The following is a 106,541-nucleotide window of genomic DNA, read 5'->3' on the forward strand; positions in this document are numbered from 1 at the left end:
CAAATATCAACCAGTTTGATTTATACAACTGGCCTGAAATAGTTAAAATAGTTTAAATATCAGTCCTCACCCTTGACTGGCTTCACAAGTATGACACCGTCCAAACTGTCAGGATCTGTCTCCGGGGATGGAGTTGGTTCATACGGACATGGATCCACAGATGATAGGATGTCATCTATGAGGCCTGGTGGATGCCAGTCATCCGGGTGAAGGACAGGTGTGTCCTCTTTAACCTCTGGTTGGACAGGGATCCTTCCCAGGGCTTTTTTACTAATCCAGGACCTGACCTTCTGCATCACCGGCTTTTTTGCCTTTTGAAGAAGCAGTTTAGTCTCTGTAAGTTCTCCTTTCAAATTATGGATCTCCAACGTCTGCTTATTGATTTCTTTAACGAAATGACTGGTAACGTTGCTGAGCTCGAACATTTTGTGTTCGTGCTGCAGTTGCTGACGTTGCCGGTCCCTGACGTCATTCTGGTGGATCCTTTGAGAACTACTGAGATTTGTCTTTAAAGAGGCTATCTTACTTTGAAGCTCCTCCTCAGTTTCTTTGTCTATCTTAACTGAGTCATCATTGTCAATGTAACGTCTAATAAGCTGAGTGAAGCTAGCTTTTAATTTTTTAAAGTCTGACAGATGAGGTTTGCATGCATATAGATCCTCTTTGAAACGATGTAGTTCAAGTTCCTGTTTTCTAAAGACATTCCTTTCCCTAGTGAGTGCTGACACCGCGGCCTTCTTTTGAAACTCAAACAGGTTATTTTTCTGAGCCATGTCCTGTTTCTCGCGGGTGGTCTTATTAAGTAACTCTTTTGTCTTTTTGAGTTCGTTAAGTTTCATTTTCAGTTCCTCTTCTAGATTTTTGTTATTTGTACTTATATCCTCTAATTTGACTTCTAAAACAGCTTTAATGTCCTTAAAATCTATAGCCTCTTCTACTGCTTCTTTTTTTTCTTTTGTTAATTTAGCTATCTCCCTTTTATTTCCTTTAAGTAATTTCTCTTGATTTTGGACAGTCTCTGTTAAATCGTAATTGTCCACTTTGAGATCTTTAAATTTACGGCTAATTTGTCTGACTTCCTCTTCCAACTGATATACTTTGGACCTATGTTCACGATTATCATCTATGTTCTTTTGTCTTGCCATCTTTAATTTGACTTCTAAGTCAGTGATGTACAAGCGCTGATTTTCAATATCTGATCTGAGGCAAGCCTCTTGCTTTCTATACTGACTTATCTTAGACATACATTCAGTTTCAATATTTTTGACCTTGGCAGCGTGTATTTCTTCCTGCTCTTTTAACATCTCATTTCCTGTTTGTTCCCATTTCACCTCCTCCTCTGCCACCCTCCTATCAGACTCCGCTGCCAGTCTCAAGAGATCTGACTCTTGTTTCTTTTTTAATTTGTCAAGTGTTTTGTTGCACTTGTCCTCACAGGCGTTAACCTTTTGTTTGAGCTCTTCCTCAACCTTTATAATAGTTTTACGGGAGCATGCAAGTTTTCCCTCTACATTTGCCACAGAAAGTTCAAGTCCCTTCTCATTTTTCTGGTGGACCTTCAGTTTTTTTGTCAACTCCTCAATTTCCTTTTTGGCAGATTGTAATTCTGCCTTGAGGTCAACATTTTCTCTCTGCAGAGTGTCTCTTTGGACATTGAATTCCTTAAAAGACGCTCTCCAGTGCTCGACTGTTGCCTCGAGTATTTCTTTCTCCCTCTGCCAGTTTTTTGTGCTATTAGACTCCATTTCTATCGAATTGTAGACGCAGTAACCGCTAATACTCTCCAACTCTAAAGATGTGGCAGGGTCAAGGATAAATGTGTGTAAGATATGACCAGTAATCTACCTACTACCTTAACACAAGGGCCCTCCGCACAGCAGCTGACCTATTCCTGCCAACTTTCTCTGCTGTTTGTGATGTCATCAGTCTTTATGACATCATTGCATTCCATAGAAATCACTTTATTTTGTGTGACATATTCCGTTCTTAATTACATCATCAATGCTATGACATCATAGCATTCCTAGAAATCACTTTAGTCTTTGTGACATCATCACGTTCCATTCTGAATCACATTTCATCTGACAACCGGTCCTGGCGCAATGCATGCCGGTTAGATTTTTAAAAATTCTTTCTATTTTTTTTTTAATTTCCTTAAAATAAAAAAAATCATATCCCTTAAAATAATGGCAATAAAAATAACAGAAATTAAAGTAAATATTATCAAATAGAAGATTTCAAGTCTTTCTTCTAAGTCATGCAATAATCTGCGATAATCTCGCGAGACCTAGGTGGCCACAGATTTAAGATTTATATATATATATATATATACACACATACATATATATGAAGAAGGATATATAAGAAATAAGGAATATCTAGCGGCCACACGAGGGCGACACGAGCTGATCACACAACTGAAAACAAACTTGGACACACAGGTGAGATTTGTTCCCTTGTGGCGGGTTTTCGAACCACATGCTTGAATTTTACCAGAGCAAAGACTGAAAGGATGAAGCAGGTTTGTCTCATAAATGTCAGTCTGTTCAAAGAGCTCAGCGGCTTCCTCCTGCTCTTCACAGGGAGCTTAACGGGGCCAAATCAGAGTAATTAATAACGTCTGACCAGAGACTCGTTTATGGTTTTCAGAAGGTGAGTTACGAGACTTTCAAATTATTATAATAAAAACACAAATGTCGAAGCTGAAGATGAATATGTTTTCGTTGGAACATGCTAAACATCTGTTTCTAGAGAGATTGCCGTTTATAACCCCGTTAATGTTTACCTATAGTATAATTTCGGTCGGATCAATTGAATTAACCTCAGTTTAATTTACAGGTTTTGTGTTTGTTTAACTGTCAGGTCCTCGATGTCTAAATAGCGGAATACACCGCTGGATAAGCTAGCTGTTAGCATTTAGCTATCTGAGCTCATCTAGCTACATTAGTTACGGTCTTGCCGCTGTAACGTAACTCTTACGGTTACACGGTTATTGTTCGTAACCTGTAAACTGTTTTATCGAAGTTGGATCATTTATAGAAAGCTTCATGTGATTCACGCATAATCTTGCAGCTAATAAGCTAACGGTAGTAGTGGGTTAGCTGGTGGTAGGACTGATGCGCTAACTTGGCTCTCTTCATCTTACATAAATATTGTCTTTTAAGAGTCTTATATGTCACGACGCTTCTTCATTGAAGAGAGCTAAAATGTGGCTAACGTATAACCTTACGACTAATGAGTAAACTATATATGTAAGTGGCCTAGCAGTCTGCTAGGTTTGTTATGCTAGCGTGGCTCGTGTAACTAAATCAGCTGGTGTGCACAGTAATGTTACCGTAAAGTAACATTTGTATAGTCCCTGTGTAAAACCATTACATTTATTTAAGTTATTCTTTTTATAGGGAGCTAAGTGCCAAAGTGTAATGTAAACTTTACAAGTGGGTTAGCAGTCTGCTAGAGTTGTTATGCTAGTGTAGCTAAATTAGCTACTCTGCAGTGATGCTACTGTAACATAACTTTTATCGTAATAACGTCCCCATTCGGAACCATTCGCATTTTATTGAAGGTAGACGAGTTATAGTCAGCGAAATGTGATTGTGGTATAATGTTATAGCTCAGAAGCTAACAGCAGAAGTAGGTTAGCTGGCTGCTAGGTTTGTTATGGTAGTTATCCTTATGTAGCTAAATTTGCTAACATTGATGTGTATCTATAAACACCCCGTCGTTTGCAATCCTGCTTTATTAAAGTTAGACCAGGGATACTAAACCTGCTTTGTTTAGGGGCCACTTTTACAAACTGACAAGGGCCAGAGGCCAGTCACAGCAGACCCATACACGTTTCAAGGATTTTAGGACGCTTCTAGTATTTTAGGGTGTTTCTGGGATTTTAGGATGTGTCTTGGATATCAGGACATTTCTAGGATTTTAGGACTTATATAGGATTGTAGGACATATAAAGGATTGTAGCACGCTTCAAGGGTTTAAGGACGTTTCTAGGATTTCAGGACATTTCCAGGGTTTTAGGAGATCTCTAAGATATAAGGATGTTGACAGGATTGTAGGATATTTCTACAATTTTAGGACATTTCTGGGATTGTTGGAAATTTGTAGGATTTTAGGATGTTTGATGGGACCTCTGTCGGTGGGTGTGGGGAATCCCCCACTGCCACTTTTTTTGGATCATGTTTTGATGTTGTTCTATGCACTATGGCGAGTTGTGTATACTAAAAGTACAGGAACAATTCCCAGTATCACTTTCTTTATTGTGAATAAAAAAATGTTTGGAGGCCACCTGGCACCATGTTAGGGGCCAGATTTGGCGCATGGGTTTCAAGTTGAGTATCACTGTTTTGCTGCATCTTACATATTTTTTTTTTTTCAAAGTTAAAGTGAATTTTGCTGATGCACGCTTTTACTTAAGTAAGGCTCTGGATGTAGGACTTTTACTTGCAGTAGAGTATTTTCACAGTGTGACATTAGTACTTTTACTGCAAAAAAGTGCCCAAATACGTCTTCCACCACTGCTTGAACTTTTGCCTCTGTTGTCCACAGCGATGTGAGCCAGAGGCCAAACAGCGTGTGACTCCATGGGGCAGCTGGAAGAAAGGAGATAATGCTTTAAAGTAAAGGCAATTTCAAGTAAGTCAGTGTGCATCATCCCAACTCTGACTTCATTATGCTGGACTTCTCTAGAGCCCAGTATACACTGTGTGATTTTGGGCTGTCTCAGAGGAAAGAAACGTGGCTGATCGTGGCAGAAACGTGATGATATCTTTGGTTTTGGCTCTAGAAGGGTGGTCCCACGATGCACAGTGAGAGAGGTTCAAGGATGGCTGTTGTCAGTGTCGATCGATCAAAGACAGCCTGGGATAAAATCATAACAGTGTCAGAATTTGGGATGAGAATCTCACTGTGTGATTGCTGTTACGACCTACGTCCACTAACCAGCCAACAGAAATGCAGCATGAAATAACGCACTGATCAGAATTATTTATCCCGTTTCACGTTCTGTGACAATATATGACGTCAGATAAGATCAGCCCGGATACAGAAATAAGCAAGGATAAATTTGAAGCATGCGTCATAACTAAATTGTACAGAATTCCAGACGTTTAGTCTCTTAAGTGTAAAAAAATCCCTTTATCTATAAAAAACCCCTACAGCGACATAAATCCATGATGCCAGAGATAGTTTCATGTGCTGGTGTGGTTATATTTCAGCAGCTACCCTATTATGACAAGAATAACATTTTACATGTAATTTTTATGGATTTGTTACAGATATATCTGTAGAGTCATCATTTGGACTACATGAGAAACACGAGAGAACGCAGTTAAAATAACCTAAAGCCTAAAGTGACTTCATCACATGCCGTGTTTTGTCCCTCCAACATTTCCAAACAGCAAAGTATTAAATGTTACTGTAATGTGAGACCAATGAAAGCTGCAAATTCTCACATCTGAGAACTTGGAAATAATACATTTTTTGGTATTTTTCCCTGGAAAGGTATTTTAAAGATTAATCGTTCGTAATAGTTGCCAATAAATGTAATGTCAATCAAGTAATTTTTTGCTCGTGTTTTATCAGGTACTTGATTGCTACAGCTCTGAAATAATTGAATCCCCTCAATAACAGCTGGTTGCAAACTTCAGTTGTTTTGTTTGTTATTATTGTGAGGCATTTATTCTTAAAAATTGTTTTTCTTATGTATTTGTTTTATTTTAAGGGTGTTATTTGTATGTCTTTTCAGTATTATTTTTGTTCATATGGAAAAGAATCACGGTATTATCGTGTGCTATGTTTCAATATGATTCTTCTCAATGGAGACATTTAAAAATACTTTTTAAGCAGATAACTAATATCAGTATTAACTGACTTTAACCTTTTGTCCTCGAATTTCTCGTCAGGGCACAATGTCCTCAGGCCACAGACTGAGGGACGTGGAGCAGCAGCGCCCCCTGCTGGACGGGGAGGAGGTGGTAGAGAGGAGCTCCCACAGCGAGGCGAGGCGGCTCTGGTTCATCCAGGACTGCTGCGGGATGGTGTGTGCCTTCATCACCTGGTTCCTGGTCTTCTTCGCTGACTTTGTGGTCACCTTTGTCATGCTGCTGCCCTCCAGGAGCTTCTGGTACGCCGTGGTCAACGGGGTGCTCTTCAACAGCCTGGCTGTGCTGGCGCTGGCCTCCCACCTCCGCACCATGCTGACCGACCCGGTGAGAAAGCCGAAACGGTGTGTTGGAGTCATACTAAAAGCGTACCTGCTGAAAAAAGCCGAAAATGGCGTGAACCAAAAAAATATTTTGATTTATAAAACCATGCGTGCAGCTGCAAGTCTGCAGTATTTACAGATACAAAGACAATTAATTTATTTATGTCCAACATGTAAAAGAAAAGAGAGAAAATATACAAACAAGCAAACAGACAAAAAAGTAATACTTACAGACGTCGAAAAACATAATGTAAAAGAAAACGGTCTGACTTGGTTCATACACTCATACGAGTCAGAAGAATGACAGACTTATTTAATCCCACACCTTCTCCGTAAGTCATTGAATTTAATTAACAGCTTCCTTTTAATGAATTAAATATGTGCCTACACCCACATTTTAAAATAAATGTATTTAATCAGTCACTGGATTTAAAAACAAAGCAAAACTGATCATCAGAAAAATGCTAAATATCAAATCAGATAATCAGCTGATGATAAGTCACTTTACAGAATACAGTGTATTGGCACATAAATATATGTATTCATGACTTACATTTACTTTTGATACTGCAGTACATTTATCTACCACTCAGTGGGCGTATCCTTAGTGACTTCTGCGTGCTCTGACGTCATGTGCCTCAAAACTTCCTGATGATCTGCTCAACTTTTGAAGAGTAATGCGATGCAACATTATTTTAAAGCCACATCGCCCAGCCCTAGTATCAGTGTTTACAAATGAGATCCCAGCTGATGAGTTTTAGTTTAATGGCAAAAATAGAAGCTTTAAGTTGTAATTAACCCTTAAGATGTTTCCTGTTCGGTCTCCTCATTGTGCTTTCTTCCTTCTCTCCTCAGGGAGCCGTTCCTAAAGGAAACGCCACCAAGAAGTACATGGAGAGTCTGCAGCTGAAGCCGGGCGAGGTCATCTACAAATGTCCAAAATGCTGCAGCATCAAACCTGAGAGGGCTCATCACTGCAGGTGAGGAGGCTCAAACCACAGACATGCATACGTAGACGCCGCACTGACCGTGTTGGCCGGCTGCTGCGATACGTCCGTGCGTCCACCGTATTGGATGTGGCAGGTCTGCACTGTAAACAAAAACAAGTAGACGTAAAAACTGTGGTCTTCTGAATAAAAAGCACTAATGTTTACTGACTCGTTTTATATTGATTTTATTCACTTAAGTACCAATAATGATCATTTAGAAAAAAATGAACAAAATCTGCAAGTCAAAATAAAACACCGTAACTGGCAGCGAGCCTGCTTTCGTGTCTGTTTTGTGTCAACTTCTTAATTCTTTTCTTCCTTCTTTCTTATTTTCTCCTTCCTCATCAACAACTTTTCTTTTTCTTCTTTCTTCTTCTTCTAACGTCTTCAGTATTTGTAAGCGCTGCATCCGTAAGATGGACCACCACTGTCCCTGGGTCAACAACTGTGTCGGGGAGAAAAACCAGCGCTTCTTCGTCCTTTTCACTGTGAGTTCATTTCCTGTCGTGTCCACTCACTAATGCAACATGCACAGATGTTTTTGTTTATTTTTATCTTGTAAAAAATGAAAGTAAAGGAAGAGCATGTTAATTTGATGGAGAGAAGGGTTTGTTTTCATGAGTATAATGGTCATTTTGTTGTGTTGCTGAGTGACTCCCATATCTTTTTTATTTTTTATGTTTTTTTTTATGTCTAATCCGGACAGTCGGTCCTCGTCTGCTGATCGAGGAGGCGTCGATGGTGACAATCTGTGTGTGAATAGATTAGTCTGTGTTGAAGCTGTTGTAGCACTTAAATCAGTAGTTAGAAAACACTGCAGTGGATGGAATAAAAAATCTAGAGGAAAATAATGAAAATACAAAGAGCATATTTGTATGGCACAATTTCTCACCTGCTGCATTCAAACGTCTTTCGTTGCACGTAAACTTTCAGTCACTCGTGTGACGCGTTTTGCCGCAGAGCAGACTGAACCCGATGATGAACAGACTGTATTTGAAAATCTTGTATTTGAGGTCTGTTAACTCGTCTCTTGTCCACAGATGTACATCGCTATGATCTCCAGTCATGCTCTGGCTCTCTGTGGATACCAGTTCATCACCTGCATCAGAGTCCAGTGGAGAGGTGAGACCTGAACGCCACTCAGACTCCTAATTTCAACTACACTTTCTTTATTTTTCAATTATTTATCTCCTGTCAAGGGAGGAGGATTAACACTTTTGCACAGAAATATTAGAATAGCATTTTAAACCTTAAATGTACAGGCCAGTATTAATTTTTAGAAGTTAAGTTTATTATTTTTGAATGTATCCATGCTAAAATAACTCAATTTGAAACAAACTACACCGAGAGATGCACTGATGCACTGCACACATATATAAAAGGTATAAAGGTATATATTTAACTATTTCCCCCGTATTTATTAGTTGATGTGACAACTTTTAAAACACTTTAAAAACAAATAATTTGCTACTTTGTTTCATGTTTTGCATACAAATTTTGAAAAAAAGGGGGGAAAAATGAACTTTTATTTAGATTCAGTATGTTTTGAACGCTCTAAACAAGTCGAGTCATTGAGTAAAAACTCAACCTATAAAAATGTCTAAACAAAACTTTTAATTCTGTTCTTATTAGAGGTTGACTGATATTGTTTTTTCAGGACCGATACTGTTACTGATTATTAGTACTTAATGAGACCGAAAACCGATTTATGGAACCGATTTGCATTAAAATAAAAAATAAAAATCTTTCTGTTAATATTTAGAATTTGGATAATAACAAACTCCAACACAAAACTGTGTGTAAAGGTCAGAAACAGATACATTCAACATCTCATACAGCAAGTTTTTATGAAGTCAAGTGAAAATTTAAATAAAAAATGAATAAATAAAAAGATCTCCCTGAGGTTTTACAAAGTAGAAGTTCCCCCTGTGCACTTAAATTAAAGTGCGCATACAGACAATTGGCAAAATGCCACATATCGGCCCCAAAAATCGGCCAGGCTGATGATCTGTCGACGGCTGGTTTTTATACCGTCATTTTCACGTTGGTGCTGCTTCACTTTCACGCAGCGACTCTGTCGCGGCAGAAGTCAGCTGTAGTTCACAGTGTTGTTTTTCCGTGAGCAGAGTGCAGCGATTTCTCTCCTCCGGTGACGATGATGCTGATGATCTTCCTCTGCATGGAGGCCCTCCTCTTCTTCACCTTCACAGCCGTCATGTTCAGCACTCAGCTCCACTCCATCTGCAACGACGAGACGGTGAGGACGTAAACTCGCGCTGTGTGCTTTCTGTTGCGTCACCAGTGTGTTAACAGGTTTTCACTGCTCGCTGCAGACCGCTGTTAGTTTCTTCTGTGTGTGACGAGGACGCCTGTTTGTTCAATAAAGTTTTCTCTCTACAGAGGTTACTGTGTAGCTTAGAACGATGAGGATGTGTGTCTGTGTTGGTAAGGAGGTTGTGTGTGTGTGTGTGTGTGTGTGTGTGTGTGCGCGTGCGCGTGCGCGCGCGGCTCAAGGTTATGTGTGTCTGTGTGTAACATGGTTGTGTATCTCTGAATGTAATGTAGTTGTGAGTCTCTGTCTACTAAGGTTGTGTATCTGTGAGTGTATTTCTGTGTGTACTGATGTTGTTTATCTCTGTGTGTACTGAGGTTGTGTATCTCTGAGTGTAACGTGGTTGTGTATTTCTGTGTGTATTGAGGTTGTGTATGAGTGTAACGTGGTTGTGTATTTCTGTGTGTACTGAGGTTGTGTATCTCTGAGTGTAACGTGGTTGTGTATTTCTGTGTGTATTGAGGTTGTGTATGAGTGTAACGTGGTTGTGTATTGAGGTTGTGTATGAGTGTAACGTGGTTGTGTATTTCTGTGTGTATTGAGGTTGTGTATGAGTATAACGTGGTTGTGTATTTCTGTGTGTATTGAGGTTGTGTATGAGTATAACGTGGTTGTGTATTTCTGTGTGTATTGAGGTTGTGTATGAGTGTAACGTGGTTGTGTATTTCTGTGTGTATTGAGGTTGTGTATGAGTGTAACGTGGTTGTGTATTTCTGTGTGTATTGAGGTTGTGTATGAGTGTAACGTGGTTGTGTATTTCTGTGTGTATTGAGGTTGTGTATGAGTGTAACGTGGTTGTGTATTTCTGTGTGTATTGAGGTTGTGTATGAGTGTAACGTGGTTGTGTATTTCTGTGTGTATTGAGGTTGTGTATGAGTGTAACGTGGTTGTGTTATTTCTCCATCAGGAGATTGAGCGTCTGAAGAACGAGAAGCCGACGTGGGAGCGTCAGACTCGCTGGGCGGGACTGAGGTCGGTGTTTGGAGGTCAGCCGTCGCTGTTGTGGATCAGCCCCTTTGCTGGACTCAAACTGCCAACGTTGCTCCACAGACGCACCTGGAGGGGCGGGGCCGAGTTCTCCGTCTGACAGGCCGTCACTCAAACAGACACGGTGGAGACGTTTGATGGAGGCGATGAACCGGCAGAGTCCAGCTGGATGTGCAGGTGTCTGTTTCTGAGCTGCAAGGAGCAGCATGCATGGTGTCCATCTCTAACGCTTGACCTCTGACCTCCTGTCAGCTGGAGGAGCATCATCCCTGCTGGAGGAATACATCTAACCCAGTCAGACCGACTGGAGGCGGATGCTGTGAGTCCACATTAATCACTGGAGGAGTCTGAATGTTTTGTCTTTTTCATGTACTCATGAAGACGCTGGCTCTTTAAACGGTTACTGACTACAGAATTATTATTTGACCAGAAATCATGAAATGTGTTTCCCCAAATTTATTGGAACCTCGAACTGATGTTTATGTCATTTTAGAGCTTGATTTGCACTGTGTGCATCAACAAGTCAAACAAAGATTATACAATTACGGTTATAATTTTTCATTTCTGTCGATTTAAATCAGTGATACTCAACATTAAGCCAGTGGACCAAATCTGGCCCCTGATAGACTGCCGAGTGGCCCCCCAACTATTTTCTAATTTATAATAGAAATAAAGTGATTGACACTAAGAATTGTTTTCATCCTTTTAGTCTCCATAAGGTGTCAGAGACATAAAACAGCATCAACATAGAGCTTGTTGATCAAAAAAAGAGCCAGAGGAGGATCCCCCACACCCCCGACAGAGGACACAGCTGAGACACTGATGTCCTAAAGTCCCAGAAACTCCCTGTAATCCCAGAAACATCCCAAAATCCTAGCAACATCTGAAAATCCTGAAAGTGTCCTAAAATTTTAAAAATTTCCTAAAATCTGAGAAATGTCTAAAATTCAATGAAATGTCCTAAACTCCTAGAAATGCTGCGACTGGCCCCCGGCCTCCTGTCATTTTGCAAAAGTGGCCCCCAAACAAAGAAAGTTGAGTATCCCTGATTTAAATAACTTGTATAAATATATATATACACATATATATATCTTTTTAAAGGGTGTCTGTGGAGGTTTATTTTGTAAACAAACTAAAGTTCTGTTTACATTGAGAGTTTCTCACGAAAACTCGTTTGGATCTTTCGGGTCCAAAGAATGTTTTCAACTAATTTCCTGCCTCATAGAACATTTGCAGAGCCGATCATTGACGTGTTTCGAATCGGGTATTGTTTGCATCCGTGTTGACCAGCGTTGTTTGTTGCTGTATTTCTTGGCGCAGTGAAAACTGAACATCAGTGGAACAGAGTCACACAACACTTGCAGGAACGTGGACGGCGTCACCCGTGTGCTTTTTGCGTCCTCGTGACGAAACAGGATCTGATCCTTGGTGCTACTGGAGCTCTAAAAATCCACCTTTAAGAAATCATGTTATATGATTAAAAGCAAAAAATCAAATTGGAACATAAATATTTCTTCTTCCCAGTATTTTGAAAACCCTCCTAAATAAATCCAGCTCTCTGATTTTTTTAATCCCAAATTCCTCTTAAAATCGTATTTCTTTTCTTCCTTAAGTCACTGACTGTTGTGTTTGCACATGTGGCCTATTGTTGTCTCATCATTTTTGTTCGTTTGTTTGTTTGTTTGTTGGTGTGAGTATTCATACTCAGATTCACCAGATCGATTACTGCTTGTGGACAAACGCGCTCACATAATCGTATCTTTCCTGACGCCTCACGTGCTCAAAGCGCCGTTTCTTTGTGACTTTTATTGTTTGGAAAATGTAAACATATCTGTTTGTGTGTGTGTGTGTGTGTGTGTGTGTGTGTGTGTGTGTGTGTGTGTGTGTGTGTGTGTGTGTGTGTGTGTCGAGCCTCGCTGAGTGCCGGTTTAACATTCCTGCTTTGTATTTTTTGTTTTTTATCCGAGTACAATCTGTTACAAACCGTGCCGACCAATCAGGACTGGTCGTTTTTCTCCACCATGATGAACCTCACAGTGTTTCTCTGCTTATCTCATGCTGCTGCTTCTTCCTGCTCTCTCAGGGGAGTTTTCTTTACTCATTATTCTCTAAATCATCTTCCAAAAAGTCTCAGAGGGCGATAACACCGAGATGCGTTATGCCAGGCACAGCTGCTCCAAAAACGCCATAAAACAGCTGGGAGCGCCTGGAGCGGGGCTGTGTGTGCGTGACCAAACTCTGCAACTCTGCACCTTGAGCTGAAAATTTGATGTTTTAACTTTTATGTGCGCCTCAAAAACATCCAAATAAAGCATCGCACAGCAGCGAGCAAGGAGCGCCTGACAGACGCGCCATACCACAGGGAAACAGCGGTTTAGCCGGCGATGCTTCTCTAGCGACGTGTCTCGCTGTGATCGGCCCCTTAAAAAGGTATTTTACCACTTCAAATAAAATCAGCGGTTCTGCAGGTCCTGGAAAAGTCATGAATTGTCTTAAATATCAAAATACAAACCCTAAAATGTAGTCTAATTTGCCAGCCTATAGAGCCCTTTTGTGAAGCTGGAAATGTTGAGTACCCCAAAGTTTGATGTTATAAATGTATAGTGCCGGATTGTAACATGCATAAATTGGGCAATTTGCATAATTTTGCATAATTCTCTTCCGAGGAAAAAACATTTATCAATTGTGCGTCGACGTGATGGTCTGTGATTTTAAACGTAAACTTCCTGCATTGTTGTACTCATGTTTTTCTAAGTATTGCAATTACAATTTATAACTAAGTTATTGCAATTATCAAGAAAAAGAAGTAAGTTACTTGTCTAATTCAGTCAATTTAGTGTTCTCTAAACATTTGAATTGAAAAAAAAAATTCATAAAAATCTGCCCAACTGCAGTTAAAATGTGCAGACTTCTAATATAAAAAAAACCATTTTCAGAGTTGAAAATATCAGAACATATGCAAAGTAGCATCCAGCAGTTTCTTAATATATTTGGGGCCTGTGCTACACATTTTTAACAATAAAACTTTGGGGTACTCAACATTTCTATGTTGACTTTGCTGGAAAGCAAAAAAGTGTCCTTTAAAGAAAATTTAAAAGGATTTGGAAGCTTTTTAAAAATTCTCTTAAATTTCTCTTCTCTGAGGAGAGTTGAATCAGCGCCGTGCTGGACGCATCTACTCGGATACTCTCTGTTTTAATATCTTAAACTGGTGTAAACATTTTATTTAATGCACCTAAAATATCCACTGTGAGAGCGGTGACGTCAGGGCCGCACCTCACGCGTGCTCGTGGTCTTCTTCTGTGGTGTGTCATTACAAAGTTACATCGCCAGCTGCCGGCCTGGCGTGCATACTGCAGAGTTGCCGGCTGTTTTTGTCAATCCGTGTACACGAGAATCGTTTTCACAGTGTTATCATATAAACGTGGATTTTTTCTAAAAAATGAAAAGGAAAGTCTTTTCTGTTTTTAGTCGGGTCCTTCTCGTGGCTTAAATTTAAACCCGTAAGACTTACGGATGAATTCGAAGTTTAGCAGATAATTTAGAGAATCTGACTTTTCAAAGAATGTATCTGAGCCGGAGCGACTGTACATTTGTTTTCTGAGATTTTCTGTTTCCATTTTTCAAGACATTTAGAATAAACCGAGTTTCTCTCTACCTCTTTAAAGAATCGGCTTCTAACTGGTTGTTATTTTTGTGAAATACTTTATTTTATTTTTTCTAGCCGTACACATCAACACCGAGACATCCTGATCAACTACAGGCCTGTTTGTAGTTACATTTACTTTGAATATTCTGTGTTCACTGCTCATAATGACAGGTCAGTATGCTAACACACCAAACTATGATGGTGGCTGTGATGAACATTGAACCTGTTACACATCAGCATGTGAACATTACTGCAGACACTTTAGATTTAACCTGTGTCCTTTTTTCACTACCACTGAGATTATCCTTATTATCCTGATTTCTTTCAACGCTGGATAAAAAGCAGTGAGCAACTTGGTGTTAAATGTTCCACAATCTGCAAGGAATTAGGAGATTGAGAAGATTTTTTTAAATAGCTATGTTGAACTGTCTTGGGGATGAGAAAAAAAGCTAGGGAAACCGTATTTGTAATTACATAAAATAAACATGGTCAGTGTTCCCTCAGATATCACGGTGCACAGATATCATCTTTAAAAAAAATTAAAGGAAATCAAAACATTTAATTCATGATTTTTTATCATTTCTGGATTTGTGTGTATATATATTTACTCTGTTCTATGTACTTTTTTATTTTTATTAGATTGGATTAATGTTTACTGGCCGGTTACTTTTTCTGCACCTTGTTGTCATTTATCTTTCGTTGTGTTTTTCTGTAAAATGTTAATTAAGCAGGTTTTTTTTTTGTTTGTTTGCTTCTTTGTTTTTTCTTCATTTTTGTTTTTGTTTGTTTTCAAGTTAAAGGGGGGTCCGTTTGTATAAGCCTCTGCTCTCTTGACCTCTCCCGACACTTTTTTTAATCTGGATTTTATGCAGTTTTTAATTGTGTGCAAATAAACTAAACTAATATTTAAAATTATTTTACAAAATAATTATTTTTTTCCAGGTTTTTCTTTTGTTTTTGTTATAATTATTTAATTGTTTTCTTTTTATTTTTAATTTTCAGGTAATTTTCCTGTACTTTCTACTAATTCCTTGCTGATATTTAAAATTATGTTATGAAATTATTAGAATTTTTATGCACTTTTTCATGTCATTCTTTTTTTTCATTTATATATTTATTATTGTTGTTATTATTATAACTAATTTTCAGGTTTTTTTTTTTTTTTACTAATTTCTGGCAAATATTTGGGTCATTTCTTCTTCTGTCGCTGATTGTTATTGAGGGTTAACTATTTCCTTTTATCCTCTCTCTCAGTCCTGCAGGGTGACGGTTATTCCTCTCTAGCACAGTGACGCCATCTGTGCGGGCAGCCCAGTTTTCCCACTGATGGAGGCGACATGTTGGTGCCAGTTAATCATTTCTGATCTCCACGCAGACTCCACCTGCAGCTTTCCACAGAGAGAAGAGCTCTGTGTGTCCTCAGACATGTTCCTCGGGATTCCCGTCTTATTTCTCGTCCTGGTGTTTTGGGGTCCGGTTCACGGCGGGCCCAAGACAAACCCCCACCCCGACATGACGGACCAGGAGCTGTTCTGGGGCAGCGACCAGTACGACTTCTCGGTGGTGGTTCCCGCCGGGGGGTTGGAGTGTTTCTGGCACTTCGCCCACCGAGGAGAGAGATTCTACCTGAGCTTCATGGTGAGAACAAACGCTCGGGCCTCAACAGGAGACTTCACTGTGGTTACTTCATTTCATTTTATTTTGTTTTATTATTTTATTTTATTTTGTACTTAATATATTTTTAAGCCATTGTAAATGTGGTTTCCAACCTTAAGTATTTCTCTATACGATTAAATTTCATTACAAAATGTTTTCTAACACTTAATCAGTCAGAAAAGCACAAACATATCAGAAAATACAAAAAAAGTCTTTTACAACTCAAACTTGAACTTGAGCAGAAAATTCTTGTGTTTGTATCGAAATCCAGTCAGGCAAAGTAAGAAGCTCACAGAGAAAATAACATTTTCAGACCTTTTATGTTCACTTCAAATTTATTTTTTTTAATGTATTTCAGTGGTGTTTTCATATGTTATGTACTGTACTAGTATTTTTTATATTTCTAATTTATACATTTTTTGTGTTTTTTTTTTAATGTAGTGTAGAATTTTTATGTGTTGTATTTATTTTATACATTTTGTACTTTTTTTATATATATATATAGTAAAAAAAAATATTGAATTAATTTATTAAATTTTATTTGTTATTTTTCCATGTATTTAATATACACAGTTTGTACATTATTTTTATATGAAGTGTATAATTTTTATATATTTCTAACTGCACAACTATTTTATATACTCATATTGCACTAGTTTTTGCACAAGTGATTTCTATATAAAGTAAAGCAGTTTTTTTTATACGCATCTCATACATAATTATTTTTCAGTACAGTATTTTATAGAATTGCAAATTGACTTTATTGAACTCTGTCTCTCGCGTGTTGCCGTCTGTCTGTAGGTCCAGTGGGTGACGGGAGTCGGCCACGACAGACACCTGTCCGTCACCGTCAACGCTCCCAGCGGTCTCATCGTGTCGACCGTCGATGATGCAAAGGGTCAGATCAACTTTGAGGCCAAGGAAACGGGTATCTGTCCGACACAAACTGCTGGTTTTATTTTTATGTTTATTAAGCTGCATTATCTCATTACAAATATAGTTTTTTCCTACACATTATTCCTTAGCTTTAAAAAAAAACAGATCAGTAATAATAATAAATATAAACCAAGGTTAAAAACCATAATAAAACAGACAAACAAAAAGCAGAAGCAAAAGAAAAAAGTGAACGGGGAACACTGTTCCTTAATCACTTTTAAATTCCTTCTAAATAATGTAATGAGTAATTAACTTAAATGTGTGTTTATTAATATGATAATGAAGTATATAACGTACTGTTACTATACTTCTGAACACACATTTCTAAGTTGGTTACCTTTAAAAAATAAACTGGTCCAACACATGTTTCTACATTATTTAAAAACAATTTTAAAGTGATAATCAATAATAAATACATGTTTTACCCAGTCTTTCTGCTGGTTTATACTGGGGTCTGCGGCTTCAGCCAGGATGCTTTCACCGTCTTTTTTGCTGTTAATCCTCAGTAGATATTTAATATTTCTGTGTGACATATCAACTGGATCTTAAAATAATGTCAATACCTAATAAACTTTTGATTTCCTTTTTAATATCTTTCCAGTAGTCGTGATTTTTGGGCAGAAGATGTGAGTGGCGTCTCCGACCCCCATATTTAAAAAATAAAATAAAATCAGTGTGTTCAGTGTTCAGGTTTTAATGATTTAGATTAATAACATTCTTTTTTAAAAAAAGGTCAACACATACATTTTGATGTTGTGGTATTTATCAGAATCAGGTTTTATTGCCAAGTATATCTGTATATATATATATATATATATATACGAGGAATTCGACTAATATAAATTATGAAAAATAGAAAATAAAAGACACAAAATACAATCAGCTGCAACATTAAAGTGATGAACACGTTAATAATTATAATGTCAGCGTTATTAACCGTCTTCTCTCCACCTTCAGTGCAGACGCTGGATCGGCCGCTGTGATGTCACATCCTGTGTGTGTACACTGTGTCTCACTTGTTGTGCGTCTCCGCAGGTTTCTATCAGATGTGTTTGAGCAACTTCCACAATCGCTTCGGCACCATGCAGGTCTTCCTCAGCTTCGGCGTTTACTACGACGGCGTCCAGGACCCCGCCAAGAGCGAAGAGGAGGAGAAGAAGAAGAAGAAAGAGGAGGTCAGCAAAGAGCTGAATGACACGCTGAGCGTCATAGAGGTGCGCGCACACACACACACACACACACACACACACACACACACACACACGCATCAGAGGGAAAGTGTTGTGAAAGTAGTAATACCACACTGTGGAAGTACTGTGTTACTGTGAGACGAGGATACTGCACTGGTTTTGCAAAACGACAGTAGGCCAGTCACATGTTTCACGTAGTTTAGGACATTTCCAGGATTTTAGGAAAATTCTAGAAATGTAGGACGTCTCTAGGATTTTACGACATTTCCAGGATTTTTGGACATTTCTCAGATTTTAGGACATTTCTGGAATTTTAGGACGCCTCTAAGATTTTAGGACATTTCTAGGACTTAAGAACATTTCTCGGATTTTAGGACGTCTCTGAGATTTGAGGACATCAGGCTTTTCGCTAGGAGCTCTGTCAGTCAACAAGCTCTATTTTGATGCAGTTTTATGCACTCAGACGCCTTTTGGAGACTAAAGGAACAAAAACTATTCCCAGTTTCAGTCGCTTTATTTTTTACTCTGAAGTCGAGTATCCCTGCTGTTAAAGTCCTGCGTGTTAATTAAAATGTTAGTTATTGTGATTGATGCATGAATGTAAAAGCAGGATTTCACTGTCGGAGTTTTTAAGGTGGCGCTCACTTTGATGTATAAACTGATATTTTTATTATGGATGAATCAGCTGATGATTTTCTCCATTAATTGATGAACTGGTTTTTATTAATGGTGAACATGGTGAGAAACGTTGGTCACATTGAGCCTAAACTGGCACCGTCTCAGCGTCACTTCGCTAACACTTGCAGCGTCTGTTGCAGGACGCGACTCACAAAGTGGAAAATTACGTCTTCCACATGTTTCGCTACTACAACTTTGGCCGCATGAGGAAGAGCACCGACTACTTCCTGCTGCTGTCCAACTCGCAGTACGTCACCTGGTGGTCGATGGCGCTCAGCCTCCTCATCGTCACCTCCGGGTACCTGCAGCTCCTCTTCCTCAAGAGACTCTTCATCACCAAGACGAGCGGCGAGGAGGAGAAGCCTCGCTGCTGACAGGAAACACCTGCGTCTGTCTGCCGGCAGGACTCCTGCACGCCTCCTGCTCGCATTTTAATTCTGTTCTTAAATTTCTTTTTGAGGCAAAATAAACTTCACTGTGGGATGATGACAGGAGCAGTTTGTGATGTTTCCCTCAGACCGCTAAAAACAGCCTGCGGGCGGATTTATTTTATTTCGTCTTGGTTTATTTGCACACGTGTATAAAAAAAGACAGTAAGAAAAAAAGCCTGAACATAGTACAAAGAGAAAATAGTAAAAAGTTAGAAGAAAATTACCTAAAAAAAAACAAACACACAAAAGAAAACAAAAGGAGGAAAAGGAAAAAAAACGCTCAAAAATGACGACTGTAAAAATATTTTGCAATACATAATTCTGATCATCACAAATACAGGTTTTTGGGCATATCTCCTGAGCTTTTTTAAAAATGATTAAATCTACTAATTTCTTGCACTGCAGTTACTCCAAGTTGTTCATTGCCTTTTTCCCTCATTTTTTGGAAGAAATTTCACCTTTATGCTCAGGGATCAAAGGGTTAAATGCTAGCTGAAGGCGTTTACGCAGCAAAAGAAAGGTTTAAAACTTAAATAAAAATAAAATAAGATTAAAAACAAAGACTGCATAATTCATCAACGTTTATAGACTACGCAACCATACAAGTTTGGATTTGGACGTTTTGGGATTTTAGGACGTTTCTAGAGTTTTAGGACATTTTTAGGATGGACAGGGGGTTTAAAAAAATCCACTAAATAGATAAAATGTTCAGAAATATAATTTTATATTTATTTTCCAGAAAATAAATATGCTAAAATATATAAATAAGTGTGTTTTAGCACTTTTGCTGTCATTTTCTTGTTTGATTTTTCTTATTTTGAGGTTATTTGATTTTTTTTTTTTTTTTACAGTTATTTTGCTAAATTTTGGGTCACGTCTTGTTCAGTGGACATTGCCTCCCCCCGTGTCTTTGGGACAAATGAAGCCAGCGAGCTGCGTCCTCAGAGGGCGAGTTAAAGAAGCAGTGAGTGGGTTTTGTGAAACCTTGAGGTGTGATCGTGCTTTGGTTGATATGTTATCGCGCTGCTGTGACTGAGACTTTGTGGTTAATTATTCTTTTCTGGCTGATATCTGAGACTCAGAAGGAAGCGGCGGCCTCCCTCACGTCCTTCAGTCATGCTGCTGAACGTCCTCCTCGTCCTGCTGTCCTCTCGGAGCGTCTGGACCAGAAAGTCTGAACCTGTCCTCGACGGGGCGGACGCGGGTGTCTTCAGAGGCTCGGACAGGTACGACTTTGCCGTGGAGGTTCCTGCTGCGGGGATGGAGTGTTTCTGGCACTTTGCTCACCAGAGTGGAAACTTCTTCCTGTCGTACATGGTGAGTAATCGCTGTTTGTTTGTTTGTTTGTTTGTTTGTTTGTTTGTTTAGATCCCCTTTAGCTGTTAACAGTCGCTGTGTCTGCACGGATGTGTGTGGTTTGATTTTGTGAACGCAGTGTTTCTGTCTGTGTTTGCTTATCACGGCCACTTTCAAGGTGATCCAGTTTGACTTCTTCTGTTTTTCCTTTTTTTTTAACTTTATTTATTGTGTTGTTGAACACATAAAGTTAAACATTACATTCACAATCAGCTCAGACGAACGTCCGCATCCATACATACACACTAATGTACAGTGTCTAAAACAGTATAAAACAATAAAAGATAAACATAAAAAAAACGTTTAAAAAAAGAGGTTTTTAAAAAAAAGAACTAAAATAAATTTTAAAAATTGTCGGGGTGATGCTACTGAACTCCAGTCTTCAAATCTTCTCCTTATATCTTTGTTCGGACTAAAGGGCCACTCTGATTCCTCCTAGAAGATGAGATGTTGAAATGATCAATTAACCCTTTAAAGCATGATTATATTGTTTGATTATTCTCATAAACATAGTGGAAAGGCCGTGAGCAACTTAACAAGACATGGCCCTAAAATTTGCAAAATAGTTATAAGAAAAGTACCTGAAAATAAGAAAAACACTTTTTTTTAAAAAGCCCACAAATAAAACAAAAGGAAATGACCTAAAAAAAATCTGAAATTTAAAAAAGCAAGCATAATTAGTATAATTTCTGTAATATAATTTTAAATATAATATATAAAATTAGACACATTATGAATATAGTTTAATGATCATTTTCCCTTGTTTTTCTAATAATTCTACCTCCTTTTTTAAAACTAATTTTTCTGCACATTTACATGTTGTTCTGCTTCTTGTTGGAAGGAATCAAACATCAGATATCAGTTTATTCTTTCAGCAGAACCGAGCTGGAAACTCACGACACCTGAACTCAAACCGCGTTTCCTCTCATCATGTCCTCTCATCGTGTCCTCTCATCGTGTCCCCGTCACGCACACACAGAGCAGAAGGACGGAGGGGAGAGACGGCGGCCGCTTACACCGGTGTTCGGAGGTTACTGTGAGCAGCGAGCACGCTGATAAATGACAGAATCAGAGACCGGATCGAGATGTTTTAGTGGCCTAGAAGATACTGAGATCACCTGAAGGACAATGAGAGCGGAGCGGACATTCAGAGACACTGGCGGAGACACTGTTTGACAATGAGAGCAGAGCGGATCAGTCCGCATCAGTAGCTCGTCCCCGTCTTTGTCTTCAGTCCGCAGAGCCGTCAGGTCTCAGGGTGCAGGCTGGTCAGCAGGTCAATGATGAGAAACATCAGGGGCACCGAGTTTATGATTATTTCTCTCTTTATTTGTTCATTTGATATTTTCAAGGCAGAACATGAAGAAAGGGCGCTAACGCTTAGCGGTTATCTTTTTTTTTTTTTGTTCTAGCGTGTGGCGCTCTCGTCGACCTCCTTTATCTCCTCTGCCGAGGAGAGGCGATAAAGTCGGCACGTTAGATGTCCTCTCGTCCCGTCTCCCTGGGACTTTAGTTCGTCTGTTCGTTTGTTTTTGGACGTGGAAATGTTTTACTGCATAACATCCGAAACAGTTTGACACGCAGCATAATGCAGAGTGTGTAGGATTGGAGGAGCGAAACCATGGCAACGCGGTCAATCAAAGCGATTTATGCTTAATAGTATCGGTTATATTTCTCAACCAAAAATTGTATTATCAGAATTATCGGTATGACGTCATAAGTCCAATTATCGGCCGATAATTATCGTCCCGATGATTATCGTGCATCCCTAGTTTCTGTAGTTTTTGGATAAAAAGATCGCCACGGCATCGAGGATGAAGATTCACACAGAAGTTGCAGGTGGATGCGGAGCTTTTTAGGTGCTGACGTGTTCGATGTGTGAACAGGTGCAGTGGGTAACAGGCGTGGCCAGCGATCACCGGCTGTTTGTGACCATCAGCTCACCGAACGGCGTCCTCATGGCGTCAAAGAACGAGGCGGTCGCTCAGATGAGCTTCCAGACTGAAGTGACAGGTGAGACGGACGCAGGTGAAATATCATCATATTTTGCCTCTGAGGTAACTGCGGTGTCCCAACAGGGTTTTACCGGATGTGTTTTGGGAACCACAACAACCAGTTCGGAGGCATCAGGGTGTTTGTGAACTTTGGCGTCATCTACGAAGGTTTCGCAGAGTCGAAGACGGAGACGGAGGAGGGAGAGAAAGTCCTCAACAACACTTTGGCTGGAATCGAGGTGTTTGTCCCACTTTGAGTCTTAAAGTTGTAATTTTAGTCTGAGTCATGTTTAGCGCAGTCAGCACTTGTTTTTTTCTGGAGCTGGAGATAAATTCTGCTTTAAAAGTTTCACATAAAAAGAAATATTTAAATTCAGCCGCCTCCTAAAAACAAAATGTCATCCGCATTAAGATACGAAAAGAGTTTTGTTACTGAAAGTAATAGAGGTGAAGGACTGGTGTGTGAAATTGTGTAAGTAGCAGTGATTAATTATGTTTTTTTAATTATTGTTTGGTGCATATTTTATTCAGAGAAAAGGGATTTACAAGAAACCATACATATTATTTATTCTTTTTTATTTTTTTAATGTGTACCAGTATTGTAAAAGTATCAAATGCAAAGTACAAATATATGTTTCAAAATGTTTGTTTGTTTGTTTGTTTGTTTGTTTGTTTGTTTGTTTGTTCTCTCTTCCCGCCCTCTGTGTGTTGTTGGAGAGCAGAAAAACAGAACACACACCGTTATTAAAACAAACAAACAAACAAACAAATAAAAACACCACAACAAAGACAGTCGACGTTTTTACTCCAAGAAATTCCAGTTCATAAAAAAATCTGATGTTTTCAGAGGAAATGATGCGCTGCCGTCTTTTGTAGAAACTGGCAGTTAACCCTTTTTAGGGAATATTTCACCTTTTCTTATTTTAAAAAAGACATTAAATCTGAACGTGACGGAGGGAAGGAAACCGTTAATTCATACAAACCACCGCCAGAGAGCAGTGTTCGTTTTTTTTTAAGAAAGAAAAAAAGGAAAGCCCCAAAATAAATAAGAAACCAGCGACAGAAACATTTACTGTGTCCTGCCAACGCTTTGTCCCGGCCTTTAGTGTCTCACCGCTGAAACACGCCGTACCACGAGGGTAATGTTGGGAAACGGTCGCTGGTAGATTTAATCAGCAGAACTATTTAACCCTCAGGGACTGTTTGGTGCTTTTTTACGCTCTTTTCATTCTTCATTTGTTGATCATTTTGTCTGTGTTCATGCATGTGGCGCACATTTTGGCAAGATTGTGTATTTGAGTGTAATCAGTGAATTTGCAGCTCAGCTCCTACAATAAGTCTAAAATACACTTTGGAAACTAAATAGTTACATTCAGACTGTTCAGGTCAAAAAATGCTCCATTGAAACCCATTCAAACTGACATTTTTGATCCCACAGCCATCAGAGCAGAAAAACAGGACTTGTATTATTTCTGGGTGTCATTCTGGGCTCACTGACATAGCCAAAAAATAATTCAATTCTTTTGAAAAATTTAAAAAAAATCTACTTTGTGTCACATAAAATGAATTTGTTTTTTAAATTTCATCTAAACACATAATGTCATCATAACAATTTTAGCTATTTTCATGATGACACTATGTTTTCAGATGGAAAAAAAGAGATTTTTTTGAAAATGAATGAGTATTTGACATTTATGATTGGGCCGAGGATTGAGCCAGCTTAGGTAAGGTGAAATCTTTGTTTGGTAAGGTAAGGTTTGTTTTTGTGCTGGGGGGTCGTTAAGTGCTTAGCACTGAGTTTCAGTTTCTCTCTGCAACAATAGGTGAGGTCAGCTGACGCGGGTCACACCCTCTATTGATTGCCCAAGTGAAACCAGACAGGGGCAGTTCAGCTGGGTGCAATCAGTCAAGTTGGAAACAGCTGTGACTGTGTTCAGGTACCTAAAAAGGCACAGACTGCACTTGAGCGTCAGCCCACACAGTGTGAAGACCACACAGGGTAAAGACCTGCGAGTCTACCTGCGCGAGTCCACCGAGCAAGGACACCGACTACCGCTGCCTGTCTGTTTTCAGTCTGTTTTCAGTCTAACGCACAATGTGTCTCGCACGCATCCCAGTCATTATTGGCAACCGGAAAAGACGCACAGTCTGCCGTACACGTAATCCGCAAAACCTGTCCGCTCTCCCAGAAAGTGGTCCCAGCCCACACTCACTTACCTTTGGTCTTTGGGACTGTCAGTCCGCAGTTAACAAGACTGAATTCATCAGTTCACTGGTGAAACTCTCAGACATTCAGGTCCTAGCCCTGACTGAGACATGGATCCGCCCAGAAAACTCAGCTACACCAGCTGCACTCTCCGAGTCCGCTACGCTAAGCCACACCCCTCGCTCCACTGGACGAGGAGGCGGTGCTGGCGTGCTCATTCCTGACAACTGGTCTTTTTCCACACTGCGCCCGTTGAGCAGCAACACAACATTTGAATATCATGCTCTAAATGTCACTGCTCCCATCAAAGCATATATTCTGGTTGTGTACTGCCCACCAGGGGGTAATCTGGATAGCTTTGTCTCTGAAATGGACATGTTACTCTCTGACATCCCTGATGATGGCACACCACTGATTGTCATGGGAGACATGAACATTCACATTGACAGTACTCTGGAAAACAACTTTCTGGCACTCCTCTCCTCCTTTGCACTTGTACTAGCTCCTTCTCCTCCCACCCACAAAGCTGGTAAAGTCCTTGACTTGGTGCTGACTCGTAACTGCTCCATAGCAGATGTGACAGTTACCCCTCTACACCTGTCAGACCATTTCTTGGTAAAATTTGCAGCTACCTTTCCGCAATTGCGGACACCCACTCAGAAAATTTCCCTCCACAGAAACCATAAGTCCCTCACAGCAGCACAGCTGTCTGATGAGGTGAGCTCTGCCATGCCTGACCACTCACACTTCTCCTCACTTTCTGTTAATGAGGCTACAGAAACACTCTGTTCCTCTCTGGCATCCTCTCTGGACAAACTCTGCCCCCTGGTGTCCAAACCAGCCAAGAAAAAACAACCAAGTCCATGGCTCTCTGAAGTCCTGAGAGAACAAAGAACTGGACTCAGGGCAGCAGAAAGAAAGTGGCGTAAATCCCAAGAACCCACTGATTTGTCCTCATACAAACAGAAACTTGCTTCCTTTACCTCTTCCTTGCAGTCCTCTAAGAAAGCCTTCTATCAGAACAAGACCTGTGCTGCTACTGACTCCAGAAAACTGTTTATGGTGTTTAACTCCTTGCGTTCTCCTCCAGCTGCTCAGCCCTCCCCTACACTGACTCCAGACATGTTCTCCTCCTTTTTCACTGAAAAGGTGGCTGCAATCAGCAACCAGTTCTCTGAGCCTGACCGGCCCAGTCAGCTCAAACCCACTACTGCCGCTTCACTCTGCTCTTTCGCTCCTCTGACCAAGGATGAGGTCTCCAGACAAACCTACAACATGTCCTCTCGATCCAATACCCACCCGCATCCTGCAGACCATCCTGCCCACTATCAAACCTGCAGTCACACACATTGTCAATTCCTCCCTAAAAACTGGCACTTTTTCTGCTACTTTTAAGCAAGCCCGTGTCACCCCACTGCTCAAAAAGCCTAATCTCAACCCCGCCCAGGTTGAAAACTACAGGCCAGTCTCACTTCTACCATTTCTGTCTAAAATACTGGAGCGCGCAGTATTTAACCAGGTCTCTGAACACTTGCGGAACAACAGCCTACTCGACTCCTTTCAGTCTGGCTTCAGGTGTGACCACTCCACTGAGACTGCACTCCTGTCAGTCACTGAGTCACTGAGACTGGCTCGAGCGGCTGGTCAATCCTCTGTCCTACTCCTGCTGGACCTGTCTGCTGCCTTTGACACGGTGAACCATCAAATCCTCCTCTCCGCACTCTCTGAGCTCGGCATCTCAGGTTCTGTCCTATGGTGGTTCAAGTCCTACCTCACAGGCAGATCCTTCAGAGTGTCATGGCGAGGAGAGGTGTCTAGGTCACATGGCCTATCAACAGGGGTTCCTCAGGGGTCGGTGCTTGGTCCCCTACTCTTCTCTCTGTACACCACCTCGCTCGGTGCAGTGATCCGCTCCCGCGGTTTCTCCTACCACTGCTATGCTGATGACACTCAGCTCTTCCTCTCCTTTCCACCTGATGACAGAACGGTCTCAGCTCGGATATCAGCGTGTCTGGCTGATATCTCCACATGGATGAAGGAACGCCACCTTCAGCTAAATCTGTCTAAGACCGAACTCATGGTCTTTCCAGCTTGTCCACCTGTTCAGCCTCGGATCAGTGTCCAACTTGACTTGAGCCTACTTGTGCCCACAAACTCAGCCAGAAACCTGGGTGTCATGATCGATGACCAGCTGACCTTTAAGGTTCATGTGGCCTCAGTTTCTCGGTCTTGCCGTGAAACTGAGCCGGGACAAAGCGCCGGGACAAAGCGTCAGGAAGATCAGACCCTTCCTGACCCAACAGGCCACACAGCTTCTGGTTCAGGCTCTTGTGATCTCTCGCATTGACTACTGCAACTCTCTTCTGGCAGGCCTCCCTGGATGCTCATTCAAACCTCTTCAGATGATCCAGAACGCAGCAGCACGTCTGGTCTTCAACCAGCCCAAAAGAGCACATGTCACCCCGCTGCTAATTTCTCTTCACTGGCTTCCAGTAGCAGCCAGAATCAAATTCTGGCGGCACTTCTTCTGCCACTAGACGGCAATACCTGTGACCAATCACACCTGAAGCACTTTTTGCACTTACTAAGGGTTTTTTCCTTCAGTCTAAATTCTTGCTTGTGTTGTACGTCGCTTTGGATAAAAGCGTCTGCTAAATGAAACTGTAGAATTGTAGAATGATCAGGACTGTAAAAATAAACAAAAGTAGAAAATTATATTAATGTTTTTTTTTTATAGCCTGATTTTTAAAGCACATTTTGTGTGTAGAGCAAATGTTGCTGCTAATCATCGACATATCCCAGGCTGCGATAATCCAAAAAAAATCGACATAGCGTGCAGTGATTGTACAGTCACATACTAATGACATGAAACCCTAAAACGTGCCATGTCTGCTTCAGGAGAGTGTGCAGAGGCTGCAGAATCGCATCTTCCACATGTGGCGTCATTACAACTTCGCCCGCATGAGGAAAGGGAAGGATCACTACCTCCTGCTGTCCAACTTCAACTACGTCACCTGGTGGTCGGCGGCCCAAAGCCTCGTCATCGTCCTGTCGGGACACCTGCAGCTCCTCGTCCTCAAGAGACTCTTCCACACGGACGCCGGCGGGCCGCGATGCTGAGGGCGGAGCGTCCGCGCGTCGGCTTCATCGCTGCTCTGACCGGCTTCTGCTTTCCGGTTTTTATTAATGCGAGTTTGGAAAGAAAAGGTTGAAGTTAGAGACTAAAATAATTCTGAGAGACATTTGATTCCTAAACGTTTATTTTTGGTCCTTTAATTTGTTCGTGCTGATGCTTAACGACTTACTGTCTCCACGTCTACTTAATATCTCTCAGAAGTGTCACAGTCTGTTTGTTTTTGGGGGCCAACTCTCTAAATGACGTCTAATAAAATAAACTTCTCACTCCACAATAATCTGTTCAGAGCCTGAATTGGATTAAAAAAGCAGCTGCAGATGATGGACAGCAGAAGGCAGGTTTCAATTACAGATTTGCACAAAACGTAAGATGTCGATAAAACACAATGTGATATGATAAAATATTTATATATATAATTGTGAGTATAGTTCACTGGACATTTTTCCTGGGCTTTTTTTTTTTTTTAAATTGTCTTACATTTCTGCTCTCTTTTTTGCATCTTTCTGGTTTTCTGTGCCGGTAAAAACGAATTCTCTGGTGTTCACGGTGTCAGTAGAATTAACTGAATGATTGAATTGTGTTCAGAACGTCCATATCGACAAAAGCTGAAACATATATACATTTGTTTATGTGATCTAAGCAGCTAACTAACATAATCTCCAGCAGGTCGCCAAAAAAACGGTTTTATACATCCAAAGAACTTGTATAAAAATGAAGTGCATGGTAACAGACCGAGCCTCTAATGGGAGGAAGGCAGTGAGCAGTGAAAAGTGAAATGACACAAAACTATCAAGAAATTAGTAAAAGAAGAAAAAAAAACCAAGAATATTATCTGAAAATTATTTTTAAAAAGAAGAAAAACGACAATAAAAAAAGGAGCCAGAAATGACCTGGAAAAAATGATAAAATTGTAAGAAGTCTTTAAAATATATAATTACTATAAAATTAAATTGATATTAAATATTTGAAAGATAAAGTTAAAAAACAAAAAGGAAATGGCCTGGAAAAGGTGCTTAAATACTTGTTTTTTTCCCGAGCTTTTCTCTTTTTTCCTGTGAAATTTTCCCCATCTTTTGAAAAATTATTTTCAGAATTTTTATTATTCTTATTATTATTATTAGTTTTTGCAATTTGTGAAACATTTTTACCAAGTTGCTCGTTGTTCTTGTTTGAAAATAAATTGCAGTAGTTTACTTGAAGCTCAAAGGTCAAAGGTCATCGCATCATGAGAAAAACAGTTTATGTCACACAGACTTTTGAGTGATGTCTTTTCCATGTCTTTTTTTATTACGTTTTATTTATTTAATTTACTTTCATTATTTACTTTCATTCGCAGTTTTATTGCCGCTGTTGTATTATTTTGCCCTGTAATCTTTGTATTATTTTATGTTGACATTTTACGTCCTGCGTCTTGCATTATTTGTCCTCTAGTTTCGTCTCGCTTGTGTTTAGTCGGACTTTCTGTTGTTGTGTCTCCGTCTGTGTGTCCCATTGCTGCTTTGCTTTGTTGGTCAAATCACTTTGTAAATTCTGTCTGTAAAGATGTTTTATTCAACAACAACAAATAATAATCTCGTTGTTTTTTAAATGGTTTATTTTGCTTAAGAATACGTCCGTTGCAGTTTTGCAAAATCACCTAAGATACCACCTCACGAGAGCATAGCAACTTTTTTTTGTGATAAACGAGGGTTTTTTTTAGTTTCGTATTTTATATTCACAATTTTCATTTGTGCAATTTTAGGGTTAATGGAAACCCGTCTTTTTCGACGTGTGCTTGCTGCAGCTGTAAACAGGATGAGCAGGTTTGTTGTTTTCGTGCGTTGCCGCCAATGTTTCAGGTTTATGTGCTTTCATTTTCTCTAACATGCATGGCTGGAGTCAGGCAGGCGTCTCGTCAACAGGTAAATAATCTTTTAGCTTTTGGTCATTTGATCTTTTTTTGAGTTACATTAAAGTGACTGTCAGGTGAAAATCTTTTCTTTTTGTCAGGTTCTCCACTTTTTCACTAGTTACAGGTTTGTTTGACATTTTATCTTTTATATCCTTTTTACTCATTTTATTGGTATTCATAACTTTTGACAGTTATTGCTGCTAGTTATTTGTTTTCATTGAATTTATTGTTATCAGATGTTATTTGTCCTTTAAATCCACTGAGAGTGAATCCAGAACAGTGCTGTAAAACAGCCGAATGCTCAGTCACTTTCCCTGAATAAATAATAGTTTGATGATGATCCAGTTGATTTTTAAATGGTTTATTTTGCTAAAAAAAATCCACCTCAAAAAGGAAAATGTCAAAAAATTTGGGAAGTGGTTCCCTCTGCTATTACAATATATATATATATATATATCTATTTATGTAAATCCTGGGAGACAAAATCACAAACCTCATTCTATAATGATTTCGGCTGTTAAGACGTTTATTGACACGCTACTCGATCCCTGTTTATCTAAATAATAATAATGATATTAACAGTAATAAAATGCTCACATTTGGAGGTGTGATGCTTAGTGGAGACATCTGATTGATTTAAATATGCTTTTATTTTGGTTGTTTTTTATCTGTTTTTTATGCTCAAGCTTTTATTTTGTAGCACTTTGAGATTTGTCTCAAATGTAAAGTACATCAGAAATAAAATCTATTATTATTATTATTATTATTATTACTATTTCTTTTTTATTATAAAAACCTGTGCACGTGTTCTATATACGTAGACTGTTATTGCACCCAAAAGTGTATTAAATACCTTTACATTTATTTCTGTATTTAGTGATGTAAGATAATACAGGTGAGAGCAGAAAAGAGCAGGAGGCTTAATATGCTGTGTGACATGACATGTTTGTAAACAAATAAACAAACAAACAAGCAACATGGAAGAGGAATAAATAAAATAAAATAACTGGAAAACTAAGACAGTCACAGCTTTGTGTTATGGGTCGCGTGTAATTGTGAGGTCAGTCAGCAGCGTAGGGTTTTTTGTTTGTGTGTGAATTATTTTACTTATTATTTATGAATTACTGTATTTAATTAAACATCAGTTTTAGACTTTTTAATGTTGCACCCAGATGTTAGATGTCATTGTACCAATGTATACACGGTGGATTTGTGAATATTTTTATGCATTAACACAAGTTTTTTAATGCTCTAAGTCGTGCATTAAAACTTTAGGAAAAAAATGGATCTGAATATGAAAACTTTTCATTATTTTCTTTATGTTTTGCTTTTTTTCTTGAGCATTTTGTTAAGTGTTGTCAGAGTCAGTGAACAAATGTGCAGCTGAGGTAGTTAACAGGTGCCTTTGCTCACCTGAAACTCCACCCAATCTCCCACAAAAAGTCGTTTCCCAAAACTGACTGTGACTCACGACGGGAAATTACAGACCGGTTTAGACAGACTATAATCGAGTCTACTTCAAACGTCTACTTGGATATTAATAAAATGCTGATGTACTTTCGTTTTCTCTTGCACACCTGGAGGCAGACGCGTCATCTGCAAGAGGTAAATACTCTTTCAGGTTTTTTGATGTAACTAAACTTCTGTTTACTTCTGACTAAATGTGACATTTAGTACACTTAGTCAGATAATCCAATCGTTTTTTAACCCTTTGAAACCTGAGCAAATTGGGTTGATTTATTGAAACAAAAAAACATGGGGAGAAGGCAATGTGCAGCATGACAAAAATTAGCAAGAAATAAGCAAAAAGTCACAAAAAAAAGTACATGAAAAACCCATGTAGCCCCGCCCCCTGATGACGTAGCCAAAATTAAAAATATTACGAATGTTAGAGCATAAATATTTAAAAGCACTGTGCACATGAACACATGGGGGTGCAAAAAAAGAGAATTAATCCCATTTGAACAGATAATGAATGTACAAAGACAAAGAAAATTAAGAAAAGTTTGTATTTTTTAAAGTTACTGATAAGTTGTGAGTACTGGTTGAATGTAATGTAAGTACATTACTTATGTAATGTACTTAAGTAAATATGTGAGGACCATACTTCACGTCACATCACCTTTTTACTCCACTACATTTCTTTCACAGCTTTGGTCACTGATTTATTTCAGATTAAGATTTTACAAGTTTAGAAATATGCAGAAATTAGTAAAAGTTGCCCAAAAAAAAAAGGTGTATTAGAAAGCTATCCAATTTGATTTAAAAAAAACAAATAGGGGAAATGTTCTGAAGATTATATTTAAAATTTCATTTTTTAAATATTTCACAGGAAAAAAGTATAATAAAATATATAAAATCTAAACATTTTTCAGCACTTTTTAGGTTTTTTTTTTTTTAGCTTATTTTCAGGTCGTTTTCTTGTAACGTTCCTACTGATTTTTTGCTTTTTTTTGGGCCATGTTTTGTTCAGTTGCTTGTTCTCTCCTCATGTTTTTGAAGTTTTCCTTAAATTTCATTTATCTGTGACGTCAGTCCACACTAACCGCCTCCGCGTGTCCACAGATCATGGCGGCGGTGGGCGAAGCAGCAAACTTCTTGGCCCTGGTGGATTTTACCTTGAAACTATGTTGTAAAATCTACACGATGGCTCAGAACGTGAAGGCCAACGAGAAGCGCTGCCAGCAGGTCGCCCAGAGAGTCAAAGCTCTGGAGGAGCTGGTCCTCGCCGTCAAAAAAAGAGGGCCGAGACGGATCTCCGCCACCGTGGAGAACGCCCTGAGGGAGCTCTGCGACACCTTGTACGCCGCCAAGGCGCTGATGAAGAAATACTCGCAGACGAACGCTTTCATGAACTTCATGAAGTCCGGCAGCCACGAGGAGAAGTTCTACGCGGTGGACAAAAGTCTCACCGACACCTTCCAGGTGCTGTCGGGCGCTCTGCTCATCGAGCAGGGCGACGTGCTGCACAAAGTCTATGAAACTGTTAAAGGAGGTAAAAAAAGTCACGCTAGACGCAGAATCCCTGCACCTGAACCCAGCACCACCCGCACCGTGACCACGTACAGCCCCGTTACTGCTGCACCTGAACCCAGCACCACCCGCACCGTGACCACGTACAGCCCCGTTACTGCTGCACCTGAACCCAGCACCACCCGCACCGTGACCACGTACAGCCCCGTTACTGCTGCACCTGAACCCAGCACCACCCGCACCGTGACCACGTACAGCCCCGTTACTGCTGCACCTGAACCCAGCACCACCCCCACCGTGACCATTTACAGCCCCGCCACTCCCGCGTCTTTCTGCAGAATCGTATCAACCTCCACGTCCTCCATCTCTCTACGTGGAACCATGACCTCCGTCCCTTTCTCCGCTCCCAACTCTACCATAAACATCCTGTCCCCGATGACCTTTTCGCCACCAAATACGACCGTTGTAACAACATACGGCTCTTTTTTCCCCTAAAACGACTGTAAAAAGGGGCGGAGCGCCTGCTCCTCCCATCATGCCTTTCTGTGGTGCTGAAGCCTCCTTTTGTTTCTCTGACCTCCAAACAGCAAAGAACTCTTATTTGGTTGCATATCGAACTCTTTAGTTAAAACCGTCAGTCACAAACTTTCACTCGGACTCGAGGTTGAAATGATTAGAATTTGGTGGTCAAAGGTCAAAGGTCACTGTGACCTTGCATCCATCTCAGTCTTGTTAACGTCATATTTGGCAAACACTTTGTTGCTTTCGAGGCATTTTTGATTACTTCTTTAAAAAGTTTGTCGAGACTTTTTCCTGGTAGAAAAAAGAGAATTAATAATATTAGTGTTCAGATACCTTTTACAAGCTGTTTAACCCTTTCAAATCTGAGCAACATGGTTTGAAATCTGTTTTTTTTTAACCCTCTGGTTCCCTAATAACATCAGCTCAAGGCTGCCTCCTAGGGACAAAAAAATATGTAAAAAAAAAAATATATATGTGTGTGTGGGTGTGTGTGTCTGTATATAATTTATATACATAATTTGATTATGTAATTTGATTTAACTTCTGTCCTAAAAATAATTACTAAATATAAATTAATTCAGATTTTTAACCTTTAAATGCAAATATCTTTACAAAATGCCTTTTTCATGACAAAGACACAGAAAATGAATGAATGAATTATTGTGTTAATTATTATTAAAGAATAAGCTATACACTGTTTTGGGGTTTTTTGTGGGTTGGATTGTTAGGCTCTGGGACATCAGTCATTAACAATTATGTTGATTTTGGTGCATTTTTATGTATTTTTGTGCTGTATGAGATTTTTAAAAAATAGTTCCTCCAGGATCCCTAGAGGACAAAAATGTTATGCTTATTTAGGTAATATTCATTTTTTTAATCAGTGTTTTAATTAATATTTGGGCCATGCCTTGTTAAGTTGCTCATTGCCTTTGCTTCATGTTTGTGACGGAAATTAAACCAATGTGTCCAGATTTAAAAGGGTTAATGTAAAACAAAATGAGCTGACATTAATCAGACATTAATGGGAAATATAATTTTGTTGAGGAAAGTTTCACTGCCTGCAGTGAACGAGCAGTCCTGAAAACATAAGACGGCATGAGCTGAGATAAGATATCAGACTTTAGACTGAACTCAAACTGAGCCTCAAACTCAGTTTTTCAGTGAAACACCCCGAGCCGACTTATCATAAAACAACTCAATATTCTGCTTCTTGGGTTTGAATTATGCTTTATGGAAATAATTATTTGTAAAACAAAGTTTAAAAGTGAAGAAACTCTCAAAGGAAGGAATTAAAATAAAATGAGAAGACACGTCTGCAACAGAAAGGGAACAAATCTTTTTGTTTTTTAACTGTAATAAAATGATAAATCATAAAAGGAGATGATTACTCACTGTGACGTGGATCAGATCAGATCAGATCAGATCAGATCAGATCAGACCAGATCAGATCAGATCGGATCGGATCGGATCGGATCGGATCGGATTGGACCGGACCAGATCAGATGAGATCAGATCAGATGAAATGAGATCAGATCAGACCAGACCAGACCAAATCAGATCAGATCAGATCAGATCCGATCTGATCAGATCGGATCGGATCGGATCGGATCAGACCAGATCAGACCAGACCAGATCAGATCAGATCAGATCAGATGAAATGAGATCAGATCAGATCAGATCAGATGAAATGAGATCAGATCAGATCAGATCAGATCAGATGAAATGAGATCAGATCAGATCAGATCAGATGCGAGCTGTCTGTCTAAATGCAGGTGTGAAACAAAGATGTTTATTATCTTGAAATGCAGGTCAGCTGCTACTGACTGTAAAGTTTATTAGTTTATTTGCAGCCTTTGTTGAACATGATAAAGATTACTGTTTTTATGAAGCGGGTCCATCCAGCCCAGAAAAAAAACAAACTTTGTTTACAGTCTTGTTTACCTGAAACAGCTGGATGCGTCCAGCTGGGGTAGGCAGTTTTTTTTTTTTTTTTTTTAAAAAAAGGAATGTCATGTGATAACTGACGATCCAAACATTCAGGAAGGTTTTTTTTGTGGGAGCTGAATTATTCACAGAGGTCTCTTCCTCTCCAAAACAACCAGACCAGCTGATTTAAACAAGGAAAAACACCAAATTAAGACGTTTCATGCTTGAAAAATAAATAATAATAATAATAATAAATGGTATTTTTCTGACTCTGGCTCATCACAGAGCGGCCGTAATTTAAAAATTTGGTTTGTCCTTTCTGGGCTACTGTAGAAACGTGGTGGTGCAGCATGGTGATCTCTGCAGGAAATGAACGGCTCAGTAACAAAAACACAACGGCTTTTATTTTTAGGTAATTACACACTTATGAAAACACACTGATTAGACATCCCATCTCAGCCAGTATGTCCGCCTAAATCTTATTTTACTTTTCAGAGACTCGTGGTCCTCACAGAACAGCCACAGTACATCTGGTGATGATCTCGTGGATATTGATGCATTGCTGTACATTAACCTTTTGAAACCTTTGAAACAGACATCAGTTTTCGGCCTTTCGCATGAAATTAATCCCTCGAAACCTGAGCAAACTGGTTTGATTTCATTTAAAAGCATGGCTGATGAGCAACTTGGCAGGAGAAACACGTTCTCAGCCTTTAGGGCTTTTTCAGCATTTTAGGATGTTTCTATGATTTAGGACGTTTCAAGGGTTTTAGGTTGTTTCTATGATTTTCGGATTTTTATGGTGTTTTAGGACATTTCTAGGACTACAGAACATTTCTCAGATTTTGGGACATTTCTACAATGTTGGGACATGTCTGGGATTTTTAGACATTACAATTATTTTAGGATTTTTCTAGGATTTCAGGACTTTAGTGTCTTGGTGCATAAAAAGACACAAAACAGAGTTTGTATATCAAAAAGCTTTGGATAAAAACATGAAGCTGTTCAGCATGCATGCCTAAAGAATAACTCATATAGACCGCCAACAACATAAGCAATAAAACCATAAAGAAAAGGAAATAAAATGTCATTTTAAAAGGGAAGAGAAATAAAAATTCTCAGCGTTTCATGGTCTCAGTGGTTCGACGGTGAGTCCTGAAGGTCATGTCGTTGTTTCTTAAGTATCAATGATGTGTAGACCTCTGACCTCAAGATAAGACCCATAAAAAAAACAGAGCATAATACACCTCAGTCATCAGTACAGCAGCCGGTCAGGACGCCTCCATGTTTTATGGGCTGTGCGGTGAGTTATGCTTCTGCTTCGAGGATAATGTAAGTTACTGCTGGGTGTGTCACAGGAGCGTGATCAACACTCAGAGTGGGGGAGGACCTGATCTACTTCCTCAGAGAGGGCAGGAAGTCAGACGCAGCAGGAGGAGGAGCTGATCTTCACAAAGCCAGTTTCATTTGCAGCCTGCACTCATTCACAGCAGAGACGGAGAACTAACACGGCCGACCGCTCGCAGGTAAATAATCTTTATGTTTCTGGTGTTTGGACAGTTAAACCTGAGCACGCGGCTCTCAGTGTGACCTCCTGTTGAACAGATCAGGAGCACTTTTCTCTGCAGGTGTGTTTAAGGTGTTGGTTTGCAGTTTTGTTGGAGTTTCCCACGTTAACCCAGCCCTGATCTGATGGGTGAAACTGATTTAAAGCCACACAGTGACAAAAGTGGGTTTTAACCCTGAGGCATCATGAATACCTGCTCATGTTCTCACCTGTCTGAGGAATTCAGCCGCTCATACCAAAGATTCAACACGCAGAGGGAGAGAGCAAGTTATTTACCTGCCAGAAAACCGAAGTAAAACTAATCTGAAGTATTTGCGACAAACGAGAAATCAAAACATGCTCACAATCTATGACTTTAACCCAGGGCCGGCTCTCGGCATAGGCGATAGGGCACCACCTGCTGGAGGGGCGCCGCCACGCCGCCAGTCCCCCTTGGCCTCAAGGGAAAATAATAATAAAATAATAATTTTCTATGCCTAAATAAACCGTGACATGTTCCTAAATTATGTGTGAGCACGTGATGTGTCGGTATTGGGTGTGGAGGTGCTGGTTAGGGTTAGGGCGCCTAGGGCACCAAATAGGGTAGAGCCGGCCCTGGTTTAACCCTTTGAAACCTGAGCAAATCGGCTCGATCTATTTCAAAAACACAGGAAAAAGGCAATTAGCAGCTAAAGAAAAAATAGACAGAATTTGTAAAAACTACACGGAAATTTCCTAAAATAATAGCAACTTCTTTAACTGTAGTGTTGTCTTAAACTCCTTGATGTGTCTATAAAATCTTAGAACCACAATCCTAAAAATGTCCTAAAATTCTAAAAATGTCCTAAAATCCCAGTCTGCTGTAAGCGGCTGGCTCCCGCCCTCCTGTCATGTAATTTTGTTTTTTAAACGTTTAAAAACTGAGAAATCTACCTTCTTCTTTTAAGGCCCTCAAACACAGCGGGCTGATTTTCGGTGTTGTAGAGGATTCTCCTGAATGTCGTCAGGTACAAATTGATTTCAGTCTGAATCTGAATAATTGACAAACTGTCTCATCGCTCAACTGAAAGCTTCATCAGCGTCACAGGAAGCTCCTCTGGGAAATCTGCTCTGCACATAAAAAACAATCAGCTGAGCTCACCTGAGAGCCCCAAAAGTCTCCTTAATCACGTTCCTGTCAGCGCAGATCAATAACGAACCTGCAGCTGAGATTCAAAGAGACAGTTTTTTTTACATCTAAAAGAAATTAAATCAAGGAAACTGCTCACAAAAAATTCAATCCTAATAGTATTTTGTTAAAAATAAAAAAATAAAAAATCCTGACAATGTCACAATATAGTGAACCATAACATAACTCATGAAAATATCACACTATAGTACACCGTCAAAAAAATCATTAAAATGCTTTAGAATAATATGACGTCAAAAGAAAGAAAAAGTAAAAATGTCAAGGTAGAGATTTTTTTTAAATTCATGAAAATGTGACTTAAGTGTGCCCTAAAATAACAATATTGTGGCTTAAAAAAATCCTGAAAATGTCACAGTATAGTACACCATCAAATTTTTTAAATGTCAGTATCATATGCTGTAAAAAAATCATTAAAACACCAGTATTTTGTCCAAAATAATTCATAGAAACATCAATATAATGTGCAATAAATTAGATCATGAAAAAGTCACAGTATAGTATAGTCCAAGTTTCCCGGCGGTGTCCCCGCCAGTGTCTCGGCCAGTGTCTCCGCTGGTGTCCACTCCACTCTCATTCTCCGCTGGTGTCTCTGCCTGTGTCTCCGCCGGTGTCCACTTCGCCAGTATTTGCTCCGCTCTCATTTTCTGCCGGTGTCTCCGTTGGTGTCACCGCCAGCGTATCTGCTGGTGTCTCCGCCTGTGTCTCCGCTGGTGTCCGTTCCACTCTCATTATCAGCCAGTTTCTCCATTGGTGTCTCCGCCGGTGTCCGCTCAGTATCCACTCCACTCTAATTTTCCGGCGGTGTCTTCGACGGTCTCCCCTCCACTCTCTCTGCAGTACTTGAGTAAATGTACTTAGTTACATTCCAGCAGCGCTCTGACTGAAACTTGAATTAATTTCTGATTTTTGTCTTTGTCTTTCTGTCCAGCTGATCATGGACGCCATAGATCCCATCATATCCATCGCCTCACAGATCTACGCGCTGGCCGAGCGAGTGAAGGCCAATAAGAAGCGCTGCCGCCACGTGTGTGACCGGGTCAGAGCCCTGGAGCAGATGGTGAGGTCCATCAAACAGGGGGGACGGGGACAGATCCCCGAGGACGTGGAGAGACCTCTGAGGGAGCTGTCCATCACCCTGGACGCGGCGCAGAAGCTCATCGAGACCTACACCACGGCCAACTGGGTGAAGCAGGTCCTGAAGTCCGGCAGCCACGAGGACGAGTTCAAAAGCGTGAACCAGCGGCTGACGGACGCCTTCCAGGTGCTGTCGGTCGGTCTGCAGGTGGAGCAGCGGAACCTGAGGGTGTTTGATCCGGACTCCAGACAGGACGAGGTGGACGGGAGGGAGGACGACGCCGAGCTGCAGAGATGTGAGTGTAAAGGTGATAATAGGAGTCGGCTCAGTCGATCTGCACGAGCTTAAAATTCAACATTTTTACTTTTAATATTTAAAAGTGTTAAAGTGTGTTTGAGGAATAAACATCAGGAGCATCCGGATAAATGATCTGCACATTTTTTTAGACGATTAATGTGCAAAAATAAAACTGTGTAGTAGCGCAAGTTAAAGGTTAAAAAATACTGTGTACTAATAAACGTGTACTAATAAATTGGTAACATTTCTTTCAGAAACATGGGAAGATGGTCATGAGCAATTTAACAAGACATGACTCAAAAATGTGAAAAAAAGTTAGAAGTTAGTTAAAAGATAAAAAAAGTCACAAAAGAATTACTTAAAAACTAGAAAAAACAAACAAAGCCTTTAAAAAACATAAAAATACATAGAAATAAATATGTATTCGTTTAAGTTATTATATTAAAGTATACCATATGTTATTATTGTTTGATGGTGTTTCTTTTTTTTTTTTTTTTTAAATTTAGGACCTTTCTAGGATTTTTTTTAGCGTTTTAGGGCATTTCTCAGATTTTAGGACATATGCCAATTTTGGGATTTTTGAGAGTTTTAAAATACTGTGCACTAATACATTTGTTTAACTTCTTTGGCTCAAAAATTTGCAAAAAACAAAATAAATTTTTCAAAAGTTATAAGAAAGTTACCTAAAAATAAGCAAAAACAAACAAAAGTTCAAAAGTTAAAAAAAGGCTTCAAAAAGCACTTAACATTTAAAAAATAAATCAGTTTGTTTTATATTATATTATATTATTTGGTGTTGTTACTTTTTGTGGATTTTAGGATGTTTCTCAGATTTCCAGATTTTCTGTTACTATTAAATCTTTATTATCTTATATGAGTTTAATTCTCATATCTACATTTTACTTATTTGTTTATGGATTTGTATTTTAAAACTTACAGCCTCATCTGTTCATGTACTCAGTGCTGTTTAATATTTGCGTTCTAACGTTCTCGATGTTGTTAATTTTGGTAATGTCATAAGGTGCGCAGGGGAAGACTGATATTTTTATTTTGTAAATCTTTTTATCTGGGAAATACTTTGTGCTTATTATTATTAATATTCATTTATTGTTTTTCCTGTAACATAATGCTAAGATTATTAATATTAATATCATTTTCTAGATTTTTTTTTTCAATTATTTGAGGATTATTATCCAATCATCCTCACATCTTCTTTGAAAATAGCTTTAAGATAATTTTCTTGTTTACTAATTTCTTGCAATCTGAGGGACATTAATTGCCAAGTTGGTCATTGCTATTTTCTCCCATTTAAAAACACCCAAACAATTTGTGCATGTTTCAAAGGGTTAAATAGTTGTGAGAGGCGTCTGAATGCAGCATGAGAAAAAGGGATCTTGATCCAGGTTTCAAAGGGTTAATCGCCGTTTGTCTGTCCCTCAGTGCTCGAGGAGTTCCAGAAGGAGCAGCAGGAGAAGATGGAGGCCATGATTAAAGAATTTGAATTTGTCAAAAACAACGTGGAAAAGATCGTGGCGATCAGTGAGTAAACCGAAACACTTCAACATTTGTCAGGAGGATTCTGGGAGAAAGTGCTTCTGTCCATGTTTCGTCTCTCAGTCTTTGTCTCACAAACCATGTTTGACGCTCGAATTATCTGAAATAAATAAATAGAATTTAAAAAGAGATTTATCACGTCTGTAAACACTCGACCGCCAGTAACACCGACCTTAAAAAGCCAAACTCAGCTAGCTTTGCTCGGGGGCCACTTAAGGATTTTAGGACATTTTAAGGATTTTGGGGTATTTTTAGGATTTTAGGACATTTTTAGGATTTTGTGGCATTTTAAGTATTCTAGGACATTTTTACAATTTTAGGACATTTTTACAATTTTAGGACATTTTAATGATTTTAGGACATTTTTAGGATTTTGGGGCATTTTTAGGATTTTAGGACATTTCTAGGACTTCAAGACGTTTCTTAGATTTAAGGGGTTTTTTAAGATTTTGGGGTATTTTTTTTTAGATGTTAGGACCTTTCTAGGATTTATGGACATTTCTCATATTTTAGGAAGTTTTTCGTATTTTAGGGCATTTCTCAGATTTTAAGACACTTTAACAATTTGAGAACTTTTCTAGTATCTAAGGACCTTTTTAGGATTTAAGGACATTTCTCAGATTGTAGGCCATTTTTAGGATTTTAGGGCGTTACTAGGAATTAAAATCTGAGAAACATCCTAAAATCCTAGAAATGACCTTAAGACATTTTTAGGATTTCAGGACATTTCTAAGATTTTAGGACCTTTCTGGGATTTTAGGATGTTTCTCAGATTTTGGGATGTTTTAGGATTTTAGAATATTTCTAGGATTTTAGGACATTTTTGAATTTTAGGATGAGTCTAGGATTTAAGGACACTTCTTGGGTAAAAAGGAGAGAGATTATTATAATACTCCTGTTGCTCCTCTGCTGCTGTGTAACTTGTGGATCTGGAAACAAACTGTTTGATAACAACATAACCACCTTTAAGGTGACGATATATGCACCTCCTCTCTCTGCTGCCCCCGAGTGGCCAAAAAAACAATCAGTTTTAAGGACATTTTGATCAGTCACATGACTGTTACTCATCATAATCAAAGCAAAGCTAACTAGCGATCTCATGTTTTTACAGTAAACAAGCCCAGAGCCAGTGATGAAGACATCCGAATGATCAAACCAGAAGAGCTGGACTACGGAGGCTCCAAGGAGCCCTTCATGGTAACAGGCACCTCAGAGGTCTACAAGGGACTGTACCGAAAATTTCCAGTGGCCATCAAGAGATACATTGACCCTTTGAACACCAACCCAAGGTCTGTGCTGCATTCAGTTCTGACTTAAAATACAGAAACATCGTCATTTTTGATTGGAGAATAACATTAATGTGACTGTATTTCTATTATCATCATCGCCTCTGGCTGCAATACGATTAAACCTCCAGTGTGAAGGTTTTAAGGGGATATATTACAACAATTTTGTATCATAAATATGTTTTTTAGTGTATAATCACCTGAAAATAAGAATGATTGTGTTTTCATTACTGAAATCCAAATCTGGCCCCTGATAGGGCCCCTGGTGGCCCCCAACCATTTTCTAATTCATAATAAAAATAGTGATTGACACTGAATTGTTTTTGTCCTTTTAGTCTCCATAAGGTGTCAGAGACATAAATCAGCATCAAAATAGAGCTAGTTGATCAAAAAAGGAGCCAGTGGAAGATCCCCCACACCCCCACAGAGATCCTAGATAAGACACCAATGTCCTAAAATCCTGGAAATGTCCTAAAAAATAAGAAAAATCCTAAAAAAAAAATTCCAAAAAAGACCTGAAATCCTCGAAATGTACTAAAATCTGAGAAACTCCCCAAAATCCTAGAAATTGTCCTTTAATCCCAGAAATGTCCTCAAATCCAAGAAACGTCCTAAAATCCTACAAAATGTCTTGAAATCGCCGAAACATTCTCGAAACATACTAAAATCTGAGAGATGTCCTTAAATTCCTAGAAATGTCCAAAAATCATAACAAAGACACTTCCTAAAATCCTAAAAGAAACGTGTATGGGGGCAGGCTGAGTGTCCCCGCTGTGAAGGACGTGCCGTTTTCCTTGTGTATCCGTCTGTGTGAAACTCTGATATTCACTGTCTCCGTATGCAGGGAGGTCCGAGGAATTTTCGAAAAGGAGGTTGAAACCATGAAGCGGTTTGAGTCGCCCAACATCCTGCGCATGTTTGGCATCTCTGTCCAGCACGAGGACGGTGAGTGGACTGCAGGACACAGAGGACAGGTCGTTGCGCCTTTGACATGACAGTAACGGGATTTGTCCCTGTGACTGCCTGCAGGACCCAACCCGGAGTTCCTCGTCATCATGGAGTACTGTGAGAAGGGAAGTCTCCGTCAGGTTCTGGACAAATCTGGTAGTAGGCTGTCCTGGATCACGAAAGCTCGTATGTGTCGGGACGCAGCTCGAGGACTCTACCGGTCAGTCCGCTGCACTCATTCATTATCGTACGATGCTGGAAAAAACACAACACGGAAATAAGATTTTGCAGGATTTTGTTATGTGCAGGCAGTGGTGGAAGATATGGAGTACTGAAACCGACAAAAAATAAATACATAAATAAAAGAAATAAAATAAATGTGTCAATAAATACATGAAAAGGCTGAAAATGCCATTAGTTTTTTTTTTAATTTTCAATTTAATTGTGCATTTTATTCATCAATTTATTCATTTTTATATTTAATTGCTTATTCATTTATTTGCTTATTTATTTCAGTATTAGCTTATACATTTCCCCATTTTATTTTAAATTTTTCATATTTATTTATTCATTTTTTAATTAATTAATGTATTTATTTGTGGAATTATTTATGTATTTATTTCTGTATTGTTTTCCCTTTTTGTCAAATCTTGTCTTTTGACTGTATTCAGTTGAATATAAGTTAAAAAATGCAAATCATTGCATTCTGTTTTTATTTACATTTTATACAACATCCAAACTTTTGTGGAATCAGGGATGTTGATTTATATTTTGCCTTAATAATCAGAATCTGCAAAGTATCTAATCAAGTGATCAAGTGTAAGTGTAGTGCAGTAAAAGTACAACTTTTCCCTCTGAGATGTGGTAAATATTCAGGTGCAACAACAAAATCAAAATCATACTTGAGTACTTGACTAAATGTACTTAGTTACATCCCAACACTTTTTGGTTGAAGATAAATATAAAATGAATAATTGAATTGTGTCTGGGCTTTTTTCCCCGTGATGTCGTCTGTTAGGCTGCACCAGACGGAGGAAAAGTCTAAAGTTCACGGATGCATCAACAGCAGCAAATTCCTGGTGACTGAAGGCGACACAGTGAAGGTACGGAGAGCAGCATGTAGGCGCCACTTAGCAAATGTGTTTATTTTGTACTGTTATATAGTTTAGTTTGACACGTAAAGACTACGTTATTTGACCAGTAGATGGTAGTGTAGGTCATGTAGTGTATGACGTCCCATTGGCTTTTCGACATACATATTTTAAAATCAAAGTGGAGCTGCAAAATCACAAAGGAGCATATGTATGGAGGACTGAAACTGACAAAATGTGTCAATAAATAAATGAAAATGCTAAATGCTACAATATTGATTTAATTTCCCCATTTAATTTAATAAAAGTTTCCATTTTATTGATCAGTTTATTCAATTCATTCCCATTTAATTTTCTTTTTAAATATACAATTTATTAATTTTCATATGTATTTGCTTATCTATTTATTTTCCACTTTGCATATAAACCCCACTATTTATTGAATTTCCCATTTGATTTTCCATTTTATTTATCAATTTATTCATTCTGATATTTATTTGCTTATTCATTTATTTATTATTTTCCACTTTGTAAATAAATTCCCCTGTTGATTTAATTCCTATTTATTTTTCCATTTTACACATTTTTATTATTATTTATTATTTATTTTAATTTAATTTATTTATTTGTGCAATTGTTTATGCATTTATTTATGTATTATTTTCTCTATTTGCCACCACCTCCATTAATTTCCTCAAATTTATTTACCTCCTCTTTTCCACGTGAATTTCCACCTCGTTATGCAAATAGGGGCTGGCCTATGTTCATTGGGGGTGCCAACTTTTCGCCTAAACAAAGTGGAAAAAAAACACATAAATAAATAAGCAAACAAATATGAAAGTGAATAAATTGATCAATTAAATGGGAAATTAAATGGATATTGTCATTTATGTATTGACACATTTATTTAATTTTTTTTATTTTGTCAGTTTCAGGCCTCCATACTTTTCACTTATTCAAGTGTTTGTATTGAATTATTTAGATTTTTTTTGACAGTCACAACACAGTGCATGCTGGGACTGCTGATAAATAGGGAGATTTAATATGTTAGTGTGTGTGTGTGTTTGTGTGTGTAATGAATAACTTTGTTTTTAGCTGGGAGGTTTCGAGCTGGCAAAGACGGAGACGTCTCTGAGAAAGCCGAAGAAGGACAAAGAGAAGGACATCAGGCCGCTGTGTTACACGTCTCCCGAGATGCTCAAAGACATCAACCGCAGCTACAGCAAAGAGAGCGAGATTTACAGGTCAGACACCAACCAAAACCTGGCTTTTTAACCCTTTCCAACCTGGACCAGCATCTGCATTAAGATCTCTTGAGAAAATTGGTTTGATTTCTTTGAAACAGCGCGGGGGGAAAAAAGGCAGTGACAAGCTAGGCAAGAAATGTCACGAGACGTTTTTTTTTTTTTTAACTAATTTTTGTGCCATGTCTTGTTAAGTTCCTCATCGCCTCTCTTCATGATTTTGAAAGATATCAAACCATTCGGCCTAGGTTTCAAAGGGTTAAATATTATTTCATTATGTGGGATTACTTTGTAGGAGCTCACCATTTATTAAGGTTAATTAAATTAAGGTTTATTTAGAAGGAAAAAAAAACAAACACAGATAAAAACTCAAAATAATAAATAAAAAAATTGAACCCCTAAATTATGAAATAATAGGAAAAAATGTGGGGAAAGAAACATCCCAAAACAAATTTTTTAAGACAAAAAACACAGTGAAACAACATCAACGGAAACATTGTTTTGAGTGGAGGTGAACTACTATAATAATAATAATAATAATAATTATTATTATTATTATTCTCACAAACTTTGAAATGTCGTCTTTCAGCTTTGGAATCGTGCTGTGGGAAGTTGCAACTGGCAAAAGACCTTTTGAAGGTGTGTACCTGCCCAAATGCAACATAAATGTTTTCAGAAACATACAACATTTTTCCTCTAATGTTTGCTGTTTGTTCTTAATGTGTTCTCATTTTTCCTCCAGGTTTGTCAAATCAGGAAGTTTATCAGAAAGTGTGCAAAGAGAAATACAAGGAGCCGATGCTCGCCGACAGCGACTGTCCTGAACGACTGGCGCGTGTGATCGACGAATGTCGGGCCTACGACAGTTTCCAGAGACCGTCTGCAGGAGGTAACGTACAGTCACAACCTAAAACACCGAAGCCTTCAGGCGCATTTAGACGCTCCGAGCGAGCAAACAAGTTTCAGCTTTGAGTCTTCATGTTGACTGCTGGCGTTTATGGGGGTGAAAAACGTGATTTTGTAGTCGAAGAATAGAGTTCAAGCTAAAAAGAGTTTCTACGCTCTATTGTGAGCTCAAATACTCGGTTCTTCACACGTCTCCTACACTCTTAGAAACAAAGGTTTCAGTAGGGCTCATCGTGAAGAACCATTTTTTATAGATATAGACATTTTTTATAGATATTTTGGGGAACCAAAAAGTGTCTACCTGCAGGAACAAGCTGAAGAACAATGTGTGTTCCTATTAGCACCTTTATTTCTGTGAGAGTAGACGCGAAAGTAAACACTTTTTCCCTTTTCCTGTCACAGGGGATCATCGTCAATTTAAAGTTACAGAAAAATAAATGATTTTTTAAAAAATAATTTGTTAAATTGTGAAGAATATACTCAAAAGCATCTCTGATAATAATATTAATACTACTGCTACTACTACTAATAATAGTAATACTGTGACTGTCTGTCTTCTGCAGAGCTGGTGGATAAACTGCAGAGCGTGGTGACGCAGTTAGAGATGTGCTGAATCTCCTCAATCGTCTACGTCACAAGAAGAAATATTACTGTATGAATCATAAAAGTGATCTGTGACTTGAAGAAAACTTCTATATAATGCACATAGTAAGTTCACAAGGCATTAAACACATTTTTATCTTAGGTCAGTTCTCATTAGGCGGGTTTCCATTACAGATTTAAACTTAAGTGATATTTATGGTATGAGGGATTTCTGGGAGCTGATGATCCACGATTTCACGGAGGAATTGTGGATTCAAAACTTCCGGATGATCCGTTCAACTTTCTCAGAGTTATGTGATGCAATAACAGCTCTTGTAGCTCCTGCTGCATCATGGGAGCCAGTTCCTACTGACAAGCACAGAGACACAGCATCATGTGACCTAGAAAAGACTAAAAAAATGTTGTGATAAATGGGAGTTTTCTCAAATTTTCCCTTTTTTATATTCGCAGTTTCAATTTGCGCAGTTTGAGGGTTAATGGAAACCTGCCTATTCACCTGTTTACAGTCACGGGGCGTTGTTTGAACTTACAGTGTTTTTGTTAAACGTACAATATGTCATTTTTTTTTTTATCAGTCGAAACAATAACAAAAATGACGGAGCACTGCTGCCATAGCAGTCAGTTTCTCCCGGTTAGAAATCCTTCAGTTTTCATGACTGATGAGTTTTTTTACTGGGAGCTGAATTATCAGCAGAGGTCTCTTCTCCAAAACAAACAGACCAGCTTATTCAAACTGTTAAAAACACAGAAAAAAAGTAGTTTTATGTTAGAAAATATGTGTTTTTCTGATGCTGCTTATCACGAAAGGGGCTGCTAATTACTGTGGTCAAAGTGAAAACTCAAATGTCTCAGTCTGTCAGCAGTGTTTGGTTTGTCCGTTCTGGGCTACCGTAGAAACATGGCGGTGCAACATGCTGATCTCTGTAGGCGAGGAGCTGCTCCCTACGTAGATATAAACGGCTCAGTCTGAAGTACAGATGCCACAGACGGCATCCAGGTGACACAGACCGTGTCCTTGACTTTGAAATCTGGGAAAAAAAAGGAAGAAGGTAATGCGGAAGAGATTGGCAAAATATTGTTAAAAAGTATAATAAAACAACATGGAATTAAGCACAAAAAAAGACTCAAAATACATACAAAAAATGTGACACTTAAAAGTTAAAACCTAAAAAAAACAACCTAAAAAAAAAAGCTTAAACATCATAATAATTCTCTAAAAAATTATGTTGAATATGTAATTCTGATCAATTTAAATGTAGTTCTTTAGAAATGTTCCCAAACTGAAAAACAAACAAACGAAAGAGCAAAAACAAACAAACAAATGTATAATCTAAAAAAGCTTAAACATCATAATAATTCTATAAAAATGATTTTCAAAATTATTCCTTGCTGGAAAAACAAACACAAAATGTGAAAGTAAAAAAAACCACAAAAACCTGAGAAAAAACTTAAAAAAACAAAAAAACTTAAACATCTTAAATATTACAATAATTTGATAAAAAAAATCAAATATAAAATTACTATAATTTTAAATGTAATTCTCTGGAAATTTAATTAAAAACAAACAAACGAAAAAATTGTACATGTTAGAAAAAAGAAAACAAAACTAAAAAGCTAAAAAAAAAGAAAAAGAAAGGCATCTGAGCACAGGAAAAGAGATGTTGATCTGGGTTTTAAAGGGTTAAATTAGTCGTTTCTCTGGGACTGAACATTGTTGCAAACGTTTAGGATAATGTATACATAATAACATAACATTTCTAGACATTTCCATGGTGAAGGGTTTATTTCTTTAAATTTTTGCATGTTAAGGAGCCAAAGCTTTTGATGGGGAATTGGTTATATCGGTCACACACCTGTTGATCTTTTAGCTTTTATATTTACCAAATAAAATGGTGTTTGATAGATCATAAGTGATGATGTTGAAATATGGTCAATAAAATCATCAACAAACCAATGAAATCCCTTTTAGTTGTCCTCTTTGTACTATGTTGAATGCACTCTTGAAACCAGGAGCTTTTGCTTCAATAACACTCATCCAACTGAAATTGATTACTTTTTATATCATATTATAGGCTTTAGTCTTTTGTTTTAATCTTGGCTTTATTTCTCATGAAATTAGAGTTTAGTTTTAAAGTTTAATCTCCTAATATTGCGACTTTTTTTCCTTTAACATGGCCCTACATCTGCTGTATTATTATTGTGGTTATTATTATTCTTACTCTTATTATTATTATTGTTGTTATCATTATTTTTAGAAGTAGTTGTAGTTTTATCATTATTATTATTAACATTTCTATCATTGTTACTATTCAGTTTTCTATTATTTTGTATTATTGTTTTTTTGTATTATCATTTATCCACACAGTATTGCTTAAAAAAAAATCATATAACTGTAGTCTCTGGTCCTCATCTATGATTTTTTTTCTTACGAATTTAGGAGTTTAATCTCATAATATTATTGCTTTAATCTCGTAAAAGTACGATTTTTATCTTGAAATTGTGACACTGTACTCGTAATAATTTGACTTTATTCTCATAATCTCTTTAAAATCGCACTAATACGTAGTCATTTCATTAATAATACTTTTAAAAATGTATCAATTATTATTATTTTTTTTTATTTGTTTTTTTTTCTACTTTTCATTTCATTTTATTTTATTTTATTATTTTTGGGGGGTGTGGGAATCATCTTGTGAGCACCGGATCTTGGGCGCTGACGTCGCGGCAGGATGGGGCGGGCAGAGCGGGCTGCCGCCGGGAGATTCGATCACTGACCGCGGTCCGGGCTGCACGCTAAGCTCCTGGAAGTCACCCGTAAACCCGACTCGGCCGGACCCGTTTGACTCGTGTCTTCGCCGTGGAGATGGTGTTACCGTGTGTGGTCTTCCACAGCGGGATCAGCAGCCGTTAAACCTTCACTTCCACACCGGTAAGAGTCCGCTTCTCACCGCGCTGCTGCTGCTCCAACAGCCCGTCAGCTAACGGAGCTAGCCGCGCGAACGAGCCGAGCGAGCTGGCTCGTTATCTGAAGCGTTTTGCACAATAACAACACTTCAGCTAACACCAGCAGTGTTTATTTGTGTATTTATTTTAATAAAAACGCAACTGAAGGGATTAAACGCGTGTCGGCAGCCTCGCAGCCGTGCAAATGCTAGCTAAGTTTAGCTGAAGCGTCCGTAGTTACCAAACGATATGAACGGATAAATAAATTATTCATGATTTTCTGTGTTACACTATAACTTCGCTTAAATACACAAAAAATGCCAAATGATAAACCACGTTCACTACAATATGAACTGAATTTAAGGAGCTGCTGTTAGCTCTGTTTTTGCTCAGAGGCCTTCACGACCCCGGTCTCTAGTGAGGTGCGTAGCCGCAGAACGCACCGCCTGGCCCGGGTACTGCAACCGAAGGTGTTTGCCATCAAAGGTAACAGATAGTTTAACCCTTTAAAACCCGAGCAAATCGGCTTGATTTCAAAAGCATGAGAGGAAGGCATTGAGCAGCTTAAGAAGAAATCACCCAAAAATTGGCAAAAAAGTAGAGTTAATAAAAGAATAAAAAAAGTAAAAACACAAAAACAAAGAAAATACCTTAAAAATCGTGCTAAAATGTTTTTAAAGGGTGTTGTGTAACATATATTTCGTATGTATAATTATAATAATTATAAATATAGTTTTTAAACTTTTAAATACATTTAAAAAAGTAATTAATTCTCTAATCTGTATTTTTTAAACGTTCATTTCCAAGTTGGCGTCTTAATGCATCTCAAGAGAAAAGCTAATGTCCACCCAGGCTCCAGAGGGTTAATGAACGATGTCGGTGATCAGTTGACACACTGCTGCTGGTGCGTGCTGTCCGTCAGTTAGCTCAGCATGCAGGTTGTGTAACTTCTGCTTTTGTGCCTGGAGGTGGAGCGAAGTTTGGCTCCGGGGTTTGGTGCTGTGAGGAGCACAGGACAGCGTGGTTTCAGATTCATACCTATATTTGAGCTGTGGTTCCCAAACTTTATTGGGCCAGCCCCCCCCTTCATTACCCAGGTCCCTTAATGCCCCCATCAATTAAAATGTAGGCAAGCTGTCTTCTTTGATTATTGTTGTGTGGTATATCTTCACTTTAAAATTACACACACTCGTATCGCTCTGTTTACAAAATCAAGCTTTAAAAAAATAATATGCATTAATATTATTTTTCTACTTTCATTGACTTTATGTTTTTACGGACATCAGTCCTAATCACAAATATAAGATATTCATTAATTTTCTGAATTTTAACCTCATAGATGCCAGTTTTTTTGTCATGATGTTACTATGTGTTTTGATTTAAAAAAAAAAAAAAAAAAAAATATATATATATATATATATATATATATATATATATATATATATATATATATATATATATATATATACACACACACACACACATTCAATATACTACATGCTAAGTAGATATTTTTATTATCACAGCCGGGGAATGTGAATGATGACCAGCAACTTTGATTTTTATACGTTATTATTTTTTGTGCAGTGTCAAATATTCATGCTTATACAGCTCTGTGCACGAAATGCGCTTTTCAGAATCAGGCTATTAGAAATATTACAAATTTATATTATTTTTAGTTTTTAAACCAACATCAGCCCTAGTCTTAAATATCAAATATTAATTTATTGTCAGAATTTTAACCCTTTAAATGCCAGTTTTTTTGCCATGAGGCCACCATGTTTTTAGATGAAGGACTGCAATAGATTACATGAGGGCAGAATTCAAAATGCACTTAATCAACCATGACAGCAAAACTTTGTCATTTCTTTCATGAATCTTGAAGATTTATTTAGCAAGAATTTGCAAGTCTATATTTACAGTCAAACATTTTGATGCACTTTTGGCTCAACTTTTGATAAATCAAAAGTCTGTGTTGGCGGTTTGTGTAGGACAGTCTGTAGTCTGTCGCCCAGTTAGGGTTTAACCTGAAATCTTGCTCTCGTGATGAGCGGGCAGAGCATGTAACAGTCCGGCCCGTGTGATTTCCCGCGGTGCAGATGGAGGCCATGGAGGTCGACTCCCCTGTGGAGGCGCAGGGAGGAGGCAGCAGACAGCCGGAGGTCGCTGCTGCAGCTGCGGACACCAGCGCGCCTCACGTCATCTCAGACTCCGGCAGCAGCACCGAGGTGGACGAGGATGATGACGATGGCAACGAGGGAGGACAGACGGCGGCTCGTGCTCCGCCCAGGCTTCCCGCCACCTGGGCGTTCAGCCAGAGAGCGGTGGGCGGCTCTGCGGCCGCACCTTCAGCCGCTCAGGGGGCGCCCATACGCAGGAGAGTCAGGTAAATCATGCACCTGCCTTTATTCATTTTATTTATATTCAGGGTTCCCATTGTCATGGAAAACCAGCAAAAGTCATGGAATTTCACAATCACTTTTTCAAGGCCTGGAAAAGTCGTGGAACTAGTAAAAATCATTGAAAGTTTTGGATAAATAACAAAAATGTGTTGTGTGTAATAAATTAATTGACATTAATGTAACAAAACAGTGAATTTATGTTCTGTAGGTGATGACGTAACGCATCTCTAATGTGCGTCGACGCGTTTGATTTTGTTTCTTTCTTGACATATAAAATATGCATTTTAAAGCCATTTTTTAAAGAAAACACGCCCGCAGGTTTTTTTCGGCATGTTTTCTCCAAAATTTAAAAGAAAAAAACTTACCAAAACTTTTAAAAGACATTTGAAAAAAAAATCCTCAAAATTTTGGACAATTCTTTCAAAAAATTTTAGCTATATTTGGCAATCTTAATAGAGACATAAAAAATATTGGTTAATTATTTATTTATTTTTTAATGTATTGGGGGGTGGTTTTTATAGAGATGTTTTTGGTGTGTGTTTCTTCCTTTTAACATTTTTGGCCATGTTTTTAATTTTGTATTTCTTAGATTTCTTAGGCATGTTTTCTTTGAAAATCACAAAAATTTAAATCATTTATCACAGCCAGAAACTTTTTAAAAAAGAAACTGTAGTTAGATTTTCACGTTTCTGATGGTCGTTATTACATAATATGGGATGCTGAAATGATGTTTGAACATAGTTTGAGTTACATGTTTGAAAACGGGACAAGCAATAAAACAACGATATTTTGCGTCCTGAAAAGTAATGGATATGTTTTGAAGTTTTTTCCCATGACAGTGTGTGGGAACCCCGTTCATGATTTCATTTACATGATATTTACATTTTGGTCCGTGTCTTGCTGAGATGTTAAACGTGCGTGTGCTGCTGCAGGCAGGGCCTCAGGGTGCACTACCCCAGCCAGACTGCAGCGCCCTCCAGAGGCTTCCCGGACTTCCTGCTCCGAGTGCCGGCGGCCAGCGTGGCCCAGCCGCGGTCCGGCAGCACCACCGAGGCCAGCGAGTCCGACGACGATGAGGACGAAGAGGACGACGAAGAAGGCACGTCTGCCGCTCCGGTGCCCGTCGACCCCGTCCCGCCTGCTAGTCCTCGCCTCAGCGCCTCCGTCCACCACACGCAACCACAGGAAGTGGGCCCGACCGGTGAGTGTGACCAGCGTTGTGTCGTTTTCACAGACCAGTGCAGAGTGAGTGTGTTGTTTTCTGAGAGTCCAGTTTGACTTTTTGTTATTTGTGTGCAGACGTCAGTGCAGCTGCAGACGGGGAGAGGACGGACGCACAAAATCTGAATGTTCAGGTAACATTTCACCTTTTCAGTGTTCCTCATTGTGATGCACTGAACAGATTTTGTTGGAGATATTTTTAAGCGATGAACGGTCACACATGAGCAACTTAACGTGATGACCCAAAAATTAATGAGAAATTAGTTTAAAAAGTTCGAAGAAAATTACCTGAAAACAAGCACACAAAAAGACAGAGATATAAAATAATGTTTATTTTAGTTAGTTATTATAGTTTCAGCAGGTTAGTTAGCTCGTGAAAGCTGTTTGAAAGCAGCTCAAGAAAAGTCAGTTTGTTTTTTTTTTCTAAGCAAAGTTTGTCATTTTCTTGTCACATTTGAATTTTGTTTTTATTTTTGCACTTTGCGGGACATTTCATACCAAATTGCTGATTGCCCTTTTCTATGTAAGAAATCCCATTTTTAAGGTTTAAGTAGTTGAAAAGCGCTGATGCCAGCGTCCGGGTTTTAAAGGGTTAATCTCCTCACCTGTACCTGCAGCCACACACCTGTGCATCACTATCGAATGTTAAAAATCTAAACATTTTGTCTGGATAGTTTGATGTTTTCCTGTCCATGCATGAAACTCTTCTCATGTCTACCTCCAGCCGGACTCCGTGGCTTCCTCGGCGTCCGTTCAGTCATCGCCCGCCGAAGAGGGCGAAGGCGACACCTGCACCATCTGCTTTGAGGCGTGGACGACAGCTGGCGAGCACAGGCTGTCCGCTCTGCGCTGTGGACACCTCTTTGGCTTCACCTGCATCCAGCGCTGGCTGAAAGCTCAGGGCCCGGCCGCTAAATGTCCGCAGGTCAGTGACGCTGCTGTCGGGGCTCCCGCAGGTCCTCGAAAAGTCTTAAATTCATAGCATATATATTTCTAAAAGCTATTTTTTTATTCAACAGATATCTGATAGAAACGTCATACCTCCCAAAGTCATCAGCAATGCTCGTTAAACAGTAAAATTCAGATTTTTATGAAATAATGTTGCCTCTCGTCTACTTTTGCTGCCGTAATTACTGAAGTCATCATGAAAATCCCAGCACCCCCTTTTTTATTTATTAAAGTTTGGAGAGATGATTCTCTTGCAAAAAAATAACTACATTTTTTTTCCTTTAGCCAAATACATTATTTTCTGTCTTTTAATGGGATTTTTATTCATGTTACACATATTGTAAAGTAGATCAGTCACTACCACAAACACCACAAACCGCAGCACAACGCAAAAAACACACAGCTCGGCCAACGCGAGAGAGAGCACACAAGCGAAATCAAAATAGTAAAAAAAAATCAAACATACCATTTCACTGATCTATAAATAAGACCTTAATTGGTAATAAAATATCTTAAATTGGTCTTAAAAATGTTGAGATAATTGTTAGTATTTATTATTTTAGAATTTATTAAATTTAACATCACACATGTAACATTTATTTACAAATGAAAAATGACAAAGCCTTTTTAAAGGAATGAACACTGTTATGACAACATAATTTCTGTTTTTGGGGTTTTACTCTACAAAAGATTGACTTTTTGAGGGAGATCATCTCACAACATATTTTATATTGGAGTAAATATTTGGGCAAACTTGTTCTAACTGGAAGTAATTGTTTATCCTAAAATTTGTCTAAATTTGGATTTCGAGTGGCATTAAAAAAGTCTAAAAAGTCTTAAATCTAACTTTCCTTGATTTTTAGGAACTCTGACTTTGTTTTTTCAGGAAGTCGTTTTATTTTCTTTCCCCTGTTTTTTTTTTATCCTGCGTCTCACATCTGGACTTTGACTTGTTTCTGTTGTTTCTCTTTAGTGCAACAAGAAGGCGAAGCGTTCAGACATCGTTCTGCTGTACGCGCCCAAGCTGAGAGCGCTCGACAACTCGGAGCAGGAGAGCTTAAAGAAGTGAGCGATGTTTTCTGTGTGCTCGGTTTAAGCTGGAGAGGTGCGGCAGTTTGATTCCAGCTCGACCAAACAGTTAAAGTCTAAACTGCTCAAAGAATATCCCAAAACCCAAAATGTACCGTTCTGGTGTCAAAGACTCGTCTCCTGCAGGATTCAAACATGGTTGGCAAAGGTTAACCCTTTAAACCACTGATCAGCATCGGTCGTCTCGTGCTTTGTTTGGTTTAATTTGTCTCGTGGGACAAAATGCAATTAAGAACTTGGCATGAAATGTCGCATATTGAAAAAATTTAAAATTTAAAATTAGATTTTAAAAAAAAGGGTGGGAGAGTTATCAGAAAATTGTCAAATGCTAAAGAATTTTTTAAAATTCTAATTACATATTTAAAATTAAGTCAAAGGTAAATATAATAATTCTTTTTTTAACAGAAAAATCAGTAAAAGGTGACAAGAAAATGACCTGAACATTAGATAAAAAGAAAAACTGAGTGGGAGAATTATCAGAAAATTTTTAAATAGCTAGAGAAAAAAATGTTTATTATAATTACATATTTAAAATTGGGTCACAGTTACATTTTTTTAAAATGAAAATTAGTAAAAGGCAACAAGAAAATGAGCTTTAAAAAGCAGAGTGGGAGAATCATTAGAAAGTTATCCAAATGCTAGGTGAAAATAAAGAAAACTACAATAATATTTATTATAATTATATATTGAAAAATTAGGTTACAATAAAAATGTATTAAATATTTATTGTTTTATTTTAGCACTTTTCTTCAGGTCATTTCCATTTTAAAAAACAAACTTTCCTTTTCCCGCCTTATTTTAGGTCATTTTCTTGTAGCTTTTTACTAATTTCCTGCTATTTTTTGGGAGGAGTCGTTTAATGCTGATTGCTCATTGCCTTCATCCCATTATTTTTGAAAGAAATGAAGCTCAGGTTTCAAACCTTAATGAATCTGTCACTTATTCAAACTTTTTAGGTGGTCATGCTGTTTAAAACCCGCCCGGTTCAATGATGATTTTAGCTGATTTTACAGCATTTAATAGCACTGACTCATCTGTTATCTCCCCTCTGTGGTGTAAATTTAAAGTACGGGATGTGAGAAGGTGAGAAACAGATTTGTGTATACAAACGCTGCCTTCAAACCAAATGTTCCTACAATATGTTACGTGCATGTGTGTGTGCACATGTGTGTGTGCAGGTCTCTGGAGCAGGAGCAGTCTCTGAGGAGGAAAGCTGAACTGGAATCAGCTCAGTACAAACTGAAACTTCAGGTCGTCACCAACAAATACGGACAAGCACAACAAGAGCTGCAGGTCAGCACTCACTCCTGTTTCTAACTTCCTGAGAATTTGAGGAAAAGTTAATTTAATTTCTGAATGTTTAACAGTATTTACCTTTAAGATGTGTGATAAGATTTGATAAATAAAGATGATTATGATGATTAAATGCTCAAAGGATAGTGATAGGATAACAGTACAAAGTAAAATAATATAAAATATTTTAAAATTAATGAAAATGATATTGGAAGTAGTAAAATTATGAAACAGATATAATGTATAAATAAATAAACAATAGATACATTAAGTGAAATTTAAAAAAAAAGAAAATCAGTAGTCGTTAAAACCCAGAACTGAGGAAACACCAGAGGCAGGATAAGAACCTATAAATAGAAAGATAAACATAATTAATCAAGTAAATAAATAAATGATTATAGTAATAATAAAAGATCATTAATTAATACACTAACTGTAATTAAGAGGTAAATGAAAGCATAACAGCACAAAGTAAATAATAATAGTAAAAAAGAAGAGATAAAGTTCAATTAAAAGCCAGACTAAGAAGGTACGTCTTGAATTTACTTTTGAAAATATCCGCTGAAATTACTCCTTCAGATTTTAGGACTAAATGTCTTTCTTTAGTTAAATTCGATTTTGTAAAGTGTCCTTTGGTTTCTTGAACGGCGATCACAAAGTGATTATTATTATTTTTTTATATCATAATTATTATTCTAATTATAATGATTACCCTCCTTTCTCTCTCCGTCTGTGCAGGAGTTGAGGGCGCTGATGGCTCAGGCTGGCAGAGGCTCAGTTCCCTCCTCTTCGTCCTCCTCGTCCTCCTCCTCGGCGTCCACCTCGCTCCTCCTCGGCGTGTCTCACAGGGCGGACGGCTCCAGGACGTCCCAGTACAGTTTCTCCAAGGCGGTGCTGGTGTCTCAGGCCGGAGGCTCCAGAGTTTTGTCTTACTGCGAACCTCTGAGCTGCCTGCTGGCCTCGCAGCCCTCCCCTCACTCCACGCTGGTGCCCGGTGAGACGCAACTTCCTCCTTATGAGCCCAAAACAGCCAGAAGGTGGCAGCGTGCTGCCGTCAGTGCAGCATTTTGATCCAGAGCAAAATATCCAGACTGTGGTGACACTTAACAGGGTTTCCTAGTCATGGAAGACCTGGAAAAGTCATGGAACTAGTAAAAATCATTGAAAGTTTTGGAAAAAAATCATTGAAATTTGTCGCGTATAGAGCAGTAATCACAAATTAAATTCATATTTTCTGTAGCTGACAATGTAACATAGCAATTTAAAAAAAAAAAAAAAGTTTTGGCAATTTAAATAGAAAACTAAAGTTTGGGGATTTTTTTTCTTCTTTTTTAAACGTTTTTGACAATATATGTGTCTTTAAAATGTATAGGTTAGGTAAGCTATTTTTTTATTTTTAAAAAGTGGTGTTTTTTTTCTGTAAAATTATTTTAAAGAAAGCTGGTTTGGATGGCAATTTAATTTTTTTTTCAATTTCTGTATAAACATGAAAATTTTGGAAATTTTAATCGAAAACTAAAGAAGTTTTTCTTCTTTTTTTAAAAGTAAAAAAATTAAGTGGAGCAATAATATGCAGTATTCTTTTGTTATTTTCTCATAAATTTATTCTTACAAAAGCTGGTTTGAAAGGCATGTTTTCTTTTTTTTTTTGAGGCAATTTCGTTCTTTAATTATTTTTAAATTTTTGGGGGCAATTTATAAGGAAAACTTTGGCAATTTTTACAACTTACAACTAAAAATGGAGAGTAGAGTATCATTACAACAAGCCAGTTCTGATTTCTGACGGTTAACGGTGGCGTGAGCGTTTCCTCGTTCTGTGTCCTCGTTCAGGTTGCGGAGTGAAGAAGGTGAGTGTGGTCAACATGAAGGCGAGTCAGTACGTCCCCATCCACAGCAAACAGATCCGAGGTCTGTCCTTCAACAGGCAGAACGACAGTCTGCTGCTGTCCGCCGCTCTGGACAACACCATCAAACTGACCAGGTACACGCACGCACGCACGCACGCACGCACGCACGCACGCACGCACGCACGCACACACACGCACCTCACAGCAGGTTTCTGTCATTTCACACATTACGTCTGTAATCAGCGCCACAGAGATGACGAGGATGAAAGATATAATCACGTGATAAGGGGACTGTTAGTGTGTTTTATTTTATTTTTTTCCGTTAAAATTTTATGCATTTTTTTTTGTGGAACTGTAAAGATTTTTGCTCTTTTTTATTTTTTTTATTTTGTTTTATTTTTTTCTGTAGCTGGTGTTGCTCAATACAATCATGTGATGAGAGGACTGACCGTGTGTTTATAATTCAAAAAATAAATTTCTGTGATTTTTTAGTTTACATTCTTTAGCAATTTCTAGAGAAAATAAAGAAAAAAAGGTGATTCTGTTTTTTTTATTATTTTTTTTGTTATGATGATAAGACTGACTGTGTGTGTGTGTGTGTGTGTGTGTGTGTTTTTTTTGTTTGTTCGTGCATGCGTGCATGTGTTGCAGCCTGCTGACCAACACGGTGGTTCAGACCTATAACGCAGGTAAACCCGTGTGGAGCTGCTGCTGGTGTTTGGACAACAGTAACTACGTCTACGCAGGTCTGATCAACGGCTCCGTGCTCGTGTACGACACCAGAGACACCAGCACACACGTCCAGGAGCTGCAGCCGCTACGCTCCAGGTACACACACACACACACACACACACACACACACACACACACACAGCTGTGATGATAATCAGTGTAACGTCACTCCCTCTGGTGTGATATTGATAACTGGCTGATGTCACGTGCAGCTCTGTAATGCCGTCACTCAGAAAAGACAAAGAAAACGTAATGAAGTTGTGATATTTTATAGAGACAATAAACTTTAATTGTCAAATATGAACCGAAACAGTGAACTTTATTAGTAATTTGATTATTCTAAATTACTCTAATCATCTTTTTCTGCATCATGATCTGTTAAAAATAAACATATCGTGCAGATATACTGATATAATCTGCGATGGGCCAATGTCGGTCAGTAATCTCGTCGGAGCGATTTATCATTTCGGGCTCTACTAGACGTCTTTTTTCTCCTGAAAGCTGTTGTGATGTTTCCAGGTGTCCGGTGGCGTCCCTTTGCTACGTCCCGCGGGCCGCGTCGAGCTCGTTTCCCTGCGGCGGGCTGATCGCCGGCTCTCTGGAGGGCGGGTGTTTTTGGGAGCAGGTCAACGAGACCACGTACAGACCGCACGTCCTGCCGCTGGAGACCGCCGGCTGCACCGACATCCAGGTGGAGACGGAGAGCCGACACTGTCTGGTCACCTACAGGCCAGGTGAGACCGCGACGCCACTCGCATCGCGTTTCCTGTGCTGCTTTCAGACGCTTTCACAAGTATGTAAACCTTCGAACCCTGAACCGTGAAGTGTCCCGTGTCTCCTGCAGGACGCTCCAACCCGTCTCTGCGCTGCGTCCTCATGGCGTTGAACAGGACGCCTCAGCAGGACTCCAGTCAGCTGCCCAGCTGCTCGTGCTCTCCGGTGCAGACGTTCAGCGCCGGCTCCTCCTGCAAGCTGCTCACCAAGAACGCCGTCTTCAGGAGGCCCGACGGAGGCGGGACGCTGGTCTGCGCCGGGGACGAGTCCTCCAACTCCACCATGGTCAGTCCTCTCTGTGTGTGTGTGTGTGTGTGTGTGTGTGTGTGTGTGTGTGTGTGTGTGTGTTTGTGTGTGTGTGTGTGTGTGTGGTTTAGTCGCATTAGTTCCCTGACGAAACTCAAACCAAAGAACTGGAGTCTCTCTGATTTTTTTTTTTTTCATGTCATAAAAAAACAGTTTTCAGATTTTTTGGAAAGATGTTTAACCCTTTGAAACCTGAGGAGATCAAACCTGGTTTGATTTCTTTAAAAAATAAAAAAAATAAAAACGTGGAGAAAAGGCAATGACCAGCGAACAAGAAATGAGTTAAAAAAGAACAAATTAGTTATTTATTTATTTTACTTTTATTTTACTTTTTTTACCGTCCCTTTTTTAAACAGCATTTAACTTTCTTAACTTTTAGTTTTCTTCTCATTTATTTTGTCATTTTAAAGTTACCTAACTCATCTCTTCCTCCTCCTCCTCCTCTTCCTCTTCCTCCCCCTCCTCCCCCTCCTCTTCTTCCTCCTCCTCCCCTCCTCCTCCTTCTCCTCGTCCTCATCCTTGTCCTCTTCCTCTTCTTCCTCCTCATCCTCCTCCTTGTCCTTGTCCTCCTTCTCCTCCTCCTCCTCGTCCTCTTCCTTTTCCTTGTCCTTCTTGTCCTCTTCTTCCTCCTCGTCCTCGTCCTTGTCCTCGCCCTTGTCCTCCTCCTCCTCCTCCTCGTCCTCCTCCTCCTCCTCCTCCTCCTCCTCTTCCTCCTCCTCCTCGTCCTCCTCCTCCTCCTCCTCTTCTTCCTCTTCTTCCTCCTCCTCCTCCTCCTCCTCCTCCTCCTCTTCTTCCTCCTCCTCCTCCTCTTCCTCCTCCTCCTCCTCCTCCTCCTCCTCCTCCTCCTCTTCTTCCTCTTCTTCCTCCTCCTCCTCCTCCTCCTCCTCCTCCTCTTCCTCTTCTTCCTCCTCCTCCTCTTCTTCCTCCTCCTCCTCTTCTTCCTCCTCCTCCTCCTCCTCCTCCTCCTCCTCCTCCTCCTCCTCCTCCTCGTCCTCCTCAGGTGTGGGACGCAGGCAGCGGCTCTTTGCTCCAGAAGCTTCCGGCGGACCTCCCTGTGCTGGACATCAGCCCGTTCTCGGTGAACGGCGAGCACTTCCTGGCGTCGCTCACTGAGAAGATGCTGAAGCTGTACAGGTGGGAGTGAACGAGCAGGAAACACGGCGCGGGGCGCGCGGCGAGGGCGAGGAGCGCGCGGCGAGGGCGAGGAGCACGCGGCGAGGGCGCAGTCTGAGCGAAATTCTGCAAAACCAAATGCTGCTCAACTTTTATCCATTTAGACGCAAAAAAACAAAACACTGGTTACAGAGAGATCGACGCGAGGAAACATTTTACCGTTTTTTTTTCCAAACCAAACATCCACATCGCTGCTCGTCTGACCTTTGACCCGCACAGAAGGCTGAACGAAGAGTCAGGCGTGTGAAAACTGAGGAAAGTGAGAAATACAACGAACGAAGATTGTGTTTACACGAAGGTCCGATTGTAAAATCCCGTCGCTTTCAGGTCGTCTGAGCTGAGACTTTAGCGGAGGATAACGGCGCCAGTCGTGCTCTTAAAGGACCAAAGTACCACGGTGCTGTAGCTCTTCAACTACAAATCATGCAAACTTTACATTTTATCAACATTTTCAGGCTGTTCACATTTTTTTCTGTATTTATTATTTTTTTTACATTTTTGTTGAAACCGAAACAAATCAGTTTGATTTTTTTCAAAAACACGGGAAGAAGGCAGAGAGCAACATGAAAAGAAATAAGTGAAAATTACAAGGAAATTAGTCAAAAATGACAAAAATTAACCAAAATTAGCAAAAAAAATAGTTTAAACAAACAAGGAAATTACCTGGAAAAAGTGTTTTAAAAATATATAAAATTATAACAAATTACAATAACTGTCACATAATTTAAATATGCAATTTTGATTATTATATAGTTTCCCATTGCTTTTTCCTTCTCCCCTACATATTTTCCCTATTTTTAATTTGTTTTTTTTTTTTTTCAAAATCTACAATTTCTTGCAATTTCTGGAATATTTCTTTTTGAAAAAATCAAACTGATTTTTCAAGTTGAAAAACTGTGAAATGCACCTAAAAAAAGCAGCACAAGAAAAGTGATGTCACTCCAGATTTCAAAGGGTTAATATGAAAATCAGTTAGCAGAGTCCGGGTCGTCACTTTCAATATCAATTAACGACGGCTGCAATTAACCATTAGTTTCGTTTTCCTGCGAATTATTTTCGCAGGAAAACGAAAAAAAACCCCGTAAATTTAATTATTATTTGACCTTTAAAATGTTAGAAAATGGTGAGAAATCCGGTTTCTCAGAGTCCGTGGTGATGTCTTCAAATGTCCTCTCTTCTCTAAAACTCTAAAATATTCTGTGTAATATGATTTAAAAACCAAAAAGCATCAAATCTCCACATTTAAGAGACTAAAAACACATTTTTCTGTTGCCATTTTTGTGTGAAAATTACTCTAAACTTGACATTTTCAAGCTGCAACATCTTCACAATAAAGGAAATATAATTACATTTTAAGTAACATAACGCTCAGATATAAAGTAAATATTTGTTAACCCTTTTAAACCTGAACTGATGTCAATTTTCTTGTGCTGCATTCAAAACTATTTAAACCTTTGAACCTTGTTTTTCCCAAAAACATGCAGAAAAAGGCAATGAGCAACTTGGCAAGAAATGATTTAATTTAGAAAATCACTTTAAAATTTGTCCACAGAGCTGTGTTTGTGATCATCATAGTTATTACAAATATTTTTGCTGAATTATTATATTTTTAAAGTAGATTTGTTTAGGTCATTTTCTTGTTTTTTCTTTTTCTTAACTTCTTTTTTCCCCCATTTTTGTTTTTTGTGTTCAGTAATTACTTGAAATTTTTACTAATTGCAAATTTCTGGCTCATTTCTTCTGCAGTTGCTCATTAACTTCTTCCTGTGTTTTTTAAAAATAAATCAAGTCAATTTTCAAAGTTTCAGAGGTTTACGATTAAAAATGACATTCACTGAAAGTTTTCAAGGTAATTGATTTCCCAGATTTTAAAGGAAAATCAACATGTCAGATTTCACTCTGCAGCGTCTGTTTGGGCTCTCATTAATTTGGTAATTTTCAGGAGGCGACATACAGAACGGCTGCAGCACGTTTGCTTTAGAGGACGAGTGAATTCTAGTAAAAGAGACGAATCGTGCAAAACCACGGGCATTATTCTCTTAACCCTTTGACACCCGAGCAGCTAAACAAGAAATGGCCCAAAAAATAGCAAGAAATAAACAAAAAATAAAATCCGCTAATTTCAGATCATTTTTCGTTACTTTTTCTGACATTTCTTGCCAAGTTGTTTTTGAAAGAGATCAAACTATTTTTTTCAGTTTTTTAGAAGTTAAAATGCTTGTTAAAGGCGTCCGAACGCGGCACAAGAAAGCTGGTGTCCATCGAGGTGTTAAAGGGTTAAAGAGCGACAGATTAAAGGACCATTACGGCTGGTTTTAGTGCAGCTGGTGCGTGTCGCAGTTCGATCTCCCTCCTTCTCTGCAGCCGGTTCATCAGATTTAAATCACTGCGATCGATGAAGGATTTTATCGACCAGGACGCTTAACAACTTTTTTTTTAAAATCGCAAATAGAACAAAAATTATTTTCACAATGTTCACATTTGCCCCAAAGTCTTTTTTTTGCAGCAACGTAACTGAAATTTGGGAACCCGAACACAAAATCTTAAGAAAATCAACTCGTGACTGTGACGCGACTTTGACACACAGAGAAAATTAACTCAACGGTCACTTTAAGCAAATTTTACACACTGAAATGTTAAAGAGCTGACGCCACGATTCAGAAAATGCTCAGCAGAAATGTTAAATGTTCATGATTTGTCGTTAAAAAAAATTTCGGGTCCGTAAGGAGCCTCACGCCGGTTCAAGGTGTCGGACTTTTCTCCAAATTCGGCTGAACGGAGACGACAGAAGGTGCCTCCGAGTTCCCTCCGTGTTTTTGCCTCCTCATTTTCAACATTGTATTTGATTTGATTTTATTTTATCTTCAGCGTCGTCTGATTCTTCTTTCCTTCCTCTCTGAACACAAACATTAAGTGCCAAAAGACTCTGCTCTTGTTGTAAATTTTACTTCCCTTTTCTTTGTAAAGGAAGTTGTATATATGTATATTTGCTACCAGCTGTTTGTGTACGACTTCAAAGTTAATAAAAATTGCGTTATTTTTAATTAAATGTCATCAGTGTGGACTGTTTGATGTAATTACATTACATTACACCAATACCTGAAGAGGTTAACCCTTTGAAACACTTTGAACAAAACTGGTTCAGTTTCTTTTAAAAATACGTAAAAAGGGTAATGATCAAATTAGTGAGAAATTACACAAATATTAGTTAAAAGTTAGCAAAAAAAACGGTGAAAATTAGCACCAAAATAAAAATAATAAGTATGATTTTAATTATTAAAATATACATTTTCTTTCTCAAACTTAAATTTAAATTATGATAATTATAAATGTAATTTTCTGGAATTTTTCCCAATTTTTTTGCATAATTTTCTAATATTTCTCTCTTGCTTTTCACATACAAGGAAATTAATGTAAATGTTAATAAAATTCCCTGTGAATTGACTGTGACAAATCAACTAATTGTTGCAGCTGTACTTTTCTAAATGTTTGGTAACTTAATTTATAACAAACATGATATTTTAATATTTTATAAAACCTTCTTGTTTTTTTAATGCAAAAATCTTAGAGGTATTCACATGAACATCGTGAGGTAAAAAGTACTATAATACCCTCTTAAACATAGTGGAGTAAAAGTACATTAAAATTCTGCTTTCTCTCTTTCTAACAGCAGCCAGCACTCATATGCAGTGATGTAAAAAATACAATATTTCTCTTGGTGAGAAATTACCCAAATATTAACCAAATATGGGTAAAAAGTAACCCAAAAAAACATGAAAATTTGTACAAAAAATAAAAGTAAAAAAAAGAAAAAAGAAAACGGCCTGAAAATGTGCTAAAATAAAATAAATATGATAATAATAAATAACAATATTAAATATACAGTTTTTCTCTAGCCTATTTTCAAATATATAATTATGACAATTATCAAAATAATTTTCTAGAAATTTTACTCTTTTTTTGGGATAATTTTCTAACAATTCTCTCCCTGTTTTTTATGCTAATTATTGTGTAATTTGTATTGCCAAATTACATGATTTAATTTTTTTTTCAATTTGTGGACAGTTTTTTGGGCATGACCAAAGAATGAAGAAATAACTCAAAAATGATCAAGAAATTGGTTTTAAAAAAGTACTTGGAAATTCCTTGATTTAAAAAAAAACAAATAAAAAAAAAAAACGAGGACATTATAAAAAATATCAATTAAAAAAAAAATTTATTTTATTTTCCCCAGACATCTTCTCTACCTTTCCCTAACTTGTTAATCATTCATGGGTGAACTGAAGTAAGAAAAAAAACAAATTCCTCTCCCTGTTTTTATGCCACATATTATGTCATTTGTATTGGCACAACTTTAATAATGTTTTGCAATTTTATGTCCATGAGCAAGGAATAAAGAAATGACTAAACAAGGACATTTCTTGAAAATTTGTAAAAAAAAAATATAAATAAATAAAGAACGAGGACATTATAAAAAAATATAAATTAAGTTTTCAATATTTTTCAAATATAGTTTTTTTTCCCAGCCACCTTTGTCCTCTTGTCCCCGTCTCGTTAAATATTCATGAGCTGTCTTTAAATGGAAAAAAATCGTCTGCAACTTTATTGCCGGCGCTGATATTTCCCACGGCTCCTGAACGCAGCGGCAGGCTGACTGGCTCGGTGAAGATGGCGGACTGTATACGTGTTCCTCTGCTCCTGCTTTTCCTCTGCATCTTTTCGTCTTTGCGTCCTATTCAAGGAGAAAACAACGTTATCGCAAAACTCACCGGTAATGCCGATAACGCTCAGAACCCCGCCGGGGGCCCGGGGCCCGCCGCGGGGAACCCTGGAGCCGCAGAGAGGAACCTGGGCGCCGGGGCCTCGCTGCCTCGGCGGCGCTCTACCGGCTGGAAGTTGTCTGAGGAGGCGGTGTGCAGAGAGGACCTGACCCGGCTTTGCCCCAAACACTCCTGGAACAACAACCTGGCGGTGCTCGAGTGTCTCCAGGACAAGAAGGAGGTACGTCAGCCGGGCAGGGTGCTTTGGTTTCGGGTAAAGACGCTGGGTGTGCCTGCTGGACGAACCAGCTAACGTTAGCTGCCACCGTTAGCCTGCCGCTAGTTGTGATGGAACGTCACGCTAAATGCCGCTCAAAAAATCAACAATTTATTATCTGTGATTAAATCTTCAACAGCACCTGCGCTGCAAAACACGTTTAAACCCATATTCAGAGTCATCGCGATCCACTTTTCAGTTCGGCATGATAAGATCCCCGGAATCACGCTTTCCCTTTTTAGGATTTACGAGTGTTTGAATCGTGTCGCCTCATATTTCTTGTCTCTGCTAAACACATCGAAATGAGACTTTGCAATGAAAAATAACAGCAAAACAACTAGATAACACTGAAATAAATGTTGCTGTGTGCATCACTATGAAGCCGAATTAAGCAGAAACCGCATGTTAATCATAATGGGTGTAAAGATTTCCCAGTTTGTTGTCAGTGATTTGACAGTGAGCTGAGACAATTAAAACCAGCAGGTTCTTAGCGGATTTTGGAGGTGGAGGACGACGCGAATCTGGACTGGCCAGTGGTTAAGTAAACAGTGACTGACCGAAAAATTTGTAGCAACAGTTCATAACCACAATTCAAAATAAGAGTTAATTAACAGCTGATCACTTTTTTAACCTTTTTAGCTCACATTAAGGCGGCTAACTGTTAGCTAACGCCCCCCTGCTAGCCTCTGTGAGATGTTAGCTCAGATAAACGAGCCTTTCTCTGGTTGATCTTTGTGCATTATCGTTAATTATAACGTTTCGCGTAATTATAGCCCATAAAGTTACCCGGCAGTGAGCTCTGATGTCCGCTGTGACAGCTAAATGAACTGGTTATTAACGCTGTGCGGCTTCCATGGGGTTTAAAGTTGCTTTATAACGAGTTTAGACAACATAATGTAGATTAATAGCAAAATAACAGCATAAAACTAAAAAATTTTTGCTTTTTGGGGGACAATTTTGAGCCGAATTTACCAGAAAAGAAAGCTTTGTCATATTAAGTGTAAATGTTGCTCAGTTTGTTGTCTTTGATTTGACGGTGAGCTGTAACACAATAAATTAGCACATTATTAATGCAGTGTGGAGTTAAGGTCATTTAGGGACTGTTTGTTATTTTTAAAAGAGGAGGAGTTGCAAAAAGGGAGATGCATTTCAAACACTTTTTTAAGCAGTGTTTTTAGTGTGGTTTTAGGGAGAGGCATACAACTTTAAATGGCTTCATTTTTCTTTAAAATTGCAGCATTTATCGCAGCCAGAAACTGGAAAAAAGAGACATTATTGTTAGATTTTCAAATTTCCGATGCATCATGCAGGAGGAAGACTTCTGTTGGGGGGAAAAAAGGCAAAACAAGATATAAGAAATTTTTAGCAATTTTTAAAGAAAACTTTTTGGGCGTTTTTTTTTTTAAGGAAAAACTTTGGGGTTTTTTTTCCCTGAAAAAAATGGGTGATTTTTAAAGAAAATATGCCGATGATTTGTTAGAAATTTTGATTTAAAAAGAAAACTTTTTCTTCTTTTAGTTGTCAGCAATTTTTTCTGTCTTTTAAAATTGTTGGGGAAATCATTACAAAATTACACCATTCATTACAGCCAGAAACTGCCAAAAAAACAACAAAAACTCCTCAATTTGTTGTTGGATTTTCAAATTTCCGACTGTCCTTGAACATATCACGTGAGACACGCATCTGTCAAAAAACAAAAAAACAAAACCACATCAAAGTTTAAAATTGTGCTTTTAAAAAAAATTCTAACTCTTATTTAAAATTTGTCCAAAAATAAAGCATTTGCACGAACTCATCGAACTATCCGGCAGCATAATAAAAGTAAAACAAACACTCAGGCGTTTTTTAACTCCAGGATTTCATCTTTAACTTTTAACTTTCAAACATCAAAGTTTTTAAAATCTCATAACTCGTGTATAGTGGAGTCACGCAGAGCTTCACCCCCTCCACTGATAAATAAAGGACAGTCCCTTAGCTGACATCAAAGTGAGGCGGACAGAGCAGTTTAAACCTGTTTTGTCTGCAGGGACTCTTGGTTTTTTTTTTTTGTTTTTTTTTTCCCTTGGGAAAGGTTGTAGGTGTCCTCCCACTTCAGCCCCGGGCAGCACCAGAATTAGGAGTCGTTGTGGTTTTTGGGGCAGTGCATGTTGTCCGGACATGTTTAGGCAACATGATGCCAGAGGATCATAAAAAAATAAAAGATAAAATTCTTCTTCCTCTTTCAACACCGGTCCCAATGAAATTCTGTTTTCTACATAATCGTCTTTGTAATGCAAGTGCTTTACGTTTTTTAAAATGTAAAATTTACTTTTGAAACATCTACTTTCAATTTAACCCTTTAAAATCTGCACAAACTGGCTTGATTTTTTTCAAAAACATGGGAAGAAAGTGATGAGCAACTGTACAAAAAACAGCCCAAAAATTAGCAGGAGAATTAATAAAAAAAAAAAAAAAGTCTAGTATAATCAAGTCTAAAAAAAAAGTAAAATCAAAAACAAACAAGGAAAATGTTTGTTTTTAATGTGCTAATATATATATAGATCGAATACATTTTTGGCAGTTTTTAAAGAAAACATGTTGGAAATTTGAATTTTTTAGATTAAAAAAAAATGTTGGCATTTTTTTGTGTTTTAAAAATTGCTGGAAAAAAATGTAAATGTAAAGAAATTACAGCATTTGTCCTGTAAAACAGAAATTATCACTGTTTTTCAAAATTCTGATGGTCCTCGAACACATCATGTGGGATGAAAGCTCAACTCTGAAACATTTTTGTCAATTTTTAAAGAAAATATGTTGCTTTTTTTGTTGCTTTTTTTTGTTTGTTCTGTAAAAAAATGCCCTTTGTAACAATTTAACATGTTGACAATTTTTTGTTAAATATATTTGGAGCAATAATCACAAAACATAAACCATTTATCACAGCCAGAAACTGTAAAAACACAGATTATTGTCGGATTTAAATCATCATGCGGGATAAGCAGTTCAGTCAGAAACCTTTTTGGTGATTTCCCTTGAACTTTCTTCAAAGAAAATTTGTCTGGAAAAAAGAGGAGAGGATTATTAAAAAATGTTAATAATAGGGAAACATTTCCCGAAAACCGTATTTACAGTTTGATATTTAAAATTATGCTACAGAAAAAAAATAAAATAAAATAAATATATATATAATAAAAATAATCATAATCGTCACAAAATAATAAATCAGAAATAATCATACTTTGAGCTTTTTTCTCATTTCTTGCCAAATTTGGGTCAATTTCTTGCAGTTTGTGGAACGTTTCTCACCAACATGCTCGCTGTTTTTTTTCTATGTTTTTGAATGAAATGGCGCCAGTTTTTTCGGCATTCAGAGGGTTAAATTCTTGTGAAAGGCGGCTGTAATCCAGGTTCCTAAGTGTTAATCGACTAATAAATTAACACACGCCGTCCACATTCAGAAACTGACCAGGTTGGGTGTTTTTCATGATGACGTTCACACTCGATTTCAGATCACCGTTAACTTTCATCCTGCGGTGAGCAGTTTCCCGGCAGATTCGTTTACCTCGCTCTCCGTCCGCAGGTAGTCGTTTGGGCGAGGTGGAGGATTACTCATTATTTACTCACACAGACTCACAGGGACAAATCTGTCCCAGCCTCGTCTGCAGTTGAACTTTTGGTTTTCGTGCCGCCAGGTTTGCTTTCTGTGACCTCTGCGGCTCGTCCGAGCGCGTCGAGAGATCATCCCCGACTGTTGGCCGGCCGGCAGCGGACGGCCTCCTCACGTCTTTAAGCTCATTAGCTGTTTGTCGACAGACTGAGAGAGCAGCAGCAGCCCGGACTCGCCTGGTTTGTGCCTCGTTATCTGCTTACTCCAAAATCACCAGACAGCGTCGCCTCCGGTGGTTAAAGCCTCCACGAAAGACTCGGTCTGATCGCCGGTAGCTGCTGGAAAAAAGGCCAAAGATGGATTTAAAATAGAGAAACACTGTAAGAGGTGTGAGTCATTAAAACATGAAATATGAACCGTTGAACTCTTCGAAAGCTGGATCGATACCAGCTTTTTAACAATAATTTTTTGTTTTTTATTTTTTGCTGCGTTTAGACGGCTCTCAGAGGCTTTCTGACCCCTGAAACCTGAGCAAACGGGTTTGATTTTTTCTCAGAGGTGTGAGGAAAAAGGCAATGAGCAACTCGCAAACTGCAAGAAATTACTAAAAAATGCCTGTCTTTTTAGAAAATAAAATAAATTAAAAAATTATTTTAAATATTGGGAAAAATGTCAGAAACAAATAGATCAAAATATTTTCTTTAATAATTTCTGGAGAAAAGAAAATGTGTTGGAGATATAAAATTTCTTTTATGAATTTTCTGTATTTTAATCATTTTTGTAAAAAAAAATCAAACAAATTACACAATTTATCACAGCCAGAAACTGTAAAAACACAAATTATTGTTGGATTTTCAAATTTTAAAAATAGGGAAAAATATCTTAAAAACTTTATTCACAATTTTATATTTAAAATTATGCTACAGAAACAAATCTAATAAAATGTATTAAATAAATGCATGTTTTCAGCACTTATTTTAGATTATTTTCATGTTTGTTCTTCTTTTTTTGTGCTTGTTTTCAGGTGATTTTTTTTGTAACTGTAATACTATTTTTTTCTATTTTTTTGTCCATTTCTTTTCAAGTTACTTAATGCCTTCACCCAACCAAAGGGTTAAACAGGGTTCCCACGGTCATGGAAAACTGTGAAAAGTCATGGAATTTCAAACCCAGTTTTCAGGCCAGGAAAAGTCACAGAAATGGTAAAAATCATAGTAAATTCTAATAATAAAATAATCTTGCAAGTCACTGAACAAAACAGCAGATTTATTTTCAGCAGCTGATGACGTAACGTTGCTCTAACGCGCGTCGATGTTCGGCGTTTTGTTTGCCATCACGTAGTTTCTGAGTCTCTGGCTTTTTAAAGCAGAAACAGCCTGATTAGAAAATTAATCAGCAACTGTCTCTGCTAATTATGAAGCTACAATACAGACTGTTCTTTGCTTCCAGTGTCTCAAATGTGACTTCAGTTTGCTGCTTTTCTCTGTTTTATATCGTTTTAAATAGAATATATTTCAGTTTTGGAGCGACAGAATTAACATCTGAAGTGTAGACGATGTCATAACTATTAACGGGATAGTCGGTCGACAGGAAATAAAACAATAGTTATAATTATCTTTTCAGTCATTTTTAAGCAAAAACGTCAAACTTTTGTAGCCTCTCAAATGTTAGAATGACTGATTTGTCGTATAACTGCTGGTTTTTGTTGGAAAAGAGTTCAAATACATGAACTGGGCCCCCTCAGGCACACTTTACTATCACCTGACGTATTTAAAACAATTAATTCACTAATGAATTCTTCAGTTTTCAGATTGCTCAGTGATAAAAGTGATGAGTAGCTGCCGTCCTGAGCCGTGGGAAACTGTGACGGGTTCATTTTCAGACGTTTCACAGACTCAACAGATGATGAGTAGATAATGAAAATTATAGTTTGCAGCAGACAAAACATGAAATGTCACATTTGAATGCAAATCATCCACAAACAGCAGCTGTTTGCTGTTTGGCATTTTAGGTCCAGAGATAAAAGAAAAATAAGTCGAGGAAATAACGGCCCGTCAACTAAAGTCAGGAGGTAAATTCAGCGCTCTTGTGTCATCTCAGGATCCGTTTCAGGTCGCTGGCTTATTTTATTTATTTATTTTTTACATTTTTTATTCATCCAAACCTCTAAAGACCTTTTCATCGACGGTGAATTACATCACATCCCAACTGAAATGAACTAAAAATGAAAACATTTCCATTACTCTCAGATGTTTGGTTTTTGTCTCCACTGAGGTTTTAACCCTTTAACACCTAAATCGACATAAGTTTTTAATTTTTTCAAAAACTCGGGAAAAACAAGAAATGTCCCACAAAATTAAAAAAAAAAATCCTAAAGGTATATATTATTTATTAATAAAAAACGAGAAAAATTAAGTATTCTCTTAATCATATATCTATATATATATATATATATATATATATATATATAGATATAGATATAGATATAGATATAGATATAGATAGATATATATATATATATATATATATATATATAGATATATAATATTAAATTATTATTATTATTATTGTAATTATTTTTTTTTCTTGAATTACTTGCACCTTGGTGTGGTGGTTGTAGAGAAAAGAGGAAAGTTGGTATAATTTTAAAATGAACTGTCATCTGTCTATTTCTGCAAAATCAAATAAAACACACACAAAAAAATATATTTTTAACACTTTCTTGATGTCATTTCCTTGTTTTTTTTCTTCTTTCCGTGCTTAAGTTTCTTGTTTTTTCTCATTTCTTTTTAATTTTTGGACCGTTTCGTTCCTGTTGCTCGTGGCGCTCTCATGTGTTTGTGCTGAAGTTTCTAAAGGTGAAACTTTGTTGGTGTGTGGTTAATCGTGGCAGCGATGTCATGTGAGAGGTTTTTTACTTTCCAGGGGCTTTTAATCCCATTTCATGTTGTAATCATTCACGTCTTCATCGGGCTGCTTTGTTCTTTGCTCTTCCACAAAGACGAGCTTCCTCATTCTTGTTTTTATGGCGTAATAAAGTTGAGGTCTGCACAAATGAGCCGAGTCCTTCCCCCGACGAGGTTTACTGCTCCGGCCCGGCACTCATTCTGCCACCGCACCAAATTTAGTCGAAACATTTAACAAATGACAATATTTAACAGCTGGTCAGCCTCTCCAAATATTTATTGTTTGCTTTTCGAATTTGGCGTGACGCCTGTACCTCGTGCATAGACTCACGGCGGTGCTCTGCTGCAGAATTACTATGCGGGAAACACTAATTATTATTTCAGATTATTTTTGGCACGCCAGGCCTCAGGGGCAAACACTGGGAAGACAGGAATAATTCACCATAAGCATACTTTACTTTAGATTTAGGAAATTAAATTCTGTGATTTTATAACTGTAACCGACCTGCAGAAATCTTTATACCACCTCGCCTGCTTCCTAAAAAACACGCTCGATTCAAACACTTTGTCTCTGCTAAATGAGATACTTTGACCTCTGCTAGTTTCTGTGTTAGTTTTGATATAATTTCCTTTTTTAAGATTTATGACACATAAATTACTGAGGCGGATCTTAATTCTAGAAATACTTGTGTGCAAGCTGGAAATGACATTTTTTATACTTTATGGGCAAAATAGCACAAATAAAATGAAATATCTTTGATTGCACAATCTCTGCAATCGTAAAATATTTACAGGAAGTGAAGAGAAAAATAAACTGTTGAGGTGCGTTCAAGTAAAAACATCAGTTTAACGTCTACAGATATCAGTCAGTCAGGGTGTTCAGCTTATCACGATTTAACCCTTTGAAACCTGAGCAAATTGGCTTGATTTCTCTCAAAAACATGGAAAGGAGGCAATGAGCAATGGACCCAAAAAACAGCAAGAAACTAGCAAAAAGGGCAAGAAAATCATGTGAAAGTTGGCAAAAAACAAACACCTAAATACATTTAAAAAAAAAAAAAAAAAGCAACAAGGAAATAACCTGGAAAAAAGTGCTTAAATAAGTTAGTTTGTCTAATAATTATGTAACAGAATTTTAAATATGTAATTATGATATAAAATCTATATTAAAAAATCTTCTTAAAATCATTTTCTAAATATACTAATTTCTTAAATTTAATTTAATTTAATTTAATTTAATTTGAAAGAAGTTTTTAATACTTTCTGAAAGAAAATTGAAAAAACATTAGGTTTAAAAAAGACACAACAACAACAACAAGGGAATGACTTGTGGAAGAAAGTATAATGATTCTGTAACTTAACTTTAAATATGTAATTATAATAATTAATATAGATTTTTTTCCATAGACATTTTTCTTTTCCCTTTATTCGTTATTTTTTTTTACAAAAAAAGTACAAGAAAATTATCCAGAAATAAGTAAAAACAAGCAAAAAAAAAAAACTAAATAAAAGAAAAAGCAAGTTATAAAAACACAAATAAATTATAATAATTATAAACTTTATTTAAAAAGAAAATAATTTTTTGAATCTTCTTATTTCTTGCAATTTGTAGAACAGTTGCTCATTGCTTTTGTTTCCATGATTTTGAAAGAATTGCATCACTTTGCTTGATATCAAAGGGTTAAATACTTGAAAAGGGCGTCTGAAACAAAGAGATGTAGCTCTAGATTTGAAAAGGTTAAGGGTCAATGTGACTGATGATGATAATAATTCTTTTTTGATTTTTTCTAAGACGTCTGTGGTACCATGAAACAGTCGTGCAGTTACAGCTCGACTGACATCACGTATCCTGTAATTATGCCTTTCAGAAAAAAAGGAGACGCCTCCTTAAATTTAGAAAAGGAGCAAAAAGAAAAATTGGGCTTTTGACTGACATTGGCTGAAGAGCAGGGATGCGGCTGGAGGGTTCAGAGGGTTTTTGGATTTTGTCCTTCATAGTTAGCTGTCAGTCTCCAGTTTTGCTCGTCTCTCTGAAGACGTGACTCTCGTGTTTTAGCTGCTGTGACCTGAGTGCAGCCTCAGTGAACTCAGGATTTTTTGGGGGTGACGTTTCGTGTCCGTGCGTCCACACGAGCGCCGCTGCCGGACGGAGCTGGCGCGTCCGGCCTCTGCGTTCAGGCCCCGAGCTGCCCAGATGGCCCCGGTGCTGCTGCTCTCCGGTGAAGGCTGAGATTAAGAGCTGCTTTTAGACTGGCAGCATTTTTGTGTGTCTCCGGGCGGCCGCTGTCAGTGCTGCTGGTGTCTGTGGTTTTGTGTACGTGGTGCAGAGCCTGCGAGTCCAGAGGGAGGAGGCTCTGCAGATTGAAGGTTTCGCTCCGGCCTGTCGGCCGCGTGAAGCCTCCGCGTGTTTCTGTCTCGGCCTCCCAGTAGAGCCCACTTTGATCATTTCTAATTAGCACATTGATGCTTCTAACATTCACAGTAAAAAAACATTTTTACATTTGACATTTTTATTGTGAATACACGAGAAACATTTCATGTTTAGTCTGATCGCAGCGTCGTGGTTTTATCTGCAGAGTTTCTGAAAGGAGCAAATGATGCAAAAAACAATTAGAGCCCAATCGATGTGGGATTTTTGAGACCGATGTCGATTTTACAGATATGGCGACCGATACAGTGAATTTTTAAAAGTTGCTCTGTACTTAAGTACAAATTCTTACTTACTTACTTTTCCGTTACTTTAGTATTTTATTCTCCCGTCACTCTCTACATTTTCTCCACTAAACTTACTCTTCACATGTTCGAAATAAAGATTTCATCAATCAATCAAAACTTCAGAGGGAAATTTTTACTCCACCACCAGAATAAGATTTTGCAAGAAATTACTTTTTTTATACTTTATTGTGCATTTATGATAAATATATATAATTTATATTCATTTCATTTCTATTTTTATTGTATTATTATTATTATTATTATTATTATTATTATTATTTTGTATTTATTTTTTATTTTGTTTTACTTTTTTTAAACTTTACTTTTGGTCTACAAACCAAAAATATTCCGAAAATAGTCAATTAATTGGAACATTAATTGGATACATTTTTATAATTGTGTAAGCACTTTTTCATGCAAAAACCATTTCATGGCTCCGGCTTCTCATATTAACTGCATGTATGAGGACTTGCTGCTTTTTATTTTTTATATTTATTAAGTTTATTTAAACCTCTTTGCACACATTTTTGACTCGTAATACTTTAGATATTCCCTGAAATCAGAAATATACTTTGTTTTAAGTTTATTTTACAGTCTGCCAATGTCAGTTTCACTGCTGTTGAAATTATTTTCATTGTTACAGTATTATTTTTGGAGTCATGCTCAGTCTTTGCATGGTTGAGCTCATCCGGTCAGAGCAGGTTTAAGAGCGTTTGGTGCATCTGAGGTTGAAAATTTAGAGCAAATCGAAGAGAAATTTAAGAGAAAGTTGCTGCGTTTTAGATCAGGTTTCTGTGCTAACAATAAAATTTTTCTTTATGGAGCTCGATTTGTGCACGAGGTTTATCATCATGTTGAAACACGAAAGGGACAAACACAAACTGCTGCCAAAAATGCTGAAGAGCTTCATTGTCTGAGATATCGCTGCTGGATTCCTTAAAGGGATACTTTCACTCGGCTTTGTGGTTCGTGTGTTAAATGAACTTTGGTAAACTTCCCTCCATCTTAACCAGATCTAAAAACGGCCTCGGGCTCCAACTACAGATCGTACTTCTGCATTTTCGTATTTCCTGCCACCACAAACACGAAGAGCGTAAAAGCAGTTTAAAAGGCTGCCCGCCCCCCGTCTCTCTGTCAGACCAAACTGATCAAACTGATCAAACTGATCAAACTCTGATCAAACTGATCAAACTCTGATCAAACTCTGATCAAACTGATCAAACTCTGATCAAACTCTGATCAAACTGATCAAACTCTGATCAAACTCTGATCAAACTGATCAAACTCTGATCAAACTGACCAAATTGATCAAACTCTGATCAAACTCTGATCAAACTGATCAAACTCTGATCAAACTGATCAAACTCTGATCAAACTCTGATCACTGATCAAACTGATCAAACTGATCAAACTCTGATCAAACTCTGATCAAACTGATCAAACTCTGATCAAACTCTGATCAAACTGATCAAACTCTGATCAAACTCTGATCAAACTGATCAAACTCTGATCAAACTCTGATCACTGATCAAACTGATCAAACTGATCAAACTCTGATCAAACTGATCAAACTGATCAAACTCTGATCACTGATCAAATATAAACCAAGATTATGTTGATTGTCTTTGGGATCTTTTTTTTCTCCACCGTGTTTAGCTGTAATAACGAGAGTTTGGGAACAGGAAGTGGGTGTTTTTCTTTAGTATCAAAAAAATCATTTTGAGTTTTGGGGGTGTTTATTTCTCGTTTTCTCTCTGTCTTTCTCGCTTTCTTTTTTCTTTTTTTGTACAATTTAGCGATTTTGGGGTGTTTTCCTCCTTTACATTTTTAAAGTTCTTGGATTTGTTATTTTATATATATATATATATATATATATATATATATATATATATATATATATATATATAATATTTTTGTGTTGTTGTATTTGTTTTTTTAATTTAATTTAATTTTTCCAGTTTTGGGGCATTTTTCTATAGTTTTTAAATTATTTTGAGTTTATTTTGTGTGTTTTTTCTGCATTTGGTACTTTTAATTACTATTAATTTACTTTTAATTTACTGTTAGTTTTTCTCAAATATATTTACTTAAGTAAAAAATTTTTTTAATTTATTTATTTTTTTACAGTGTGGTATTATTACTGTTACTGTAGTAAAGGATCTGAATACTTCTTTCATGATTGAAAATTATGAATGAACTTTATGGAGTATTATTTCCGTTTCCGTTGGGGTACTCCCAGTTTTAGTGAGGTTCAGGCTCACCTGTCTGCACGGGGGCAGCGTGTCAGGACTCAGGTGTGTCAGTTGTTTCAGGTGTCTCTCGGGTGTGTCTCGGGTGTCTCTCGGGTGTCTCTCGGGTGTGTCTCGGGTGTCTCTCGGGTGTGTCTCGGGTGTCTCTCGGGTGTGTCTCAGGTGTGTCCTGATGATAAATCAAAAACAAACGTTTCTCTGGGTTGAATCGAGCTTGCTGCTGCTTTGAGAGGCTTCTTCTTTTCTTCCCTAAACAAAAACGGCAGCTTTAGCTTGTTTTGAGACATTTATTTTGGTACTCCACCATAAAGGAGAAAAAATAATGATCCTGGTTGCTAGGCAACATCCTTTTGTGTCCTTCTAGCGCCCAGCGTCTGACGGTCCGTTCAGGCTTATTGTCGACGTTTATCCCGAAGTGTCGGCGTGCTGCTGCTGTGTGAGTAATGACAGTGACGGTGTCGGTAATTTAACAGTCAGACGCCTCGCTGTCTCCGCTCGTCCTCGTCTCTCTTAGATTTATTGATTATTCTGTCGTCAGGACTCGCATGATAATCTCTGTCTGTTGTTTTCAGTCTGACACTATGATGTTGTCACAGTTGTGCTCGTAGTTTCAGATTAGATATGAATATACTTTGATACTGACAGTTTTATAATTAATGATTCGAGTATTTGCAGTCGGCCGAAATGAGAGAAACTATTGGCGTATAATTTGATATCGACATAATCAATAATTATAATGAAATAATTAATGATTTAATTTCATAATAATTTCAAATAATAATGATCATAATAACAATGTTAAAGAAATTTAAAATAAAGTTAAAAACAAAACAAAGAGAAAATAACAACTAAAAATAAACAAAAAGCAAATGCGAGAAAAAAATTAAAATTTAACATTCGTTAGAAACAAAACGGTAACAACAATAATATTATTAATGATTTAATTTATTCATTATCATAATCTAAAATAATAATGATGATAATAATAATAATAATAACAATGCTAAAGAAAGTTAAAAATAAAAACCCAGAAAGAGCAAAAAACAATTAAAAACAAACAAAAAATCAGCAAAAGCAAGAAAAAAAGAGCAGACTATTTTTCTGGCATCCTCGTATTAACACATTTATTTATTAAACCTTTTCATTTTCATCTGTAACCTTTTTATGATTTTCCTCCGTGTTTCGTGTTATTCTTGTAAAGTGACTGCTCTTATGTTGACTTTCGTTTATTGACTATAACATCTTTAACGGTCGTGCAACAAAAGTAAATTTGACTGAAAGAAAACAAACAACCGCCTCCAGAGCCAACATGACGCACACACACACACACACACACACATAAAACACACACCTGCAGCTGCTGCAGAGTAGTGTGTGTGTGTGTGTGTGTGTGTGTGTGCGTGTGCGCGTGTGTGTGTGTGTGGTAAAAACACACATATCTGTCACACACCTGACACACTGTGCTGCCCTGCCCAGCTGTTTGGGAGGAACAAAAAAAAGGAAAACGTATGTGTTTTATGGGTGGAGAGTCAAATAAAAGAAACCGTGCAGAAAAAAGAGGCGCGGCTCTAAGTGACCCGAATCTGGAGCCGCAGGTCGTGTTTGATGATGTCAGCTCGTCCGTGGTTGGTTTTGATCGGCTGGTTGAAATGGCAGCGTGTTACAGGATGTATTTATGTATTTAGTTTGGTCTTCGTGGCGACTGTTTGAGACGATCTGCTGTCTTTCTTCCTGCTTGATGTCTCCAAAATGTCTCATTTGTGGCTCAGTTTCTGCTCCGTGATCTTCATGCAGAGATTTCGTTTTTGCCGGAGCAGATTTTGTCTCTGAAGCATGAAATTTACTTGTGGATGTGTTCAAATGTGCAGAGGCGTCTGTTGATTTGTCAGTTAGTGGACAGAGAGATATGAATCTTTTTAGTAATCCAGGGCTCCCACGGTCATGGAAAACCTTTCACAATCATATTTTCCAGGCCTGGAAAAGCCATGGAACTAGTAGAAGTCATTGAAATGGAAACGTGTTGGGTGAAATAAATTAAATGACAGTGTAACATTGGAGGAGTGAATTTATTAGCTGACAATGTAACATAACTTTAATATGCATCTGACATTGTTTTGGTTGTTTATATTTATTTGTAACTTTTTAAGTGCTTTTAGCTCATGGGCTGTGCATACAAACAGCTGCAGTATATATTCATTTCACAGCTAATTTTTAAAGAAACGTGCAGGTTTGAAAGGGATGTTTTCTTTAAAAAAAAATGGCATTTTTTTCTTCTTTAAAAATGTTTGGGCTTTCTTTCTGTTCTTGCTTTTTTTCCTAAATTTTTGGAAGGCATGGTTGTTTTTTTAATTTGGCTTTTTTTCTTTAAAAACGTTTGGCAATTTTTTTTTTTTTAATATTTTGTGATTTTAATAGAAAATGAAAATGTTGTATAATTCATTTTCTTCTTTTTTTAAAAAAAGTTTTTGGCAGTGTTTTTTTCTTTAAAGTCTTGGCAGTTTTTTGGAAAACTTTAAGGCTGGATTGGAGGGTATGTTTTCTTAAAAACTATTGTGATTTTTTTAAAAATTATTTTTGGCAATTTTTATAGAAGAAAAAATTAGTGATTTATTTTTCTTTTCTTTTTTTTCTTTTTTTGGGGAGATTTTTTATAGAATTTATTTTTATTATTTTTTTCAAGGAACAATTATTTTCTGTTGTTTTTTCTTAAATTTTTGGAAGGCATGTTTTCCTTTAAAAATCTCCAAAATGACAGCATTTATCACAGCCAGCAAGTGTGAAAAAATAAATTGTTGATGGGCTTTTAAGTTTCCGACGGTCACAGTTCCCAGTGTGAATCCTTTTATTTTTACTGTGAATCAGAAAATGGGCGGCGGGGCCTTTGGGCACCCTGTCGGGGCCCAGGTTCGGTCCTCGGGCTGTGCGTTTGGTTTTGGGAGCAGGGCTCATACAGTGATGATGATGAAGATGAAGGCTGCATGTGTCTGTGCTTCACGGCTGTCCTCCCTCTGGATTCTCTCCTCTTTCTATCACTTCACGTGTCGTTTTCGCTCCATCTCTCCCTCTCACCCACTTCCAATTATAGCGCAGCCTCATGCTGGTTTTCCCAAGACGAAACGAGGAGAGCTGATTAACTTTAATTTAGCTGCAGCTCTTCAGTGAGACGGAGGTTTTTCGCAGTTTTCACTTTGAGGGAGCGGAGCGAGAGTAAAACAAAGAGCCGTGATGTTTCAGACTGAAGTATGTGACAGGGTGTGTCAGCGGTGTGTGTTTTATATCCGCCTTTGTGCTACATTAACAGCTGCTCGCCGGCTTTGATACACAGATAACCACAACCGTTTGAATCCGGTTCACCTGAACATCCGGCTGCCATAAAACAGCGTTTTCAGGCTCTCTGGTTTCTTCCTCGTGAGCTGATTTTGGCTTTTAACCCTCAAGAACGAGTCAAGCGTCTTCAGTTTCTTTATGATATCAAAAAATTTAATTAAAATAAAAAAAAACAGCAAAAGTGCAGACTATAGGTGCAAAGGTAAAACATTTATTTAAAATTACAAAAAGAAAGTTTTAGAATAAGTTTGTACTCATTAGTGGGCTGAAAAAATAATTGTTTTTAGCTTTGACTTCAGAAAATAGCTACTGTTCTGAAATGTTTTATAAGTTTTGAACTGCTAATCAAAAAAATATGCTTTAAAAAGTCACAAAGTGGAGAATCTCAGCTTTCCAGTGACATCTTATCTCTGTTTGGACATATATATAAATATTATAATACATCTTTTTTCACTGGAAAACGCAGAGGAAAATCTTATAATAAATGGCTGTAACTTGCGGGAGGTGAGAGGGAAGGTGAGAGATGGACCAAAATTAGTTTGAGAGTCCAAAACATCTGACAATTTTATTAAAAAAAACAACAACAACAAAAAAACAAAACAAAGAAAACCTTAAACTTAAAAAATGACTGCTGTATTTTAAAAATTGTGTTAAATTCACCCATTATCAGACAGTGTAAGTGTAAATTATCAACAGCAACTCTGGTGTATATTTAATAAATGATAAATAAATAGTGCAGTTAAAAAGCAGTAGTGACAATAAATAAATGAGAGTTGAATTGTAGTTTGTTGTTGTTTATTGTTTATTATGAGGATCCCCATTAGCTGACGCCTCCGCGTCAAAATAACATTACATCACAACAGAAACAATTCACTGTCGTTTATTTGTTATCACTACTGCTTTTTAACTGCATTATTTATGTATTTGTTTATTTATTAATGCTGTTGACTTTTAAATTGCACTATTGTATGTTTTCCACCAGACTGAGATGCTGTTGATAATTTGTTTACATGTAATGACACTAAAGTTTGATTGTGATTCAGAAACTTGAGGTTTTGAATCCAGTGATGTGCGCCGCTCGATGCTGAAAATCCCCCAAAATCTGCTTTGGGTCTGTAAGGGTTAAAGGGCCGTGGTATTGAGCAGATGAGAAGTTTTGGCTTTGTGAGACGTGCAGATCCCCTGATGGAGCTGGACGGACGCCCGCATGAGTCACGGCGCTCTGCAGCAGTTTGGTGATGCGATGTTTGGCTGCAGAGGCGAACTGAGCGCGTGCAGAGGTGGGGTTTTCCCCGTGGGCCGCCGGTCGATCCAGAAACACAGAATATAAAACAAAAGTCCCGTTTGATCCAGCGTGAGACTGTCCCGCTCCATGCAGGTTAACCCCTCCGGTCCCGTCAGCTTTATTTGGGCTCGTTGTGCCTTTGACGCACCGTGCTGACGCTGAAACAAAAAAACACGAAGCTGCATTCAGGTTTCACGACCGCAAGCAGCAAAACAAGAAAACTATCAGGGCACTAAATACGGAACGAACTCTAGAATCAGAGCATAAACACAACATCAGTGTTTATCTTACATGTTCATATACAGCCAGTAACATTTAATTTTTTAACCCTTGAAACCTGGAGCGACATCATTTTTCTGATGCTGCTTTCAGACGCCTTTAACGAGTATTTAAACCTATTTAAAATCTGTGGGTTTTTTTTCAAAAACATGACAGAAAAAGGCAATAAACTACTTGGAAATAAATCTTCTACAAATTTTAAGAAATTATTAGATCTATAAAATTATTTGTAAAAAAAAAAAAAAAAAAAAAGTGTCTACGAGAGACTGTATCATTATTCAATGTCAAAAGTTCTTAATTGTCATTGTTCTAAAACAATAAAATATCTTCCAGTTATGTAAAATAATACCAAAGAGATACTAATAAATAGAGAGAAATATATATATAGAGATTTTTTTAATAGTTAAAAAGCACATCAGATATTATAATTACATATGTAAAATTATGGTACAGAATTATTATAAAAAATACTAAACAAATACAGGGAAAAAATAAAAAAGCTTGGGAAAACAATACATGTAATTAATTAATTTTAATAATTCATGTAATTGTATATTTAAAGTTATGTTATGGGATAATTATACATTTTTAATGTTTAGTTACTTTCTTTTTCTTTAATTTTCTTTTTCTTTCTTTCTTTTTCTTTAATTTTTTTCTTTCTTTCTTTCTTGACTAATTTCCAGGTAATTTATCTAGCCAAAATTGATGCCATACGCATGAACGCAGCCAAAAAATGAAGTACGAAAAGTGCGTAAAATGCACCAAACCGTCCCTTTAATAATAATTAAATATTCCACGCTTTCTTAAATAAAAGCCAGAATGAGGGCGTGTGTGTGAGCGGGTGCTGTTGTGGCGGTGGGCGTGTCAGCGGCGGGTCAGTCTGGGTCACATTTCCACGACCATTTATTTATTTTCCTTCACTCCGACCGACCACCGAGTCAGCTCTGTGCTGTTTATAACATCTGTCCGGCCTCCCCGTCAGCACGAGCGGGCCGAGACCCCCACCGCGACCACGACCGCGACCGCGACCACCATCGTCACGCTGCACTCACTGTGTGTGAGGAGCATTGTGACACTTGTGTGTAAAATACACTGTAAATAGAACACACACACATGAATATTCAAACACACACAGACGGCCTATTCCTGGCCCTCGGCTCGGCTGCCATGTGGTAAACAGTCAGAAACTCCTCGGCCATCTGCGGAGCTGTGACTTCAGCACACACACACACACACACACACACACACACACACACACACACACACACACACACACACACACACACACACACACACACACACACACACACACACACACACACACACACACACACACACACACACACACACACACACACACAAAAGCGAAACAATAATAAAGAACAGGAAAAAAAAAGTAGTTTGGCCACTTTGGTCTCATTAAAATGACAAAACAAAAGACAACTAATAAAGGAAATGATTGGGCAAATTCTTACTCTTTAAAAGGGACAGTATGAAAAGGAGAATAAACTAAAATATATGAAATTTTAAATAAAAAACGTACGTAACTATTATAGTAAGATGTAATAGCATAAATTTAGGGCAAAATAGGCAAAGCAGTTTTATTTGTATATCACATTTTAATTGGCAATTCAAAGTCCTTTACAGAGCAATAAATTATAAAACATAATAAAGAATACAGATTTAAAATAAAACACTGAAGAGATGAGATATAAAAGGTCAAATAATTACTAAATTATTTCAAAAATTAAAAAAAAATCATAAAAAAAATATTATCCGTAAAACTAATTACTTACATTTAAGAAAAATAATTAGGCAAAATAATTGGTCTCTTTTAAAATAACAAAATACAAATTTAATAAAACTATTTTTTGTGAAGAAATTTATTGCGAAACTTTGTGCCATTTGAAGAAAGATATTTTAAAAAAAAGTAAAATTAACCAAACTATATGAAATTTAAAAGAAACAACAACAAAACCCCCAAACTATCATAATAACTTTATTTTAAGGAATAATATGGCAATTGTTTGCTCTTTAAAATGACAAAATAAAATATAATGTTAGAACATGAATTTTGAGAGTTATAAGTCAACGTTAGGTTCCTTGAAAAGGTCATTTAGGTCTGAAAACGGTGATTAGATTTAATTAAAAATGTTTTCAAGTATCTGAAAACATGAAAATAAAAGTATGCGCAACTCTTATTTCTTTGTTTTTCATAGTAGAATCGACCACAGTAAAGCAACTAAAACACACACACACACACACACACACACACACACACACACACACACACACACACACACACACACACACACACACACACACACACACAGAGTCCTCCACTGGGAATCCAGCAGTGATTTGGTTTTTTCTTTGTAACAGGAAGTCATACAGGTTACCTCAGGTCAACTCAGCGCTGCAGGAAAATAACTCAGCGGTCGCTTTGGCCCCAGAGGCCGTGTCCCGAGTCAGGGGCCGCCTCATTGGAAGGGGGCGGCCTACGAAGGTGTGCTCTACTCGTGGGCCAAAACTGCATCTCTCAGTTTAACCATTACGTCTGCACCGCTGCGAGACTCAACAGCAACCGCCTGAACGCGCCGTTAAGCTTTGTTTATATTCGCCCGAGACGTCACGGCGAGGAGATGGTACGCGTGCTACGAGGACAGAGGCGTTTGTGCTCAACGTGTGTTTATCGCAATATGCTCAGAAATGATGAGAGGCTGTTACACCAAAAATGTACACATACACACTGAAAACCAGCACTTACACACCGAAAATGTTCACATTCACAACCAAAATGTGCACCGCACATCAAAAACATACACAGACACACTGAAAAACAGCACACACACACTGAAAATGTTCACATACACAATCGAAATCATAAACATGCACACGTAAAACATACACCACGAAAATATGCATAACACCAAAAACACGCAAACACACTGAAAATGTCAACATACAAATTTAAAACGTACACAAACACACCAAAAAACGTACACATACACAGTGGAAATGTACATGTACACAACAAAAATGTGCACAACACACTGAATACCTGCACGCACACACTAGAAATGTCCACATACACACTTGAAACATACACATACACAAAAAACGTGCACACAGAAAATTTGCACATTGAAAACGTGCACAAACTAAATTATTGTGAACACATTAAAACATGTGCACACACCAACTTAATATTTAAAAGGCATTTTGTGCGCAGAGCAATACGAGTGTGTAAAATATTAAAGCTGGCTCAAAGGGTTAAATTAATACCCGGTGTGGTGTTCTGCAGTGGGTGTGACACAGTAGCTGCACACACACACACACACACACACACACACACACACACACACACACACACACACACAGAAATGACAGTTTATTTTTATTGTTGAGTCTCGTCACTGACCTCTTAAAGAATCTTCTTCAGGATCTCAAACGTGACGTTTTCTAAAGTCTCCTTTCTCTCCTTCTCTTTCAGGAAACTGAGATTGCCGCCGAATGCAACCATGTAAGTGTCTGCACTTCCTAAAACACCGTTTCCCAGCATGCACCATGTTGCCCATAATCCTGTTTAGTGCATGTTGACCATGAAGCACCAGAGAGAATGATTTTCCACAGATATCGCTCCAACAACCAAAATCAGAATTGATTTTTTTTAATTAAATGGTTGATTTCAAAATTAAATTGGTTAAACCAAAAAAAAAAAAGTTTCCACTTATTCCACTTAGTCCACTTATTAGCTTTTTCTGGAGCTTTTATTTTGTTAAACACGACTGGACAACACAGAGTGAACTGTGATTAACCCTTTAAAACCTGAGCAAATGTTGCTTGACTTATTTAAAAAAAAAAAAAAAATGGTAAGAGGTTATAGGAAAATTACGTGACATTTGGCAAAAAAAAAAGATGAAAAAAAAAATCAAAAAACAAAACAATAAAATGTATAAAAAATCCTCAACAAATAAATAAATAGATAAGTGAAAAATATTTAAAATACTAAAGTTATAAATAAAACAGTTCATAATAGTTATAACAGTAGCAATCGTAAATCGTAAATTTTTCCCTATTGTCACTATTTTTGTTGTTAATAATAACGATATGATGATGATGATAATTATTATATTCTCCTTATGTTTCTGTCTCTCTCTAAACAGTTTTACAGGTCATTTTCTTTTCTGTAATTTCTTGCAGTCTGTAGGATATTTCTTGCCAAGTTGCCCATTGCATTTGCCTTTTTACCACATTTTTGAAAGAAATCAAATGATTTGCTCGGGTTTCAGAGTTTTAATGCATGTAAATGTTTTGTGAACACAGCACAAGGAAACTGAGGTTGTTCCAGGTTTCAAAGGGTTAAAAAAGCCAAGTTATAAACTGTGCATAAAGTGAATTCACCGCCCTGCAACTTATGTTTTACCATGTTTGGTCACATTAGATAAAATAAGTGTTTTTTATTAACTACGGTAATAAATATAGAACATTAAAATTAAAGTAATACCTTGAATACATTACAAAATGTAGTATTTGGTATCTTTGGTCAGTTTATTTTTGTCTTTGACAAAGCGGTTAAAACGTCCAGATTCAGGTGAAAAGAGTGCAGACGGACGGAGACGCTGGTTGGACTCTGTCAGTGAATCTGTGTGATCCGGATGTTCGAATGTTTCCTTCTTCTCCTGCAGCTGCTGTGGAACTACAAGCTGAACCTGACCACCGACCCCAAGTTCGAGTCTGTAGCCGTGGAGGTCTGCAAGACCACCATCTCTGAGGTCAGTCTCTAAAACCAGCACAGAGCGATCCCGTCTGCTCTCACCTCAGGGGTCGCCAGAAAAATGTTAGATCTTTTTTGAGGGCCTGAAAACTTTTGAAGCCGTGTTTCAGAGTGTTTTTTTTTTTCCCTTCTGTCTCCATGTAAGCTGGAAAAGCACAGATCCTGATGTCAATAAATGCACATTTACAAACCATAAATTCACTTACACTTTAATTTCTGATTTCCATTTGAATGTGAATCATTTTCATGAATTTTGGGGCAGTCAGCAGACACGTCACATCTGCACGAAGTAAAAATAGGATATTCTCCCACACAGCTTATTCTAACATACAGGAAGTCGTTATCTTTGAGGTCGGTTTCGGAAGCGTCGATATCAGCCATCAAGTGTGTTTGTAAAAAAGCCCCTGAAGCTTCCTGAAGTGCGTGCGTGCGTGCGTGCGTGCGTGCGTGCGTGCGTGCGTGCGTGCGTGTATCTGTCCTGCACCATCAGCCTCACATTTTGTTGTGCACTTGTATGAATGTATGCACGAGGGTTTTTGAATTCAGCTTGGATAAAAACGAGCTTTATACAAGTCTGTAACGGGACACGTTTTGGCGTTCGTCACGGCTAAAAAACTGACATCCATAAGAAACGTTTGGTCTCATTTGATTTTAGTTTAATTTAATTGAATTTAATTTAATTCAGTGTTTTGAACATTTTATTTATCCAGCATAAAGACAGCATGTACAATACACAACGGAAGCTCTTCACAATAAAATTCACATATACTTTTGGCCTTTTCGTGTTCATCTTCAACTACTTAGTAAATATTCAGTGGCAATATTACTTCCCAGAATATACTTACTAATTTTCCGTATACCTCCCACTTTGGCATGTAGTCCAAAGAAAAGGCCACCAAAGTATGACGGAGCCCTAATAATGATAATAATAATAAACGTGAACGGCTGCGTCTGTCATTAGTGTTTGGTTTGACGGTTGTGGGCTGAATTTGCTGAATTTAATGATTATGCACAGTAATAAGTCATTCAGCAGAATATGCATAACTCATTCACAGTTCGCATCATTTTTGAATCTTTTTTTTCAAAAGCAAAATTTTTTGTCATATTTTTAATCAGTTTCTCCCAACTTTCTTCAAATAAATGGTTTCTAATTCTCATTGAAATCTTTTCCATTTCATATATTTCATTCACCATATCTTTCAATTTATGATTATTTAGATTTTTTTTTGTCCCTTTTTAAGCATTTCTTTGTATTTGTTAAATTTTGCAACCCTTATCATTAAAAACAAATAGCATTTTTTCTTCTCAAGTAAACATGGTGAAGTAAATATAAATATAAATATAAATATAACGAGCAAATTTTATTAATCGATGTGAGAAACGGATACACAGCTGGATACAGCAGCGGATGATGTCGCTCGCTGTGATGAAACCACAGAATATTCACCCGGACGTCATAGAGGCGATAACGATGATAATCACGAACATGTCACACGTGTGTTTATGGCCTGTCACGCCGTGAAAAACCAGTTCCTGCAGGTTTAAATCGCATTATGTTGAGCTCCCTCTGCAAACTGAAGCTTTGTTTCGTGCTCGTTATTTTCTTATCAAAGCTTTATTTGTCTTTTTGTTTATGTATTTGCACACAAAAACTTGCAGAAGTGCGGCACAAGATGGAAAGAAGGAAAAATAATTACAAAATCCTCCTGTGCAATTCTAATTTCTCAGTTAAATAAGAAGGAAAAAGTAAACGTTTATCGAAAATAAGAAAATGTAAAATATGAATAAATTAGGCGGACAGCTGTCCCTTCTCCAGAGAGCAGAGGTTTATGTTTCCAGGATCTCTGTAGGTTTTTAGGACATTTCTAGCATTTCAGTAGGTTTTTAGGATTTTAGGACATGTCAAGGATTTTAGGACATTTCCAGAATTTATGGACATTTCTTGGTTTTAATTACGTTTCCAGGATTATAGGACGCTTTATGGATTTTAGAACATTTTTAGTTTTTTGGGGTGATTTCAGGATCGTAGGGCATTTCCTGGATTTTTAGGATGTTTCTAGCATCACAGTAGGTTTTTAGAATTTTAAGACATGTCTGGGATTTCAGCAGATTTTTAGGATTTTAGGACATTTTTAGAATTTTTGGACATTTCTAGCTTTTAAGGATGTTTCAGGGATTGTAGGACATTTCTCGCATCAGTATGTTTTTAGGATTTTGGGAAATATGAAGGATTTTAGAACACAGCATAGTTTTTAGGAATGTTTCCAGGATTATAGGACATTTTTTGGATTTTAGGACATTTTTAGATTTTTACAGTGTTTCCAGGATTTCCAAGACATTTCTAGGAGTTAAGGAAATGAACTGGATTTTAGCACATTCCCAAGGTTTTAGGACATTTCTAGGATTTTAGGTTGTTTTTAGGATTTGAGGACATTAGGGTCTCAGCCAGGACACTACCAAGCTCTATTTTGATGCTGTTTTATTCACTCTGGCACCTTCATGGATACTAAAAGTACAAAACCAAGTGTGAATCACTTTACTTTTATTGTCAATTAGAAAACAGCGGCGGGGCCACATTTGGCCCGTGGGCCAGAAGTTGAGTATCACAGGTTTAGACGTTCAGATGGCAGATGAGTTTTTATGTCCACGTAGCTTCGGATATTTTGCAGTGTTGAATTTACTGATCCTTCAGCTTCGTTGGGAGTTAACGAAGCCGTCTGTCTTCACTCAGATTAAAGAGTGTGCGGCGGAGGAGCTGGGGAAGGGCTACCTGGTGTCCTGCCTGGTGGATCACCGTGGCAACATCAGCGACTACCAGTGCAACCAGTACATCACCAAGATGACCACCATCGTCTTCAGCGACTACCGGCTGATCTGCGGCTTCATGGACAAGTGCCGAGACGACATCAACGCGCTGCGCTGCGGCAGCATCAGCACCGGAGAGAAGGTGAGACGCACAAACTCAACGTCTGTCGTCAAAGATGAAACTTCAAATCAGTTTCTGCATTTAGTTTCATTCTCATTAGTTCGCTCCGAACCCTGTTTTTGATTTTTATCACATTGTTTCAGTGAGAAAGGTACGCAGAAAGAGTTTTATATTCAGCAGATTTCAGCTGCCGAAGACGTATTTCTCATCGACGCTATTCTCTGATTCTTTGTGGTTATCATGTAATGTAAAGATTAGATGGATCATGTCACAGGACAGGTGGACCGGGTCACAGGACAGGTGGACCGGGTCACAGGACAGGTGGACCGTGTCACAGGACAGGTGGACCGTGTCACAGGACAGGTAGACCGGGTCACAGGACAGGTGGACCGTGTCACAGGACAGGTGGACCGTGTCACAGGACAGGTAGACCGGGTCACAGGACAGGTGGACTGTGTCACAGGACAGGTGGACCGGGTCACAGGACAGGTGGACCGTGTCGGCGTTCGGCAGGTAAAAGCAGTCTTGACATCAGTACCTGTGAAAGTCATCTGTGGTGTTCACAGACGTGCCGAACAGATTTAGTGGTGCGTCTCGTGAGCCGTCGTCTCGTGAGCCGTCGTCTCGTGAGCCGTCGTCTCGTGAGCCGTCGTCTCTGCTGCGGCTCGCCCCCAAAACACCCAGAAACTGCCTTCAAAGTGTGACTCAGCTGGAATGAGAAAAGACAACTTTGACAGCAGTTTGTCAGCGAGCGGAGCGAATCGATCTCCTCTGAACGTGTCCTCCTGCTGCTGAGCCAAGCTAAAACTCATAAACCCGTTAGACACGCTGTTATTATGGGATATCGCGCCGGCACAATTAGAACGGGGAGCAAATGATTTATTTGTCAGCGGGAGCAGAGTGGGTTTCATTATCAGGAATTTGTCACGGTGGCTCATTTCGGCGTGCCGGAGCTGCTCCGAGTGGAGATGAGACTGACCGTGTTTACTCAGACCGAGCTGTCTCTCTCCGCGCCGAAAAACACACACGACACTCTCTGACAAAATGATTTACGGAGTGAAAGGAAACGCGCGCTCTGTGTGGGATTAGTGGGGCTTTAAACTGCACTGTCATTACTGTCACATCCAGGACGTTTGGGTGTGTGTTTTTAAAAACAGTAGTAATTGTTTTTCCCCCCGAAATGTGTTTTGGAATTCACATAAAAATACTGAACTTCTGCCTGAATGAGACGCATTTTTTAGTGTTTGCTTAAGATGGAAATATGTGGCAGAGAAATAGGAACTCTCTTCATGTCATTTAACTTAACAATTACATTTAATAGACACATTTAGGAGGTGCGACTGACATATTTGTTGGCGTCTACATAAAGTCTGAACTGCAGGTACGGTGTTAATGTTACGCATATTATAAACTGCTTTAGATTAGGTCATTTAACTGGACTGCTGTCCTTGTCCCAGTATACAAACAGTGAGGGAGGAGCCATTTATGAATGCATTTATTAATAAAGTGTGTCCGACTCCTCCACAGCGGCCGGAGATCTGCCCTCTTTCAGCCAGCTCTTATAAACCTGTCAGTAATGGAAAGAATTACTTTTTCACTCTGGCTTCAGGAAAATGTATATTTCCCCCAAAACGCTCTTCTTTAATTGTTTTTAGTTTTCTGTTGTTGCTTTAAAACTGTTTAAAAAAAAAAAAAGAAAAATGGTTTACTCTGTAAAATGACCAAATTGAAGTTGACGGGATAAAAGCTTTTGTGAGGAGAAACCAAATAAAATGTCAGCAGCATTAAAATAGTAAATTATTTGTAATTTAAAAAAACAAACAAAAAGAGTCCTTGTAAGTTCTTCTGGTCGGCGGTTCTCAGAAACGTTTGAAAGGGTCCTCAGAGGTGCAGTGTGCTTACTTTTTACCGCCTGACTGTAACTGTGTGACCTCTGACCCCTGTGTGTGCAGGACATCCACTCTCAGGGCGAGGTGATCGCCTGTCTGGAGAAAGGTTTGGTGCGGGAGGCCGAGGAGCAGCCGGGAGCTCACCCCATCAAGGACGACTGTAAGAAGTCCATCATGAGAGTCGCCGAGCTCTCGTCGGACGACTTCCACCTAGACAGATACCTGTACTTCGCCTGCCGCGACGACCGAGAGCGCTTCTGTGAAAACGTGAGAATCGAGTCCATCTACATCTTTCTAACGAATCCACAGGGCCGAGAAAAGTCAGCTGGAGTTACAGCAGCAACAGAAACATTTTTTAGAGTTTTATTTGTTCTTATAAAGCGCAGACAGCATCCAGCATTAATTAGGGAGTTAACGTGTTAACGTGTTAACGTGGACGGCAGCAAACCTCCGTGCACAGAAATGCATATAGAAATTTTTTTTTTTTTGAATGACAAGTTCTGCTATAAAGCGCGGTCCGATGGTTCTCTTGACCAGTTATTTGCATTTTTGCATTTGCGTTTCTCTACAGAAAAATGCTGAAGTTTCTTTTTCAGTATTTTTTGAGCATGCAGAACCTTTGAGGATATTCTGGAGCGTAATTATCATTGTTCTGGATTGTTGCAATAATAATATACGTTCATTTGCATAAAGCAAGCATATTTGTCCACTCCCTTATTGATACGAGTACAAAAAATTAAAATAAATAAACCTTAAGGTACATTTAGAACAGATAAAAAATGTGTGATTAATCGAATGACAGCCCTAATATATATATATATATATATATATATATATATATATATATGCATATGTAAACATAGCAGAACAAGGAAAGGAAATTTGTGTTTGGTAGATAATTTCTTTGTTATAACAATGCTTCTTGGCGAAAATCTTACAGTATTGGAAAGCCTGTTTATTTCCCTTTTAAATGGTGCCACATTAGTGAGGAACATGCATTTGTGGGATGAGCAGCACAGCTGAGTATGGGGGTTGCACCCATGAAAAATTTGCCAAATCTTCTCTGCCAGTGCCAAACAGCTTTTCTTGCTGTTGCTATTGACTCTTGTTTTGAGCTTCCTGTACCTTCAGGCGCTGACGATCAGGCGCCTGATTGGCACCTGATGGCTCTTCCACAAACGACTGAGGCTCCTGTTTGTTAAATATAATTGTTAAATTACCAACATGTCTTGTTTCTTCAGACGTCAATCATCCAATCCACCAAACAGGAGTCAACAGCAGAAAAAGCTGTTTGGCATTAGCAGAGAAGATTTGGCAAATTTTTCATGGGCGAAACCCACATACTCAGCTGTGCTGCTCATCCCACAAATGCATGTTCCTCACTAATGTGGCACCATTTAAAAGGGAAATAAACTCTCCAACAGTATAAGACTTATTGCCAAGAAGCATCGTTACAGCAAAGAAATAATCTACCAAACACAAATTTCCTTCCTTTTTCTGCTATGTTTATATTTAGATATGTATATGTGTATGTGTGTGTGTGTGTGTGTATATACAGTGTGTGTGTGTGTGTGTGTGTGTGTGTGTGTGTGTGTGTGTGTGTGTGTGTGTGTATACATATGTACATACGAGCATTAAGGCTTCATTTGAGGTGTCATGTAATCAGCTTAGACTTATTTAATAAATGTGTGAACAATAATGCGAGTCTTATGCGAGTATCTTTATCTCGGACTGTAAAAGCTTCAATAGTCTCACGTTGATATCCAAACAGCAGCAGTCAGACCGCAGTGTTTTACGACACCTCTGTTGTTCCGCCTGTTGGTACGATGTCAGTTTTCTCCTCCGGCGCCACAACATTATCAGTTATTAATGATTTTTTTTTCTCTGCATGAGAAAATACATGTGTGGTGTGTAAAATGGGCATATTGTCTCAGTCCTGCAAAACATCCCGTTACATGAGCCGAGAATAAGCTGCACCGCTTAAATTTGACGTGCGCTTTCATGCATATGGACGTAGTCTTTGAGCTCTGACCTGTAATTAAAATATGTGATATCAGAGGAGTCGGGGGTGATCTCAATGAATCAGCTTTTCAGGAGACACAACGTGACATGATTCAGAAATAATGACACAAAAAATGAATTCTTATATTTACAGTGTGAAGGAGTTTTTCTGCTGTTGATAGACTGTGATCTTTTTTTTCCAGACGCTGGCCGGAGAAGGACGAGTTTACAAATGTCTCTTTAATCACAAGTTTGAGGAGGCGATGTCCGAGAGGGTGAGTGCTGAAGTTTAACACACACACACACACTTTGAAAAAGCTGTAGCTGTTTTCATTTTGCATTCTTTTGTTGGAACAAAATAACCCTGAAAGAGTGACAAATGTGGCAAAGCTGAAGGTCGTTTTTTGTTTATCTCTCTGAAAACTGAGCAAAGCGGCTTCATTTCTTTCAAAAGCATGGAAGGACAGCGAGAAGCTTAAGATATGGCCCAAAAATCAGCAAGAAATTATTAAAAAGTTACAAAAAATGACAAGAAAATAAAAAAAATAAAGCAAAGTAAAAAAAAAAACTAACGAAAAAGAAGAGAAAATGAGCTCAAGTGCTTAAATAAAAAAAAAAATCTGTAAAAATGATTTTATTAGCGATGATTTTAAATACATAATTAAGAGAATTATGAATACAGATTTCTGGACATTTTTCCTTAGTTAAAAATATAATAGTAATAATAACTTTATTTACATAGCACCTTTAAAACCATCATTTACAAAGTGCTTTGACAAACGACAAAAAAAGGGGGAAATTATTTATTTACTTATTTATTTTTCTCTAACATGATTTTATTTATGATTATTTATGATGATTTTAAATACAGAATAATAATATATATAGAAATATAGATTTCTGGACATTTTCCCATTGTATTATTAATAATAACTCTATTTACAAAGCACCTTTAAAACCACTGTTTACAAAGTGCTTTGACAAACAAAGCAGCGCAGAGACAATAAAAATCAAAGCCAAACTATTATGTCGAACAAAGGCAGGACAAGAATTGAGGTAGAACTCATAAAATTAAATTAAATTAAATTAATTTAAATTCATCCCCCTAGCTAATTTTAATATAATTTCCTGGTCACCTTTTAATTTTATTTATTTATGTATTTTTTTGGAATTTGGGGGCATTTCTTGCCAAGCTGCTGGTTTTGTTTTTACCGTGTTTTTGAAAGAAACCACTTTTCTCAGGTTTCAGAGGTTTAAATGCTGCTGAATGCAGCACAGGACCTCTGATGTTGATCCAGGTGTTAGAGGCTTATATTGCTGTTGGTTGTTGCCCAATTTATTTGTTGTTCTGCCACATTGGAGCAGAAGAAATTTGAGTCTTGATGCTGACGGCGTCCATGTGTCCTCAGTGTCGCGAGGCTTTGACCACCCGGCAGAAGCTGATCGCTCAGGACTACAAGGTGAGCTACTCGCTGGCCAAAGCCTGCAAGTCGGACCTCAGGAAATACCGCTGCAGCGCCGACAACAACATGCCCCGAGCCCGAGAAGCTCGTCTGTCCTACCTGCTGCTCTGCCTGGAGTCCGCGGTCCACAGAGGTGAGACACTCAGAGAGCGTCCTGCCTGTCAGTCGCTCTCAATCATAAAAACCACTCGGCACGGTTCAGTGGAGCTGCAGTCACAGCTGATTTTTAACGTGTCTCCTGTCCTTGTCCCAGTAAACAAGCAGCGGGGGACAGTCAGTTTATTGATGAAGTCTGTCCGATTCGTCCACAGCAGCTGGACATCTGCCCTCTCAGCTAGTTTTTATAAATCTATATTATTCTTACAGTCCATGATATCGACCCAATCACAATCGTTACTGTTTATTTACGATAACTTTGAAGGATTAGTTATCAATTTATTAAAACTTTTCCATCATTATTGTGCTTTAAGTTTAACATGAACAGTGCTGTATTTGATGTATTAGCTGTGTCGATGTGTATTGTGTATGCGTCTGCTCCATTTATAAATACTATAAAAACTTGATGTTATTTTGTCATGTTAAAGAGAAATATGTATATTAACATATTTAATTATATATTCAGATATGTTGCAGCCACAGCAGGACATCACTTAGCTTCTGTTTCGATGTTGTGGGACTTTACTTTATTAATCAGAAGAGGGGGGACGCTGGGGTTTGACTTTTGTTTATTAAAAAAAAAGTTGTATGTCCGTCACCTCAGCCTAAATAAAAAACACAAGTCCCTCCTCAGTGCTTCCATTTTTTTTTTAAATGCCTGACCCGTTTAGCAGCACCTCTTCCTCCCTCATAAATAACAAACAGTCCCTATCCCTAAACACAGAGGCAGGCGACTAAAAGCACACGCAGAACGCCAAGTCGAGATACGATGCGATACGATACGATACGATACGATACGATACAATATGATACGCTTTAAAGTCCAGCGGAGGTGTTTACATGACGGAAAAGCTCGACTTGGTGTATCTGGGTATTTTAGTCTGATTTCGAGAAATTTGATTTAGTCCGATTTCTGTGCCCATTTTACACACCACACATGTATCTTTAGTCCGGACTAACATGTTTACATGAATTTTAAAAGTCCAGTTGTAGTCGAACTGACACAAAAATTTGACTTTTTCTAACATCACGTAACGTACTGACGGATCCTCTCAGCTGTCCGTCTCTCCGGTCTCATCCAGCAGCTAAACAACTAACGATGATTATTAACGCCGTCATTTTGTGTTTCAGGTCGCGTGGTCAGCGGCGAGTGTCAGGGCGAGATGATGGACTACAGGCGGATGCTGATGGAGGATTTCTCTCTGAGTCCGGAGATCGTGCTGCACTGTCGCAGCGAGATCGAGGGTCACTGCTCCGGTCTGCACCGCAAAGGGCGAACGCTGCACTGCCTGATGAGGGTCGGCCGAGGAGACATGGGCGCCATCGACACCAACTGCCAGAGGGCGGTGAGTCGCCCTCAACATTTAATTTATCAGAGTGAACATATGTAAAATAAATGCTGATTTGTTATTCGCAAGAGGGTGTTTTAATAAAACAAATATTCACTGTCTCGACATGCAAACGGTGGATTTTTTTCTGTAGCAGATATCGTTTATTTTGGAGCCGTAAGAATAAAACTGCATCAAAAAGAAAAGCGTTGTCGTGTTACTCAGCATTTTCTCCTTTTGATGCAGTCGACACATTTTGCTGTGTTGTTTTTGCTGTGTTGTTTTTGCAGTGTTTTAATTTTCTCGTTTTGATCCTCCGCGTGGGCGATATCAGAGGCCGGCGGCGTTATGTTTATAGGTTGTGCGTCCGTTCGTGCGTCCGTAACATCCGCCCAGAACATTCCTGTGAATGCGATATCTCAAAAACGCCTCGAGGGAATTTTTTCAAATTTGACACAAACGTTCGCTTGGACTCAATGATAAGCGTAATGAATTTTGGTTGTCATAGGTCAAAGGTCAAGCTTACTGTGACCTCATCCGTTTCATTCTTGTTAGCGTGATATCTCAAGAACGCCTTTAGGGAATTTCTTCAAATTTGGCACAAACATTCGAAAGGACTCAAGGATGATGATGTTGTTTCTTTCGTCCTCAGCTCCAGACTCTGATCCAGGAGGCCGACCCCGGCGCCGACTACCGCATCGACCGAGCGCTCAACGAGGCCTGTGAGTCCGTCATCCAGACCGCCTGCAAACACATCCGCAGCGGAGACCCCATGTGAGTCGAACCGGACGTTTATCGATGGTCTTCTCTCTCCTCGTTGACCGTGTTTGTTGCCTGTTGTGTTTTCTGTTTATCTCATGTTTATCATCTGTCTGCACTCATTTCACTGATGTAATTTTCTGTGATTCTGCACCGATACAATAAAACCACCAGATAAATCACGAAGAATAATCACCCAACTTCTCTAGACCCATATTATTTTTAGTCTTAAAATAACTAAAAAATCAACGTTTAGGTTCCACGTGTTGCTGATTTAAACTCATTTCCTTTTGAATTATTTGCTGTACGGATTCAGATAATTTAGTTGATTGAACAGATACATCCATAAAATTTAGATTGCATGTTAGGTGTAATTTCTAATTTTAAAAAATAATTTTTCTTTCTCTTTTTATTCGCCGATGCAAAGATATAGATTCAATCTGAATCTGATTTAAAGGAATTAAAAGTTTAAATTCTTTAAAGCTTCTTCAAAAGTAAAGTGATTTTAGTTGCTCAGAGTATTTGACCATAAAAGATGAAAAGATATACGTCGTCCTGTGTGCAGAAAAATGTTTGTAATAATCTAGATAAAGATGAAACTTTAAATATTTGCAGGATCCTGTCCTGCCTGATGGAGCATCTGTACACGGAGAAGATGGTGGAGGACTGTGAGCACAGACTGCTGGAGCTGCAGTACTTCATCGCCAGAGACTGGAAGTAAGTCCTGCCGACCCTCTTTCACACGAAACCAAACCTTCACTGAACTTTGCTGAAGTTCGTAAACTGTTTGACAACCGAGAACCAAAACATCAAAGAAAAGTTAAGTTTAAAAAATTAAGTGTAAAGTAGACAATGAACCAAAGATCCAGCTGTGAACAGCTGCATCACTTCCTGTGTTGTTGCCCAGGTTGGATCCCGTCTTGTATAAGAAATGTCAAGGCGACGCCGCCCGCCTCTGCCACACTCAAGGCTGGAACGAGACCAGCGAAATGATGCCGCCTGGCGCCATATTTTCCTGCCTGTACCGCCATGCCTACCGCTCCGTGGAGCAGGGACGGAGGGTGAGTCTGCAGATTCTGTCCTCCAGGACAAAACAATCAACGGACGGTTTGGCAAAAGGTCATATTGTTGTTTATCCTTTTGAAACCCGAGCAAATTGACTTGATTTCTTTCAAAAGCGTGGGCAACTCAACAAGAAATGGCCCAAAAATAGAACAAGAAATGATAAAAAGTTAAATGAAAATTAGCAGAAAATAAGCACACAAAAAAGAAAGACAAGAAAAAAGTAAAAAAAACAAACAAAAAAGAGAAAATGACCTCAAGAATGTTAAAAAAAAAAACAAAAAAAGTATTTTTCTGTAACATGATTTAAATACATGATTGAATTATAAATATCTCTTTAAAGGATCAGTTAACTCATACTTCTTTCTAATCCATGTGGTTACGGGTGTCTGTTCATACAAAGAGTTTATGAATACAAATAGTTTTATAGTTTCTTAATTCCCAAGAATTGAAGAAAAAAGAATTCAATCTTTTTTTCCTTTAAAAATTGCCATATACTTTGAAACTAAAGGGCCAAAAAATCTTTTTAGGGAAACAAAAATCATTAATTATTTTTCTTTCAAAATTGCCAAAATAAGAAAACAAATGGCATATTTTTTTCTTTAAATGTCACCCAAGATTTTTGGGAAAAAATATGCCTTCCAAACCAACACTAAATTTGTCATTTTTTAAAAAATTAAAAACACCAAAAAATATTAAAGGAAAGAGAGTGGTTAAATTATTTTCTTTTAACATTTGCCAGAAAATTTTAAAGAAAAAAAAAAGGCTGAAAATTTTAAAAGGAACCAATAAGGAGTATTAGTGGTCGTTTCAGAGAATGTATGTTCTTGAAAATTTGCCTCAAAGTCCTGCAAAATCCTGGAAATCTATTTGTTAAAATGTGTGTGAACCCTGATGTGTATTTAAACTGTCAGTGTGCAGAAGGAAATAAAAAGTGCGGTAAATAAACAGTCTGTGAACGCTCTCGCTGACCAGAGAATATTCTCGCAGCTCCTCGATGGGGAGTCTGAAGCAGAAAACCAGAGTTGGACTGTGAGTACGACGTGCTGCTGAACTGATGATGATGATGATGATAATCAGATGAAAAAACGCTCGTCATGATGACTGGTGGTTTGAAGGGGAAGTGATTACTCTGTAATTCTTATCTAATGTCGCTGCATGTGGGAACTAATTTTGAAAAGTAATTGTGTGAAAAGTGAGCTGCTGAGCTGTGAATCGAAGAATCGATGCAAATCTACAATTTTAAAAAATATATGTATATTAATGAAAATATCTTGATAATAATCAAATGTGTTTGCTGTCCTTAAAGTGATACTCCACTCAGGTACGTTGTTTACACATACAGGTAAAGATTGTGCGTGTAACAGCTAAATCTGTATATGGAAGATTTTTATCTGAGTCTCAACAAAAGGGAGAAAGCTGAGCATTTCTGTTTATATCTGGTGTATTTATTTATGTAATTATTTATTTACGTTTCATTTCATATAGGAGTCTACTGAGGAATTAGTCAGACTCTGTTTCCATGGAAACCGATATAACAGTCGCAAAAAGCTGTTTATTTTGAGAGCTAATTGCCCCAAAACGTGAATACATTTTAATTATACGCTTTTATTTTGTTGGTAAAATCATTTGAGCACTTTGGTGATGTTTGCGGGCCTACGAGACCACATACCATCTGAGATTTTGGATATCGTTATATCTGAAACAAGTGTTGTCTCTTCCTGATTTAAAAGGCTGCAATAAAGTGATGTGATTTTCTAAATTTATCAGTTCTAATTCTTACGTTCACCCGCTTAAGTCATTAAATCCACATTTCTGATGATAATCAAAAATCTCATTAACATTTTGTACAGTCAGCCCTAAAATATTGTCACAGTATGAATATCTGCGTATTTCGTCATATTGAGACATTTGATTTTGTTGCTCAGTCCATCATTTATGAAGCTTTTGAGGAGATTTAAAATGCTGTGATATATATGGTGTACCGTGATATGGCCCAAAAATATCGTGATATTATTTTAAGGCCATACCGCCCAGCCCTACGTTAAAGCACACCCTCTCATGTAATAATGCTTAAATGAACAACGGCTGTTTTAGAGAATGTATGGTCTTTGAAATTGGCCTTAAAGTCATGGAAAAGTCCTGGAAATTTATCGGTGAAACTGTATGTGAACCTTGTTTTTATGTCTTTAATTGTGGGTCACTTATATACATATTTAATATACATATTTATAAATCTACAAACCCAAAAAAGACACTTTAAAAAAAGAAAAAATCTGGAGTGGAGTATCAGTTTAAGGTGTTTTTGTTGCGTCCTCTAACCCGCCGTGGTCGTTGTCCTCTGCAGCTCTCCAGGGACTGTAAGGTGGAGGTGCAGAGGATCCTCCACCAGAGGGCGCTGGACGTGAAGCTGGACCCCGAGCTGCAGAGACGATGTATGACCGACCTCGGGAAGTGGTGCAGCGAGAAGACTGAGGCCGGACAGGAGCTGGAGTGTCTGCAGGACCACCTGGAGGACCTGGTGTCGGACTGCAGAGACGTGGTGGGGAACCTGACGGAGCTGGAGTCGGAGGTAACCACCACACCTGCTGCTACCCAGAATGCAACACTCTTAAACGGTTCAGCAGGTGCACTCGGGGCACATTTACACTGAAAACTGTGCATGTTTGCTGCCAACATGTTTCCCTGAAACTATATACGAAACAAATTGTCTCTTATTTTTGCTTGTATCGAGAAGGGCTGGACGATATGGAACAAAGTCTTATTGCAACAATTTTTTTCATATCAGTCGATATCGATATATATCACAATATACATCAAATCACTATTTCTGTCGAGCTTAAAGGTTCCTTTGACTCCTCAGTGAGATATGAAGATATCATCAGGTTAATTTTGGTTTAAATATTTATTTTCTGTCAGACATTGAACATGACAAATATACTGTAGAACAGCATCACCAGCTGGAGGACCTATTCTACTAAAACTCACAGAGGTCCAGTTACTAAAATGTCCTCCCAGCAAAGGTCCGAGCCTCATACCTAAAATCAAAATCATGAAATCATGATTGAACATTTTACTTCGATTACAATTAAAGATTGATTATTTTGCTCTTTTTTTGTGTTTTTTTTTTTTCATATCCATGCTCTGGAGCTGCTGTGAGGAGAAGCTGTGCTCTGTGTGTCTGTCTCACTGCGCTGCTGTCGGACCATCAGCTGTTTGACCCCCTATAATGAAATGCTGTGGCTGTCAAACACTCAGCTGTTCGACAGTCAGAGTCCTTCAGTGTATTTGGTTCTCCGCTGTTCTGTTCTTATTATCATTGACTGTTCGTGTTGTCTGTCGAAACACGGCTGGAATGCGTTCTGTCGACATTCTGTCGATTACGTCTCATATTTCAATCAATTTATTTCAACAAATTTATGTTTTGCTATATATCCTCATATCAGATATCGACAAAAAATCCAGTGTTGCATCTCTACTGATGCTGATGAGCAGTTTAACCCGAACTGGCCGATTCTTGGATGTGTCATGTTAACAGCGTCTGTTTGTTTCTGTCGTCAGGATATTCAGATCGAGGCGCTGCTGATGCAGGCGTGTGAACCCGTCATCCAGGCCCACTGCCACGTGAGTCTGCACCCAGATTTCTTTGTCATTCAGCAATATAAAGACTTTTTTTTACACTTCTTTTTAAAATTTTGCAGTGTGAAAAATGTGAACCCTCCTAAAATAATAATTAAAAATCAAATTAAATTAAGTAAATACACATACTTCTGTACATGAACATGCATGTTGTGTGCGGGTGTGTGCGTGCGTGCGTGCGTGTGTGTGTGTGTGTGCGTGTGTGCGTATGTCTTTCAGGAGGTGGCTGATAACCAGATCAACACGGGCGACCTGATGGAGTGTTTGGTTCAGAACAAACATCAGAAGGAGATGAACGAGAAATGTTCGGTGGGAGTGACGCACTTCCAGCTGGTGAGCTCGCCGATAAATTTCATATTGAAATATTAAAAAATACAACACGACTTTTGTTCTCTTTTAATCCTTAGGGACTGTTTGATGCTTTTGAGGTGCTTTTCACGCTTCATTTTTTTGATAATTTTGTCTGTGTTCATGCATCGGGCCTGGATTTTTTGTAAGATTGTGTATTTGAGTGTAATCAGTGAATTTTTAAAACTAAAACTAACTGAAAAACTGAAACTAAAAATAGTTACATTCAGTTACATTTTGACTTGGAATTTGTCATTTTGACTATTTTAAACTTAATGACGTCTTTTTTTTTTTGTTGTTTTTTTTTTTACCATATTTGCCATATGGAGAAAATACATGCTATTTCCACTAGGTGACCGGTCACAGTTAATGTTGCTACTAATCATTGACATATCCCAGACTGTGATAATGATTTAAAAAAAATACTTGGCATGTAGTTTATAATTAAGTTTTTTTTTAATCTAAAAAATAGTGACATCATGACAAAAACCTGGCATTTAAAGGTTTAAAAATTTAAAAAATAAATGACTTTTTTTAGATTTATGATTAAATTGAAAGTAGAAAATAATATTAAGATATTTTTTTATTATAGCCTGATTTTGAAAAGTGCATTTTGGGTGAAGAGCGATATGAGTGTGATATTAAAGCTGGGCACTAAGGGTTAATGCTTCAACTCATTATTATTTATTGTTATTTACATGTCTGTGTATTAGCATCATATCGTCAGCGCGCAGTACAGCGAGTCTGCAGCCGTTTTATCTGCTGAATTCATCACTAACGAGCGTCTCTGTCTGTCCGACTGCAGATTCAGATCAAAGATTTCCGTTTCTCCTACAAGTTCAAGACGGCCTGCAAGGAGGACGTCCTCAAACTGTGTCCCAACATCAAGAAGAAGTAAGACTCATAACCACAACAACAAACAGGTGTTTTAGAGACGTGCAGCCAGCGTTCAAAATTACACAACTCTTGACTGCAGGCTTTATTTAACATGCTACAAACTGTATATTTAGTATATATTTTTATTGCTATTTTTGATGATGCATATCTTGTTGTTCACTGTTGTGGCATTGCACGCATTTATATTTTTATATTTTTGAACTTACATACTAGTTTTATACAATGCAATGTAGCCAAAGGAACAGTTTTTATTGGAATCAAATCGGTACACACATTTTATTATTTTTATTTATTTTGTTTTGGACAACAAAGCTTGAGAGAGATCAGATGAAATAAAAAAATTAAAAAATAAATAGGAAGTCTGTGTTGCAAAATCATTCACACAAGTGACCACCACTCCCATAGTTTGTTGTTCAGGTTTAATCAAACAGAAAGAAAGAAAAGAACAAAAAAAAACAAACAAAAGAAAATTCTAATAAAATTAAAACTAAAGAAAATAAAGAAATCTTTAACAAAAACTTTTTGAGTCTTCGTACTAACGGCGTTAATGAGTCTTTAAAGGTTAAGTACCATTCGGCAGTCTGAGGATTTATTTGACAGTTTTACATTTTACACACTCATTATCCGTATTATCATTTAAATACTAACAGATTAGTGCTGATTGTATATTACTGTTTTTCTTTACATTTATATTTTTTACACACTTTTATACTCTGCATATTTACATACTTTATTTCAAATATTTACATCCTGTGCTAATTACTTACTCTTACTGTATTTCTGTATGATATTTTCTATATATATTTTTAAAAATATTTTTATACTTATATACTTTATAAATGTGCTGTTTTTTATTTGTACTCGTGATAATTCTCTCTGCATCAGAGCGACCGTAACGAACCCCAGTTTTCCCCCGAGGATCATCAGACTGCAGCCGAGCGTGAATACAAACGCCGTCACGTTGTTGAGGTCGGACTGAGCGTGTGTGTTTTTGTCTTCCTGTCTCTCAGGGTGGACGTGGTCATCTGCCTCAGCACCACGGTGAGGAACGACACCCTGCAGGACGCCAAGGAGCAGCGCGTGTCCATCAAGTGTCGCAAACAGCTGCGGGTGGAGGAGGTGGAGATGGTGCGTTCACTGACACGCGCCGCAGAGCGCCATCAGTCAGTCCGCCGTCGGTCCAGTTCAACGTCTCGTTAGTGTCCAAACAGCCTCGCTGTCACTCAGGCGGAGACAGGAAGTCCAAACGATTGACAACAGTCCACAGTCTTATCGTGGGGAAAAAAAGTAGTTTATTCCGAACTAAAAAAGAGACAATCATAACGTAATGACAGACATAAAAAATACATAAAAAAAACATCACGATTTGGTTCACATTTCCAAAAAAAGAGCGGGAAGAAGGACTGATGTGTTTAATCCCAACCTTTATTCAAAACTTAATATTAGTCAGTTATTTAGCTTCCACATCATATAAAGTATATAATAACTAATTCTCTAGATTTATTCTAATATATTATCTTAATTACCAATAATCTTTATCTTACAAGATATGATTTAATCAAAAATATTTATCTTAATAAAAACATAAATTCGTGCATATAAACCTTATTCAAAATATAAAAATAATTTCTGACATTAATTTTAATCAATTTTTTTTTATTTATTATTTTTTTTATTTTATCAAAAATAATCTGTTTCTTTGAGTTCGTATCATATCATGACAGTTTTGTTTCACCTAATCAAGATATGTATGTTTATATACACATACTAATACACAAACATGCACACAAATACATACAGACATATATACATATATATACACACACATAAATACAATAAAATGAAATTAAAAATTTAAAGACCATACACTATATGGCCAAAAGTAAGTGGACACCTGAACCAAAATAAGTTGGGACAAAATATCAGAATGAGACTTATATATTCAAAATTATGTTACACAATTATTATTTTTAAGCACCTTTGTAGGTAATTTCTTTTTCATTTTCTTTTTAATCGTATTTTTCCAAGTAATTTTTTTGTACTTTTAATAATTCCTTGCCAACTTTTGGGTCATTTCTTTTGTTGCTCATTGCCATGTTTTTGTTTTAATAATGATAATAATAATTATTATTATTATCAATATTATTATTTTGTTCTGTGTTTAGTTCATACTTCCTTCTTCTCCTTTTCGAACATGTAAGATGCGATTTCTTGTTGCTATTTTGAATCTATTCATTGAGTTTTGATTATCATCCATTTTTGTTATATTTATCTTTCTGTTTGTTTAAATAATATTTTAATGTAGTCTAAAGAAAAGCAGTCAGAGATTTACAGATTTCATAAACCTGCAGGTGTTTGCGATGCTCTCAGAGAAAATGTTCTCTA

The 106,541-nt window shown here is 37.9% G+C and overlaps 6 protein-coding genes across 9 annotated transcripts in view; all 6 read left to right on the forward strand.

Moving 5' to 3' along the window:
- Positions 1 to 2,458: 2,458 nt before the first annotated feature.
- Positions 2,459 to 15,077, forward strand: LOC121963294 (palmitoyltransferase ZDHHC7-like). Its single transcript, XM_088079596.1, has 8 exons — positions 2,459 to 2,652; positions 4,552 to 4,638; positions 5,907 to 6,212; positions 7,064 to 7,188; positions 7,589 to 7,685; positions 8,238 to 8,319; positions 9,324 to 9,454; positions 10,437 to 15,077. The coding sequence occupies exons 3-8, from the start codon at positions 5,913 to 5,915 to the stop codon at positions 10,614 to 10,616; spliced, it is 915 nt and encodes a 304-aa protein (XP_087935722.1). The 5' UTR covers positions 2,459 to 2,652; positions 4,552 to 4,638; positions 5,907 to 5,912; the 3' UTR covers positions 10,617 to 15,077.
- On the forward strand, positions 10,696 to 19,119 carry tmed6 (transmembrane p24 trafficking protein 6). Its single transcript, XM_088079598.1, has 5 exons — positions 10,696 to 10,835; positions 15,420 to 15,803; positions 16,623 to 16,749; positions 17,793 to 17,971; positions 18,766 to 19,119. The coding sequence occupies exons 2-5, from the start codon at positions 15,492 to 15,494 to the stop codon at positions 18,997 to 18,999; spliced, it is 852 nt and encodes a 283-aa protein (XP_087935724.1). The 5' UTR covers positions 10,696 to 10,835; positions 15,420 to 15,491; the 3' UTR covers positions 19,000 to 19,119.
- Positions 19,120 to 19,269: 150 nt separating this feature from the next.
- LOC121964932 (transmembrane emp24 domain-containing protein 6-like) lies at positions 19,270 to 33,826 on the forward strand. 3 transcript variants are annotated; one of them, XM_088079595.1, is made up of 6 exons: positions 19,270 to 20,020; positions 20,133 to 20,373; positions 22,299 to 22,425; positions 22,491 to 22,645; positions 27,511 to 29,649; positions 32,205 to 32,341. In XM_088079595.1, the coding sequence occupies exons 2-5, from the start codon at positions 20,173 to 20,175 to the stop codon at positions 27,730 to 27,732; spliced, it is 705 nt and encodes a 234-aa protein (XP_087935721.1). In that variant the 5' UTR covers positions 19,270 to 20,020; positions 20,133 to 20,172; the 3' UTR covers positions 27,733 to 29,649; positions 32,205 to 32,341. The 3 variants fall into 3 exon arrangements, with proteins under 3 accessions (XP_087935721.1, XP_087935720.1, XP_087935719.1); XM_088079594.1 differs by lacking the exons at positions 19,270 to 20,020; positions 20,133 to 20,373; positions 22,299 to 22,425; positions 22,491 to 22,645 and having other exon boundaries at positions 27,730 to 31,244; positions 32,205 to 33,826; XM_088079593.1 differs by lacking the exons at positions 19,270 to 20,020; positions 20,133 to 20,373; positions 22,299 to 22,425; positions 22,491 to 22,645 and having other exon boundaries at positions 27,730 to 29,649; positions 32,205 to 33,826.
- Positions 33,827 to 36,461: 2,635 nt separating this feature from the next.
- LOC121950492 (mixed lineage kinase domain-like protein) lies at positions 36,462 to 48,758 on the forward strand. The gene is made up of 11 exons (XM_042496508.2): positions 36,462 to 36,586; positions 38,724 to 39,165; positions 40,608 to 40,706; positions 41,833 to 42,010; positions 42,852 to 42,952; positions 43,037 to 43,175; positions 43,974 to 44,058; positions 45,142 to 45,290; positions 45,880 to 45,929; positions 46,033 to 46,179; positions 46,760 to 48,758. Exons 2-11 carry the CDS (start codon positions 38,730 to 38,732, stop codon positions 46,807 to 46,809), a joined length of 1,434 nt encoding a protein of 477 aa, XP_042352442.2. The 5' UTR covers positions 36,462 to 36,586; positions 38,724 to 38,729; the 3' UTR covers positions 46,810 to 48,758.
- A 747-nt stretch (positions 48,759 to 49,505) lies between these two features.
- rfwd3 (ring finger and WD repeat domain 3) lies at positions 49,506 to 64,576 on the forward strand. The gene is made up of 13 exons (XM_088079599.1): positions 49,506 to 49,728; positions 51,842 to 52,128; positions 53,077 to 53,345; positions 53,444 to 53,499; positions 54,090 to 54,290; positions 55,287 to 55,378; positions 56,581 to 56,695; positions 57,434 to 57,689; positions 58,526 to 58,676; positions 59,194 to 59,370; positions 59,794 to 60,008; positions 60,119 to 60,333; positions 61,355 to 64,576. The coding sequence occupies exons 2-13, from the start codon at positions 51,842 to 51,844 to the stop codon at positions 61,496 to 61,498; spliced, it is 2,178 nt and encodes a 725-aa protein (XP_087935725.1). The 5' UTR covers positions 49,506 to 49,728; the 3' UTR covers positions 61,499 to 64,576.
- A 1,547-nt stretch (positions 64,577 to 66,123) lies between these two features.
- The window catches only part of glg1a (golgi glycoprotein 1a), a 54,254-nt gene continuing 13,836 nt past the window's right edge, over positions 66,124 to 106,541 (forward strand). The window contains exons 1-17 of one of the 2 annotated variants that reach the window (XM_088079600.1): positions 66,124 to 66,528; positions 86,405 to 86,434; positions 87,600 to 87,686; positions 90,420 to 90,635; positions 92,567 to 92,770; positions 94,708 to 94,779; positions 95,914 to 96,100; positions 97,255 to 97,469; positions 98,104 to 98,225; positions 98,826 to 98,927; positions 99,118 to 99,271; positions 100,263 to 100,304; positions 101,620 to 101,844; positions 102,834 to 102,896; positions 103,131 to 103,244; positions 104,065 to 104,153; positions 105,167 to 105,284. In XM_088079600.1, coding sequence (XP_087935726.1) covers positions 66,196 to 66,528; positions 86,405 to 86,434; positions 87,600 to 87,686; positions 90,420 to 90,635; positions 92,567 to 92,770; positions 94,708 to 94,779; positions 95,914 to 96,100; positions 97,255 to 97,469; positions 98,104 to 98,225; positions 98,826 to 98,927; positions 99,118 to 99,271; positions 100,263 to 100,304; positions 101,620 to 101,844; positions 102,834 to 102,896; positions 103,131 to 103,244; positions 104,065 to 104,153; positions 105,167 to 105,284 — 2,373 coding nt within the window. In that variant the 5' untranslated portion in view covers positions 66,124 to 66,195. The remainder of the gene's footprint in view (positions 66,529 to 86,404; positions 86,435 to 87,599; positions 87,687 to 90,419; positions 90,636 to 92,566; positions 92,771 to 94,707; positions 94,780 to 95,913; positions 96,101 to 97,254; positions 97,470 to 98,103; positions 98,226 to 98,825; positions 98,928 to 99,117; positions 99,272 to 100,262; positions 100,305 to 101,619; positions 101,845 to 102,833; positions 102,897 to 103,130; positions 103,245 to 104,064; positions 104,154 to 105,166; positions 105,285 to 106,541) is intronic. The other variant, XM_088079601.1, reaches the window with a different exon arrangement.

The sequence above is a fragment of the Plectropomus leopardus genome, chromosome 7, assembly GCF_026936395.1.
Source record: "Plectropomus leopardus strain MGB_pleo_1.0 chromosome 7, ASM2693639v1, whole genome shotgun sequence".
In the NCBI taxonomy this organism is placed as follows: Eukaryota; Metazoa; Chordata; class Actinopteri; order Perciformes; family Serranidae; genus Plectropomus; species Plectropomus leopardus.

Bases quoted from the DNA above. Each gene is read 5' to 3' on its own strand.
- LOC121950492 (XM_042496508.2), top strand. From the start codon at position 38,730: ATGGACGCCATAGATCCCATCATATCCATCGCCTCACAGATCTACGCG. The intron at 39,166-40,607 runs GTGAGTGTAAAG...TCTGTCCCTCAG, and splicing joins CGACGCCGAGCTGCAGAGAT to TGCTCGAGGAGTTCCAGAAG. The intron at 42,953-43,036 runs GTGAGTGGACTG...GACTGCCTGCAG, and splicing joins CTCTGTCCAGCACGAGGACG to GACCCAACCCGGAGTTCCTC.
- rfwd3 (XM_088079599.1), top strand. From the start codon at position 51,842: ATGGAGGCCATGGAGGTCGACTCCCCTGTGGAGGCGCAGGGAGGAGGC. The intron at 53,500-54,089 runs GTAACATTTCAC...GTCTACCTCCAG, and splicing joins CACAAAATCTGAATGTTCAG to CCGGACTCCGTGGCTTCCTC. The intron at 60,009-60,118 runs GTGAGACCGCGA...TGTCTCCTGCAG, and splicing joins TCTGGTCACCTACAGGCCAG to GACGCTCCAACCCGTCTCTG.
- LOC121963294 (XM_088079596.1), top strand. From the start codon at position 5,913: ATGTCCTCAGGCCACAGACTGAGGGACGTGGAGCAGCAGCGCCCCCTG. The intron at 8,320-9,323 runs GTGAGACCTGAA...TTCCGTGAGCAG, and splicing joins CATCAGAGTCCAGTGGAGAG to AGTGCAGCGATTTCTCTCCT. The intron at 9,455-10,436 runs GTGAGGACGTAA...TTTCTCCATCAG, and splicing joins CCATCTGCAACGACGAGACG to GAGATTGAGCGTCTGAAGAA.
- LOC121964932 (XM_088079593.1), top strand. From the start codon at position 29,578: ATGTTTCAGGTTTATGTGCTTTCATTTTCTCTAACATGCATGGCTGGA. The intron at 29,650-32,204 runs GTAAATAATCTT...GCGTGTCCACAG, and splicing joins GGCAGGCGTCTCGTCAACAG to ATCATGGCGGCGGTGGGCGA.
- tmed6 (XM_088079598.1), top strand. From the start codon at position 15,492: ATGGAGGCGACATGTTGGTGCCAGTTAATCATTTCTGATCTCCACGCA. The intron at 15,804-16,622 runs GTGAGAACAAAC...GTCTGTCTGTAG, and splicing joins GATTCTACCTGAGCTTCATG to GTCCAGTGGGTGACGGGAGT. The intron at 16,750-17,792 runs GTATCTGTCCGA...GCGTCTCCGCAG, and splicing joins CTTTGAGGCCAAGGAAACGG to GTTTCTATCAGATGTGTTTG.